The following is a 115,114-nucleotide window of genomic DNA, read 5'->3' as shown; positions in this document are numbered from 1 at the left end:
TTGACCTTTTAGGTTTGAGGTAGGGGATGCTATTAGATAGTTAACAGCTCTCAGGCACTCTTGGACTGTAAATGGCCTTTCCTACAACGCTTCCATCTTATGGGCCTGGAGCACCTTCAAGACCATTACCTGGTCCCCTACTTTGAAGGAACACTCTCTGGCATGTTTATCGTACCAGGCCTTTTGCTCTTCCTGAGCATCTTTTAGGTTTTCTCTAGCAAGGGCTAAAGAGTTTCGGAGCATTTTGTAGGGAACAAACACCCCCCAACCCCCATTAGAAAGTATCATCTTTCCTTATTGGTCCTTTTGGTCAGGTGCCAACCAGATTATTCGAGCTTCTTAACCCCTTACAGATAAAGCAATTCAGTACAGCTTCAAGGAGGGATTTTATGCTACCCTTATCTTTATTTATGACACAAGCTAAACTGTGTAAACACAGCCTGTCTGTCATTGCTTTGCTGGTTATCTTGTGTCTTTGGCTACTCCACCGATGGGTCAAGACAAAGGAGTTAATACTAATGGTAAACCCTTTCAAGATGTGTGACATACCTAATTTTTGGAAAAAAATTTTTTGTACATGCTAGGGATGGTGACAAGACAGTCCCACCAGCATGTTGCTTTCCAGCTTACACCTGTAAACAAGCTGGAAGCTTGGCATAGCAGCAAAAGCATAACAGGCCTACACTGCTGTGTGGAAGGGGAAACTGAGGCACACCATCTCATGGCATTGGTGGCTAAATTTCAAGACACCTACATTTTAACAGATATTGCTATCTGCACTCCGTTGGTTAGACGCTGGGGGGGGGGGGAGGAGGTAGAAGAGGAGAGGCAGAAAACTGTAACACATTAAGTTTCTGTAATGCAGGCAAAGCTAACAAACAGTGGAGTAGTAGTATATAGAAGCCAGGTTCTCCAGCTTTTACTTCTTCCCTTTGTTAATCTTCTGATCACTGTTGTTTCCCTTACATAGCCTTGCGGATCTCTAGGGAACATGTTTCAGCCCAGCTTCTGGGAGTTGGGGAATAGTGCACAAGTGAAATGTAGCATAAAATCCACTCATTCACTGCAGCTGTGTGAAGATAACTGAACCAGAACATTTTGGTCAGCCACGAGAGAGATGAAGGGGGAATGATCAAAGTCCATTGCTGTGTGTGTTGGTCTGGATCCGACCCGTGATCAATGTGCTCCCTTAAAGTGCAGCAAGGATAAGGGGAGAAATCAGGCAAGATGGGGGCAGGGGTGGAGAAGGAGTAAGGAGGGAAAAAAAATCAATTACTTGTTAAGTTGCTCAAAATAAGGCAAAAAACAGCCCTGGTCTTTTCAAATGTATACCCTAACCTTTACCCCAGAGAGAAGCAAGGTGAGGGTTGCCTTGTCTGTAATGCACAAATATTTCACACAAATTAGATTGTTGTTGAGGAGGCATTTTTTTCTGTGAAATGTACAGAGCGGAAATCATAAAGCATCTATTTTTTTCTGGGATAGTGACCATTTTTTAAAATTATGAATGTTAATGGATTAAATGAGTCCTGTCATGCAGTCTAAGGCTACAATGGGACCCTTTTAAAAACTGCTTCACTCTTGGCAGAAGAAGTCATTCTGGCATCTGTATAGTCTAAAATCCCCACCCTGTAATCACAAGTTTAAAGCACTACAGTACTAAGTTCATAATTGACTTAACATTAACACTGCTGCTGTGCAGTCTGCCAGCAGAGGGAACCCGAACTAACAAACAGTTCCAGGCTGTGCTGACTTCCAGGAAGATCCAGATTTTGCGATAGGGAGATAACCGAATTCCCTTGTCGGGTGTGGGGGGGACCGTGCTGTTTCCTAGCTGTAAAGGGGAAGGACCAGAAGTGTCACTTTTTAAAAACAACAACTACAACAAGGAGTCCTTGTGGCACCTTAGAGACTAACACATTTATTTGGTCATAAGCTTTCGTGAGCTAGAATCCACTTCATCAGATGCATGGAGTGAAAAATAACAGGAAGCAGTATATTATTACAGCACATGAAAAGATGGGAGTTGCCTTATCAAGTGGGGGGGAGGGACGGTCAGTGCTAATGAGGCCAATTCAATCAAGGTGGTAGTGGCCTATTCTCAACAGTTGACAAGAAGGTGTGAGTATCAAGAGGGAAAATTACTTTTTGTAGTGACCTAGCCACTCCCAGTCTTTATTCTGGCCTAATTTGATGGTGTCCAGTTTGTAAGTTAATTCCAGTTCAGCTGTTTCTCACTGAACTTTTTAAAAAATTTTTTTTGGTTGAGGAATTGCCACTTTTAACTCTGACAGGTTTCAGAGCAGCAGCCGTGTTAGTCTGTATTCGCAAAAAGAAAAGGAGGACTTGTGGCACCTTAGAGACTAACCAATGTATTTGAGCATGAGCTGTCGTGAGCTACAGCCCATTGTTTCATGTTCTCCGTGTACATAAAATCTCTCCACAGTACGCATCCGATGAAGTGAGCGGTACCTCAGGAAAGCTTATGCTCAAATAAATGTGTTAGACTCTAAAGTGCCACAAGCCCTCCTGTTCTTTTCACGTCAGGAAAGCGTCTCTCGGCAGCAGCCTGGGCCGTGGAGAGGGCCCAGCCTAAACCAGAACACAGCCAGCCCTCAGGGCTGGAGAAGCCCGTCCCGCGCCTGGCGGGTGGCTGCGGCACCCTCGCCACCCGGGCGCAGCGCTCGCCCCAGAGCGGGAGGGGCGGGGTCTGCTCCGCTCGGTCCCGGGCTCGGGCACGAGGCTGGAGGCCCCTGGAGTGGGCAGCGCGGCAGCGCGGATCCCCTCCCCCCACAGAGCGCGGCGGGGCAGGGCCGATCTGCCGCCGCCGCCGCCCCCGCCCCATTTCCCGGGGGGGGCCGTTGCGATTGCCCCGCCCCCTTACGCCTTCGTGTTTTCCAGTCGCCCTCCAATGGGGAGAGGGCGAGGCGGAGCCCGGGGCCCGCTCCGCGTCACGAGAGGAGGCGTGGGCGCCGGGGGGCTCAGCCCTTTGCTCGCCGCTGGCCTGAGGCCCTTCCTGGGGGTAAGCGGGTGCGAGGGAGGCAGGACGAGTCCGGAGACGTGCCGGGGAGGTGTGTCAGTTCCTGCAGGGAGCCGCTTGTCTCCCAGCACCAGAGCTGTGGGGGCAAAAGGGACGGGGCAAGGCAGCCTGTCTGGTGATGCCCATTTGCCAGCTTTCAGCGCCCCCCCCTCCCCGTGTCTCTCTCTCTGATGCTGGTGGGTTTTGCTGGGTGTTTTCCGCAGTGAGACGTTTCCGAGCACAGTCCGATCCTCGCAGCTCTTCGTCCGGGCCGCGTTACGGAAAGGTCGCTCCTTAGCTGGCTCCGCGAGGCTAGAGCTGAGCTCGGGCAGGTCTGGTGAGAGCCGCGCTTTAACGAGGGGGGGGGGAGTGGTGTCCGTTTCCCTAGCCCAGGCGAGGCTTCGAGCAAAAGCTGTTGCCCAGATTCCAGCTTTTTAGGCACCTTGCCCGTATCCCTGCTGCCGTTTGAGGCTCCGGAGGCCGCCAGCGTGAAGAGCTCATTGGGGGCCGGGCGGTAGCAGCAGAGTCCAAGCAGAACATCTCCTTGAGCCCGCTGCTCCTCTGTCCAGCATCCCCAGGCCTGACAACCACAGGGCAAGGAACCCCAGGGGCCTGCTTGCAGAACCAGGGGCCCAGTGAAGAGACAGAAACGAGGCACAAAAGCAGGGAGCAGGAGCCAGCTCCGTGCTCTGTTGAATTCCAGACTTTTTAAAACAGGCTTTGGTGGAGGTTTTGCCAAGAGGGTGGGGCACAGCCTGCTGCGGGAGGGTTTGTACTCCAGGCACAGGTGCATCCTCTGTTGGGTGTATAAGGAACGCATGCTGAACGCTGGTGTAGGTGAATCCAAAGCCTTGTTCTCATAAGGTTCTTAACTCCCCCCCCCCCCCCCCCGTGTAGGCCGGGTTTCGGTTAGTTTATTCCTCCCTGTAGTAATGTGTACACCTGTAAAGCAATCCATCTTTAACAAGCCCTTATGTGAACAAAAGTATTTCATGAAATTATTTTGAATGAAAACATTTTTGCGGGGGAGAGGATATAAATCTTCTCTTGGAAGAGTTGTGAGCCTAATCACAGCCACAATTGATTAGTGCCCAGGGACCAGAAAAATCTGATGAGGGGAGGCAATGTGGTCTGAGTGCAAAAATCGCATTTAGGAGCTTCTGATCCTGATTAGGTTCATGGCCTGGGGCTCATCACTTCACCTGTCTGGTTAAGTGACGGGGTGAGGAGCAATTAGTAGGGCCCTACCAAATTCACGCATCACAGACCATGAAATCGGATCTCACCCATGAAATTTAGCTAGTTTATGAGGGAGGGGCAGGGCTGTGGGCACTTACTGTACACTGGTCTCCAGATGCTAGATCTGGACAGCTGTGAGTGACAGGACTTCCTCTTCCCCTGCAGGGGCCGCTTCCAGGGACCGGTCAGACCCATGTCCGGAAACCTCCCCAAGCTGCAGGTACCTCCATGGCTGCTCATTGGGAGCCCAGCTCTGAAGGCAGTGTCACTGCTAGCAGCAGCACAGCAGTGAGGGTGGCAATACTGTGACCCCCCCACCCCACACACACACCCAACAATAGCCTTGAGACCCTGCCACGACCTCCATTTGGGTCGGGACCCCCGTGATCCCTACACCATGAAGCTTCTGATTTAAATATCTGAAACCATGACATTTACGATTTTTAAAATCTTCTGACCATGAAATTGACCAAAATGGACCGTGAATTTGGTAGAGCCCTAGAAATTAGTTGCTCTTTATGCACAGTTAAACACCAATTCTTCTGGTCAAGATGAGGGAAACTGCAATAAGTAACTGGCAACAGCTAAACGTAAATCAGATCTTCTAAAAATGCTTTCAGTCCTAGGTGGTGAGAGAAGCCAAGTTTGTTTGAAATTAAAAAAATTAACCCACTGTTAATAATAGAAATACCATTTATTTAAATATTTTGGATGTTTTCTACATTTTCAATATATTGATTTCAATTACAGTAACTCCTCACTTAAGGTTGTAGTTATGTTCCTGACAAATGCGACTTTTTATGCGAAACGATGTTAAGCGAATCCAATATCCAATGGGGAGGTTAGGTTCCAGGGAATTTTTTTTTCTCTGACAAAAGACATTATATACATATACAATATACGTTTTAAACAATTTTAAACAGACAGTTTAATACTGTTCACAGCAATGAATGATTGTAAAGCTTGGTTGAGGTGGTGAAGTCAGAGGGTGGGATATTTCCCAGGGAATGCCTTACTGCTAAATGATGAACTAGCCCTCGGCTGAGCCCTCAAGGGTTAACACATTGTTGTTAATGTAGCCTCATACTCTACAAGGCAGCATGGACTGAGGTAGGAGGGAGAAAAGAAAATAGATGCAGGGCAGTAGCTGCAAACACTTCCCTGCAAAAACTGAACATGAGGATGAGCCCACGCTATCCAGCTGGAGCGCACCACGCCCTCCTCCTGACAGCACATGCATGGCTGCACAGGTGCTTTATTTCCAAAGTGCTGGGGGGTGCGTGCATGAGAGAGAGAGACGTGCATTGCTCCTTTAAGAGTGCTAACGCCACTTCAAGTACGTTGCCTTTTTAAGCAGATCAGCCAGTTCAGACAGGAAGCAATAGCTTCCAGCAAGCTCCCTCCTTTCTGTCCCTGAGCCCTCCCCGTCCTCTGCTTGAGGGGGGCACAGGAACAGGGGGACACCCTGATATCAGCACCCCTCCCCCAGCAAGCAGGAAGGTCCAGAGAGCAGCTCCAAGGCAGAGGGTAGAGCAGGAGCAGCACGGCGGGGGTGGGGGACAGCTGAACTGCTGCTGGGCAGCTGCCGAGCCACATACCTTACAGGGAATTTAGGGGAGCTGAGGGGGGAAACTGCCAGCCTTCCCTCGTTCTAATCCCCACGAGGAGGGGCTGCTCTTCCAGAGAATCCTACAAGCAGTGGACAAAGCAGGCAGCTGTCAAAGAACGTTATAAGGGAGTATTGCGCAACTTTAAACAAGCATGTTCTCTCATTGATCAGCAACATAACAACGTTAACTGGGACAACGTTAAGTGAGGAGTTCCTGTACAACACTGAATACAAAGTGTACAGTGCTCACTTTATATTTATTTTTTTATTACAAATATTTGCACTGTAAAAAAAATTATATTTTAATTCACTTAATACAAGTACTGTAGTGCAATCTCTTTATAATGAAAGTTGAACTTACAAATGTCGAATTATGTACAAAAAAACCTGCATTCAAAAATAAAACAATATAAAACTTTAGAGCCTACAAGTCCACTCAGTCCTATTGAGCCAATCGCTCAAACAAGTTTGGTTACAATTTGCAGGAGATAATGCTGCATATGTCTTGTTTACAATGTCACCTGAAAGTGAGAACGTGGCACTGTTGTAGCCGGTATCGCAAGATATTTACGTGCTAGATGCACTAAAGATTTTTATGTCCCTTCATGCTTCAACCACCATTGCAGAGGACATGCATCCATGCTGATGATGGGTTCTGCTTGATAATGATCCAAAGCAGAGCGGACCGATGCATGTTCATTTTCATTATCTGAGTCTGATGCCACGGGCAGAAGTTGATTTTCTTTTTTGGTGGTTCGGGTTCTGTAGTTTCTGCATTGTAGTGTTGCTCTTTTAAGACATCTGAAAGCATGCTCACCTCATCCTTCTCAGATTTTGGAAGGCACTTCAGATTCTTAAACCTTGGGTTGAGTGCTGTAGCTATCCTTAGAAATCTCACATTGGTACCTTCTTTGTATTTTGTCAAATCTGCAGTGAAAGTGTTCTTAAAACGAACATGTGCTGGGTCATCATCTGAGGCTGCTATAACATGAAATATATGACAGAATGCAGGTAAAACAGAACAAGAGAAATATAATTTTCCCCCAAGGAGTTCAGTCACAAATTTAATGCATTATTTTTTTAATGAGCATCATCAGCACAGAAGTATGTCCATGGAATGGTGGCTGAAGCATGAAGGGGCATATGAATGTTTAGCATATCCGGCACGTAAATATCTTGCAACATCAGCTACAAAAGTGCCATGCGAATGTCTGTTCTCACTTTCAGGTGACATTGTAAATAAGAAGCAGGCAGCAGTATCTCCCGTAAATGTAAACAAACGTGTTTGTCTTAGCAATTGGCTGAACAAAAAGTAGGACTGAGTGGACTTGTAGGCTCTAAAGTTTTACATTGTTTTGTTTTTGAGTGCAGTTATGAGACAAAAAATCTACATTTGTAAGTTAAACTCTCACGATAGATTGCACTACAGTACTTGTATGAGGTGAATTGAAAAATATATTATTTCTTTTGTTTATCATTTTTACGGTGCAAGTATTTGCAATAAAAAATAATATAAAGTAAGAAAAGCACATACACTTTTTTTGAGTTAATCATGTAAGTTAACTGTGATTAATCGACAGCCCTATTTGAAATATATATTTATTCTGGCAGTGTCCCTTTAAGACATTAACTGGGACCTGTGCACATTCCTTGATGCATTAGCTGTGGATTAATAAATGCTTCTGTTTGCGGGGGGACTGTGCATAGGACAGTACCAGACAATCAGGCACATTGGTGAATGCTGAACTGTGTGAATGGCTGAGTCTTGACTGTGTGTCAGTTCCTTTTTTTAAATGCAAAGAGATGGAAAGTGCTGTGTGGAAGGCAAAGAAGAGAGTCCTCCCACCATGGATGGCCGTGCGGGAGGTGGAGCCAAGAAAGACTAGGTCAGCAGTGAGACTCAAGAGGGCGAAGAAGCCAGCTGTGGCAAGGTAAGCGCTTTGTGCAGCTGTGCCACCTGGGGCTGCAGTTGCATTGGCTCCCATGTGCAAAGCACCATTGGGCCTGGTCACCGGTTGGCTAGGAAACCTCCAAGGAGAAGCGAGGGTATCACACAAAAGTGGGGTTGGAGGCTCAGTCAGGGTGTTCTTCGCTGTGTCAGAGCTGCAGGGAGCACTGTGCTGGCAGAGCTGCTGTCTCTCAGGAGAGATGGAAAACACAGAGCTGTTTGCGTAGATCTTATTACGCTCTTCACAAAAGCTGGAGCCATGGTTGAATCCCTTGTTGGGTATTTACCTTCTCTCTGAGCTATGTTATTCTTCACTTCCCTCCCTACACTCCCTCTTGTGCAGCATTCCTGGTACTCGATCCCTGCTGCTGGATTTGTACATGAGCCCTGTTCCCCCAGCCAGCACCGTGCTTTGCAATCCTGCAGGGATAACTGTTGTGTTTAGAAGTGTAAGGGATTATGATGGTTATTGAAATATACAGAAAGGAATGTTCCAAAAGCGTTCTGATTTCTGCTCTGAGCTGATGTACATCAGGAATAACTCCACTCAAATCATCAGATTTATACTGGTGTAAAAGTGGTGTGAGAGGACAATCAGGCTCCAGCTTCTGACTTCCTGCTATTGAAAAACAGGAATTTGCAGAAACAAAGGCAAACATTACAATGACTTCCTATGCAGGCATTCCTTAGTCCTGGGGGAATTCTATCCCCAAAAATTAAAAATTCTGCACACAATATTTTAAAATTCTGCATATTTTATTTGTCAAAATAACACTATGCAATCATGTCAGTTTCAATTATTTTGATAATTTATTTCAAAATACCTATCAGCAACTCTGTCTGTAACAATACAGACACAAAAAAATGTCTCCAGGAGTAGGGAGTTAAGGAAACCCCTACAACAACTCAGTTTCTGTTTGTCTGTCCCCTGTCTGGAGAGCCCAGCAGGGGGGCCAGACACCCACACTCCCTCCCCCCAGAGCCCAGCCCAGACACCCGCACCCCGTCCCCCACAGAGCCCAGGAATCGAGAAGGAAAAACAGCATGATGCTGGGTCCTGGGCTTGTATGGAGTTTCCTGCATGCTCTGTCCTATTCAGGACATGCGGGGAACTGCAGCTGCAAGGAACCCTCCAGCTCTCTCCCCCTCACCCCCTGGAACTGCAGCTGCAAGGAACCCTCCAGCTCTCTCCCCCTCACCCCCTGCAGTGTCTTCTATTTGCGAGCCAAGCTCTGCCAGCTCCAGCACGCCCTTAGTGGCATCCAGCAGCTCTGCAGCCCATTTCTGTCAGGGGAAAAGGAAATTTTGTTCCCAAACCATTAATTTCTGTGCAAATTCTGCATTGTGCAGTGGTGCAGAATTCCTTCACGAGTACATTCCTCTAATGTTTCCTATGCTGATTGTGTTTCCATGGGGGCAGCATTCACATTTCTGCCCATGACAGTGTTCCCCATCTGATTCCTGCTTTTGTTTTCTCTTCTGATCTTCTCTTGGCCTGCTCAGGACCGTGACTGTCTATTGTATGAACGAAGCGGAGCTGGTGGATGTAGCATTGGGGGTCCTGGCTGAGGTGAGCACTGAGGCCTGCTGGTCCATGTTCCTGCCAATGCAGCAGTTTCCTAACATGTCCCTGTGCTGATGCTTTTGCCCAGGCTAATTTAAAATGTCCTGCTTCCACCACTTCCCTTGGGGAAATGCCACTGTAGGGGGGCTAAATGGAAGCCTTCTCCTTTGTAACCAGCCACTTCCATTTCAATGATGCCATGATCCGGCATGTGTAACATTGTATCACGCCCCCCTGGAAGTGTTGTGATGTAAGCAACAACAGTGAATGGGTCAGTCAGGAGGAGGGAATGGGTGACCTGGGGGTTGAAGCTTGGGACTTGGGAAGTCTGCATGATATTTCATGCTCCGTCACACACTCCTGCATGACCTGGGGCAAGCCACTTAATCTCTCTGTGCCTTGGTTTACCCCTCAGTAAGTGGGGATAATGGTACCCCCCACCCCCTCGCCAGGGCATTGTGAGGGTTACTATTTGAGATGCTCAGACAGTGGTGAGGAGGGCCGTAGGAATGCCTATAAATAAATGTGAGGAGAGAAGTCCTCTTTACACAGACGCCCTTGTAATCAGCAGGAAGGCGGTGCAGAAAGAGGGCACCTGGTTAATGGGATTTACTAGCATGATTCCCAATAATTATTTATTTTGAGGGGAGGGGAGATTTCTCTGGAGTCCTGCAATTCCCCCCTCCCCCCTAAGCATGTCTGCCTCTTCCCCCTCCAACACCTACATCACAGTGACCCTTGCTGTGGCTGAGGGAGCCTCCAGCCAATCAGTCCTGCTTCCTGTGGCGGGGGGTGGGGGTGGGGGTGGTGCTGTGTGTCTTGAGAGTAAGTGCTGTGCTTTCCTTCACGGCCTTGTGGGGGCTGGGAGATGCCACCTGGGTTTGGTGTGCCAGGGGGATGGATGCAGGAGTTTCTCAGACACTCACTTGGGTGAGTAAATGCTACAGTGCTGAATTCACACTCCCTTGCAGGAGACTATGTTAATGGCACCTCAGCAGCTTTCTCTCGTTAGGTTGGCAGCTCCCCGGGCTCTCTGCCTGGAGTCTCCCCCTTCCTGTGGCCCTGATCCTGCAGTTAGATCGCTGCAGGCAGACCCTGGCTTTCGCATCGGCTTCAGTGATGGGTCAGCCCACGTGGCTGTGATTGCAGGACTGGCCCTTAGTTGTTCCTGAATGGAGAATCCGTTATTCCTCAGGAGATTAACCCCCCTCCTCCCCATGAGCACTAAAGACCCCGTGACACTCTGTGAAGGTGCACACATGTTAACTGCAACGTCCTCACCAAACTGTAGCTTGGGTAACTTTGTCCAAAATTCCCCTACAGCTTCAATGGTGAAGAGCAGTGTTCTTCGCTGCCCGGATTAAGCCGGTGTTAAGTGGGGTGGGATGCAGCAGCTGTTGATCAGCCTTCCGCTGACTGGGGGCCTGGTGCCAGTGGGGATGGGTGTTTCTTCCTCTTGCTTCATGGACGTGTTTCTGTGCCAGAACTGTAAATACAAGGAAATAGAGGGGAGCATTCCATCTGAAACCGAAGGGGAGCAGGAAGGCCAGCAAATGCCGACGGAGCCTCAGTGGAGTCCAGCAAGCAGTGGCGGGGCCAGCACGCCCAGGCCAGGCCCCGAGCCCCATGCTCAGCCAGATGCTTTGGGCTGTGCTAGCAGGACAGACGTGGAGGATGACGAAGATGATGCTTTGAAATATGTCAGGGAGATATTTTTTAGCTAACATCTCACGAGGGTTTTTTAAGCAGAGCAAAAATAATGCCAAGGGAGCCATAGTCGGAGGGTGGGGCAGACCCAGGGGCAGGCTACAGTGGGTGGGGATACGGCAGTGTCGGGCTGTACGGGTTCCCCCAATGCCCTCCCAATTCAGAGGGAGCCCGGAGCAGTGGTGTGGATGGGGCCCCAGGAGAGAATGTCTGAGAGGAGCTCGCCCTCGCTCTGCCCTGAGCTGCATGGCCAGTGTCTGGTTCAAGTACAGCCCTTGCCCAGCGTGTCTGAGCCTTGGGACAGTCCCTCACCTTCCCCAACACTCCCCCCTTCATAGCCTCTTGCTTGTGAGCCACAGGTCCCCTCCTCCCTGGGCCAGCTCCCCAGCTGATCCTAAGTGGCCTCCTGATTGTCAGTCTCTGCCCAGAAGTCATGGAGATTGAACTCACCCTTCCAGCTCTGGGGTGGGGCTCTGCAGGACAGGGCAGGCACATGGAGGTGGGGGGGCCGGACCTGCTGTGCAGCATCCCTTGATCTGTGAATAAACAGTTTGTTCTGAAGGGCTGTCACTGGGGCACCTTTTATCAGTATTGTATTAAATTTGAAAGGTTATTAAAATATTAAATGTCTCTTTTAAAAACAAGCATCTGTGTGTTCTGCCTGCACCATGGGCCACCCTGTGCTGTCTCCTACCTCACCTGTGGGCATCATATTTACCTGATCTGTCAGTGGACTTGCATTGTCTCTGCTTGATGACAAGGCGAGCCAGAAAAGCAAACCGGTTCCATTGTCTAGGGCAGACCTGTTCACAAGCTCCCCCTGCCATGCCTGGTTTAAATGCACTTTAGTCATAATTTCTGCATCTACCCACAATTCTTAGTACCCACTGTGCACCTACCTCATGCAGGAATAGTAGTGAGCAGTGAGTTATTTGTCTGCATATTATGTATAAAGATTATTGCAACGGTGCGAATAGAGAGTGCTTTGAGTCACACGCGTTACTCAACCAGAGAGCAGAGATGGCACCAGCCAAACATGCTCTACGACATTCCACCACCCTGTTCCAGCTCTGCCCTATTCACTCCTTGTCCTGAGTCTAGACAGTGGGGAGAGGCCCGCAGTGGCCGTTTCTTCCCTGTGGACAACTAGGACTTACAAACTGTGTGGTGATGCCACTATCTCATTTGCCATGAACAAGTAGCGGGTGGTGATACTCAGGTCCGCTCCAGGTCTGTAGAGACTAAATCTGTGCTACTGGGAGAGCTCAGCACCTGTTTCCCAACTGTCTGAGCTGCATTTTCTGCCCTGTTAACATATAAAATATGAGCAACTCATCTGAAGTATTTTGCGGGCAGGTTTGAATGCACATGGGTGTGCTGGAAAAGGTTTTCCACTGTCAGTGTTTTGGCCTTCTCTTTTTCAGTCTCCTGGCATAGGGACCAGATTATGCATGCAGCAGATGAAATTACCCAATAGAGCTAGAAAAGACCTGCGAGCCTTTCCTGATCTCCCTTTGGGCCAGGTACTGATGCTGTAGGTGACATGCTCGTAATTAAATCATAGAATATCAGGATTGGAAGGGACCTCAGGAGGTCATCTAGTCCAACCCCCTATTCAAAGCAGGACAAATCCCCAATTTTTGCCCCACATCCCTAAATGGCCCCCTCAAGGATTGAACTCACAACCCTGGGTTTAGCAGGCCAATGCTCAAACCACTGAGCTATCTCGTGCCTAAGCCCCCTTTATAGCACATAGGCATCCCCCTTTACAATGAACATAGATATGCCAGCATACCCACAAGGCTGCAGTAACCCTTCTCTGTTGAGTGGGTCTGGTAGGTAGCCCTGGTTTGTCTTACATCTCTTAGCCACTACTTAGAATTCTTTGCAACGTGCCTTTATTGTACCATGACTAACCACGGGCCCTCCTATATTTGCCTTATTCAGTTTCCTCAAGGGCACTGACCAGGCCGCAAGAGTCATCCTCTGTACACTAGCTCAGTTTAAAGCATTAATTCACTTTACCCTGCAGAAATTTACATTTCTGTACCACAAACTGTGCAACACTGTGCTGGCTGTAAAAGCCTTCCAGTCTGCCAGACCTATTAACACAATACCGAAACTGTAGATTTAAACGCTTGGATCTTCAGACATATATTTTTTAAAATAGAATCATAGAATCATAGTAAATCCTTCAAAGAACCACTCTGATCTAAAATACACATTTTAATTTTAATTACTATAGTACAAAAAACTTTCTTCCAAAGTCTTCCTGTCCTTTCTGTCCATCCCTTTCTCCCTTCACCCCCATGTTAAAGAGAGCCCTTAAAGGGACAACACCCCTTTCCTGCCAGATAGTGGGTCAAATGAGTTTCCCTTTCTTTCCTTCTGACTATTTGATGAACTAGTTTTAAGAGACCCCTCTAGCAAAATCAGTACCTTAGTAAGATATAAAATCCTTTGTTATGCCTAAAGTCTTTGGAAACATATTTTTTAAAGTTGGTGAAATTTCATAAACATGTCTATTGTTATGGAGATCACACAAAGTAAATTAGTGTTCGCTTTGTCTAAAAGCAATGAACATTGTTATGAACACACTAAACCTCTGCGATTGATTAATTTAAAATAATGTCTTTGTTTCAGTGAGTTAAATATGTAGTAATCTGGAATGATTACTTAATGATGGCTTAAGAGTACATTTAAAATGTAAAATAAGCTTAGAAGTACTGATTAAGAAAATGTCATACAGAAGAGCTGCCTCACGTATTCCATAATATTTAAGGTTGTATTCAGCAGGACAGGTGACTTGCCTTTACTACAAAGTTTTTGCAGATAAAGCTCTGACAGACTTCAGGGTTTATAAAAAAAACCTGTGACTGACATTTTTTTATTCCCAAGTTTAGTGCTTTTCATGAGGTACCTTCTGCATGTCCACTCTTCACCTCCTGGCATGCCGTGGAAAACATGTTCCATCTTCTTTAGAAAGAAATTGCAGAAGAGTGATTTTTTTCAAATGTCATTTGCTTTATTTGGGTTCAGGGATTTGGCTGGAAGGGGGGAGAGCAGGGAGGTGAAGGGGAGAGAGTGGGAATAGGGCGGGGCTTGGGCAGAGTGGGGGCGGGGCCTGGGGCGGAGCAGGAGTGGAGTCTTGGCAAGGCCACAGGCAGAAGAGGTGGGGTGGGGAGCTAGGCTCCCCAAACTGCAGCTTGACCCACCGCCCATGACAGCAGGTAAGAGTGGGTTGGCTCCCGCACACCCAGTGCACGCTACAGTCTCTTTAGGCAGGGGCTGTAGTCACAGAGGCGTAGTCTGTGTGAGGAAGAGGGTACGGTGGTCTCTGTGGGGAACTGTGATTCTCTGCCGCCAGGAGGCAGGCAGGGCGGCTCGGTATCCTTTGCTGTCACGTCCCTCCTCCGCCCGGGCTGTGAGCCCGGGCTGCCATCGGGCATAGGGGCACCAGTTTAATAATACTGCGTAGGACCCCATAACTCTTAAGGACAGCCCTGTGAACTGCCTGACAAACTTAGACACAGAATAGTGTTTCAGCCTGTTCAGGTTTCTTCCCCACTCTGAACTTTAGGGTACAGATGTGGGGACCTGCATGGACCTGCTTATTCTTACCAGCTTTGGTTAAAAACTTTTCCAAGGTACAAACTTCGCCTTGTTCTTGAACCATATGCTGCCACCACCAAGCGTTTTAAACAAAGAACAGGGAAAGAGCCCACTTGGAGACGTCTTCCCCCAAAATATCCCCCCCAAGCCCTACACCCCCTTTCCTGGGGAAGGCTTGATAAGAATCCTCACCAATTTGTACAGGTGAACACAGACCCAAATCCTTGGATCTTAAGAACAATGAAAAATCAATTAGGTTCTTAAAAGAAGAATTTTAATTAAAGAAAAAGTAAAAGAATCACCTCTGTAAAATCAGGATGGTAAATACCTTACAGGGTAGTCAGATTCAAAACTTAGAGAATCCCTCTAGGCAAAACCTTAAATTACAAAAAGACACAAAAACAGGAATATACATTCCATCCAGTACAGATTATTTTACCAGCCATTAAACAAATGGAAATCTAACGCATTTATAGCTAGATTACTTACTAACTTTACAGGAGTTGTAAGACTGCATTCCTGATCTGGTCCCAGCAACAGCATCACCCAGACGGACGAACCCTTTGTTCCCCCCCCCACCCTCCAGCTTTGAAAGTGTCTTGTCCCCTCATTGGTCATTTTGATCAGGTGCCAGCGAGGTTATCTTAGCTTCTTAAGCCTTTACGGGTGAAAGGGTTTTGCCTCTGGCCAGGAGGGATTTTATAGCACTGTATACAGAAAGGTGGTTACCCTTCCCTTTATATTTATGACATGGCCCAAAGCTGGAGATCAGTACACAAGAGCAGGCTATATAGGTTGAATAGTAGATGATGATAAAAACTTGATTGGGGAGCTCCCACAAGCTAGCACTGCATCTTCCTCCCTCTCTGCCTTCAGACCTGCAAGGCTGGGGCCTGCTTCTCAGGGGAAGGGCTTCCCTTTTCAGGAACCTCCTTGAGCCACGTGACGTACACAGCAGCAGCAAAAAGCTGGAACAGCAGCAGGGCCTGAGCCCCAGCTAGCGCCATGAAACCCCCACTGAGTTCAGAGAGGTGAAGCCAAACCCAGGTCTGGAGCAGAAACAAGCTGAGGCCACCAGCCAGAAGTGCAGCCGAGAGGCCCAGCACCACAAGGGTCACTTCCCAGGCCTCTCTGGTGTTTGCACATTGGGCCTGTATGATTAAAAAGGGGGAGAAGCTACAGAGGACCTGGACAGTGTATACACAGAGCCTTGCCAGGACTAGCTCAACCTGGCCAACCCCCATGTCCATCAGGTCCTTGAATTCTAGGCACTGCAGCTCTCCAGCCATCTGGTTCCACAGGCAGAAGTTGTAGAAGCCGATTCTTTTGTGGGGCAGGTTGATGATGTTTCCAGCATTCCACATCAGGGCATACAGCATCAAGAAAAAGGACCCTCCAGCCAGGAGGAGCATGGTCCAATAGAGCCGGCACGCCCCAGTTTTCTGCTGCAACAGACCCATTCTAGTTTCCACACTAGCTCCTCAGGACCACGGTCTCACTGTCCTCAAAGAGACCTGCTGTGAGACATGAATGGGGAGAGCCCTCAGTTTCAGTGTTCATGCCAGTAATCCCACTGCTTCCTCCATGCCCAGGTAACACACTGATTGAGGAAGTGGTGTAGCTCCTTCACATGGCTGGTCCACTAGGGGATAACAGCTTACTAGTGCTCAGAGACTTTAAGGTCAGAAGGGACCATCGTGATCACTGAGTCTGACCTCCTGCACACTGCAGGCCACAGAACTCACCCAGCCACTCCTGTAATAGACCCCTCACCTCTGGCTGAGTTAGTGAAATCCTCAAATTTAAACGTAAAGACTTCAAGTTACTATGAATCCACCATTTACTCTAGTTTAAACCTGCAAGTGACCCCTGCCCCATGCTGCAGAGGAACGTGAAAAAGCCCCAGGGTCTCTGCTAATCTGACCCTGGAGAAAATTCCTCCCCGACCCCAGATCTGGTGATCAGTTAGACCCTGAGCATGTGGGCAACACCCACTCACTGGAAAGAATTCTCTGTAGTAACTCAGAGCCGTCCCCGGCTAGTGTCCCATATCCAGCCGTTGGAGATTTTTGCTCCTGGCAGTTGCCAGTGGGCCACATGCCATTGTAGGCAGTCCCATCATATTATTGCTTCTTTTGCTAAAGGGGGCAGTTTGGTTGCTGAAGGGATGGGGTCTGTAGTGTGGGCTCAAGAGCCCAAATTCGAAGGCTGCTGACTGCTTATATGAGGGGCTGTTACATGCACTGTTAGTTTCCTGCATGTGGCAAATAGGGATTTTACTTCTTCTGGAAACAAGCAAGGGAAGAAATGAGCAAATTCTGTGAATTAACCAGGGGAACATTTAAACGTTAAACTAGAAGCAAACAAGAGTTCCTGACCCTGGCACCGGGCTGCAGGTACAAAGGTTAAAATTCCAGCTGCCTGTGAAGTGGGGCTCCCGTTGGAAATGTGACTAGAAATACCCTCGCAGGGTTCTGTTCTCACCAGTCCCACAGCCAATTTGCTCCGGTGACGAGCCAGGAGACGGTTGTTCTACTGGCCAGCCCCACACATGCCACCTGGGATCTGCAGCCCAGCCTGTGCTCGGCCTTCCTCTCATCAGTACCAGTAAGGACGAGTCTGGCTGACAGTGTATGAGACAGCCCAGAGGCTTTGGCCCCCTCCCGTAGCTCTGCTGGCTGGGCAGTGCTCACTGGAGGACAAACAGGGCTGCAGCAGGAGGGGCGAACACACATCTTTGTGACATGAGGCAGAGTCACTTGTCTGACTGTAACCCTGCTGGAGGGCTGCCATCCTAGAGACAGAGGCTGAGGGAACTGAGGGGGCAGCACAGTTAAGCTGCTTTAGGGCATTTTCAGTTTTTCCAGTGCCCACCCCCGCAGTGACGCTGCCAAGAACTGGAGGTCGTCACATGCATTTTGCCTCATTTGAAGGCCCAGCAATATGGGACCTTACAGGGATGGGGGAAGGGACCAGGAATACCAGAGCATAACCTCACATTGGAAACTGACACCCATTTCACTGTTCCACAACTCCTCCTTCTGTATTTCTGGGGGCGGGGACAACAGGAAATGAGCAGAGACACCCACCATCAGCAGGGGAACTCTAGAGATAATCAACACGCTTCCTCCAGCCACTTGTAAGAGCAGTAAAGGCAAATGGGCCAGGTTCTGACTTTTATACACGTGTACACGCCCCCTCCCCAGATTGACGTCCTCCAGGGACGTACAGCCAAAGGAGGGGGGTGGAATTTGGCTCCATGGGAGAAAGGCTATGGATTGTCTCTACCTATTCAACTCATGCCTTATTGGCCAGGTACCCAGCCACCAAGAGTGAAAGTGAAAGTGCCTCACTGGACAAACATGCTCACATGATCCAGTTGATACACTGCCAATAGTTATAACCATGACACGTTATTATGGACTTAATCTGAAAAAAACAAACAAACACTAAAAGAAGCAGCTCTTAAGCAAAATGGTCACTGTGAGGAGGAGAGGGGTGAGCGTTGCCTTAGCTTCAACCTAAAGGTCTCTGTCAAGGACCTTCTAGATACAAACTTTTCTTGGCTGGACTAGGAGTCAGTTATTAGGCCAGTTGCCAAGTTTGATAGTGTGAAAGCCTTGGTGTCATTTACTGTAAATGCCTATATTGGCAGCACTGTCTCCTCCCAGGGAAAGCATTTTTGATTTCAGTTCTGGTGAAAATAAGCATGAATCCTGGGAAAACCAACACAAGAGGTGGGATTCCTATTGCCTGAAGTGGCAATTAGGTGCCTATCTTTCTCTCCTGAATCTCAATGGAGGGAACTAAACAATCTGACTATGGCCCCGAGACCCCAAGGAGACAGGTGCTATGGGAATCAACCTGCAGTCTCTCTTGTTCAGCTTGACTTGGCGGACTTCACTAGCGACTTCTCTCTTAGCTCCTTAGCTTCCTTTCAGCTGTGTTTTTGTGGCTTGTGGTTTAGGCTGAAAAACAAAAGCTGAGGTAAAAGCAGGCCTACGCAGGGAAAAGGATCAGCAAGATCTGCTGCCTCAGCCTCTCAAGGATAGGGTGACCAGATGTCCCGATTCCATAGGGAGTGTCCCGATATTTGGGGCTTTTTCTTATATAGACTCCTATTATTCCCCACCCAGTCCCAATTTTTCACACTTGCTGTCTGGTCATCCTGCTCAAGGTTGTCTTGCTGGTTGGGTCTGCATGTAGGTATCAACAAGGGACTGGGAGTGAGTGGGGGCCTGCCTACGCCGTGCTTAGCTTTGAACACTTCAGAGAGAGAGCATTTGCCTCTTCAAGCATAGTTAAGGATAAGATTACGTTACGGATTCTGTGACTTTCAGAGACCTCTGTGACATTTTCCAGCTCCGGGGTGGCAGGCTGGGTCTGTCGGCTGACGGGGGCTTTGGAGCTCTGAGCTGCCGTGGGCACAGGGGGCCAGGTGTCGGATCCCCTCCTTCTGCAGTGGGGCTTGGGCTCTCATCCCCGCCTCCCCACTTGGGCTCCAGTCCTCCCCCTGTCAATCCCATTTTGTCACAGTTCTTTTTAGTAAAAGTCAGGAACAGGTCAGGGCTTCTGGGAATGTTTGTTTACTGCCCGCAGCCTGTCCCTGACTTTTACTAAAAATAACCATGACAAAATCTGAACCTCAAGCATAGTCCCTGGAGTGTATTCCCTTGGCGGGGTATCCTCCTCTATGTATCCACCACTCAGTTTAACAGATCCACCCTCAGACATTTGGTTCTGGCAATGAGGACTTTGAATCATAGAGTATCAGGGTTGGAAGGGACTGCAGGAGGTCATCCAGTCCAACCCCCTGCTTAAAAAGCAGCACCAATCTCCAATTTTTGCCCCGATCCCTAAATGGTCCCCTCAAGGATTGCACTCACAATCCTGGGTTTAGGAGGCCAATGCTCAAACCACTGAGCTATCCCTCCCCCCTTCCCTGAACTCCCTTTGGATCCTGCCATCACCACTCCATTGGCTGTTACCACTGAGCAATGCGGGACAGGTGCTGTCTCGTGTCTCCCAGCGCCTGATGGTTATCGCGTGGGGAGGGGATACAGTTAAAGCCTCTAAACCACAAGCTCAAACCATGTTTTAAGTGTACCATGGTGAGATGGCTGGGCTGGGCTGGGCTGTGCTGTGCTCAGGGCGTGGCTGCAGCACGGGTGGTTCCTGGGAATCCCCAGTGCTTCCAGCCCCTGTGCTGAGAGCCCAGGACAGGGAGCTGAACCAGACGGTGCTTAGAGCCTGTAAGCGGGTCTCTTTGCTAACCAACAGGCCACAAGCCATCTTTCTGCCATTGACAAAGGCTTAGCACCTACAGTGTAGGCACCCCCTTCCCTCCCCCCAGCCCGGCTCACCCACTCTTCTGGGGTGAGGGGCCCCAGTTCTCTCAGCATTACCCCTAGATCATCAATACCTCACTTCTGCTTCCGTATGCTTCGCTTAGAGATCTTCTGGCGAAGCCTGAATGTGCTCCTGCGCTTGTCAGTGGGGTCCAGTGCACTGTAACAAACACAACCATGCAAGCAGCTCAGAAGTGGGTGAAAGCCAGAGCCGGGGGCGGGGAGACTACAGGGCAGGTACTTGGTTGACTAGATTAATAGTTCCCAATTGATTTGCACCTGGGATGCACTGTCACCCTCCCCAAAAGACCCTGGTTTCTTGCTGCAGCCTGCCCCATCCAAAGGGGGATGAGACTTGGGGTTCTGGGCCTGTCATGGGGTGGGGCAGGAGCTGGGCCAGGGAGCAGGGGCCAGGCTGGCAGCCTGGGTTGGGCTGGTGTGGGAGCAGATACCAGCCTGGTGGCCAGAGAAGGGCTGGTGTGGGAGTGGGTGCCGGGCTGGAGGCCTGGGACTGGCTGGCATGGGAGCGGGCATGGGGCTGCCAGCCTGAGGAAGGCTGGTGTGGGAGCGGGCGCTGGGCTGGCAGCCTGGGGAGGGCTGGCGTGGGAGTGTGCATGGGGCTGGCAGCCTGGGGAGGGCTGGTGTGGGAGCGGGCATGGGGCTGCCAGCCTGGGGAGGGCTGGCGTGGGAGTGTGCATGGGGCTGGCGGCCTGGGCAGGGCTGGTGTGGGAGCGGGCATGGGGCTGCCAGCCTGGGGAGGGCTGGCGTGGGAGTGTGCATGGGGCTGGCGGCCTGGGCAGGGCTGGTGTGGGAGCGGGCGCTGGGCTGGCAGCCTGGGGAGGGCTGGCGTGGGAGTGTGCATGGGGCTGGCGGCCTGGGCAGGGCTGGTGTGGGAGCGGGCATGGGGCTGCCAGCCTGGGGAGGGCTGGCGTGGGAGTGTGCATGGGGCTGGCGGCCTGGGCAGGGCTGGTGTGGGAGCGGGCATGGGGCTGCCAGCCTGGGGAGGGCTGGCGTGGGAGTGTGCATGGGGCTGGCGGCCTGGGCAGGGCTGGTGTGGCAGCCGGCGCTGACAGAGGGTGTATTTAGTTATGAGATCATAATTTGGCTTGGCTGGATTCGATTTAAAGGCTAGAGGTTGGTAACGTCGATTTCAGCTGACGTACTGACATCAATACACAGGAATTGGATGGGTAACATCTGGCAGGAGCGCAGCCTTCCCCCCTTTCTGCCTGCAGTGATCGGGTGGCACCAGCCCCACTCTCTCCCTCCTACCCCGAAAGGTACAGTGACCAGACGTCCCGTTTTTAAAGAGACAGTCCCGTATTTAAGCCCTCCAACAGGTGTCCCGACTTTCTCTTAAAAATGGGCAAATTGTCCTGTATTTTCTGCCTCCCCTCAATCAGTACTGGCAAGTCCTGCTGCTGGCCGGATCCTTGCTCACCAGCCGCCCGCCCACCAGTGGGGGGGTCCAGTGGCTGATGATGGAGGTGGGTGTGCAAGGCTGGTGGCGGAGTGAATCCAGTGCCCATCGGCTGAAGAAGGCGTCAAATGGAAATAACCAGAGGACCCCCGGAGGGCAGACTGGAATCCACCCAACAGCCTCAAGAATGGGAGAACCAAAGAACAAGATAACATCTGGCAACACGGAGCTGTCAGAAATGTGCCATCTGCTGATTGATTCAGCAACAGCATGATGAAGCAATTCCCATAGACTGGCATAGGAAGAAATTCCTATAAAAATAGACTCTAAAAAGTGAGAACTTTGGGGTCTGATTCTGCAAACCAACTTCCAGGAGCATCAGATGAGCATCTGACAAGGCCCTGCTCCCTCATGTCCAGGCCACCTGGCCAGTGGCTTGGCATGAGCAACTCTAAGGCTGGTAACTATGATAACAACTTTGCAGAACCCGTGTGTGTGTGTGAATAAATATGAAATTGAATGGAATGTTATAGCTATAACTAACTGCTTACTATAATTCTTTCTGTATTCACAATAAATGTGGCTTTTTGCCTTTTCCCCTTTAATAAGATCCTGCTGGTTTTTATTTTATTGGTATAACAGAGATGAGGAAACTTTTGCTCTGAACATGTAGGTGGGAATGAGATTAGGTGCCTAAAGGATTTGGGGGGGTGGGTTCTGGATCACAGTGGATCCAACACTGGATCTAAACCCCAGAATTAAACCCCTTTGTAGATCTGGGCCTTAACGATCACTTGTAACATGAAAACTAAAAATAATGGGGGCTGATTATGCTCTCAGTTACTCTGTTTTTTCATGGTTATAATACGCCACTGAAATCAATGGTGTTGCTCATGAGTTGCCCTAGTGCGAGAGAAAAATCAGGCCGAGGAGATGTGAAAACTGATAGGGACATTTGGTAATATACTAATAGGACAAATGCAGATAACCAAATTTTTATTTTCTCAATCAATTCAACTGACATCCTCAAGTGGAAATCTAATCCATTGCAAAAAGAGAGCGTGGAAAGTAGTTTCAGGTGCTTCACCTACTCTCTGGAGCCCAATTACCTATTTCTGTGATTCTTTTCAGTCACATTTTTTCCCATTTAAAATTTTTGCTTTCTCTCCCCTCTTGCTGGGCAAAAATCTCATGCAAACAACAAAGGAAGCTGACCAAACAGAGAGTACTGCCAAATTCACCGAGTAAACAACAGGGGAAACTGACTATGATGAAATGAACTATACCCATAATGCTCTCAAATACACAAAGGAATCAAACTGAAAAAATAAATATATTTCTCCCGGATCTCTTTGCATTAGACTGATTTTAGGCATTCCATATATAACAGCAATAGGTAAACAATTCAGACAGAAGTAGGGTTTTTAAGTTGATAGTGTCCCTTTAAAAGACTCAGGAAGGAATGGACTCTGTGTTTTGCATGCACAGTATAATCTCAAAGTGACATTGCTCCCAGCCCACCAGAAGGGTACTTACATGAGGACCACCATTGTGCTGATTGCTGAACCCGAAAAGAAACACCAGCAAGAGGAAGCACTTGAAGTCTTGTTCAGTTTATCCTCTTTAGTACGGTTCAACAGCCCTGTCTCGGATAGAGTGTGAGAGCAAAACTTGAGCCTGTCCTCCTCTGAAGCTATGTAGTTATGCTGATAATCTTTGCCACAACACAGCAGATTTCACTTTCATTTTGATTGTTTGGGACTTCCCACACAATAATGGTTCTAGGTCAGATGAATGTTCCCAATCCCACGCCCTATTGTTGACTGATTTACAAGACAAACTTACCACGTAGCTGGGGTGCTCAGGCAGATTTGCATTTATTTCCTCGGTTGCTACTAAAAAGGGGGTTACTTGCTAAGAGTAAAGCAGGGTTCCACTAGAAACTTTTGCCAGTATAGCAATGTCAGTTATGGTTGTGATGCTTTTACAACTTTTCTATACCAGCAAAAGCCCTAGTTTAGATAGTTATACTGGCCTAAAAGTGCTTTTGCTGGGGTACCTTATTTTGCTTGGGGAACAGATATAAGCTATGCTGGCAAAAGCACTTTTGCTGGTATAAGCTGTGTTCACAGTAGGAGGGTTTGGACTATAGCTATACTATTCTAGCTTTTCTAGTATAGGCCCTGACCTGATTCCTGACTCACATTGACCCGCTTTCCTTCAGATCCCAACTTTCAGTATAGCTTCTGGTGGTTCTGAGTGTCTGCCCTTCACACACACACAAACACACCCATTGTCTATGAAATTCTCGGTCTCTTAGGAACTGTGCACACCACACAGCGGCTATCTGCCAACTATTTCTCAGAAAAGTTCCATGTGGCTAGGCAGGTAACTAGTGTGGTGTGGAGGCAATGACATGAAGGAGAACAATACCTACCTCAAAGAACTGTGCCGAGGATTAGTTCTAGAATCTATTTAAAGTGCTCAGATTGTGTAAATAAGTGTACAGATTATTTTTACCTTCAACAGAATCAGTCAGGAGATGAGATCAGAGCCCCAGAAAAAAGCAGCAATTACACCAGCTTTTTGAACTCTGATACTTCCAGTCTTCATCAAGTCACCCAAAACTATGCAAAATCAGAGAGTGGTAAAAAGAGGGTGTTTTAGCTTTAGGACCTTGGGATCATTAGTCACAGCAAAGAATATACACAGAATTGATTTGCTTACAGTGTAGAATGAGCATGGACTATGAAATGGAATTCTAACCTGTTCCCCATTCACACTAACAGATCATTTACACACACAAGTGGAAGAATTAAGTGCCTTGAAGCAAAAATATTAATTCACCTTTTTGACTCAAATTTGTACACAAATTTGTTGAAGAAAGCACCCTGAGCTCACCATGATCAGAATTCAGACAGCCTAGACTGGGAGCTATTTAACAGTGACCTAAAGAAGAAGATCTAAGGGCATGTCTACACTGGCAGAGTTACAGCACAGGCAGTTACAGCACCGCTCAGAGAGCGCTGAACGGAAACCGCTGTTGTGTGTTCACATTGACAGCTGCCTGCACAATAGTGTGTTCATACTTGCGACACTTGCAGCGGTATCTGGAGTGGTGCACTCTGGGCAGCTATCCCACAGAGCACCTCTTCCTCTTCTGCCACTAAGAGTCACATGTGGGAAGGTGGAGGGGGTCGCAGGGCATCCTGGATCCTGTCCCAGTGCCCCATGATGCATTGCTTCTCATCCCAGCAATCCCTGTGCTTCCGTCCGCATTTGGTGCCATCTTTCAACAGTTTGCATACTGTGCGCCCTGCCCTGCCTCTTGCGGGTTGCAGGAATGGATCCCAAACTGCTGACCAATATGCTGCTCACTCTGACCAACACATCACAAGTGGTAGTGGAGTTATTCCTTAAACTACAAAGTATTGTTCCTGGAGGGGTCTGCCTGGGAGAATAGTGTCTGGGGGGCTTATTCAGCCTGGGTTGCTGCTGCTGGGGTGAAAGCCCAGGGTGTGTGTGGGACCAGATGATGTTTGGGACAGGAATATCTGGTATAATCTGGATCCCATGGATCCAGAACCCTGATGGCCGGACCCCAGACACCATGTTGCAGTGGTCTGAAGAGCGGTCTGAAACTATGGGCCTGTGCCCGCAGGTGGCGGGGCACCCCCAAGTACTGGACACATTGTAGCAGAGACCGAGTTGACTCCTGCACAAGCAATAAAGTTAGCAAAAACCCCGGGTGGCCCCTCGTGTTCCAGGTTCAGCGGGTGGGCCCGGGATATGGTGACTGAACCTAGCTGAGACCCAGCTGGCGTTGAAAGCCGCGTCCGGGTCGGGAGGAGATTTAGCAGGGGCAGCTTGGCAGCAAGCTGGTCATGCCGCACACAACAGTATCTTTGATATGTTGGTGGGGATGGTGCCTGCCATGCGGCTGAGCACATTGTTGGCAGAGTTTGTCTCAGCAGCTGCTGTGCCTGGGGAAGACCCCGTCTGGTTCGTAGAGATAATGGCTCTTCTGGCATGTTTGTGTGTCTGGAATGTGGCTGCTACAGCGGGAGAGCAGGTACCCCCGACCATAGCTCAAATAGCCCTTCCTCTGGAGGAATTGAGACTGATTGCCCAGGGTCTCCCAGCCCACATGCAGCAGGCAAAGTGGGAGGGATCCTATATGGTGGTGAACAGGGCAGGAACAACAGTGTATATAATAGATAAAACCCTGGAGGGAAAATGGGTACACTGCAGACAACTCAAATGAGCAGGGTCTGCCGCGGTGGGAGCATGGTGCTAATTTGTTTCTAAGCTTCTATCTTTCAGCCTCCAAACCGGAACATCAGGGGAGCTGGTACCAGCTGAAGAGTTATAGAAATGCCATGGTTCTAGTGTCATGACAAAGTCTGTGTTCAGTGTTCTGTGTCTGTCTCTAGTGGGCGTCTTGTGCTAGCACTGGGTCCAGAGAAAGAGGGGATGCTACACTAGACAGGATAAATACCTTTTCCTCTCTCTACTTCCCCCCTCTCCAACCAAATTATCTAACACATCCACCTCTATCCAAAAGACTTTGGTCCCCAATGCATCAGATTTATTTTTTGTTAGGTTCTCTAATAATCATTTTGTTGTTGATTTTTGTTATAGATACATTTGTATTGTTAGTTACATTTTCTTGTATTGTTAATCCCACACTTTCCTCTATGCACCCTGGTTCTACTTCCCCAAGCCCTGAAGGGTAGTTCATGGGCCCCCATATTTCATTATCACCCATTTTGACCTTGGCCCATAATTGTAGGGCCCCATCTTTCCGGTTTTGGATTTGTTTCCCCCCACCTCATGCCCCCAGAACTCTTAAGAACTGTTAGTAACAGGGGATTCTGCAACATTTTAGCAACTACATGTTAGTTTAAGTATCAGCAATTTCACCAAGTTCTCTGTTACAATGTATCTTCCAAATCAGTTTCACCTTGCAGGACAACTGTGGTACTCCTACAAATCTTATTTGTTGTGTGTACTTTAAGAGGTCCTGACCTCAGTGACTTATTGTTTGATGGCTATTGCAGCATCAAACTTGAGCCTCATTTTGTTTGTTGATGTACTCAATTATTGTAATTGTAATGGTTTATTTTATATTCACCTGGTTATGATTGTTTGGTTCGTTTGCAACAGATCACCTGTGCCCTACAATGACAACAACTACTGTAATGACCACAGATCAAAGGGCTGAGTGTTGTAAGAGCAGTGGTGATCTGTATGCTCTGTATAACTGGTCTGTTCAAAAGGTCTGTTATACCTTCCTCCCCCTTTTGTCTCTTCTTCCTCTTTGAATACCTGTGAAGTGGCTTTCCCCCTCCTCCTCCCTCCTGGAATGCTTGTGGGATGAATGGGCTGCTTAAGCAGCTGGAAGATCAGAAGAGCTCCCAAGTAGACAAGGTGTCTGGGACTCTAATTAGGCAGCATTCACACACCCAATGCATGGACACTGCCCGAGGTGGAGTGTGACCAACCAGACGTGGCCAAGTCATTTCTAGCTGCAGGCTATGAGGAGCAGGTCCTTAAAAGGGGAAGGGGCCATGTGCTCAGGAGTGCACTCACAAGATTGTACCTCCTGTAAAAGTCCTTCGCCCGGACCGCCTGGCCAGTGGTTCACCGCGTTGCATTCCATCATGCCTTGGGAAGACTTACCTTCATTGCACCATCCATCGCTGTGCTGTGGGACACTTATCTTGAAGGTTCCTGACATCTCCAGTGCCGTGCCTGTCCTGGAAGTGTGAGTATGTGAGTGTGACCCTCCCCCTTCTTTCGAGCTTAGCTATCAGTATAATAAATGTGCTGCTTTCTGGTGGGTCATTAGTCCTCCCTAAGCTTACTAGCTGGCCCAATTTTGGGTAACATGGGTACCTTGACAGCTGCAAGGAGCGGTTCAACAACAGGCTGAGCAAGTGCAAAATGACTGTTGCATGTGCTTTTGGCTGTTTAAAGGCCTGCTGGTGCTGCCTATATGGGAGGCTGGACCTGGCCGATGACAATATTCCTATACTTATAGCCGCATGCTGTATACTCCATAATATTTGGGAAGGGAAGGATAAAAGCTTCACTCGGGACTGGACCATTGAGGCTCAGCGTCTGAAGGCTGCATTTGAACAACCAGGGACCAGGGCTATTAGAGGGGCATAGCGTGGGGCCATAAGGATCAGGGATGCTTTGAGGCAGCAATCTGAAGCTGAAAGCCACTAATATTTGTTGCTATACTTGGGACTGCAGTGCTTGTAATGCTAGGAGGTGATTGATCCACATGATGCAAGAGGGGCCTTAACATAATTGTATGTTGCTTTGCAGTGCTCTTTTTGCTTTCACTTAATAGAATAAAGATTGCTTCCAAACAAACACAATTCTTTTATAAAGAGACAACAACAAGAGGGGAGAGTCAAAAGAAAAAATACATCAGCAGAGAGGGGGATGGGGGAAGGGAATGTCCAAGGAGGAGGAGGGGGCCTTTGGGATGCCTAAAGATTTGTGTACATCCAGGAATCATGTCTAGCCTTCACCTCTGGAGTATAATGCAGTGGGTGCTGTACTTCAGCAGGGCCAAACTGCAGAGGGATGAGCATTGAGTGTAGTGGGTAGTGGGAGTCCACAGTACTGGACTGTGGGGAGGGAGGAGTGGAATGCTGCGGGTAGAGACTGGAGCCAGGAGGTTGATAAGAGTGTGTTGGCATTGTAGGGTGCGGCACATGGGAAAGAGTTTTGCGACAGCAGCTGCAGGGGAGGGCAGGCATGCTAGTAGCGCCTGAGGCATGTCCGCTTGGCGCTCCATAACATTTAACAGCCGCTCCGTGGCTTCGTTCTGGCACATCTCATTCCCCTTTTGGTCCCTCTTCTTGGTGTCCCACCACTCCTTCGATTCTTGTTTTCCGGCCGCCGAGTGCATCGTGACATCAGGCAGAAAGTCCTCTTTAGTTCTTCGTGGCCACTTTCTAATTCTGCGCAGCCGTTCAGCTGGCGATAACAAAGAGGGAGGCTGGGCTCCCAAGGTAATATCTGTGAAGCCAAAATGCAACGTTTTACAGAAGCAGTAATTGTTTGCAGTACACAGACCGCTGATTTAAAAGACAGACACTATGCACATACCTGTCACTAACTGGCTGACCCCAGGCAAGCACACATGAGCCACAAGACCCCCAAAATGGTGAGTAACCACAGGGGCAGAGGAAATCAGTGTTCCAGGACCATACTGTACACTGGGCACCTAGCTCTTGGGGAGAGCCAGCACTATAGTGGGGTCCCTATAATCATTCCTGTCCCCACATTTTCCACAGGCTGTGTTCATTATGGAAGATATCTCGCTGCTGAGGTTGAGCAGGGAATCAAGGGATGATCTTCTCCAAGACTGCGGCTTCCATGCTGACCCTTATATGGCTCACCTGTGTGCAGCAATGGTCCCCCCAGTGATGGCAGAGTAGTGTGGGAAAGTTACCCTTAATGGGGCAAGAAACAAAGCAGCTCTGCCAAAGAATCTGCGGCAGCAGATGGCCCAGTATCTCCATGAGAGTTTCCTGGAGATCTCTGAGGCAGATTCCCTTGAAGTGAGGGAGTCAATCAACACCCTGTTCCCCCACTCAGACTAGGCATGTGGTAGTACGCGCATCATACAGACACAATCCTGCTTTCTGCAACCCTCCTGCCCTCAACAACTTGCTTCAGCGAGTCCCAAAATCAAAGCCACTTACCAGGGACCTCCTCTCCTGTTTGCACTTTGCCAAGATCCAACAGCTGTGACTGGCTAGCCTCCCCCAGAGTAGAGAAGAGCTCCAGGCTGCATGCATCTCTGACCTCTGAGTCATCCTCTGCCTCTGGGTCCCCCTCCACACCCTCATCCAAGACTTCCTCCTCTTGGCTTGGTCCACCCTCGACTGCCATGTGACCCAACAAAGTATCCACAATGGCCTTCGCAGTGGAGGTGGGGTCGCCACCGAGTATCGCGTTCAGCTCTTTGTAGAACAAGCAGCTCATGGGTGCAGCACTGGAGAGGTGATCTGCCTCCCATGCCTTGTGGTAGGTGTTCTGCAGTGCCTTCACTTTGACCCTGCTTTGCAGTGTGTCCCAGTTATGGTCCCTTTCTGTCACGCATCATGAAATCTGTCCATAGGTATAATGAAGTGAAGCTCTGTACCTCAGGGGAACACTCTACACAGCCATGTTCATCTTTATAAAATGATTGTGTGGTATCCAATGCAAAGTTTGTCACGTTGGGTGTCTTCAGAAGGTTCATGATGCACTGGGCATGGTTGTTATAGTGATGTTATAGTAATTGTTACAGTAATGTTATAGCAATGTTATAGGTTATAATTTAATGTAAGTAGTTATGAGGGTGAAAATGTATCCTCATGGCTTAAAATAAGCCCAGGCAAAAACTCTCCAAGAGCAGAGAGGCAGTTCACACTTCATCATGGCAGGTATGGGACAAACCCAGCCCAGCCTCACAGGAACAAAGGACGCTGACCTAGGCAGCAACAAAAGAATCTGTTAGACTCTTGAGGGAGCCACCCCCCTTCCTTTGGTCAGTTTGGAACCGCGATGAGGTAATACTCACTTGATTCTGAAGCAGGGGATGGGGGGTGGGGGCAAAGCCAAGAGGGAAGAAAGGACATGATAAAAGGGAGAGACATTGGCCATGCTCTCTCTCTCTCTTCCACCTACATCTATAGACATCACACCAAGCGACTGAAGCGCTGATCAAAGGGGAGAGCCTGGCTGAAGAGCAACCAGCCAGCCTGTGATGAGAAGCATCTAAGTTTGTAAGGGCATTGAAAGTATTAAGATCAACTTATAGAATGTGTTTTGCTTTTATTTCATTTGACCAAATCCAACTTGTTATGCTTTGACTTATAATCACTTAAAATCTATCTTTCATAGTTAATAAATTTGTTTGTTTATTCTACGTGAAGCAGTGCATTTGGTTTGAAGTGTGTCAGAGACTCCCCTTGGGATAACAAGCCTGGTGCATATCAATTTCTTTGTTAAATTGATGAACTCATATAAGCTTGCAGTATCCAGCAGGCATAACTGGACACTGCAAGATGGAGGTTCCTAGAGTTGTGTCTGGGACCGGAGATATTGGCTAGTATCATTCGGTTGCACAATCCAAGGAGCAGTTTACATGCCAGAGGCTGTGCATGAACAGCCCAGGAGTGGGAGTTCTCACAGCAGAGCAGGGTAAGGCTGGCTCCCAGAGTCAAGAATTGGAGTCACCTAGCAGATCACTGGTCTGGATAACACCAGAGGGGAACGTCACACATAATTCCTATGGCTGGAGCACAGCTGGGACTGGACAGCTTCCTCTCCCCAAATGCTGATGAGGTCCAGCAGCTCTGCATTGCTCCAAGTGGGGGACTGCATGATCACCTGGAAAGATGCATTGAGACCACTGCACGCATCACTGAGCAAACAAGACGGGGACTTTCAAAATTCCCAAGGAATGTATGGGGTGGGGCTCACGGTGGATCACCTGATGGCAGGGCAGTAGAGTTCAAGCCGATAACCAGAGAGGCAAGAACAGGCATTGTGGGACACCTCCCAGAGGCCAATCCAAGTGCTGTAATCGACCAGGTGTCTACACTGGCATCGCAGCGCTGTAGCCCCAGTGCAGAAAGCTGTACGCCTCTCGTCGGGGTGGGTTTTTTACAGCACTGCAACTGCACAGTTTCTGTGCACTAAGTGGCTTGGCAGTGTGTACATCTCAGGAGTTACAATGCAGAAAGCTCCTTTACTGCGCAGAAACTTGCAGGTGTAGACAAGGCCTAAGAAAAAGACCAGTAACTAGAGAATATAAAAGTGCAATAGAAGCATGTATAAAACAAGTGACATGAAAGAATATTCCCCAAATAAAGGGCATATACAACAGGAGGAGGCTGGAAAAAGAACAGGGTGCGTTACTACATTGTCCTTTCACCACTGGAGACCTGAATTCCAATCCTGTTTCAAATCACAAGTGAAAATGCTGATTTGTCTCAGATGATGCTTTGGATTAAGAAAAAAAGGGGATGTTCCATGCATTTAGGCTTGAGGTGTATCAGCAAAGCAGGTCCTGGCTCAGTGAAGGCCACAATAACCACCTGGAATCAGCAGAGGAGGTAGGTGACTTAGAAATGTTACATTTTACTTATTGTCATTGTTGGCCATATCTTTTACTGTTTGCTTTGCTTCACTATTTGTTTTCCAAGGAGGCTGGGTTTGTGTTCCTCTGATGGAGGCAGAATTTCCCAGGTACCTTGCCCTGAGGCCTTTTTCTGCAGCCATAGTAGGAGAGCAGCAGCCATGTGCCAAGACTCAGGAGGTAACATCCTCACATTCCTTCTAAATTATGTCAAAACATTGTAATATTGGGCTGGTAAGAAAGCACCATCGCCAGATAAGAAAGGAATCTCCTAAGATGTTTCAAGAAAACTTTGTTTGTTGGCACTCTACCTGGCAAGGAATCAGTTATCAACAGTTGTAGGTGTGAAATCTATATTGTTTATCTCTATGGTTTCTGTCTACTTCTTTGATTGTTTCTGTTGCATAATTAATTTTACAAGATTTAAATCAACTAAGATGGTGGGATATGAATGGGTAAAAAATTATTTCACAATATGTTAGGATTGGTCAAAGAATTATTTTCTAATATTTTCGTAAAATGATTGGTTAAGGTATAGCTAAGCAGAACTCAAGTTTCACTAGATAAATTGAGATCCAAGATGGAGACCAGCTGGGAAGGAAAAAAAAAAGGAAAAGGGAAAAGAATAATAGGAAGGAAAGACCTGAAAGAAGGACTCACCCCCGAAGACACAGCCTGAGAGCAGAGCTGCAAAGAATCCTCTGCATGACTGTGATGTGAAGCAACCAGAACCAAGATGAGACTGAACTTGCCTGGGCAACAGGAAAAGTCTAACTGTGTGATCAGGATTGGCGAGCATAGCATTGTATGCTTAGCATGTGTATTTTGCTTGGTAATTGTTCATAAATAGAGGACAAGGATATTACTGTGTGAAGCTCTTTCACTGGTAAAAAGATCCTGGAAACGCACAGAAGAGTATGCCCTGAGCCCTAGGAAATGGGTAAGGGTGGGTACTTAAATGAACCAGATTATGCCAGGAGCCCTAGGAATTGGGTATGGGTGGCCCTGAGCCCTAGAAACTGAGTAAGGGTAGGTGCCTTTTGCCCAGAGCCCTAGGAACTTGGAAAGGGGGAAGGTGTGTAAATCAACCAGGTTATGCCTCGAGTCCTAGGAACTGAGTAAAGGTAGGTGCCCTAGAGTGTGTGGGTAACAGCCACAAATCTGCCACTGCTGTTGAGGCTGCTATACCTGGAGGTAGGGTGAGTCAAGGCCAGTGAGGAGTGTGTGGGGGGCGGGGCATGACCTCCTAGTAAATGTACCATCGTTTTAAACTGGTACTGTAATTTGTTATCCTGGTGAGGTATCAATACTGTCAGCAACATTTGCATGCTGGACCTAACCCACTTCATGTTTTCTCTCAACTGCAGGAAAACCTGCTGGAACTGCCAGCTGGAGAGAAGCAAGTGTGAACTTTCTGTGCAAAGGCTATAAAGCTACTCATGTTTGTAAGTCTTTACAGGATAAGGCCCTAACATTTCATATACCGATCTCACTACTCACATGCATGGAGTGAGTGTGTAAAGGTTTGAAGCTTCGAACTGAAATGAGCTATCTTGAGATTGTTACTGGCTCAGGATACAGCCAAAGCAGCTACAGTTACATCATTATCCTGTTTACTTACAATATCGTGTTGCTCAGTACACAAAAGGAGGGAGTCAAATCTATAAACTTTGGATGCTGCTTGTTACTGTGACATTCCCACAGCACAGGGAGGCTGTGTTTGTTGTGGTATAAAGCCGAGTAAATATCCTTTTGGGGCTCTCCATTATCTGACCCACATTTCATGTGAGCATGAATATTTTCCACAACGCTAACAGATACACATTTCCAGGAGAGGGCAGTCAGGTTTGTATAATTTTTGGTGGTGCCCAGAATGGGTCCAAGTCCTGCCCCCCCCCCCCCACCTGCCTTGTAAGACAATCTATATTTTTTAAAATAATGTAAAAATGGACTGGAAACAGTAAGTGTTTAACAGTTTCCTTCTATTGCACCACTGTCACTGCCCATGCTCCTAGGGCTCCTCTCAGGTCCAGGGAGTTACACTTCCCCGGAGCAAGAAATCCTCATTCAAAAACAAGAGCAACAAGAGTTCAGAGGGGAAACTGACAGTCAACAAACTTTTCCCCACCCTCAACTCCGGAGAGAGATTGGGAGGGTGGGGGAGAAACTTCAGCTGCATCCCGGGAGAAGCCCTGAAAGGAGCTGCTCATGATGCGGGAGGTGCAGAGAGAAGTCCTGCTGGCCACAGGGCAGCAGAAGGCTACATTGCACCCAGGGAGACAGAGGGGAAAGAAGCTGGGAGGGGGGAGAAGGAGAAGCAGTGAAGTTGTTTGCAGTGAGGAGACAGGAAAACAGCCCAGAGTGGAGATGGGGAGGAGGAAACGTGGTGTGTGGGGGGGTTGGAGTGCCCTGGCTATAGCCATAAAGAAGGGAAACTAGCAAAAGAAAAGAAAAGCAGAGGAGAGGAAGGGAAAGAAAAAGCGCAAAGCAGGCTGAGCAGCCACCTGGGGCTCCCTGAGCTGCTGCAGACACTCTCTCCTCTGAAGCTCCACCCAAATGCCTCAGCCTGCCACAGGCGCTGCTCCCTTTTGTAGCTGGAAGCGGCGGGCAAGCGAGCACAGCACGGAGTGGCAGGACAGCTGCCCGCTGCCCAGGGGGCAGGCAGGGATGCTCTGGGGGAGGCACGTGGGGGCGGCAGGCGGGGCTGGGGGCTGGTCCAGGTGAGGGGCGCCAGGCTGGGCCGGAAGAGAGATCCAGCCCCGAACACTAGTGGAGCCGGGCCCCTGTGCCCTGAATATTGCTGGAGCCCGGGCACCGCAAGCTCATATAACTCGCTACTCTCGTTCCAGGATTCATCACAAACTGCATGCCATGCTCTCACTGAACCTCCCTGAAAAACTGCCCTGAAGCCAGCTTACTTAGCTGCGTGGGAATGCTCCTTGGCTGCTTGAAGATTCCCTGTACAGAGAGGAATCCTCTCTGGTGGTGTACGGCTGCTGCAGCTTGCTGGCCATCCTGCCTCAGAACTGTGCCTGCCAGAATAGGCCCTGGAGGTTGCTGACTGTTGGTGCAGATTAATGTAGGCTGATCTAATCTGTGCCGGTAGACTGGCCTGGTGCTGAGCTGCCCAATGATCAGGAGGGTTCAAACGTCACCTTTACAATCTGCTCTGGAGCTGCACTGAGCCCCGTTGGTCACAGCTCAGGATCTGTCCCACTACTTGAAGGTTTCCTACGGTGCCTCTCATTAACTGAGGCAATTAGGAATTACATGGAAATCCAGACCTGGGGTTTCCAGCAAACTTCCTGTTCAGATTACTGATTGTAAGAATGTCTAATAATTTCTATTTTGTGGGGCACACTGTATGTCAGTTCAAGGAATAAAACCAGAAACATGCATTGCTTCATTGTACCATATGTTGAGCTCTTCTCATAGGGTCACATGTTTGAACAACACACCTTTATTCTAGTCACAACAAACACTAAATGCACAGCGAGGTTCTGGGATACAGTGGACACACGTATCATCTGAGTACTGAGAAAAGCATCTCTGCACTTAGCACTGGTTAGCCAACTCTACTGATGTTCTCAAACCCTGAGCTCGTGTCCTTGGGATTAATCCAGGTCCATCTCAGGGAAGGAACAAATATTAAATTGGCATAAGCAAAATGAATTACATGGACAGCAACAAAGACAGAAGTTCTAGTCTCATCTGGGATGCAGCCCATAGCAAGGCCTGTGACAAGATGGAATTTTTAAGGCACTTTACTTACTTTTAGCTTTTTAATTTTAGAATAAACCTCTGCTTTATGCTTTTGCCTCACAGCGGGACAACATTCCCCTTTACTTCCCCAGACACTCTAGCATAGCCAGTCCCTCATCTGTATTCCCTATATTTCCCCAAAGCTCCTAATCTGTGACTAGCACCATTCAGCAGTACAGAACTGGATGGAATTCTCTTGGGGATTCACCAGCACTGTTTCTTAAAGTGGCTGGTAGGGTCTGAATTGAGTAACACAAATCCTTCCCCTTTTTAATTTTCCATTCAGGTCATACATCACTTTAATTCCGAAGAAGTCAGATGATTCAACTGGGTTTTCTTATGTCTGAAATTTGCTGACAATTAAAAATTAGAAAAGAAATTTAAATGCTGTGCCTTCTTTAGCTGTCACTCAGAAGCCCCGGAAATCTAGAATCTGTCTTTCAGGACAATGTGAGGCTAAACTCCTTTGCACTGTATACACTTCTGCTGCATTTGCAGAGCACTCCTTCCAAAGGGTTTCACCGGGACTGGAGTCCTAATCCCTCAGGGTATCTGATGTGAAGCCACTCATTTCCCAGCGTTGGAGTCCTGTCTGAATGGAGCCTGGCTGGCTGTATATTTTAGCCTGTAAGGTACCATTTTTCATAACATTTGCATCAATTTCTAAGCCTGAAAGGAAATTCACCCAGTTGCGACTGGAAGGTCTTGTAAGTAGAGTCTGTGACCCAGGCTCCAGAGCTTTTCTCTTAGCCATGGCCTTGGTCTCAATATTGCACAATAAGCCTTTTGCTGATGTCTTCTTTATGGCACATAGCAAAGAGTCTGGACGGAATGTTTCTCTGTTGTCATGTTGGGCCAGTAAAATCATTTTGCTTGATAATGTAGGCCTGGCCATGTTCCCTTTCATATTTGAACAAGTTGCCAGGTCTGCTCTGTATAAAAAAACAAAACATGTCAGTCAGTGCCTTACATGTATCTCAGTCCACCCTATTCAACTTGTATTATAGCCATGTCTACAAAATACCATCTGGTGGCTGCGTCCTCCAATTCTGTCTATCCAATCAATCTAGCTATCATTCTAAGTATTTTACCAATTCTATATCGTAGTTAATAACTCTTTCTAGCAGCATACAAATATAATCAATGGAGATTTCTTGTCCTACTGGCTAAATCCAGTGCTGGCCACACTCAGCTGAACTGCTCCGTACTGGGTTTTGACTTAGTTTTGGGGTACAAACCATTGAGAGGTAGAGATAAAGAAGAGGTAGTGAGAGGGCAGTCCTAGCCAAACTGCATGCTGGGAAACTGAACATGTTGGGAAATTTGAACAGCTAGAGTTCAATTGGATACAAGATATTTTGCACTTCCTGTGCTACACTGTTGTACAGTAGCATGCCTCATAAGTGGTTGCAAATCAACTCACAGGTTTCCATTGTCAATAACATGATACCTGTGCACAGATTTTGTATGATTGTAAAGTGCAATGGGATTCTCCCGGATGACAGGTGACAATTATTATAATCTATATGGCTTATGACCCTCCAATTTATCTAACACAGATCAAGAGACACGCATGTCAGTCTCAAAAGATAGGTTGAGTGGCTTGGTGAATAAACCTCTCAATGTGTATATCAGGGATCAAGAGTTAAGATTAGCTTGAGATGCCAAACAAAAATGAGGGCTATGTTCTTAGCTCAGTTCTTACTGGGCAGCAGTTTGCATTACAAAAACCAATGCATCTGATAGACCACAAGTCAAGTGGAAGTTTCTACTCAGGAGAGACTCAGAAATAAGCTCATGTGCAGTGAGAATGGAGAGATCCCTGAGAGGGTGAGATCCCTCATATTTCAGTTGCTCAGCTGTGTATGGCTTAGAAATAAAGCAAGAACTTTTGCTTCTGTTAGTGCTGACACCCTCATTGTTCATGCCACAATGTACATTCAACGTATCACTGACTGGATAGGCAAGTTCAGTAACTGGACTCTTCTTCACCTACCGGTGCTGGCCAAAGGCTTTTGGCTGTGGTTCACCCTCATGACACTTTTCATTGGATTGCCTGCCCTTTGCACCAGGTACTATAGGGAGAGAAAGTTGCAATGATTCTTCTGTCTGGCAGGACTTGATCATCCTAACATTCGCTTCTTGGTTTGTTGTCCTGATTTGGCCGGACCTTGCACTTTTCAGTGGTGGCCTCTTCACTTTTCTTTCTTCCCTGTTTGAACTGCCCTTCGCATTGTGATCCAGATCTGGGCCAAAAAGGAAAAAAAGCTACACCACATCAGCCATATGTGAATTCTTTATTAGCTAAGATGACACCTGGTTTTAGTGAAATGGAAACCTGCTCTGATAGTTTAGTTTAATTTACAAGAAATGGAAAGTCTGGCAGCAGTGGGTGCATCCAGTACAAGAAGTGATCTACAACATGCTTTACAGCCTAATATACTGTATATAATGCAGGCCCCTCTCAACATGCTATAAAAATTCCAGAGCCCAGCAGGGGAAGGGGGCGCCTTGGGACAGGGGCCTTGGACATAGGCGTAGTTTGATTTCTATTGGAGGGGGGGCCGGGGTCAGCGGGGCTTGAGCCATCTCCGCATGGTGGGGTCCAGGGAGGGAGTTTATATATTTAAATTACAACTCAAAGGTGGGGGGCTTAGCTCAAAAAATTTGAAAACAGCTTAGGGTGCAGGGAGGGGGTAGCTAGGGGCTGTGTGCAGACAGAGGGTAGCTGGGGCGGTGTGCACACAGGGGGTGGCTGTGGGTGCAGGGAGTGGGGTGGCTAGGGGCTGTGTGCTGGGAGGACTCCCATGCCGTCACTGTTCCCGGAGGGGTCTACACCATAGTTGGGTCTCTCCACCCAGGGGGCTCTTACCAGTTGCCTCTGTGGGAGCAAAGGGGGCTGGGAGCCGAGGAGCAGCTTCAACCTGGGGCACGAGCAGGAGATCAGGGAATGCTGCCGCTGCCTGCTCCATGGCATCAGCCAGAGCAGCAGCTGCCCCACACTGCCCAGCTCTGGCTTCCTGCCTCCAACCTGGCCTGGGGGCGGGGAGAGGAGATTGTGGGGGGACTCGGGGAGGTGTAGAGCTGCCCCCGGGACTGCCATGCTCTTGCGCTGCAGTTTGGGGTGGGGGAAGCAATGCCCTCTATGTCCTCAACTCTGCCGACCATGGGCTCAGGGCTTCTGCCCCACAGGGAGCACCAGGTCTCGGGGCTCTGGACTTCAGCCCCACAGGGGGTGCTAGGGATTGGGGCTTCAGCCCCGTGCCTCCCCCCAGCTTCAGGCCCGCGCGGGGCGCCGGCCAGGGATTGGAGCTTCAGCCCCGCGGGCAGCATGGGGGATCAGGGCTTCAGCCCCATGCATCCCCCGGCTTCAGCCCTGCAGGGGGCGCTGGAGATCAGGCAGAGGTTAACTTCCAGTAGAAAAGATATAGATTCATCTCCTGTGTCCTGGTCAATTTACTCAATGAAACCAGTTCTGACATCCTCTGGCATGTAAGTTATTGCTGAAAACCTAATGTTTCCTGTATTTTTCAGCACAATCACTGCACTTCCATCATCTATCTCATTGCTTTGTAAAAGGCTTTGAGATATCTGGAATAGGGAATGCACTAAACAAAAGCAAATCTGTTGTCTTTTGGCACCTAGAATACTTTAATTAAAAACATATAAAAAAACCTTTCGTACAGGTAACTGTCTTTTCTGTGCAGCTGGTGACCCTTTTGCCTTGGTGCTTCTCTACACTTCGGGATGTCATCCTGATGAACGGTGAAGAGAGGTTTGTTCTCTTAGGTAGGGTTGCATCTTGGGACATGCTTTCTCCTAATCCCAGTGGCAAACAATTATTTTCAAGAATGTTGTCTTGGGCATCCTGAGTCAGTCTCTCAGAGCTGAAAGAGATGGCGTTCACACCTGTAATTAATTTATTTCCAGACTAATTTGTGACTATATATATATATATATATAAAAGATAATGACACGAAAAAGGACACTGTTACAGCTGGAGGATTTCCTGCTGTTACATTAATGCCAAGTTAAAGTGAGGCATTTTCCCATATAGTTCAACTGTACAAAACAAACTGTGGTGGCTCAATCATTTTATCTGATGGATACTGATGCAAATGACATTTGGCCACCATCCATCCAGAATCTTATACTGGTGCCCGTTCCAGGAGTACTGGAGAATCATCAGAGTAGCACAAGAGTAAAAAACAAGAACAATGATATTTCTTTTTTCCCTTCCTGGGAAGATAGACTTAGGTTCTTTTTATTTTTTTAATACAAAAGTATGAGACATAAGGTACTATTGTGGGAAAGCTTGAACGAAGAGGTGGGTTTTGCTTTAACTCTGAATGTAGAAAATTTAGTGGTTAACCTTATTTCATAAGCTGTTTGGGGCAGGGACCAGCTTTTTCTCCTGTGTTCGTTCAGTGTTTAGCACGCTGGGATTCCGGTCCATGACTGGCGTTCTAGGGTGCTACCACAACAATAATAGTAATAAGAATAATAATCAAAGAGTTCTCAAGTCTTGGTCTGGCTCTTGTGAAGGTTCTTTCTCTGCTGCACACTGATAGATTTAGACAAGTCTATCGTTAGCCACTCATGCAAGCCAGCTTCAGCATAAAAGTATTGTTTTTAAAGCATATGGTACTTTTTATAAATAAATTGGATGCTGACTGGCCGAAGCTTTATCCTCTTTCAAATGTAATAAATAATTTTCTGCCATCCTGCAATTTGACTGGCTACCAGTAGCACTGATTCTACTTTTGAATAAGATACCACCAGGCATTGCCAACCCCGGAATAGCTTACAGTGCATCTTGAACGAGCAAAGGGAACTAATAGCCTATCAATATGTAGGTATTTATGTACATAATGAACACTGAGTGTCAGTGTTACTGGTATAAAAGTCCTGCAGATCCATAAGAGAATACAGCCTTCAGAATTCACTGCCAAGACAGTCCATGTCTTACCTGTAAGTATGTGAGTAGTCCCATTGACTTCAGTGGGACAAATCACATGCTTAAAGTTAAGCACATGTGTAAGGATTTGCAGAACTGGGGCCTAAAATGGCAAGACAAAATGACAGAAGAAGAGAAAGTCAGATAAAGAAAAAAGATTGGTGGGGGAAAAAACCCACCACCACCACCAGCAGCAGCTCTGAAAATCATCTTCCAAAAGGTGATCATCCTTCCCCTGGTGAATGATTTTAATCTGTGTTTCAGTCTACTTCCCTCTCCACATCATAAAGAGGGACTTTGAAAAATCAAGCTGGGATCACTCTTTCCCCTCCAGAAGAAATTCTGGAAGTCAAATGTAATGTTCTCTTACCTGAAGCATTTTCCCACTTGCTTGATGGAGGCTGTAACAGGCAGCTTTACTGTAAAAAGTGGGAAAGAAATCATCACTGTAATGAATGTGCATGTCAGATTTAGAGGAAACAGTTCGTCACACAATACAATACCCTGATTTTTGTCTTTACAGTTTACCCCCACTTTTGATGGCTAACTTAAGTCATTGGGAGTTGTGGGTGCTTAGGACCTCTGAAAACCAAGCCACTTATTTAGGTGCTTAAGTACAGATTTAGTAGCCTAATTTTAGGCATGCAGCTTTGAACATTTTGACTTTGGATCATATATCCATTATTCTGCTAGTACCTCAACTGGATTTACCATGATATTTGAAACAGCACAACTGATCAAATAGTCTTCAGATTAAACAAAATTTAGACTATTCAAGGTCTGATAGATGAGCAACATACATTATAACTTCCATTAAAATGAGTACATGCTGCTTTTATTTATTTAATTTATAATAATTTCTAATGAGCTCAATACCTTAGCATCTGAGCACCTCTAACATTAATTAATTAGTCTAAACACCCCTATGAAGCAGGGAAGTATTATTATTTTTATTTTACAGATGGGGAAACAGAGGCATAGAGCAGTTAAGTGATTTGCCCAAGGTCACACAGGACAACTGTGGCAGAGCTTGGAACTGAACCTCAATTTCCTGATGCCCAGGTCTGTCTTTAATCACAGGACCACCCTCCCTCCCATTTGATAGTATAGTTCTATCAAAATCAAGAGGAAGGCCCCCTCTACTGCACCTAGTTTCAATATGTGGGACTCAGGGTCTCTGGGTTCAAAACCTGACCCTGTCACAGACTTCCTGTGTAACTTGGGGCAAGTCACTTCATCTTTTTCAGCCTCCATTCTCCATCTGTAAAATTGGGATAATAATATTTCCTTTTGCACACACTTTGAATGTCTTGCTTACTTACTCTGTAAACTCTTAAAGACAAGGGCAGTGTCTCCTCCCATGCACATATAGAGCACCTAACCGACCCCTAAGCACTACTGTAATACAAATAATAATTAGATCCCAACAGTCTTGCTCTGGGGATTGTCAGCTGCCTGATGATCTCTAATGTTAATATGCCATTCAATTTTCTAGATATGTTTTACCCCTTCATCTCCCTCCCAGTTTCCAATACTCCTCACCTCTTCGCTGGGCCTTTTTTTCTTTCACTTTTGGCCTATCCACCACCTTGGGAAGCTGACACCCAGAGATTGCCCCATTCCCTGCTGTTGCACCTTTATAGCACATTTGTTTGAGGATGGCAGGAGGGAGAAAAAGTCTCTGGGATATGAAATGTTTTAGAGGTTGGGACACAGTGGTCCAGTCCAAGTCTAAGAAAACAAGAATCAAGGTCAAAGATAAATGCATTTAGTCATGCATTTCCTTTAGTCATTGCTTTAATCATTCTTCCTTTAGCTAGTGCCATTTCCAGAAAAACCTAGCAGAATATAATCTACAAATCTCTACAAAGTTGTTTATTTTTGGATATGGGATACAATAGCTGAGGACTGTGAAAGATAAAGTGTATAACCCCTCTAAAGGCTGCAGGCCAAATCTCAGAAACCTTATTCTACTAATGAATTTTCAAGTTCCTTGTTAACCTCTACTTCTGCAGACAGGCCTTGAACAAGCAAAGCATTTAAGCCTGTGCCTAACTTTAAGTACATGAATAGTCCCACTGAAGTCAATTATGCCTGGAACTATTTGTGCCCACAGTTAGAGGCTGAGGGGAAAAAAAATACAAAGTCAGATTTTTTAAATCTGTTCCTCCATAATACCTGGGCTGGTATAGGTATGTGAACTATATCTGTATAGGTGTGAATATATATACACTCTACTCTGAAGCTACTTTCACTCTAAATAAAGAGTGGGTTTTCTTTTAATAGTGAAATACAATATATTTCAACAATAAAAACTCTTCAATTATTATTATTTAATACAAAAGTTGGCAAGCTGGAGACCAGCAACAAAACTTTTTGTGGAAATTTTGAAAGTCTTAGCTGTCATCTTTGATCCACTAACCCAAAGAAGGAGAAGGAGGCAAAATGTAAAAGTTAAAATGATTTTTCTACATATTTTTAAATATATATTTTTTTGTTTCCCATCAAGTTCTACAAGAGAAAAGCCATCAAGTAGATAGCTCCCTTGCTAATGGTAGGTATTGTTGGATCATATTAAAGAAGTTCTGTATTAAAATCACAAATGAGTTTGATTCCCCAGAGTTTAAATTCCAGGGTATTACTAATTAAGAGGTCTCTTGGTTTTTGGTACTGTTTCTCTCCCTCTATGTGTGAAACTTGCAAGCTGCTAATTGTGTTAGTACATTCTAAGACAGAGTCTGTTCTCAAAGCAATTCACACAGAGAGAGACTCAAAGCAATACTCTAACAACAGAAACAGCACCCAGAGACTCCCCGCCCTTTTGTTGTATTAACAATTGTGATTAAAATAGAGATAGAGGATGTATGTGGATGGATGCTTGGTGTGGATAATAACTGAATGATCAGGGAGGTGCCAGCCTAAGAATCCAGTGTCCATCGGCTGAAGAAGGCGTCAAGTGGAAATAACCAGAGGACCCCACCCGGAGGGCAGACTGGAATCCACCCAACAGCCTCAAGAATGGGAGAACCAAAGAACAAGATAACATCTTGGAGCCGTCAGGAATGTGCTATCTGCTGATTGATTCAGCAACAGCATGATGAAGCAATTCCCATAGACTGGCATAGGAAGAAATTCCTATAAAAATAGACTCTAAAAAGTGAGAACTTTGGGGTCTGATTCTGCAAACCAACTTCCAGGAGCATCAGATGAGCATCTGACAATGCCCTGCTCCCTCCTCATGTCCAGGCCACCTGGCCAGTGGCTTGGCATGAGCAACTCTAAGGCTGGTAACTATGATAACAACCTTGCAGAACCTGTGTGTGTGGGTGTGTATGTGTGTGGGTGTGTGTTTGTATGAATGAATGTGTGAATAAATATGAGATTGAATGGAATGTTATAGCTATAACTAACTGCTTACTATGATTCTTTCTGTATTCACAATAAATGTGGTATTTTGCCTTTTTCCCTTTAATAAGATCCTGCTGGTTTTTATTTTATTGGTACAACAGTATAGCAACTCTGAATTCATGTCAGGAAAAACAGATAGGGATTCAGAGACCTGTTTTTAAGCAGCATGAATGGAAAGCATGAAATCATCATTAAAACAAATTGTTACAGTATGACATTATTATTATCCCTCAGTATTGTATCATGGGTTTGTTTTTTTAAACAAATAGCCTTCACAACATACAAGATATTTACGTATAAAAAAAGAGAAAGCTACTGTCTAAAATTTATCCCTATGTGTTACCAATAAATCCTGACCATGAACCAACTCCATAGGGTTTGTCAGGAGTTTTGTTAAACCCTCCACAGAATTCCTGCATTTTAGGTGCTCAAATGCACACATTCTCCTTACTTACTTATTAATTAATTATTATTATTATTACAGAACGCAAAACTTGGTAGGCTCCCTATGAGTGATGAGGCCACTCATGTCAGAAAGGCAACTTCCAGTATCCTAAGTACAGCTATAGACAGAAGAATCATAGAATCATAGAATCTCAGGGTTGGAAGGGACCTCAGGAGGTTATCTAGTCCAACCCCCTGCTCAAAGCAGGGCCAATCCCCAACTAAATCACCCTAGCCAGGGCTTTGTCAAGCCTTAAAAACCTCAAAGAAAGGAGATTCCACCACCGCCCTAGGTAACGCATTCCAGTGCTTCATCACCCTCCTAGTGAAAAAGTTTTTCCTAATATCCAACCTAAACCTCCCCCACTGCAACTTGAAACCATTACTCCTGGTCCTGTCATTTGCTACCACTGAGAACAGTCTAGATCCATCCTCTTTGGAACCCCCTTTCGGGTAGTTGAAAGCAGCTATCAAATCCCCCCCTCATTCTTCTCTTCTGCAGACTAAACAATCCCGGTTCCCTCAGCCTCTCCTCTTAAGTCATGTGTTCCAGTCCCCTAATCATTGTTGCCCTCTGCTGGATGCTTTCCAATTTTTCCACATCCTTCTTGTAGTGTGGGGCCCAAAACTGGACACAGTACTCCAGATGAGGCTTTACCAATGTTGACTAGAGGGGAACGATCACATCCCTTGATCGGTTGGCAATGCCCCTACTTATACAGGGCAATTGCCATTAGCCTTCTTGGCAACAAGGACACACTGTTGACTCATATCCAGCTTCTCGTCCACTGTAACCCCAAGGTCCTTTTCTGCAGAACTGCTGCCTAGCCATTTGGTCCCTAGTCTATAGCAGTGTATGGGATTCTTCCATCCTAAGTGCAGGACTCCGCACTTGTCTTTGTTGAACATCATCAGATTTCTTTTGGCCCAATCTTCTAATTTGTCTAGGTAAGAAATAAGTTATCACTTAGCTACACTTAATCGATATGCAATGTAGACACACACACACACACACACACATTGTTACTCACCCGATCCCTGTTCAGGAAAATAAGGACTGAGATATTGTTCTGTGTAATTTGCTTCCGCGACTGGTATAGCTTCTGGAAAAGATTTTAAAGATTGCATTTAAGGGAAAGCAAGCTTCAGGTTTTCTATCTGCATAACATTTCATCATGGTTGCTTAACCAAAATTTTGCAAATGAAATGTTATGACATTTTGTAAAGGCAAAAATATTGACTGTGTGTCTGTGGAGAATCTTTCTGGAATAAATAATTATTAAAGGCATAAATAAATAAATAATGTCCAAGTAAAAACAAAAATTAACAGTAGGGTGGGGTGAGGTGGGAGCAGGGAAGGCTTATACTTGTAATTGTATTCTTCTACTTTCCTCATTGCCTAAGTTATTGGTTCCTGACTCCACGATAAGCTACTGGGGCGTGTGATGTCTTTCTGCCCAGTTGTTGGCCCATGAAGCAGCAGTATAATGCTATGTCCTACAAATCCCATCAATTATCAGTGCTAAAAGACAATATTTGGATTACAGGGGCTTCATACCCCTCTGCATGCCCCCAAAAAGTGAGGCTTACCTTTCACCATGGGATCAATTTCCTTAAGTATTTTATGTAATGCCATGCTGCTAGTCTGTAAGAGAGGACAGAGACATATATGTATATTATTATTATTAGTCTACTCTAAATGAAACTGTGTGAGAGACAGAAAGAGAAAACGGCATTGTGCTGCTGCTCAATGGTTTGCCGAGGGAGTGCAAATTGGTTCAATGATTTCCCCAGAGGGTGAAAACTTGGGTAGAAGTTGGGTGGTTTGTTCCAGTGGGAGAGGGTTAATTGGTTGAGACTGAGTGGTTTCCGGAAGGCTGAACTGGCTGGTTGGATTGCTGTTGGGATAGGCGGAACAGACTGACCATGGGAGTGAAGCGGGATGTAGAGGTATTGGGGACATGGAGACTGATGGAAAACACTGGGTCACATGATAGACCTTGTTTCTGGAATTCTTAATTTGGGGATGGTAGTGGAAACTGAGAAAAAAATCAAGCGGGAAGACTCATGCAATATTAATTTTATTTGCAAAGAGATTCAGTTTTATATTTCTTAATAATTTTTAGTGGCAAAGCTAATACATGAAATAATTTTACAAAAATGATTTTGGAGATGACTGGGTCTCTTTACCAGGTCCATGAACTAATAAAGCAAATGAATCAATGGTAGTAGACACATGGATTTATTATCTTTTATTTATGTTCTGCTCAATTATATCTGTAGCACTGCACAACAGTGAGAAGCACCACAGCAAGATTCTTTAAGATGAAACTCACTATCACGATCGAGAGTCTTTTAAAAAGATTTTGAGCCAAACACTCAAGTGTTGTAAAATGCCATTGCTCTACTGAAGTCAATGGAGTTATGCTGGTTTACACGAGTGGAGAATCTGGCCCTTTGTGCACATCACTTCATTTGTAGAACGAGTGTAGCATTTAATAAGTGGCAGTGCTTACTAAAGCAGGCTACGTATCACAATACTTTTTGAATACAATACTTAGTGTTCCTGGACCATCTGAGGGACCCTGACAAGGCTTCCTTTAGGTGTGGCCTGAGTGGCAGTGAGGTTTGCTTTTTTTTTTTTTTTTGTACTTCCTTGATTCCTCAGGATTTAGCGGACTGCCTGACAAGTGCTGTCTGCTGTGTCAACCAGAATCTTTCCTCCTGGCCTCTTCAAGCTGGGTTGTGCAACACTTGTAACACTGTTTTGGCTCACCCATCCACTATGCCTGAAATTTATGAACACTTTACATGCACTCTGTCACTAAATCCTTGTTTGGATTTACACCCTGGAGTAGGACTAATTTAGACTTGTGGCCTTAATTAATGTCCTTTTTGGACAGCTGGGCCCACTGTTTTAAAATCCCATGTATGAGGGATACTCAGGGTAAAAAGATAAAGAAACAAACAAAAGCTAACCACCATATTAGGGATGGATGCAGATTGATCCTTCTGGACAGCATGATTTATAACAGGAACTATAACCTCCTAGATCACAAGATTCTTTCCACTCAAATATAAGTACCTGGACTTTGGTGACATCATTACTTCTGGAACTAAAGGGGAGACAGACTGAAACCTTTGAAAAGAGAAACATATGAATCATATGACAGAATGACACCATCAGCACCACAAACAAGGAAATCAATAACATATTTCATGCTACTATTGTTCGGCGAGCTCTCTGTAGACTAAAGCAATTTCAAACATCTTTTACAATTTTACTTATCGTACACAATGGGAGTCAATAAAGGGAAATTAGCAAACAGGTTTTTATTTACCTGCACTAGAAAAAAGCATCGTGTTTGAAAACGGTTTCTAAACATAATCTAAAACACAGTTTCTCTAAACCAATTCTGAACACAGTTTGGACGAGATTCTTTTTTTTTTTCGAGATTCTTTTTTTTTTTTTTTTAAATAGGAACCTAAAATTAGGCATCTAAATAACTGGCCTGAATTTTAAAAGGGCTGAACACTCAAAGGGGCCCATTGACCTGTATGGAAGCTGCTGGCACTCAACACTTTTGAAAAACTGGCCACAAGTAGGTGTTTACACAGAGATTTAAGAGCACAACTTAAAGCTCTTATTTTTTGAAAATCTTGGCTTTAGGGCCAGATTTTCAGTGATCAGGACCCACAATAAGAGTGTATTAAGTTTTAGATATACAGTGTATTATTAATTACCTGTACTATTTTTTGTATTCTGAAAGAGCCCACAGTACACTAAGTTCTGCCAACCCCCACAGAAAGATACAATACTTCCCCTGAAGCTTTAGGGCTTGCAGTCTAATTCTCCAGTCCTGCAAACACTAATGCACATGTGTAACTTTACCTGTGGGACTTGTGAGATAGGATACGTTGAAACAGAATCATCAGTTATACATTTCTAATTATTAAATAAATAATAATAATAATAATACCACCCGTCCTGAGGCCACTACATTTACAACAAAGTCCTGAGTCCTTCCATGGATCCCCTTTAAACTTGGCTAGGTTAACAGCACACTCATCTGATTGCTACATAGCTGTTCCTGGCCAACAGCATTTAGGTTATGCAACAATTTATGGGAACTGTCTTTTGGCCTGCCTACCAACAGTGTGTCTGATTGTGGTGTGTTTGCGTGTTCTAGACATGAGTGATGGTATCGTTTCTTTCCTGTTAGGAGGCAGTGTATTTGAAAGAGCAGGATTCTTGTAAATTTCAATTTACTGCCTGCACATGAGAAGATTTATTTTATGATCACTCAGCAGTGGTCTTGCCATTGATATGCCAGAAGTCCAATTCTATTCCATTTGACCTACTGGTAAAATTCCCATGGACTTTAAGGGGAACATGATTGGGCACATGTATTTGTATAAAGTGTACTAAAGTATTAATTAAAACATGCTACTTGTTATAAGAGAGTCAGATTTTATATCCAACAACTTTGACAGTGTGCTTTTGACATAATTAAACACAAGAGATGCTAGCTTGGTCAGTTAATACATGCTAAGTATCATGTTACTTCCTTTGAAAGGTAGGAAGGTATGTGAATCGGCATCACATATGAATAGTGCAAATATTTTGATATTCAGAACACTGGGCTGAAATGGTTTCCAAAGGTTATTTAGAATCATCCATGCCTTTTTCTCTAGAACCCCAATAACCCTCTTTTTTCCCTCCTCTTTACAGGCCCCAAAGTGTTTAATAGGACAAGTGCAGAGTCCTGCACTTAGGACGGAAAAATCCAATGTACCGCTACAGACTAGGGACCGAATGGCTAGGCAGCAGTTCTGCAGAAAAGGACCTAGGGGTGACAGTGGACGAGAAGCTGGATATGAGTCAACAGTGTGCCATTGTTGCCAAGAAGGCCAATGGCATTTTGGGGTGTATAAGTAGGGGCATTGCCAGCAGATCGAGGGACGTGATCATTCCCCTCTATTCGACATTGGTGAGGCTTCATCTGGAGTACTGTGTCCAGTTTTGGGCCCTACACTACAAGAAGGATGTGGAGAAATTGGAGAGAGTCCAGCGAAGGGCAACAAAAATGATTAGGGGACTGGAACACATGAGTTATGAGGAGAGGCTGAGGGAACTGGGATTGTTTAGTCTATGGAAGAGAAGAATGAGGGGGGATTTAATAAGTGCTTTTAACTACCTGAAAGGTGGATCCAAACAGGATTTATCTAGACTATTCTCAGTGATAGCAGATGACAGGACAAGGAGTAATGGTCTCAAGTTGCAGTGGGGGAGGTTTAGGTTGGATATTAGGAAAAACCTTTTCATTAGGAGGGTGGTGAAACACTGGAATGCGTTACCTAGGGAGGTGGTGGAATCCCCTTCCTTAGAAGTTTTTAAGGTCAGGCTTGACAAAGCCCTGGCTGGGATGATTTAGTTGGGATTGGTCCTGCTCTGGGCAGGGGGTTGGACTAGATGGCATCCAGAGGTCCCTTCCAACTCTGTTATTTTATGATTCTATGATTGATGGAGAAATGCCAGAAGAATGTAACATTTTAAAGGACTGACAGAAATCCCCATAAAGGGAAGGAAATCATGGAGAGAAAGTTTTTACAGAAGTGGAGGGAGAGTAGTAGGTGGCTTCTGAGGTCAGAGGGGATCTGGTCAAATCCTCTGCCCCAGTGCATGTCCCTACAGAAAGGGCAAGGCTATCAAATAACATGCTAGTGGAGACTGAACTTTAGCATCTTTGGCCTCTCTCAGATTCTTGGATGTGGGTACCTTCCTTTAGCTGGAAACCTGTGACCTAAAATAGATACATTTTACTGTAAAGAGAAGTGATCTTTTTCCGATTAAGTATTGTTGTTTTATCACAACAGTGTGTCCAAACTCACTCCTTCTGAATTAAGCTGCCCATATGTTAGTTTCTGGTCAGATAAAGAACAACTTCCTAAGCTGAAAGAAGGCACCTCCATAGTTTAGAGTATTGAAAAGCCCTCACATTTTTGCTTCCATTTCCTCTGTTCTTAGTGATGCTGTGAAAATTCTCTTCCGATGGTTTGGCTTTTCTCTAAATGGAAAACAATAAATAACCATCTTAACACATAAGGAAAAATATTCCAGCTCACGAAAAGGGTGGTACAGAATACTAGGGTTCCAATGCTAAAAACATGAGGTGTGGGCAAACCGCTGAAGATCAGTGCTTTCCTCTTACCGTTCTAGTCACAAACCAGTTATGAATCCTGGACACAAACATACCTCGAACTGGTAGCAGGCCCCACTCTTCCTCATCTCTGCATACCTGTCTTGTAACTCCTGGGATCGAGGGTGCAAGGTAGTCTTGGTGGCACGGTTGCCACTCTTTTGTAATTTCATAAAATTAATATACGGGTTCCTGTAGAGGAAGCTATGTATACGTAGCACAGAGCACAACCCAGCTTGTGAGGCATCTTTTTATCAATCTACTTAAACCAGTGTTCCCCAAACTTTTTATCTCGCACCCCCCTTACCCCTGTCCGTGTCCCCACCCCTCTGGAGCCAGGGTCGGGAGCAGGGCCACAGCTCTGGGAGGAGAGGACACAGGCAGGAGTAAGGAGGCCAAGACTGGGGTCATAGCTGGGGACGGGGACAGAGCCAAGGCCAGGGGCTGAGGTCAGCAGCCAGGGCCCAGGGCCAGCAGCCATGGCTGGTAGCTGGAGCCCCGGGTGTGGGGCTGGCAGCTGGGGCGCGGGCCAGGAGTGGAGCTGGGTGGCACTCCCTCCCCGCTCCCTGTGGGGCTGGCCTAGGCCCCAGCCGTATCCGCCTGAATGTTCCTCTGTGCCCCTCTACGGGAGAGTGCCCCACAGATTGGGGACCTCTCTGATCTAAACCATTAATAAAACCCTCAACACTAGAGTATACATACAACTCAAAAAGGCATATCATGGAGAAAGCAGTTTACTTATTACTATTTTTTCTTTAAAATTTGTGAGCTATTTTAGTTTTCTAGACTTGGTCAGGCAAAGTGTGGGTGAGGGCTGCATGCAAACTTCCCCCCAGGGGAGTTGGACAATGTACTTAAATAGTGACCCAGGATATCTGTGGCAATTCAAGTCCTAACCCTTTTCTGACAGCTCTAACAAATTATACAAAATTCTGTGGCCATTTCTTGAAGGCCACAAGAGGGGATGTTGATAAGATCACTGATCTTGTTACTTAAATTAGTATTGCACAACATACTGCATCAGACAGCAAGTGCTCAAATTGTAGTAATTTTTTTCCCAGAAATGATGATTTACTATGCTTTTGAACAGATTTGGCAAAAGTTATTAATCTTCCCCAAGTAGCAGCTTACATAACAGTTTACTGTTTCTTGCTACTATCCTACATACAGTAGAAACGATAATCCACACAATGTACAATGTGCACAAGAAATTTTTAGTCTCTTTCCACATCTCAGCAAAAATTGACTAGCAAATGGCATGGTGAAAGTTCATATGAATAAGATTTAATTGTTTTTACACTATATACTACAGTACATATGTTAGAAGAATGTGAGGTGAGGTTGGAAGTAATTAGAACTGAAATTCACCAAATAAAGGCCTGATTCTGTGAAGTGCTGAGCATCCTCAACACCCATTGACTTTAGTCTTTCACAGGTGATACTCTGTATCCTGCAGGATCTGTATTGCACCATCTTTACTTTTTTATTGTTTGATTGCTTACTGGCTAATTTGCAAAGTGTAGTAATTCACAATGCAGTCATTAATGCAAAACTGTAAGGTTCTAGTGATCCTCCTAATTCTGTTGGATGGAGAAATGCTATTACAATTCACTGTCTAGCACGTATATAACCCCTGAAATAATCATGCCCTACCACTTGCTCTTGAGTATAGTTTGTATGGTTCTTTTCCAGTGTTACTAGATAGGAATTCCTCTCTTTCTTCGTTTTCATGCACTTCTTCTTGGATTTTACCTAGCAAACAAACCAGAATTTATATGGATGAGAAACAGTAGCACCTTACATTTCTATGAAGTTCCACTGTCTTGGGTAACTGAAGTCTGGATAAAAACAGAGTCATGTCCCCCCAACTTCTATTATTTTCATTGAAAATTCCCTCTATTGCCAGAAATCAGTTATCCAAAATGATTTAGTGCCCCCCATGACATTTGGAAAACCAAGGCCATAGTGTAGTGCTTTGCATCCTGAGGCCTCAGGTAAACCACAAATGTGTGTGTTCTAGAACGAACTTTTGTGGAGCATCTATATCAGGGGTGGGCAAACTTTTTGGCCTGCAGGCCACATCTGGGTGGGGAAATTGCATGCAAGGCCATGAATGTAGGTCTGGGGCAGGGGGTTGGGCTGTGGGAGGGAGTGTGGTGTGTACAATGGGGCTCAGGGCAGGGGGTTGCGGTGCATGAGGGGGTGCAGCATGTGGGAGGGGGTTCATGGCAGGGGGTTGGGGGTTTATGGCAGGAGGTTGGGGTACAGGTGGGGTGCGAGGTGTGGCAGGGGGTTGGGGTGCAGGAGTGGTGCGACAGGGGGCTCAAGCAGGGAGTTAGAGGGCTCAGGGCAGGAGGGTTGCAGGAAGGGTTCGGGGTGCGGGCTCCTGCCCGGTGCCGCTTACCTGAAGCGGCTCCAGGGTGGCAGCGGTGGGCAGCGGGGCTAAGGAGGGCTCCCTGCCTGCCCTGGACCCGTGCCACTCCCAGAAGTGGCCGGCACCACGTCCCTGTGGCCCCTGGGGGAGGGGGAGCAGAGGGCTCTGCACTCTGCCCTGGCCTGGGGGTACCACCCCCAAAGCTCCCAAGTTCCTCGTTCCCAGCCAATGGGAGCTGCGGGGGGGCGGTGCCTGCAGGCAAGGGCAGTGCGCAGAACCTTCTTTCCCTCGCACCTCCAGGGGCCGCAGGGACATGGTGCTGGCCGTTTCCGGGAGCGGTGGGGGACCAGGGCAGGCAGGGACCCTGCCTTAGCCCCACGGCACCACAGAGGTGGCAATCCTGCAGGCTGTATCCAAAGCCCTGACGGCCCGGATCTGGCCCGCAGGCCATAGTTTGCCCACCCCTGGTCTATATTGACACCTGTAAAGGTGTTATCTAACTGCCAAATCACTTGAATCAGTTAACTCAGGTTACAACAGGACCACAAAAATAGTGAGTGGCTTTTATAGTCAGCACAGGAGTAGTGCTGATGGAATCAAAGTCAGCCCTCCTTGACTAGAACCATGGTCTTTTCTGGGTCGACTCAAGGAGAGGAATATATAAAGATACATCTTTGTACTTTGCTATCATGGGATCATATGACCGAGTTTGAGCTTTACTGTTTTGTTTTTTTTAATTCAGGGGAGGGATTTTTGGTAAAAAAGCTCAGGTTTGGGGGAAGATTTTTCACACTGCTTTCAGCTGGCTACTCCGCACAGCCCACCAGTCTTGTGTCACTCGTTAGGATAAACATGCACAATGCTCACCTGATGGTTGGAGGTGGAGCAGAGGGAATGAAGAGTTTGAAAGTGTCAGGAAAAATCCAGTTTATTTTTGTATAAATCAGTATTTGCTGGTAAGTCTAGAACAGTGGTTCTTAACCTGGGGTGCATGCATCCCCTGGGGTGCGAGATGTCCTTTCTGGGGGCGTGAGACTTGCCAGATTTTTTTAGAAGGTAAATCATCGAAAACACAAATTAAGCACAGGCACGTAAGTACAACTACTTTGTTTCATCAAACCTATGTATTTATTAACATTATACATTTTTTAATGATTACTGTAATATACAAACAAAAATATATCTAATTTTAAAGAACTGACCTACTTCAATGATTTTTGATAAGGGATGCGAGTACATATTTTGATTTTTGATAAGGGGTGCGAAAACATATTTTGAGAACTAAACGGGTGTAGGCTGCAGTAAAGGTTAAGAACCTCTGGTCTCGAATCTGTTTTAAATTTTTATTCAGCTGGTTTTAACAGGTAAATATTAACTCTTCACACCCACAACTGGAAAATTTTGACCTAAATATTTGGACATCTGGATTTATAATTTGTAAGTGGATAACTCTTAGACTAAGGTTAAAGATGGTAATTTTTTGAGGAGGCCTGCAGGGTACAAAAGACAGAAATGCCAAATAAATTCCCACATAAAAGAAGAGGTGGATTAATCTCTGATAAGAAATAAATCTGATTAAATCAGAGTTAAAATAGTCATGGTATTACACAGCAATAGTGGTGTAATTTATAGTACACAGCATACATTGCTTGGTTTCTTTAGAAATGGAGCAAAGAGGGGTGGAGAAGCTTTAGTTTTAACCAAACATCATCAAAACAACCCAAAAGTTAGAATAATCCAAATGAAATCATAGAATCAATCAGCCCAGTCATCCAGAAAGCCTGTGTGTATTTGTTTTTAAAGGATTTTAGGGGCAGGCCACTTTTGGTATATAGATTTCTGTTTTATAGCTTTCCTTTTATTGTTTGTATTATGTTAAAACAGAAAGCTACAATAAATGGAAACTATTAGTGTTAGCTGAAAATTACTAATAAAAAAATAACTCCCACACAAAAGACTTAAAGGTAAAAAACAATTTTGCCCAGTAGGAGGGGATTGAACATCTGAAGTACTGAACACTAATCCTTCATGCCAAGGGCATAAACCCTGATTCAAAAGAATGGTTAGGTATGCACTTAAATCCATCTCTACTCAGCAAATCAATTCAGTTAAATATGCACTTAAGTCCCATCGCCTTCAATGCAAAGTGCTTTGCTGAACTGGCACTATAATAGCAAATGCTGCCCCCCAGAATAGCTACTATTGAGGGTAGGAACAGAACTGTGTTAACATCACTTAGTGCTAGAGTCATGACTGGTGCATGTGTTCTGGAAGGGAGTGCATCATCTGAGACACGAGCACTTAGCATTAGGGAATGATGACTGACTCATCAGCTCATATGTAGGCACCATGAATTCTCATGCTGAATGCTGGTGTCATAGAATCATAGAAATGTAGGACTGGAAGGAACCTTGATAGGTCATTTAGTCCAGTCCCCTGCACTGAGGCAGAACTAAGTACTATCAAGACCATCCCTGACAGGTGTTTGTCTAACCTGTTCTGAGACAATGACACAGATTCCACAGCCTCTTGAGGTAATTTGTTTCAGTGCTTAACTATCCTTACAGTTAGGAAGCTTTTCCTAATGTCTCACATAAATCTTCCTTTCTGCAATTTAAGCCCATTGTTTCTTGTGCTGTCCTCAGTGGTTAAGCTGAACAATTTATTACCTTCCTCTTTATAACAACCTTTTGTGTACTTGAAGACTATTATCACATCCACACTTAGTCTTCTCTTCTCCAGACTAAACAAACCCAATTTTTTCCAATCTTTCCTTGTGATCATGTTTTCTACATCTTTAATCATTTTTGTTGCTCTTCTCTGGATTTTATCCTGTCTGTCCACATATTTCCCAAAGTGTAGTGCCCAGAACTGGGCACAGTACTCCAGTTGAGGCCTTATCTGTGTTGAATAGAGTGAGTGGAAGAATTACTTCTCACGTCTTTCTTACAATGTTCCCACTAATACATCCCAGAATGATGTTAGCTTTTTTTTGCAACAGTATTACACTGTTGATTCACATTTAGTTTGTGATCCACTATAAAAAAATTGTTACTAACCTTCCATAACTGTTGTTCTTCAAGATGTGTTGCTCAGGTCCATTCCAATGTAGGTGTGTGCTCGCCCCGAGCACTGCCACCAGAAAGTTTTCCCTCAATGGTATCTGTTGAGTTGGCTCTGGTGTCCCCTTGAGTCGCGCTTTCATAGCACCAGTATATAGGGCCCTGCCACCCGTTCAGTTCCTTTTTGTGGGCTAACTACGACAGAAGGGAAGGCAGGAGACAGGGGGTTGTAATGGACGTGAGGAACACATCTCAAAGAACAACAGTTATGGAAAATTAGTAACCATTTTTTCTTCTTCGAGTGCTTGCTCATGTTCATTCCAATGTAGGTGACTCCCAAACAGCTGTGCAGGTGGAAGGTTCAGAGTTCATTGGCACGCTGACTGTAAAACTGCTTGGCTGAAATTCATGTCGTCTCTAGCTTGCTGGGTGATGGTGTACTGTGATGTGAAAATGTGGACTGATGACCATGTTGCTGCTCTACAGATGTCCTGAATTGGAACTTCTGCCACAAACACTGCCACCAATGCTTGAGCTCTTATAGAATGGACTGTCAATGGAGGATCTAGGACCTTCACTAGGTTGTAGCATGTGTGGATACAGTAAGTGATCCATGATGAGATTCTCTGGGCCGAGACTGGACGGCCTTTCATTCTGTCCGCAATGGCTATGAACAGATGGGTGGACTTCTGAAAGGGTTCAGTCCTTTCTATATAAAAGGCTAGCGCTTGCCTAACATCCAATGAGTGGAGTCTCTGTTCCTCCCTGTTAGTGTGTGGCTTAGGATAGAAGACTGGCAGAAAGCTACCCTAGTTACTATAGTCAGGGTTCCCTCCCCACTCTGAACTCTAGGTTACAGACGTGGGGACCAGCATGAAAGACCCCCTATGCTTATTTCTACCAGCTTAGGTTAAAACTTCCCCAAGGCACAAATTCTTTGTCCTTGGAGGGTACGCTGCCACCACCAAGTGATTTAACAAAGAATCAGGGAAAGGACCACTTGGAGTTCCTATTCCCCCAAAATATCCTCCTGCCCCCCCTCCCCCGCCAAGTTCTTAAACTCCCATTTCCTGGGGAGGCTTGAGAATAATATCCTAACCAATCGGTTACAAAGGGATCACAGACCCAAACCCCTGGGTCTTAGGACAATAGAGAAATCAGTCAGGTTCTTAAAAGAAAAATTTTATTTTAAAAAAAGGTAAAAATCACCTCTGTAAAATCAGGATGGAAAATAACTTTACCGGGTAACAAAAGATTCAAAAACACAGCAGAACTTCCTCCAGGCTTAGTTTCAAAGTTACAAAAAACAGGAATAAACCTCCCTCCAGCAAAGGAAAAATTCACAGGCAAAACAAAAGATAATCTAACACGCCCTGCCTGGCTTTTACTTACAATTTTTGTAATAAGAGAGACTTTTAGGATGGTTTATAGGAGGAGTTTTCTGACCTGATGCTTCTCCGCTTCCCAAGAGAACACCCCAAACAAAACCTTCCCCCCTCAAGATTTGAAAGTATTATCTTTCCCCATTGGTCCTTTTGGTCAGGTGCCAAGCAGGTTATTTGAGCTTCTAAACCCCTTACAGGTAAGGAGGAATTCTAAGCTACCCATAGCTGTATGGTTATGACAGTGACTTAGGATAGAAGACTGGCAGAGAGCTATCCTAGTTACTATAGAATTATAAGACCACCTTTGGCAGGAAGGATAGGTGTGGCTGCAGCTGTACCTTGTCCTTGAAGAAGATCGTGTACGGTGGCTCAGAGGTAAGAGCTCGGATTTCTGAGACTCTTCTGGCAGAAGTAATGATGATTAGGAAGGCCACCTTCCAAGAGAGGTAGAGCAGACAGCATGTTGTCAGTGGTTTGAACGGGGGTCCTGTTAGCCTTGCCAGCACAAAATTGAGGTCCCAGGGTGCTGCTGGCTGGTATACCTGGGGGTACAGCCATTCCAGCCCCTTAAGGAACTGGCCACAGACTGAGTTTGAGAAGACTGGCCAGTCGTTCACCCATGGGTGAAAGGCTCAGATTGCAGCTAGATCGACCCTTATGGATGACACAGTTAGGCCTTGCTGCTTTAAATGGAGTATGTACTCTAAAATGAAGGGCAGTGATGACTTGGTAGGTGAAACACCCTTTTGTGCTGACCAAATAGAGAATTTCTTCCATTTTGTCAGGTAAGTGGCTCTAGTAGATGGCTTTCTGCTCCCTAAAAGCACCTCGTGAATTGGCATGGATCAAGCCAGTTCTGCTGGGTTCAGCCATGGAGCTTCCATGCCATGCCTTGATGTAGAAGGCTGTGATTCTGAGAGATCAAGTCCGGAAACAGGGGCAGGCTGATTAGTGTGTCCACCGAGAGATCTAGGAGGGTGATGAACCACTGCTGACACAGCCAGGCTGGGGCTATAAAGGTAAGATGTGTCCTGTCCCTGTGACCTTCAGCAGCACCCTGTGTATGAGAGGGATGAGAGGGAATGCATAGAAGGGTCGGTCTATCCTAGGGAGGAGAAAGGAGTCTGTGAGTCACCCTGACCTGTGGCCTAGGAAGGAGCAGAACTGAAGACACTTTCTGTTGTACTTAATCATGAACAGGTCTACCTGGGGAGTTCCCCACCTCTGGAAAACAGTGTTCATGTCTGGGCAGTAAATGGACCACTTGTGATGGCTGGAAAAGGTTTTCTTGAGGTGATCTGCTAACTCATTCTGTGACCCTAGGAGATAGGAGGCTTCAAGGTGGATCGAATGGGCTATACAGAATTCCCACAGGTGAAGTGTCTCCTGGCACAGGGGAAAGGAGCGCGCTCTACCCTGCTTGTTTATGTAAAACATTGCTATTGTGTTGTCTGTGAGGACTGACATGCAGTTGCCCTCCAGGTGGGGTTGGAACACCTGGCATGCTAGGCGTACCACCTTCAGTTTCCTCACATTGATGTGTAAAGAGAGCTCCTCTGGGGCCCAGAGGCCTTGAGTTCTGAGGGTCCCCTGATACATCTGTCATGAAAGACATTGATGGTTGGGATCTCAAGAATGGGACTCCTGAGCATATTGTTCCTGTGTCCAGCCACCAAAGCAGGGTGGAAATCACTGATCATAGAATCATAGAATCATAGAATATCAGGGTTGGAAGGGACCCCAGAAGGTCATCTAGTCCAACCCCCTGCTCGAAGCAGGACCAATTCCCAGTTAAATCATCCCAGCTAGGGCTTTGTCAAGCCTGACCTTAAAAACCTCTAAGGAAGGAGATTCTACAACCTCCCTAGGTAACGCATTCCAGTGTTTCACCACCCTCTTAGTGAAAAAGTTTTTCCTAATATCCAATCTAAACCTCCCCCACTGCAACTTGAGACCATTACTCCTCGTTCTGTCATCTGCTACCATTGAGAATAGTCTAGAGCCATCCTCTTTGGAACCCCCTTTCAGGTAGTTGAAAGCAGCTATCAAATCCCCCCTCATTCTTCTCTTCTGCAGGCTAAACAATCCCAGCTCCCTCAGCCTCTCCTCATAACTCATGCGTTCCAGTCCCCTAATCATTTTTGTTGCCCTTCGCTGGACTCTCTCCAATTTCTCCACATCCTTCTTGAAGTGTGGGGCCCAAAACTGGACACAGTACTCCAGATGAAGCCTCACCAATGTTGAATAGAGGGGAACGATCACGTCCCTCGATCTGCTCGCTATGCCCCTACTTATACATCCCAAAATGCCATTGGCCTTCTTGGCAACAAGGGCACACTGCTGACTCATATCCAGCTTCTCGTCCACTGTCACCCCTAGGTCCTTTTCCGCAGAACTGCTGCCTAGCCATTCGGTCCCTAGTCTGTAGCGGTGCATTGGGTTCTTCCGTCCTAAGTGCAGGACCCTGCACTTATCCTTATTGAACCTCATCAGATTTCTTTTGGCCCAATCCTCCAATTTGTCTAGATCCTTCTGTATCCTATCCCTCCCCTCCAGCGTATCTACCACTCCTCTCAGTTTAGTATCATCCGCAAATTTGCTGAGAGTGCAATCCACACCATCCTCCAGATCATTTATGAAGATATTGAACAAAACTGGCCCCAGGACCGACCCTTGGGGTACTCCACTTGATACCGGCTGCCAACTAGACATGGAGCCATTGATCACTACCTGTTGAGCCCGTCAATCTAGCCAGCTTTCTACCCACCTTATAGTGCATTCATCCAGCCCATACTTCCTTAACTTGCTGACAAGAATACTGTGGGAGACCGTGTCAAAAGCTTTGCTGAAGTCAAGAAACAATACATCCACTGCTTTCCCTTCATCCACAGAACCAGTAATCTCATCATAAAAGGCAATTAGATTAGTCAGGCATGACCTTCCCTTGGTGAATCCATGCTGGCTGTTCCTGATCACTTTCCTCTCATGCAAGTGCTTCAGGATTGATTCTTTGAGGACCTGCTCCATGATTTTTCCAGGGACTGAGGTGAGGCTGACTGGCCTGTAGTTCCCAGGATCCTCCTTCTTCCCTTTTTTAAAGATTGGCACTACATTAGCCTTTTTCCAGTCATCCGGGACTTCCCCGGTTCGCCACGAGTTTTCAAAGATAATGGCCAATGGCTCTGCAATCACAGCCGCCAATTCCTTCAGCACTCTCGGATGCAACTCGTCCGGCCCCATGGACTTGTGCATGTCCAGCTTTTCTAAATAGTCCCTAACCACCTCTATCTCCACAGAGGGCTGGCCATCTCTTCCCCATTTTGTGATGCCCAGCGCAGCAGTCTGGGAGCTGACCTTGTTAGTGAAAACAGAGGCAAAAAAAGCATTGAGTACATTAGCTTTTTCCACATCCTCTGTCACTAGGTTGCCTCCCTCATTCAGTAAGGGGCCCACACATTCCTTGGCTTTCTTCTTGTTGCCAACATACCTGAAGAAACCCTTCTTGTTACTCTTGACATCTCTGGCTAGCTGCAGCTCCAGGTGCGATTTGGCCCTCCTGATATCATTCCTACATGCCCGAGCAATATTTTTATACTCTTCCCTGGTCATATGTCCAACCTTCCACTTCTTGTAAGCTTCTTTTTTATGTTTAAGATCCGCTAGGATTTCACCGTTAAGCCAAGCTGGTCGCCTGCCATATTTACTATTCTTTCGACTCATTGGGATGGTTTGTCCCTGTAACCTCAACGGGGATTCCTTGAAATACAGCCAGCTCTCCTGGACTCCTTTCCCCTTCAAGTTAGTCCCCCAGGGGATCCTGGCCATCTGTTCCCTGAGGAAGTCGAAGTCTGCTTTCCTGAAGTCCAGGGTCCGTATCCTGCTGCTTACCTTTCTTACCTGCGTCAGGATCCTGAACTCAACCAATGGGGGGAAGTGAGATCACCTTGTCCAGACGGTGTCGACCTGGTATGTATACTGATGCTGGCCAAGATTGGAGAGGCATGATGCCATATGCCCCAAAAGCTTTGAGCAGTTTCTTGCTGTGGTGATGGGGTGACTCCTCAGGCTCTCTATGAGTGCCCCTAGAGCTCTGAACTGGTTTTCTGGGAGAAAGGCTCTGGCCTAGGTCAAGTCAAGGACAGCCCTGATTAATTCTATCCTTTGAATCAGGGAAAGGATGGATTTCTGCATGTTTATCAACAGCCCCAGGTCCTGGAAAGTTTACTGTATTAACTTTACATTTGCCTCCACCTGGGCCTTGGATCGACCTCTGATCAGCCAGTCGTCTAGGTAGGAGTAGACCTGAACTCCTTGTCTCTTGAGAAAGGTTGTGACTGCCATGCACTTCGTGAATACAAGAGGAGCTGCTGGCAGGCCAAATGGGAGTACTGTAAATTGGTAGTCCCTGTGGTTTTCAATGAACCGTAGGAACCTTCTATGTCCCCAAAAGATAGCAATACGGAAATACTCGTCCTTCAAGTGGAGAGCAACAAACCAGTCCCCTGGATCCAGAGAAGGGATAATGCTGGCCAAGGAGGCTATGCGAAACTTTAGTTTCTTCATGAATCTGTTGAGGTTTTGGAGATCCAAGATCAGTGTGAGGTTGCCGTTGGCTTTTGGGATTAGGAAGTAATGGGAGCAGAACCCCTGGCCTCTTAATTCTGGCAGAACCTCTTTCACTGCTCCTGCCCTTAGGAGCGACTGCACCTTCTGGGCTAGAAGTTTCTCATGAGAAGGGTCCCTGAAAAGAGATGGGGAGGGAGGGTGGGAAAAAGGGGAACAAGTGAATTGAGCTATCATGCATAGTACCCAGCGATCTGAGGTAATGAGGGCCCACACCCGATAGAGGTGGGATAACCAGACCACAAACTCCAGAGAAATTGAATCCATACCACATCCTGGTAAGTCATCCCCGAGCATCCAATCAAAAGGCCTGCTTAGACCTTGCCGAGTGTCTTGGGCGTGGGGGTGGGGCAGGCACTGGGGCAGACGAGGTTTGGGACAGAGGCCTCCTCTAGTATTCTCTGTTCCTTCTCCTGCTGTACCCTGTCTCTGCTGTGGTGAACAGAAGCAAGCCATTGGTTGGGCCTTGGGGCTTGTAATGCTTCCTGGCGGGGGCTGGTGTATGCAGCCCCAGGGATTTAAGGTTGGCTCCAGAGTCCTTTAAGCTATGCAGCTTCGAGTCTGTCTGCTCCAAGAAAAGCGATTTGCCTTCAAATGGAAGGTTCTGAATTGTCTGCTGAACTTCATAGGACAACCTCAAAGACTGAAACCACGAGCTTCACCTCATGGTCACTGCTGAAGCCACGGAACGGGCTGCAGAGTCTGCTGGAGGGATGCCTTAGCCATTGATTTCTCCTTCTCAACTAGGGCCAAGAACTCACCCTTGGACTCCGGTGGCAAAAGCTCCCTGAATTTCGCTATTGCACTCCAGGAGTTGAAATCATACCAGCCCAGGAATGCTTGATGTTTAGCGATCCTGAGCTGGAGATTCCCTGTTGAGTAGACCTTTCTGCCAAAAAGTGGGAGTCAGTCGTTGTTGACCCTGCCTCTTCCTTTTGTTTGCTGCTGAAACAACCAGCGAGCCCACTGGGGGACATGTATACAAAAATTCATACCTTTTGGGAGGGACAAAGTCTTCTCCATCCTCGTTGCAGTAGGTTGGAGGGATGCAGGAGTCTGTCATAGAGCTTTATAGGCTCCAGAATGGCATCATCATTCAATGGCATGGCCATCGTCGATGGCCTTGAAGCTGCTAAAATATCCACTAGAGCAGTGTTTCCCAAACTTGGGACACCGCTTGTTCAGGGAAATCCCCTGGCAGGCCGGGCTGGTTTGTTTACCTCCCGTGTCCGCAGGTTCGGCTGATCACGGCTCCCAATGGCCGCGGTTCGCAGTGAGCTGCGATCAGCCGAACCTGTGGACGCAGCAGGTAAACAAACTGGCCCGGTGCGCCAGGGGCTTTCCCTGAACAAGCGGCGTCCCAGGTTTGGGAAACACTGCACTAGGGCATGGGAGGATTTGGAAATCTCCTCCATCTGGATACCCAGGTTCTGGGCTACCCTCCTCAGGCGCTCCTGGTGCACCCTGTAATTGTCCTGGGAGGGCACGACAGTTGTTCCTGCCACTGCCTATTCAGGAGAGGAGGAAGAAGAAGCCTGTACAGGCACAGGTCTGTGTTCTTCTCCCTCTGCCCTGAATGGGTCCCGTGGGGGTGGGTCCTGCAGGTTGGTACCAAGCTCAGCATGGGGGATCAATCCCTGTTCTGAAGGGAATGGTGGGGGAGCTCTTGACTCCGATACAACGGAATAGGACCTTCTGGATTGGGGGCCCTGAAGTGGATGGAAAGCCCAGGGATTCCAGAATGGCCACTGCAGTGGCATTTGCCATTGTGCTGGTGGCCAGGCCGTCGGCAGCATGCCCTGGGTCATGTTAGCCATAGAGTATTGCCATTGGAGTGGTGTCCGCTCCTGCGTGAGGCATAGGACTCCACTTCAGAATTAGAGACTGAGGAGTCACTTCCTGGGGACCAGGGCAGAGTGGTACCAACTGGCTAAATTTTCTGTAAACAGTGTGGTTGCGCAACAGCCTATTTAGCGGTGTGCAGGCTTCCAACCTGCCATGGCCGGGGCGCTGCTCTGCCAGCCCCAATTCTGCTGCGGCCCAGACCTGCTGTAGCCGGGGTGGCGCGGCCCAGCCTGGACCCAAGTGCAGCCGAAGTGGCCCAGCCTGGCCCTAGGCATGGTGTGGCCCAGGCGGCGCGGCCCAGACCCAGCCCAGACCTGCTGGGACTGGGGAAGGGGTACCTATGCTGCAGCCCCAGCCCCGCAGCAGCCATGGCGGGGAGAGGCGCCTCTTCCCCCCAGCCCAGGTGCTGCTGCAGGGAGAGAGATCTGGGGGGAGTCCTCTCTCCCCACCGTAGCCCTGGAGCAGCCTGCACCCCAAACCCCTCAACCCAACCCCCGCACCCCAAGCTGGAGCCCTCACAGCCCTGCACTCCAACCCTCTCCCCCAGCCCTGAGCCCCTCATCCCTGGCCCTACCCTAGAGCCCACACCCCCAGCCAGAGCCCTCACACCCCTGCACCCCAACCCTCTGCCCCAGCCCTGAGCCCCCTTCCACATTTCAAATCCCTCAGCCCTACCCGCACCACATGAATTTTGTTGTATACACCAATATGGAGATATCACCTCCATATTGGTGTATACAACAAAATTAATTCCGAACATGGGTGGGAAAAATTAGACGGAACACTGCCAACCGGTGTTGGAGAATGGTGCTGGAAGAGAGGAGATTGGTGCTGTGCCAACATGTCTGACTTGCCCTTTGACAGTACCTGCCTCGGTGTCACATTGGTCCTCGTTTCCATTGCTACCACTGTCAGTTCTCGAATGGCTGGGGAGGGCGGCACCGGGAGGGATAGTCAGTCCCTCGCTGCCTCAAACGTCTCCGGTGAAGATGGTAGTATCAGGGCTAGTGAATCCTGGGAGAGCCCAATGGTACCGGATCAACAGTGCCCTTCCCGGGGCTGGAGTCAATGGTACTGCATGCCCTGCTGGCGTCTCCAAATGGCCCAGCATAGGTCGCACTCTATTGACATCTCTATGGCCCATAGACCTTGGAGCTGGAGAACGCCCCAGTCAGTGTTTCTCTGCTTCTTTGTCAGCACCGGTGATGGAGAGCGGTGCCAAGAGTCCCGTCCTGTAGTTGACTTCTTCGGCGCCAGGGATGCATGTCAGTGCCGGGAGCCCTGGGCAGTAGGTGCGGAGTCCTTCCTCGGTGCCAGGGAGGCGGAATGGCGCTGTGCTTCCCTCAGAGACGCCAGGGCATTTCTCACAGAAGTCAAAGTGCTCAGTGTCAAGTCCACATGACTTGGACTACTGCACATGGGCCTGCCCCAGGCACTTAAGGCAGCTAACGTGTGGGTCACTAACCGGCATCAGTTTATGGCACAACGCCCATGGTTTGAAGTCCGGGGACTGAGGCATATCCTGGTGCCGGGGAAGGACTAGCCCCACTAAGCAGGCTTTGCTACTGACTATACTACTAACTAGTTAATTAACTAACTAAAACTCAACTTTAAAAAGGTAACTATTTACATTCTACAAAACAAGTTCAATGAGGGAAGGTACTTGCAGGAAAAATGCAAGAACGAGCAGAAGTTCCAGTGCCTGTCACGGGTAGTAAGAAGGAACTGAAGAGGCGGCGGGGATCTATATATCGGCGCTATAAGGGCGTGACTCAAGTGGGCACTAGAGGCAACCCAATGGATACCACTGAGGGAAAACTTTCCGGCTGCAGTGCTTGGGGTAAGCACACACCTACACAGGATTGGACATAAGCAAGCACTGGAAGAAAAACCCCAGATCCTTCTGAAGTACTCCTTCATAGGCAGTTATTTCCCATTTTGTAATGCACGATTGATTATTCCTTCCTAAGTGTAGTAACTTGAATGTTAGTGTCCTTACTGAACATGTCAGTGTCCTTACTGAATTTCATGCTATTTATTTCAGACCATTTCTCGTCTGTCAAGATCATTTTGAATTCTCATTCTGTCCTCCAAAGCACTTGCAACCCCTCCCAGCTTGGTATCATCTACAAAATTTATAAGTGTACTCTCTATGACATTATCCAAATCATTTATGAGGATACTGAATAAAACTGGACTCAGGACAGATGCCTGTGGGACACCATATTGAGTGGGACACCACTCAATATGCCCTTCCAGCTTCCACTCTTTGAGTATGGTTTTCAAACCAATTGTTCACCCACCTTTAGTAAGTTCGTCTAGGCTACATTTCTCTAATTTGTTTATGAGAAGGTCATGTGAGACAGTATCAAAAGCCTTACTAAACTTGAGATATATCACATCCACTGTTTCCCCCCACGCACAAAGCTTGTTACCTTGTCAAAGAAGGATATTAGGTTGGTTTGACATGATTTGTTCTTGACAAATCTATTTTGACTGCTACTTATCACCTTATTTTCTTCTAGGTTCTTATAAATTGATTGTTTTATTATTTGCACCATTATCTTTCAGGGTATCAAAGTTAAGCTGATTGACCTGTAATTCCTTGGGTTGTCCTTATTCCCCTTTTCATAGATAGGTACTATATTTGCCCTTTTCAAGTCCTTTGGGATCTCTCCCATCCTCCACAAGTTCTCTAAGATAATAGCTAATGGCTCAAAAATCTCTACAGACAATTCCTTAAGTATTTTAGCATGTATCTCATCAGGCCCTGACGACTTGAACGCATCTAATTTGTCTAAATAATTCTTACCTTGTTCTTTTCCTACTTTAGTCTCAGATCCTACCCCATTTACACTGATGTTCATTACGTTAGTCATCCAATCACTGCTAACTTTTTTTGATGAAAAGTGACACAAAAAAAGACATTTAACACTTCAGCCATTGCTGTTATTTTTTGTTATCATCCTCCTAATTGAATGATGGGCCTACCCTGTCCTTAATCTTCTCTTGCTTCTCATGTAATTGTAAAAAGTTTCCCTGTTATCCTTTATGTCCCTAGCTAGTTTACTCTTGATTTTTGCCTTGGCCTTTTTAATTTTGTCTCTACATGCCTGTGCTGTTTTTTTATATTTATCCCTCATAATTTGACCTAGTTTCCACTTTTGTATGACTCTTTTTTGAGTTTCAGATCATTGAAGATATCCTGTTTAAGCCAAGAATGGTCACTTAGTTTGCTTTTGTGCCCTTAATAATGTCTCTCTAAAAACTGCCAACGCTCCTGAACTCTTTTTCCCTTTGCCTTGCTTCCCATAGGATCTTAACTACCAATTCTGAGTTTGCTAATGTCTGCCTTCTTGAAATCCATTGTCTTTATTCTGCTCTCTTTCCTCCTACCATTTCTAGACTCAAGAACTCTATCATTTCATGATCACTTTCATCTAAATTGCCTTCCACCTTCAACTTCTCAACCAGTTCCTCCCTGTTTGTCAGAATCTAGAATTGCCTCTCCCCTCATCGCTTCCTCCACCTTCTGTAATAAAAAGTTGTCTCCGATGCATTCCATTGATGCATACTACAATCCTAGATCTGGTTATTCTTTTAAATTGCAAAAATATTTCTTTGTAACCAGAAAAGCTAGAAATTGTTTTTCTTTTGAAATGGAAAACAAAATTCTGAAGAACTTAGTACAGAAGATTATGACAATTACAGAACGTTATGGGAAGACCCTAATTTTGTTTACTGTTCTGTATTATAGATTTGGACTGCACCTGGAAATATTGTACAGCTCAGTGACATGCGATAGACCAGGAGTGGGCAAACTTTTTGGCCCAAGGGTGGGGAAATTGTATTCAGGGCCATGAATCTAGGGCTAGGGCAGGGGGTTGGGGTGTGGGATGGAGTGAGGGGTGTGAGAGGGGGTGTGCAGGAAGGGGCTCAGGGCAAGGGGTTGGGGTGCAGAAGGGGTGCGGGGTGCAGGAGGGAGCTCAGGGCAGGGTTTTGGGGTGCAGGAGGGATGTGGGGTGCAGCAGGGGGCTCAGGGCACGGGGTTGGGATGCAGGAGGGGGGTGTGAAGTGTGGGAGGGGGCTCGGCAGACATTTGGGGTACAGGAGGGGATATGGAGTGTGGGAGGGCTGCGGCAGGGGGCTCAGGGCAGGGGGTTGGGGTGCAGGATGGGTTCGGGGTGTGGGTTCTGACCGCAGTGCACAGCAGGGATAAGGCAGGCTCCCTGCCTGCCCTGGCCCCATGCTGCTCCTGGAAGCAGCTAGCATGTCCGGCAGTGGCTCCTGGGGTGGGATGGGACAGGTGGCTCCAACGCGTGCTGCCCTTGCCTGTGGATACCACCCCCGAAGCTCTCATTGGCTGCGGTTCTGTGTTCCCAGCCAATGGGAGCTGCAGAGGGCAGTGCCATTGGCCGTGGTTCTGCATTCCCAGCCAATGGGAGCTGCTGCCCCTCACTCCCTGCCCCAGGAGCCACAGGGAGGTGGTGCCGGCTGCTTCTGGGAGCAGCTTGGGGCCAGGGCAGGCAGGGAGCCTGCCTTAGCCCCACTACGCCACAGGGCGGGGAATCCTGTGGGCCAGACTGAAAGCCCTGATGGGCCGGATCTGGCCCGCGGGCCATAGTTTGCCCTCCCCTGCGACAGATCAACACAGTCCATTAACTGTACTTAACACTATTCAGGAGGAGACACCAGAGGCATACTCAATTTATTAACTAGCATTATGACTAGTTTGTTACATACTTTCACCTCCTGTTTAGCCTAAGCACATAAAAGTGTTCTTTCAACTTGAGCAATTTCTTTCTTGCTACATCCAGGAAAGAGATCTAAGCAGCTGAGAGAAGTTTATAGTGTACCTGAGTATCTGGTTTTAGCCAGTGTGCAGTTGTATCGCTGGAGTCTGAGCTGTCAGAAACATGGGTACTGTGAAAGATTGAACATTGTTTTATTTCCTTAGTTTTGTACTGGAAAAAATATTCTGTTGAGTTCATCCATATAATAAGCCAGTGCCCTGCCCTGCCTCCCCCAACACATAGTAACCCTATTGGAAATGCTGCATAGATTGTGGTTTTCACATTTCTCTCATCTAAAGCACACAATCCCATTGTATAGGCTGCAGGACCTGGAGTTAAGCAATATAACAGTGGGGACCTTGATCATGGGAACTACAGGGTTGTCTGACAAACCTTGGTTCCTCAGTACAATTTGATGTGTGCAGATGACATTTCCGGTTTCTAGCTAGCTGTAATTCTACTTTGCATTTTCACTCTATTTTATATTATTTCATCTAATAACATCTCATCTAGTTTTCCATAACTGAGCCTTCCATTAGTTCTCTACCAAGATGCAATGTATTACACGCATTAAGCCCTGGTCTACACTAGGACTTTAGGTCGAATTTAGCAGCGTTAAATCGATTTAAACCTGCACCCGTCCACACAGTGAAGCCCTTTATTTCGACTTAAAGGGCTCTTAAAATCGATTTCCTTACTCCACCCCTGACAAGTGGATTAGCGCTTAAATCGACGTTCCCGGCTCGAATTTGGGGTACTGTGGACACAATTCGATGGTATTGGCCTCCGGGAGCTATCCCAGAGTGCTCCATTCTGACCGCTCTGGACAGCACTCTCAACTCAGATGCACTGGCCAGGTAGACAGGAAAAGAACCGTGAACTTTTGAATCTCATTTCCTGTTTGGCCAGCGTGGCAAGCTGCAGGTGACCATGCAGAGCTCATCAGCACAGGTGACCATGATGGAGTCCCAGAATCGCAAAAGAGCTCCAGCATGGACCGAACGGGAGGTACGGGATCTGATCGCTGTTTGGGGAGAGGAATCCGTGCTATCAGAACTCCGTTCCAGTTTTCGAAATGCCAAAACCTTTGTGAAAATCTCCCAGGGCATGAAGGACAGAGGCCATAACAGGGACCCGAAGCAGTGCCGCGTGAAACTGAAGGAGCTGAGGCAAGCCTACCAGAAAACCAGAGAGGCAAACAGCCGCTCTGGGTCAGAGCCCCAAACATGCCGCTTCTATGATGAGCTGCATGCCATTTTAGGGGGTTCAGCCACCACTACCCCAGCCGTGTTGTTTGACTCCTTCAATGGAGATGGAGGCAATACGGAAGCAGGTTTTGGGGACGAAGAAGATGATGATGAGGAGGAGGTTGTAGATAGCTCACAGCAAGCAAGCGGAGAAACCGGTTTTCCCGACAGCCAGGAACTGTTTCTCACCCTGGACCTGGAGCCAGTACCCCCCGAACCCACCCAAGGCTGCCTCCTGGACCCAGCAGGCGGAGAAGGGACCTCTGGTGAGTGTACCTTTTAAAATGCTATACATGGTTTAAAAGCAAGCATGTGAAAGGATTACTTTGCCCTGGCATTTGCGGTTCTCCTAGATGTAGTCCTAAAGCCTTTGCAAAAGGTTTCTGGGGAGGGCAAACTTATTGCGTCCTTCATGGTAGGACACTTTACCACTCCAGGCCAGTAGCACGTACTCGGGAATCACTGTAGAACAAAGCATTGCAGTGTATGTTTGCTGGCATTCAACCAAAATCCGTTCTTTATCTCTCTGTGTTATCCTCAGGAGAGTGAGATATAATTCATGGTCACCTGGTTGAAATAGAGTGCTTTTCTTCAGGGGACACTCAGAGGAGCCCATTCCTGCTGGGCTGTTTGCCTGTGGCTAAACAGAAATGTTCCCCGCTGTTAGCCACAGGGAGGGGGGAAGGTTGAGGGGGTAGTCACGCGGTGGGAGGAGGCAAAATGCAACCTTGTAACGAAAGCACATGTGCTATGTATGTAATGTTAACAGCAAGGTTTACCCTGAAAGAGTGTAGCCACTGTTTTATAAAATGTGTCTTTTTAAATACCGCTGTCCCTTTTTTTTTCTCCACCAGCTGCATGTGTTTCAATGATCACAGGATCTTCTCCTTCCCAGAGGCTAGTGAAGCTTAGAAAGAAAAAAAAACGCACTCGCGATGAAATGTTCTCCGAGCTCATGCTGTCCTCCCACACTGACAGAGCACAGACGAATGCGTGGAGGCAAATAATGTCAGAGTGCAGGAAAGCACAAAATGACCGGGAGGAGAGGTGGCGGGCTGAAGAGAGTAAGTGGCGGGCTGAAGAGAGGGCTGAAGCTCAAATGTGGCAGCAGCGTGATGAGAGGAGGCAGGATTCAATGCTGAGGCTGCTGCAGGACCAAACCAGTATGCTCCAGTGTATGGTTGAGCTGCAGCAAAGGCAGCTGGAGCACAGACTGCCACTGCTGCCTCTCTGTAACCAACCGCCCTCCTCCCCAAGTTCCATAGCCTCCACACCCAGATGCCCAAGAACGCGGTGGGGGGGCCTCCGGCCAACCAGCCACTCCACCACAGAGGATTGCCCAAAAAAAAGAAGGCTGTCATTCAATAAATTTTAAAGTTGTAAACTTTTAAAGTGCTGTGCTTAAAGTGCTGTGTGGCATTTTCCTTCCCTCCTCCACTTTCAAAAATTAAGGAAATTAGTTAGGGAAGTGGATTGGACTGAAGAATTTATGGGTTTAAAGGTAGAGGAGGCCTGGGATTATTTTAAATTAAAGCTGCAGAAGCTATCGGAAGCCTGCATCCCAAGAAAGGGGAAAAAATTCATAGGCAGGAGTTGTAGACCAAGCTGAATAAGCAAGCATCTTAGAGAGGTAATTAAGAAAAAGCAGAAAGCATATAGGGAGTGGAAGAAGGGAGGGATCAGTAAGGAAAGCTACCTTATTGAGGTCAGAATATGTAGGGATAAAGTGAGACAGGCTAAAAGTCAAGTAGAGTTGGACCTTGCAAAGGGAATTAAAACCAATAGTAAAAGGTTCTATAGTCATATAAATAGGAAGAAAACAAAGAAAGAAGAAGTGGGACCGCTAAAAACTGAGGATGGAGTGGAGGTCAAGGATAATCTAGGCATGGCCCAATATCTAAACAAATACTTTGCCTCAGTCTTTAATAAGATTAAAGAGGATCTTAGGGATAATGGTAGCATGATAAATGGGAATGAGGATATGGAGGTAGACATCACCATATCTGAGGTAGAAGCGAAACTCAAACAGCTTAATGGGACTAAATCGGGGGGCCCAGATAATCTTCATCCAAGAATATTAAAAGAATTGGCACAAGAAATTGCAAGCCCATTAGCAAGAATTTTTAATGAATCTGTAAACTCAGGGGTTGTACCGTATGATTGGAGAATTGCTAACATAGTTCCTATTTTTAAGAAAGGGAAAAAAAGTGATCCGGGTAATTATAGGCCTGTTAGTTTGACATCTGTAGTATGCAAGGTCTTGGAAAAAATTTTGAAGGAGAAGGTAGTTAAGGACATTGAAGTCAATGGTAAATGGGACAAAATACAACATGGTTTTACAAAAGGTAGATCGTGCCAAACCAACCTGATCTCCTTCTTTGAGAGAGTAACAGATTTTTTAGATAAAGGAAACGCAGTGGATCTAATTTACTTAGATTTTAGTAAGGCGTTTGATACTGTGCCACATGGGGAATTATTAGTTAAATTGGATAAGATGGGCATCAATAGGAAAATTGAAAGGTGGATAGGGAATTGGTTAAAGGGGAGACTACAACGGGTCCTACTGAAAGGTGAACTGTCAAGTTGGAGGGAGGTTACCAGTGGAGTTCCTCAAGGATCAGTTTTGGGACCAATCTTATTTAATCTTTTTATTACTGACCTGGGCACAAAAAGTGGGAGTGTGCTAATAAAGTTTGCAGATGATACAAAGCTGGGAGGTATTGCTAATTTAGAGAAGGACAGGGATACCCTACAGGAGGATCTGGATGACCTTGTAAACTGGAGTAATAGGAATAGGATGAAATTTAATAGTGAGAAGTGTAAGGTCATGCATTTAGGGATTAATAACAAGAATTTTAGTTATAAGCTAGGGACGCATCAACTAGAAGTAACGGAGGAGGAAAAGGACCTTGGAGTATTGGTTGATCATAGGATGACTATGAGCTGCCAATGTGATATGGCTGTGAAAAAAGCTAATGTCGTCTTGGGATGCATCAGGAGAGGTATTTCCAGTAGGGATAAGGAGGTTTTAGTACCATTATATAAGGCACTGGTGAGACCTCACCTGGAATACTGTGTGCAGTTCTGGTCTCCCATGTTTAAGAAGGATGAATTCAAACTGGAACAGGTACAGAGAAGGGCTACTAGGATGATCCGAGGAATGGAAAACTTGTCTTATGAAAGGAGACTCAGGGAGCTTGGCTTGTTTAGCCTAACTAAAAGAAGGTTGAGGGGAGATATGATTGCTCTCTATAAATATATCAGAGGGATAAATACCAGAGAGGGAGAGGAATTATTTAAACTCAGTACCAATGTGGACACAAGAACAAATGGATATAAACTGGCCACTAGGAAATTTAGATTAGAAATTAGACGAAGGTTTCTAACCATCAGAGGAGTGAAGTTTTGGAATAGCCTTCCGAGGGAAGTAGTGGGGGCAAAAGATCTATCTTGCTTTAAGATTAAACTCGATAAGTTTATGGAGAAGATGGTATGATGGGATAACATGGTTTTGGTAATTAAATATTCATGGTAAATAGGCCCAATGGCCTGTGATGGGTTTTTAGATGGGGTAAGATCCAAGTTACCCGGGAAAGAATTTTCTGTAGTATCTGGCTGATGAATCTTGCCCACATGCTCAGGGTTTAGCTGATCGCCATATTTGGGGTCGGGAAGGAATTTTCCTCCAGGGCAGATTGGAAGGCCCTGGAGGTTTTTCGCCTTCCTCTGTAGCATGGGGCACGGGTCACTTGCTGGAGGATTCTCTGCTCCTTGAGGTCTTCAAACTACAATTTGAGGACTTCAATAGCACAGATATAGGTGTGAGGTCTTTTTTAGGAGTGGTGGGTGAAATTCTGTGGCCTGCATTGTGCAGGAGGTCAGACTAGATGATCATAATGGTCCCTTCTGGCATAAATATCTATGAATCTATGAATCCACCACCCCTCCTGGGATACCTTGGTAGTCATCTCCCTATTTGTGTGATGAATGAATAACGAATGCATGACTGTGAAGCAGCAATGACTTTATTGCCTCTGCAAGCGGTGATTAAAGGGAGGAGAGGAGGGTGGTTAGCTTACAGGGAAGTAGAGTGAACCAAGGGGTGGGGGGTTTCATCAAGGAGAAACAAACAGAACTTTCACACCGTAGCCTGGCCAGTCATGAAACTGGTTTTCAAAGCTTCTCTGATGCGTACCGCGCCCTCCTGTGCTCTTCTAACTGCCCTGGTGTCTGGCTGCGCGTAACCAGCAGCTAGGCGATTTGCCTCAGCCTCCCACCCCGCCATAAACGTCTCCCCCTTACTCTGACAGATATTGTGGAGCACACAGCAAGCAGTAATAACAGTGGGAATATTGGTTTCGCTGAGGTCTAAGCGAGTCAGTAAACTGCGCCAGCGCGCCTTTAAACGTCCAAATGCACATTCTACCACCATTCTGCACTTGCTCAGCCTGTAGTTGAACAGCTCCTGACTACTGTCCAGGCTGCCTGTGTACGGCTTCATGAGCCATGGCATTAAGGGGTAGGCTGGGTCCCCAAGGATACATATAGGCATTTCAACATCCCCAACAGTTATTTTCTGGTCTGGGAATAAAGTCCCTTCCTGCAGCTTTTGAAACAGACCAGAGTTCCTGAAGATGCGAGCATCATGCACCTTTCCCGGCCATCCCACGTTGAGGTTGGTGAAACGTCCCTTGTGATCCACCAGAGCTTGCAGCACTATCGAAAAGTACCCCTTGCGGTTTATGTACTCGGCGGCTTGGTGCTCCGGTGCCAAGATAGGGATATGGGTTCCGTCTATAGCCCCACCACAGTTAGGGAATCCCATTGCAGCAAAGCCATCCACTATGACCTGCACATTTCCCAGGGTCACTACCCTTGATATCAGCAGATCTTTGATTGCGTGAGCTACTTGCATAACAGCAGCCCCCACAGTAGATTTGCCCACTCCAAATTGATTCCCAACTGACCGGTAGCTGTCTGGCGTTGCAAGCTTCCACAGGGCTATCGCCACTCGCTTCTCAACTGTGAGGGCTGCTCTCATCCTGGTATTCATGCGCTTCAGGGCAGGGGAAAGCAAGTCACAAAGTTCCATGAAAGTGCCCTTACGCATGCGAAAGTTTCGCAGCCACTGGGAATCGTCCCAGACCTGCAACACTATGCGGTCCCACCAGTCTGTGCTTGTTTCCCGAGCCCAGAATCGGCGTTCCACAGCATGAACCTGCCCCATTAGCACCATGATGCATGCATTGGCAGGGCCCATGCTTTCAGAGAAATCTGTGTCCATGTCCTGATCACTCACGGGACCGCGCTGACGTCGCCTCCTCGCCCGGTATCGCGTTGCCATGTTCTGGTGCTGCATATACTGCTGGATAATGCGTGTGGTGTTTAATGTGCTCCTAATTGCCAAAATGAGCTCAGCGTCCTCCATGCTTGCCTTGGTATGGCGTCCGCACAGAAAAAAGGCGCGGAACGATTTTCTGCCATTGCTCTGACGGAGGGAGGGGCGACTGACGACATGGCTTACAGGGTTGGCTTCAGGGAGCTAAAATCAACAAAGGGTGTGCCTGTACATCAAGGAGTATTTCAGGCAGGACTGCACGGAGGGTTCCAATAAGAAATGGTGCACCTAAGTTATCGTTGTTATTGGAACAAGGAGGTTAGCCTGGCCTCTGATTGATACATGGCTAGATTTACCTCGCTGCACCTTCTCTGTGAGTGACTGCAGTGTGATCTAGACAGGGGAGGAGGCAAATGAGTACAAAACAAATCTGGTCTATTTCTTGTTCTGACCCACTCCATCTATCTTTTACATCTTTGGCTGGCAGCAGACGGTGCAGAAGGACTGCATGCCATCCACATCTCATGGCTGCTTGGCAGAAGATGGTACACTACGACTGCTAGCCATCTTCATCTCTTGCCTGTCTGGCATAAGATGGTACAATACGACTGCTAGCAATCCTCATCTCTTGCCTGCCTGGCAGAAGATGGTACAGTACGACTGCTAGCAGTCCGTATCGCCTGCCCGCTCACCATAAGACGGTTCAATAGGACTGCAGGACTAAAGAGAATGACCTGGTCAAGTCACTCCAAATTTAGTCCCTGCGCCCATGTCTGCCCAGGCGCTCCCAGCCGACGTGGCCAGGAGCACCTCGGACACGACGAGGACGACTACCAGTCGTATTGCACCATCTGCTGCCAGAAGGCAATGGGTTGCTGCTACTGTGCAGCAAAGCCGTACCGCGTCTGCCAGCACCCAGGAGACATAGGGTGACGGTTACCTGAGCGGGCTCCATGCTTGCCGTGGTATGGCGTCTGCACAGGTAACTCAGGAAAAAAGGCGCGAAATGATTGTCTGCCCTTGCTTTCACGGGGGGAGGGAGGGAACGGGGGCCTGACGATATGTACCCAGAACCACCCGCGACAATGTTTTAGCCCCATCAGGCATTGGGATCTCAACCCAGAATTCCAATGGGCAGCGGAGACTGCGGGAACTGTGGGATAGCTACCCACAGTGCAATGCTCCGGAAGTCAACGCTTGCCTCGGTACTGTGGAAGCGCTCCGCCGAGTTAATGCACTTAATGCACTTAGAGCATTTTCTGTGGGGACACACACACTCGAATATATAAAACCGATTTCTAAAAAACCGACTTCTATAAATTCGACCTAATTTCGTAGTGTAGACATACCCTAAGATAGGCCTGTTTGTATTAAAAAACAAAAAAATAAAAACAAAAACTTCATCTCTTCATTTGCTTATTATTCACCAAGAGGAGTGAAGACTTCAGATTTGGGAGGTGTACTTTTTAGTAATTCATAATGCAGAGGGTATTTTGAAGAGGCAGTTTTGAAAATAATGCACTGACAAGGGCCAAGAGATATTTCATTTGCTGTATTAATTAGAAGCATCAAGATTTTCAAAAAATTACAAAATATTACTCCTTGTGAAACGAGTTTGGAGATCTCCGAACTATTCACAATAGGCCAATATCCACATCTCATTAATCACCTGCACAATTGTCATTAATTAACTTGTCAGTTTCAGCAATGAGATCAACGACTGATTGGGCCCTGGAGATTGAACTCCCACGTGATATCTAGGGGTGGATCATTCGGGGAGAAGCACATTGCTGGCCATTGTGGGGAATCTTGTTTTGCTATTGCTTATGATGGACCTATTCTATAGCTAAATGGAGTACAGGACTTCAGACTGGCTCCTTTCTACAGCAATACAGTAGAACCTCAGAGTTACAAACACCTCAGGAATGGAGATTGTTTGTAAGTCTGAAATGTTCATAACTGTGAATAAAACATTATGGCTGTTCTTTCAAAAGTTTACAATTGAACATTGACTTAATACTGCTTCGAAACTTTACTATGAAGAAGAAAAATGGTGTTTTCTATTTATTATTTTAGTAGTTTACATCTAACACAATACTGTACTGTATTTACTTTTTCCCCCCTGCCTCTGTTGCTGCCTGATTGCGTATTTCCGGTTCCAAATAAGGTATGTTGTTGAGTGGTCAGTTTGTAACTCTAGTATTCGTAACTCTGAGATTCTACTGTACATTAGTCTACACTGAAGCAAGTGATACCCTTTGTCCTACAGCTAGACTTCTCTGCAAACATGTACAGTCAAAAAATAGTGTATTGATTTACATAACACAGCTGATCAAGTTCTGCATCAGTTTACAGTCAGTGCAATTCCATCTTTCCCTAAGAGCCTTCAAACCCCACACTGAGCTAAATGAGATCCTACCTTTCTATTGTAGGACAGGGCAAAGCTTGCGCAGATAAGGAGGTTCTATCCACAGCCAACTGACCATTAAAGACTCAACCTGAGATTCATATATAATTATCTTCCAGTAATTTCAAAATTAAATTATTGGTAATTATTCTAATACCTAGTGTAGTCCTCTTTACCAAAGTGCACAATAAGGTAGAATACATCTCAGTATCTCTCAATAGTTTTGATTTACCTGGAATCTTTGTCTAACATGGCATCTGTTACAGAAGCATCTGAGTCACAATTAAGATTCTCGGAGTTTGTCTTAACTTCCTGCTTCACCATTTCCTCTAATTCTTTCAGACACAGATAATACTAGGGAAGATCATACACTTAGTTAATAATGAAGTCCATTGCCTTATTGAAAGGCACTTATCAAAACCAATATAGTGTTTGTTGTTATTACTTTACAGAGTGTCACATTTTATCACAGAAATACTTTTATTCCACTAGTTCTAAGAAGGACTTTTCTTACCTTACTCTTGTCTGGATCACAGTAATCCAAGAGGGCATCACAGAAATGGTATCCTATTGACTCTAAGTCTTCAGTGTGGAAGTGAGTGCCCCCTCTATTACCTGAAACATCAACAGAGATACTCACAAATGAAGACATAACTGTCCTGCTCCCTCCCTGCAGTGATATTTTCAGCCTGGTGGTTGAAAGTAAGTTAAAATTTCTTTGGTTCAAGACTAGTCGCTGCTCCACAAACTTATAATATAGCTCCCAGAAAAACACTCCACCCTTCCAAAGCCCTTGTGAAGGCTGTTGGTTTTCCAAGACATCTTAGAACAGTTTTCTACCCTCTCAATACAAAGCTCAAATGACATGATTATGACATTGTCTTGTTGTTCCTGTGCTCCATCTGACTGAAGCCAGAGTATGAGCAAAACTTCTTGGAATAGATCTGTTGGTCCCCATGCTTTTGATCAAATAAGGAAGTTAGTGCTTCTTAGTGTCCCTCCACCTTTCACCAGAGGTCAGAGGTTCATACCCTTCTTTCAGGAGTGGCTCACAGTAATTCTCCACATTGGCAGTCAATAAAACCAAAATGACCTTAAATAAAGCACAGCTTATTTAGCACACCAAATAGAAAATAGAAAGAAAAGTCATGTAATTACAAATCAAATTGAATACACTTGTTCATTCTAGAGACTGCACAAAATGTTAGGCCAGCTGTCCAAAAGTTTTGGGATAATAACCACTGAATAGTTCCTATAGCAAAGCTCTGACATTCTGGACCTGGAAAAGCTATGTGTCTGGTCAGCACTCTATCTTGGTCTGTGTGTGATCTCCTCCTTTCTCTGGGCAAGCAAACACCCTCTTTTATAGCCATTATGGCCTTTTCTACCCTAAGACAAATTTGACCTGTACTTCCCCACTGGTGCAACAATGGTGGAAGCTCTTGTCCAGACAGCGTAAGAATGCTGCAGACATGTCAGCCTGATGAGGTTCAATAAGGATAAGTGCAGGGTCCTGCACTTAGGACGGAAGAACCCAATGCACAGCTACAGACTAGGGACCGAATGGCTAGGCAGCAGTTCTGCGGAAAAGGACCTAGGGGTGACAGTGGACGAGAAGCTGGATATGAGTCAGCAGTGTGCCCTTGTTGCCAAGAAGGCCAGTGGCATTTTGGGATGTATAAGTAGGGGCATAGCGAGCAGATCGAGGGACGTGATCGTTCCCCTCTATTCGACATTGGTGAGGCCTCATCTGGAGTACTGTGTCCAGTTTTGGGCCCCACACTTCAAGAAGGATGTGGATAAATTGGAGAGAGTCCAGCGAAGGGCAACAAAAATGATTAGGGGTCTGGAACACATGACTTATGAGGAGAGGCTGAGGGAGCTGGGATTGTTTAGCCTGCAGAAGAGAAGAATGAGGGGGGATTTGATAGCTGCTTTCAACTACCTGAAAGGGGGTTCCAAAGAGGATGGCTCTAGACTGTTCTCAATGGTAGCAGATGACAGAACGAGGAGTAATGGTCTCAAGTTGCAGTGGGGGAGGTTTAGATTGGATATTAGGAAAAACTTTTTCACTAAGAGGGTGGTGAAACACTGGAATGCGTTACCTAGGGAGGTGGTAGAATCTCCTTCCTTAGAGGTTTTTAAGGTCAGGCTTGACAAAGCCCTGGCTGGGATGATTTAACTGGGAATTGGTCCTGCTTTGAGCAGGGGGTTGGACTAGATGACCTTCTGGGGTCCCTTCCAACCCTGATATTCTATGATTCTATGTCCACACTAAAGCTTCCCTATCGCTATTACTGATGGAGCGGCACCTACAGAAAATTCTAAATCCATGCTTTGACACTGTAGACAGTGTCCCCATTGTGAGTGTCTCAGAGGGGTGGAATTATATATGACATTACTTTAAACAAAACCAGTTTGGGACTAATAACATTTCTCCTCGCCTCTCACCAACTATCCTCAATAAGCAATCTCTCCACTCATTTGTACAATTGTTTCTGGCATATCTATTTCTAGCAATTTCATTTAATTTGGTAGGCAGGCCCACTAATTAATTATGTATTGGTTTCCAGTACATGTCTGTAATAACTGTGGCCTGAAAGTTAACGTATGCATACCCTGTGTTAAAATGCTCACTCTAACTTCATAGAATTTGTCATTTCTCTCTGTTAAATAGTATTCTTTGAGGATGATAGCTAAAACCATCACAGATCACTACTGCATCTGTAAAAACAAACAATCAAAACCAGATTTTGTTTGATGACCCCTACAATCTCCCTTGAATAAAAAAGGCCTTACCTAGTTTAGAGCCACAAAAAGTGGCTTCCAAAGTATAGCTGTTGCGGATGCCCATCTTCCACATCACTACTCGACCTGTCCCTTCTTTGCTTTTCTGTACTTTGAAATTGCAGTCTGGGAATGAAAACTTGAAAGGAGGATGTAGGGTCAGTTCCCTGTCTTTTAAGGAGCACCCTTTCCTACTAACGTAGAGATGAAGATACCAGTTTCTTCTTAACCTCACTAATGTGTAAAACTTTCAAGCCAAAATAGGAAAATAGTTAAAGGTTCAATCCATCCTTCTTTCACCCTGTAGTACATAGGTATTGCATCACACATGGTGCATGACAGTCTTTCGATATTTAGGTACAACAGAGTGGTGGGTGGAATGAGAATCTGCCTTTGATTATACCAGTTTGTTTTACTTTAACAAGGATTTGTAATCCTTACACGTGTAACATCTTTTAATACTGCTGTTCATACTATCCCCATTAGTAGAACTAGCATCAGACTACTGGGCCAGCCCCTCAAAGCCTCCAATTCTCTTTTTAACACTAAGATGGTGTGAGATGCATGTTTAGTAAAAGTCTGAATAGCTCTTCTGTCATGGGTGAACAAATCAATAATTTGGTATCCTGGGCCACATGGAGCTTTGGATCACCTCATCATTGTTTTCTGAAGAAAACAATTAGACTCAAATGCTACAGTAATAAATCTAGTGTGACGGTTTGTGTGTTGTGCTATTATTGAATTGCTGAATCCCTATTGATTTAGAGAACGGATCTGTTGTGTGTTTTAGCCAATCAGAAGTCTTTTTATCAATAAAAGCACAATCTTGTAATGCTTAGTATCTTTACTAAGTTTGTTTCCAACTGACTGACATTTTAGCAAATCAAATTGGCTTACACAGATTTAATTTAGTATAGTAAAGGACTATTTCAAGTTAGCGACTTGCTTACCTTATCTGGGCAGTTCTTGCTCATCATGAGAGGAAAGATGCGTTGGTGCAAGCATGGCACCTCCACTTGCTCCCCACCATCACAGCCATACATGAAGACATTCTCTTTTCTGCTATGACCATGAAGATCACAATACAGGAGAATGTCACGCTCCTCCATCACTCTGTAACAAGAGAAGAAACAATATTTTACTACAAATGCTTTTTTTTCTGCATCAGCCAGGGCTGATGGATTGCAGCAATCTTCATAGGAATAATTAAATACATAAACATATGCTTAGCTTTAAGTATACAAGTAATCCCATTGATTTCAACAGGATTACTCATGTGCTTAGAATTAAGCATCCACTTAGGTGCTTTGATGGATCAGTGCCAAATAGCTCAGCACCTTGCAAGATCAAACCCAAAAAGTGTGCCATGGCTTAGTAACAACAGGATTCAAGGCTGTGCATCAGAACTTTGTGTTCATTTTATTAAAACAGTTATAATGAATCAATCATTCTTCATGAGTCCAAAAAGCTGGGAGTCATTATTTTTAAAAATGTGGGTAACTGAACTCTATTCCTTTTTAGATCTCATTTCCTTGATCTTCCTTTCTTCAACAACTATTATCTGGGACTTCCCTTCCATCTCCACATTTCCCTTCCCAAATACATTCACACTGGTAAATTTCCCCTCTAGTCCTATCAACCCTTGGGACCAAGAATGATCTTCAGCCACTTCAGGTGTATATTAAAACAATTTGTAGTATTGCACCAGGATGCTACTTTTATGTCCCTTCTTGTACGCCACATCATACACAAGGCACAATCTTGAGACTTATAACACACTACTAATATATAGCACAGAACTGTGTAGCCAATAGCTCTTTGCCCATTCAGGGCAAAAGAAGTATCAGTTTCAAGAATCAGTTTTTTCCAATATTGCAAGTTTTGGAATATGTTGCATTTTGTCTATAATTTTTTAAAAGAAACTTTGCAAAACTGCACAAGAATTGGCACAAGAAATTGCAAGCCCATTAGCAAGAATTTTTAATGAATCTGTAAACTCAGGGGTTGTACCGTATGATTGGAGAATTGCTAACATAGTTCCTATTTTTAAGAAAGGGAAAAAAAGTGATCCGGGTAATTATAGGCCTGTTAGTTTGACATCTGTAGTATGCAAGGTCTTGGAAAAAATTTTGAAGGAGAAGGTAGTTAAGGACATTGAAGTCAATGGTAAATGGGACAAAATACAACATGGTTTTACAAAAGGTAGATCGTGCCAAACCAACCTGATCTCCTTCTTTGAGAGAGTAACAGATTTTTTAGATAAAGGAAACGCAGTGGATCTAATTTACTTAGATTTTAGTAAGGTGTTTGATACTGTGCCACATGGGGAATTATTAGTTAAATTGGATAAGATGGGCATCAATAGGAAAATTGAAAGGTGGATAGGGAATTGGTTAAAGGGGAGACTACAACGGGTCCTACTGAAAGGTGAACTGTCAAGTTGGAGGGAGGTTACCAGTGGAGTTCCTCAAGGATCAGTTTTGGGACCAATCTTATTTAATCTTTTTATTACTGACCTGAGCACAAAAAGTGGGAGTGTGCTAATAAAGTTTGCAGATGATACAAAGCTGGGAGGTATTGCTAATTTAGAGAAGGACAGGGATACCCTACAGGAGGATCTGGATGACCTTGTAAACTGGAGTAATAGGAATAGGATGAAATTTAATAGTGAGAAGTGTAAGGTCATGCATTTAGGGATTAATAACAAGAATTTTAGTTATAAGCTAGGGACGCATCAACTAGAAGTAACGGAGGAGGAAAAGGACCTTGGAGTATTGGTTGATCATAGGATGACTATGAGCTGCCAATGTGATATGGCTGTGAAAAAAGCTAATGTCGTCTTGGGATGCATCAGGAGAGGTATTTCCAGTAGGGATAAGGAGGTTTTAGTACCGTTATATAAGGCACTGGTGAGACCTCACCTGGAATACTGTGTGCAGTTCTGGTCTCCCATGTTTAAGAAGGATGAATTCAAACTGGAACAGGTACAGAGAAGGGCTACTAGGATGATCCGAGGAATGGAAAACTTGTCTTATGAAAGGAGACTCAGGGAGCTTGGCTTGTTTAGCCTAACTAAAAGAAGGTTGAGGGGAGATATGATTGCTCTCTATAAATATATCAGAGGGATAAATACCAGAGAGGGAGAGGAATTATTTAAACTCAGTACCAATGTGGACACAAGAACAAATGGATATAAACTGGCCACTAGGAAATTTAGATTAGAAATTAGACGAAGGTTTCTAACCATCAGAGGAGTGAAGTTTTGGAATAGCCTTCCGAGGGAAATAGTGGGGGCAAAAGATCTATCTTGCTTTAAGATTAAACTTGATAAGTTTATGGAGGAGATGGTATGATGGGATAACATGGTTTTGGTAATTAAATATTCATGGTAAATAGGCCCAATGGCCGGTGATGGGTTTTTAGATGGGGTAAGATCCAAGTTACCCGGGAAAGAATTTTCTGTAGTATCTGGCTGATGAATCTTGCCCATATGCTCAGGGTTTAGCTGATCGCCATATTTGGGGTCGGGAAGGAATTTTCCTCCAGGGCAGATTGGAAGGCCCTGGAGGTTTTTCGCCTTCCTCTGTAGCATGGGGCACGGGTCACTTGCTGGAGGATTCTCTGCTCCTTGAGGTCTTCAAACTACAATTTGAGGACTTCAATAGCACAGATATAGGTGTGAGGTCTTTTTTAGGAGTGGTGGGTGAAATTCTGTGGCCTGCATTGTGCAGGAGGTCAGACTAGATGATCATAATGGTCCCTTCTGGCCTAAATATCTATGAATCTATGAAGTTTTGAAAAAAAAAAGGGGGGGGGGGATTTAACACATCCCCCAAAAAAACAGTTCCAGTAGGATTTCATGCAGGTGATGTGATATTAGCAGAATCATTCATGCTGGGCCATCACTCTGAATGGGAGTTGGCAATTCATGATGGATCAAGAAAGAAAGGGAAAAAAAGGATTACCCGTTTTTAGGTGATAATGTGCTAAATGTGAGTCTAGATATTTGGGGCATTTCAGCACATTTTTCTAAATGTTTTTATTTTTATATTTTGCTATACCAGTTGCCTTTAAACTGTAAAACTGATGCAGGGTGAATAGAGTGTTTTTCTGCTACACAACTTTGCAAAAGACTAGTCTGTACCCATCTATCATAAAAACTTTTGTCCTCTCTCAAATCTATACAAGTTGTCTCCTATGGGAGAACATTCAATTTTGTTCTCTAGCAGGCTCCAAAGTCCTTCCCCAGAGTCATCAGAAACTCTTGAAAGGGTCAGTATTAGATAGGCCAGAATGGAAATAAGTAAAAGCCAGTGTTTGAATTTGAACTTCTTTGAATATTTTTCTAATGGAAAGGTGGTAAGTTAGACAGAAGGATTCTTGTTTGAAGAATGGAGAGGCACAAAGGGAAAGTGCTTATGATTAAACATGTACCTGAGAATCAACACATACTGTAAATGACATTGTAGGTTAAATATTAGCTTTATCAGCACTGACAGACTCCTTTCAAAGCTAAAGCCATTAGACGAACCCAGTTACATAAGCCAAACCTGAATGGTGACTCTGGGTATGAAGTTATATGTATAACCAGATGACTAGATGTATGCACTGCATAAGGAAGTGAAGCATTAGAAACCAAACACACTTATACTCAAATATACAGTAAATTTGATAGGACTAGTAGTCAAATACAAGGTTGGGATCCACTCTGGACTTGGCTCACTTTAGGGCACTGTCCTGCACCAATGAAGCTGTCAGATATTTTGCCACTGAATACAATGGGAGCAGAATTAGGGCCTTCATCTGTAAATATTGATGGGGAGTAGTGAGGAATAGGGCTATGAAAAAAAATCACTTTCTGTTCTGGGGCTGATGGTTCCCTGAAAAATTCTCCTTTGCTACCCAAGGTATCTTTTTCATTCCCTGTATTAAAGCTATATTACAGGGTGCTGTGCAACAGAAAACATTGCAAACTACAATAAAAACTCAAGCTTCTTAGAATTTAAACAAATAATACAAACTGAATGGGTTAAATATGAGATGAGAGACAATAAATATGAGGCAAATATAGTGCAAACATTGGTTATATTAAATAACACACACTACAAATAGAAAGTTTTTTTGGGTCTGAAGAGAGGAGAGATGATGTTACCTTCTGATCATGTTCCGGGTGTACCAAACAGAAGGAAAAGATTCCTTCAGGTCTGATGTGTAATTACGATTTAAGTCCTGACCTGCTAAGGAGCAGCGATAATTTCCCACAATCACACCATCTGGGTTCAACATTGGTACTACTTTGAAGATAAAAGTGTCACGGAGCAACTGAGCATTGCCTGAGTTGCCCAGAATGTAATCCAGAAAGCCTTTCATTATCCAGGAGCTGTTTGTTTCGCCTGGGTGTACCCTCGCAGTCAAAATCACAGCTGCCTTACGCTTTGCCTCCTTGCCACTTTCTGAGGGACTGGTGATGGTTAAAACATACACTATATTTCTTGCTAGTGAATGGCACAAGATGCGGATCTTACAAAACTTGGACCTTACTGGATCTCTAGAGATGGCTGCCAGGTAGTCCTGCAGGTTGGAATAGGTGTAAGGATAGCAATGGGCAAAGTAGCAAGTGTCTCGGTCATGTGGGAACTGGAATGTCCAAGTGAGTGAGAAATACTGATGCCCATCTTGGCCAAGGTTGTTTTTGTAATACTTGATTTCATCTCCTGTCCTTTGCCAGCCAACTTGGTGTATCTTCGCATCCACTTCTGAGTACAACAGTGGACGCATACCATGGTTGTACAGGCTGGTGGGCTTGGTGAAATTGACAATGGTGAAACGATAAGGCATTCCTGCGTGAGTGTTGGTTACTCGGAAGTAGTACCACTGGGTGTGTCTAGTTGTGTAGAGGTCAGTGCGCAGTGTCAGCTGGTATTCGAATTCACTACTGGTGTACAGAAAGAAGACAAGCATTTTTAATGCTGGTTACCACAGAAATACATTACAGACTCAAATCATGCTGGGGACTGTGGGACGGAGAAGGAATTTCTCCAACATCATGAAAAAGCACTGTACAATTAGCCACACTGGAAGTGTGGGGGGATTTCCACTTTCGTATAAACAATCAAAGCATAGGCTGCTGCTAGGGTCAGTATGTCAGACTAGATGGAATGCGTCAGTAATATAAACCTCACATTCCTTTAGTGCTTACGTAAAATAATTAAAATGTGTGACCAAACCAAGGCTCGTTAAAAAAAAATCTTGTGCAAAAAATTCACTAAACTAAATAAAAAAATATTGTCATCTGTGTAAAAAAAAAAGTGTGAATGTGTGTGTATGAACTTATGCAGGTAGGGTGAAATTTATAGCTGTGCTGAGAGCCTACATCACCATTTTGAAGCTTCACTGGTAACACCAGTTGTACATAGTTCTTGCCCAGACTCTTTGTACAGAAGTGAATTTCACCTATAGATAATATTTAATGCCATGGAACGGTTATGAGATTGTTCCATTTGAAGTCCACATGAAAATATTCTTAGGGCTTATTCTGTTAGTGTAATTCTGGGTGCAGGCCCCAACGACACTCAGGGTACTTACAAAGGCGCATTTGACTTCAGCTGGTGCCTACACTACCTCAACAAAGAGGAAAAGATCATAAACCTACACCTTGACCACCTTTTGCAGATTCCCACTCTCAAAACGTGCTTCAAAGATCAAAGTGTTGTCCCAGTCTTGAGCGATGACCTGCTTCGAGGGGTAGCTACCCCCTACTCGAGAATACACAAAACAGGATTCCTCGTTAGCTAGTGAAAGGAGCAGAACATACATATTATTCACAGTTGTGAATAATTTTCAGCAATGCTTAAAACCTTTTACAGAAATTACACACTTGATTTTTAGGGCATATCTAGTGTAAATTTTAAAAGGAGTTGTGAAAAGCTTTAGCCACTCCTTCCGAATGCCTTTCAATCCACCACATGGCTAAAACATCACCATTATGCTTTGAAAATTTATTTGTTTACTATTTTTCCTATTACTATAAAGCTCCCTTTTTACTTATAAATAGTCTCTGTATTAAATTTATCTTGTTTACAAGTGACAAGCTAATGCATTAACCCACCAGTTCCCAAAATGTGGCCAGAGAGAACTTACTGTTCACATAGTTTTAATTTGCCTCCTTTATTGTAGCTGCTAAATCAGATTAAAAGAAACTATTTTTTTTCCATTATTACTTTCTGTGTATGCAATTGCTGTAGTTGACACAGGGATGTTATACAATCATAAACTAGAAAGGAGATTGCCTGTGCTATCATGACTTGAAGGGGTGACGTCCATGAGACAATTTCTCCATTAAGGTATGATCCATGGTATAACAACATTTTAACCCCCTGCATCAACCCATCTCCCTATCTATACTTCGGTTCCCCTCCTAAAACCTACTGTGCACTGTTTCTGGCAAAAGAATAGTTACCATATCCAGCCAAGAGATGACTGGGTGTATTTCAATCCTAAAATTCTGATTCAGCAAAGCACTTAAGCATGTGCTTAATGCTCATTGACCTTAATGTAAAGCATATGCTGAAGTGTTCAGAACTGGAGCCTAAATTAAGTGATTCCTATACAATATAAAGCACCTTGAGATTTCTCTTGATGGAAAGCTCTATACACACTGAAAGTTTTATAAAACCTGCCTCCTACTTCTATTATGGTTACTAGGAGCTATGCACAAAAATCCATTAATCATTATAAAGACCTTACATTTAAATAGGGCCTGTCATCCCAATGCACATTACAGCCATAGATTGATATACAAAATATACAAAGAATATCACTTCATTCACTGCTCAAACACTGCTCTGTCCAGACTGAAATGCGGCAACCATTTAACAGCACACAGAACACTAGGTGAGTGAGGCAGGAAATGATAAATACAATTTCCAAACTGGAGGTGGAATTTTATTAAGCAGAATGTAATTATTCAAGTGGGTATTTGGCCAGGACAGCAGGATTAAAACCCCATCTCTTGTGAAAAGTGCCCTGGGTCTTTAACACTTTCTATGATTCTATGATTACCTTAATCCCCAAGAAACACACACTCTTTATAACATGGTTTGTATGCAGCAATAAAGATTTCAGGGGTTAGTGATTACAACTGGTTGAGATCTTGGTTTCACATAACATCCAAAAGAAGGTGTTTTCAGCAACAGAGCTCCCCTAACACTATTGTGGTTCAGAAGAGAATCAGAAAACAGAGTACCACCAAATGAATCAAAAGTACCACTGCCAGTTAAGACAAAATCTTAACCTTTGTTATTAACAACTTTAAAAGTGCAGTTCAAGCAGTTTCTGAACATCAGTGGGAATTAGCCTGAAACTAGTTTGTTAATCTCTCTCTAGTGATGTTTTCATAATATTTGAGCAAAGAGAGTATGAACGTTCAAAAATGATTTTCTTCCATAATTGCAGGGATAAAACTGGAGATACATGTTGGCAGCAGACTCTTAGTATCTTGTTTGCAAATTATCACTTTATACTATGACCTTGTCAACTCTCTTAAGTTAAACAGAATCAGGTTGGGGGACTACTTATCCCCTTAGAGATCTGTAGTTAAGTAGTCCCCCAACCTGATTCTGTTTAACTTAAGAGAGTTGACAAGGTCATAGTATAAAGTGATAAGTTGCAAACAAGATACTAAGAGTCTCCTGCCAACATGTATCTCCAGTTTTATCCCTGCAATTATGGAAGAAAATCATTTTTGAACGTTCATACTCTCTTTGCTCAAATATTATGAAAACATCACTAGAGAGAGATTAATTAACAAACTAGTTTCAGGCTAATTCCCACTGACGTTCAGAAACTGCTTGAACTGCACTTTTAAAGTTGTTAATAACATAGGTTAAGATTTTGTCTCGGTTATTTTTAGTAAGTCACAGACGGGTTGCGGGCAATAAGCAAAAATACACAGCAGCCCTGACCTGTCCCTGACTTTTACAAATAATATGGTGGGAGAGAAAGGGCCAGGGGGGAAGGAATGACACTGGATCTAAATGGAGAAGACTGATAGCATCAGCCCCACTGCCACGAGGGGGCACTGCCCTGGCTCCAGACCCTGCCACAGCTGCAGGACGGGGGCACACAGCAGCAGCTCTGGCTACAGAAGCAGGGGACAGTGGAGGGGGGGTGGGGCGGGGGAGGGGATGCACAGGCCCAGCTTCAGCTTCAACTCGGCTGAAGCTGCGGGTTGGAAGAGCACAGCCACAGATCCTGCAGCAGCTCCGAGGAGGGTGCAAAGCCCCTGCTCCAGCCAAAGCCATGGGTCCAGGATGCACAGCCCTGGCTCTGCCTCCACTGCTGACAGCTGAAGCCAAAGTCATGGAAGTCCGGTAAAGTTACAGAATCTGTGACTTCCCTGACCTCGGTGACTAAATTGTACCCTTATTAATAACATAAGCAGAATCCAAGGATGGGGAGAGAGCTCTAATTTATGTCTATATCTTCAGATATAGAAGCTTATCCAAAACTCATTAAAATCATGGGAAAGACTACTACTGACTTAAATTGGCTATGAATCAGGCCCCCCAAAAATAAAAGAAACCCAGTCAATCAAAATGGGTGCCAAAATTACATGCACCTTGTAATAACATTTCACAATGTGCTCCCACCTTCATCTGCTAAATAAACCACTGTGTCCTCTCTGGGATATTGGAACAGTGGCTCAAGCTCCAGGCCCGTTGGGTGGTACAGTGGCTCAGGCTCACAGGGAATCCAGTCTGAAAAAGAAGAGACAGAGAGAGAGCTAAACTACAAAGGGTGTCCATCACAAATGAAGGCTCTGAAAGCTGCTCCTTGATTCTTCTCCCTGCTTGTCAGGCAGCAACTTCAAAATGCTTTGTGGTAGGAATAAGTGAATCATGCCTTTTGGAAGATCAGAATTTTTCTTAGGTTTATACAAGGGTTTTATAAGCTCATACTTTACCTTGATAATTTGCCTTTAAAAACATCATCTGAGTGGATGTCATGTTTTGGGGTGCAATTCAGAGCAGTAAGAAGTTGTATCACTGCCTAACCTGTAACCGGGGGTGCCTTAAATGCTCTACTACTCTGGCTCAGAGCCCAGACACCAACAGGCAGCAGATAAGAATACAGTTCCGTGTGTGCATGTGCTGGGCAGCTCTGGTTTAGCACTTTGACCCCAGCAGCCTGCCTACAATACAACACCCCCACCCTTGTCTCCACCAGCCTTGGTTACTATTTACAGGGTGATACCAATACACTCCCTGTCCCGAATTTCCCCCAAACCATCTGCCCTGTAGTGTCCAGTCTTCTCCTGGAACTCAGAGAAGTAATAAGTTTCTTTGCGCCTTTAAAGAGACAAAAGCACCAGTTATTACTTAAAGTGGAGTTAATAATTATTCAATTCAAACCCAGCACTAGATTGGTTTAGATTATAAATAAAACAAGCGTATTAACCAAAAGAGAGGTTTTAAGTGAGTTCAAGTTCAAGAGCTGAAGACAAAATGGTTACAAGCAAATAAAAGTAAAATATGCTTCATAGTGGCTAAGGGCTTTCTACACTTGAAATGCTACGGCAGAACAGCTGCAGTGCTGAAGCTACAAGACTGTAGCATTTCAGTGTAGACGCTACCTATGCCAATGGGAGCGGTTCTCCCATTGACATAGATAATCCACCTCCCTGAGAGGTGTAAACTAGGTTGATGGAAGAATTCTTCCATTGATCTAGTGCTGTCTACACCACGGATTAGGTTGTCTTAACTACTTCACTCAGGAGTGTGGATTTTTCAGAAATATAGCTGGGTCAAGCTACCTTTTTAGTGTTGACCGGTACCAAGACTTAACTCAACAAGCTACAGCCTTGGTTCAAGGTAGATTTCTTACCAATCTCCTTCTTTCCAGCCATGGCTGGTTTTTTCTCAGTTAGAACCTTTCACCAAAGTACAAATGCTGGTTTCCCTTGTCTTCCTATGTGAAAGATCTTTGGCTAAGCAGGTTTCTCACATATATTCAGTTCCCACAGACTTCAGTTCCCACAGATTTCACTTGGTTTCATCTTTCTCATCTTGCAAGAACTCTGGCCCCTTCTGTCTATCCAGTGATGGATGCCAAGATGGCTTTTTTTCTCTCCTTATATCTTCCCAGACTCACTGTTTTGTCTCCAGATTCAGGATGACCTCATGCTGTTCTTCCTTCCTGTGGGCTTCCCATCCCCCTGCTGACTGGTATGTAAATGGGGCTTCCATTGTTTTTGGTCACATCTTGCTTAATTTCATTAGAGACAGGTAGATACAGTAAAACCTGCCAAGAGCGACCACTCATGGGAGTTAGCAAAAGTGGTCACTTGTAAGAGGTGGTCTCTTTTCAAAGGTTTGCACACCAGAGAGTGGTGGTGTTCCGTGGCCTCTGCAGGTAATCGCTCGTGACAGGAGGTCTTTTTTCAGAGGTGGTCTTTAAAGTAGGTTTTACTGTAGCTGCCTTCCCTCCTGTCTAGGAGAAAATCTGTTTCTCCTTTTGTTGGGTCACAGACTTTAAAGCATAATATCAGTGAGTATTCATAATTCCTCACATAGAGTTAACACATACATTTTACAATTATATGAATCACCAATGTGTTATTGGTTATCATAATAGACCTTACTTGATACACTTTTATAATACAGCAATATCACATACAATCAGCTGATTCAATTACTTATCACTTGATGTTCAGACCCCTGCAAGAGGCTCTCTTGCCTACTCATTAGATTGATGGCTTTGTTTACCTTCTATGTAAATGTACCTTCATTGTCTGTGCCAGATGACCAGGCAGCTCAGACAAACAAATACACATTTGTTTGCCCAAGGCAGACTGTGCTTATGCATTGCTTGCCAAACTCATTTTAAGAACTTAATTCTAGCACATATTCATAACTCTTTGTACACACCTTGTACATACATCACACAAGAATATGCATGATCAGTGAATTATTTGTTTTCCAATGATATCTTACATGTCCCCTTTTGGATACAGAGTCTGACAAGAGTGTTAGGTGTAGTGAGTATGTCAGGTCTGACAAGAGTTGCTGACAAAAAGAGTGAACCACAAATGGGCATCTGTGTCAAAGTGGGTTACTTTAAAAAAAGATGAGTGTATAGGGAAAGAGGAGAAAGAAACATAGGTGATGAAGCTCTACTGGCCATAGTGGCTGTTTGACCAAAACCAACAGATAAGTGACTATCTTAACTCAAAGGACAAGGGTGTTGCAGAAAGAAAAATGGAAATCCACATGGTTCAGTGATGCATACAGCTTGTTAAAGGTATGGATAAATTTATACATGATGACTGTTTGCTAGGATTATTTAACTTGTAAAGAAAAGTCAGCAAGACTGGAGTATTCAAACTATGAAGGACACATCGAAAGTATAGCTGTCCTTCCTTTTTACCCTACCCTAGGATAAAAGAACAGAGTAGTCAATTGATTAAATTAAAGGGCAATAAATTTGGACCACAGTTTTAGTACCTATGAATAATTCTCATTCACAATTCGAAATAAAAACGAGTATTGGATGGGAGGGTGTATTATTCTCTGGTAAAACTGATTTTCTACATTCCTGTACTACTCCTGATAATGCTAGTGACTGGAAGTCTATCAATTGATATATGTCACTGTTGTTAACACTCTGGATCTTTGCTTATGACATGACTAGAACTCTCAGCCCATAAAACAGTTTGTAAGGCTGTGGCTAGAGGCTCCAGTTACAGCTATCTGCACATTCACATGAAGGGTGTCAAAACAAGCCCCACAGAATCAGACGTACAACTTCCATTATTGATAATGGGAGACTGCACAACTCATTCTCTTTGTTAAAACTGCCCACTCAATATAAGAAAGTGCTGTATCAAACGAATGATCATGCCTCCTCCATCATACCATGGGCCAGGCATATAGGTACAGAGGTGTTCATCTGTACATTTTAAATTTTAAGAAGTGTTTATATATTTGAAATATTACGTCCTCACCTCTTCTTCAGTCAAGGACAAAGGCAAGAACTGGAGTTGTATGAAAAGAGATGTCACATATCTATAATATGGGCTGCAGATTTTTCCTCCCCTAAGGAAGGGGGAGCAGAAAACTTTTTTGCTATAGAGAAGCCAAGCAAATTTGGGATCCTAGAGAAAAGTAAGAGACATTAAACATGTTTTGCTGCAAAGTTCACCTTTAAACCATTAATCAAGAGGTGAAAGTCTCCATTATTCCCATTACTAGTAGTCTTCTGAGTGATCCGGTTCCTGTAATAATTTCCAAAAATAATGTGATTTTGATTTAACTCCTTTTCCTCCCCTGCAGTTAATGTATATTAGAAAGGGGTTGATAGGATGTGAGGGAGAGATATTCCTGGTGGAATTCTGCATCACTGCGCATGTGCAGAATTCATGTCCCTCACAGATTTCTTTGCTTCCCCACAGAAAAATGACTTCTGATGAGGAAGCAAAGGGAAGCCTCAAGAGTGGTCATGTGCCCCTCCCCAGCAGCACAGGCAGGTCAGTTTGGGCTCCTGGAGCAGCCAGTAGAGACATAAATCACCGCCGGCGGAGGGGAAGGGGGCTGGACAGTCTTGTGTGTGATAAAGAAAGACACTGTGTCCCTCTCACATGCTATTGTGGCACGCTTGGCATGGAGGGGCAGGGCTTTGGGTTGTTTCTGACGAAGCAGGCGTGGGGCAGTCTCTGTCCTCTCAGGCAGAGCAGAGTGTAGCAGCCTCCCTGCTCAGTAAATTGTTCCCATTGTCATTGTGAGGAACTGTCTCAGACTGACGTGTCAAAAGAGGAGATTTTGGAACAAATTGATAAATTAGACACTAATAGTCATGAGGACAAGATGGTATTCATCCAAAAGTTCTGAAGGGACTCAAATATGAAATTGCAGAACTATTAACTGTGGCATGTAATCTATTGCTTAAATCTCTGTACCAGAAGACTGGCAGATAGCTAATGTAACGCCAATTTTTGAAAAAAGGCTCCAGAGGCAAATCTGGCAATTACAGGCCAGTAAGCTTAACTTCAGTACCAGGCAAACTGGTTGAAACAATAATGAAGAACAGAATTATCAGACTCACAGATGAACATGATTTGTTAGGGAATGTGCAGCACCACTCAAAAACTCTAACATAGTGGTTCCCAAACTTGTTCTGCCACTTGTGCAGGAAAATCCCTCGGCCCACGCCGCTTCCAGCAGCTCCCATTGGCCTGGAGCAGCGAACCGCGGCCACTGGGAGCAGCGATCAGCCAAACCTGCAGACACGGAAGGTGAACAAACCAGCCAGGCCTGCCAGGGGCTTTCCCTGCACAAGTGGTGAAACAAGTTTGGGAACCACTGCTCTAACAGAATGTGTGGAACCATTAGGAAAGGGACAGATAATAAGACAGAAAATATCATAATGCCACGATATAAATCACTGGTACGCTTACACCTTAAATACAGTGTGTAGTTCTGGTCTCCCTATTTCAAAAAGATATATTATAATTGGAAAAAGAACAGAGAAGGGCAACAAAAATGATTAGGGTTATTGAACAACTTCCATATGAGGAAAGCTTAAAAGACTAGGACTGTTCAGCTTAGAAAAGAGATGACTGACAGGGGACATGATAGAGGCCTATGAAATCAAGAACGGTGTGGAGAAAGTGAATATGGAAGTGTTATTTACCCTTTCACACAGCACATGAATTGGGTACCCAATGACATAAATAGGTAGCAGGTTTAAAACCTACACAAGGAAGAACTTCTTCACACAACGCACAATTAGCTTGTGGAACTCGTTGCCAGGGGAAGTTGTGAAGGCCAAAAGTATAACTGGGTTCAAGAAAGAATTAGATAAGTTCATGGAGAATAGGTCCAACGATGGCTATTAGCCAAGACGGTCAGGGATGCAACCTCATACTCTGGAGGTCCCTAAACCTCTGACTGCCAGAAGCTGGGAGTGGACAATAAGAGATGGATCACTCTATAATTGTCCTGTTTTGGTTATTCCCTCTGAAGCATCTGGCACTGGTCACTGTGGGAAGACAGGATATTGGGCTAGATGGACCATTGATCTAAGCCAGTATGGCCATTCTTATGTTCTTATCACCTGGAAGATTTTTTATATAAAAAAATAATAAGTAATGTTTCTTCCTGCTTGTTTTTTATGTTAGAAATGTATATCCACTGGAAGATGCTGTTGTGACCAGGGGTCAGATGGAAGGGAGACAGGAAAGAGGAACGGTAGTGATACTCTTCCAACGTCTGACCACAAAATAAGCCCCACCCACCTATCACTCACATTTGATTGTGCAGATGTTCAAACTATGATCACATATGCTCTCTGAACTCCTTGGCTCAGCTCCCTCTCAGTAAGGTCCACATACAACCATGGTTCTGCTTGGCTTCCTTTGGGTGATGCCTGCTGATATTTTGCGCTTGATTCCCCCTGGTGTGAGTTCAGCTAACTTGCTTGGGGTACCTGTAAGGCTCTTTGGGATTGGCTCCTTCTTGACTAGGGACAGGAAAAAATGGCAGTACTCTTCTGAAGCCACTCACTACCGGTGCCAAAATAAACTGTTATTTGCAGTATTGTGCAGCTCTTCATAATATGATATTCCCTCTCCTTTTATACATACTTTGATGAGCAGCAAGTTAACAATGTTGACATTTAAAGTATTATCTTTGGGCATCTGAGTTAGCACACATTGAGATGAATGGGTCATGCCTCTTGGAATTATTATTTTGGATTCTGCAAATGTAGGCAGATTTCACTGAATCAGTTAGCCTCAAAAACATGACTCAAGTGTACCTCCACAAACAAAACAGTTAGAGACTTACTTTTGCTTTTTAAATTAAAGTTTATGATTCTGGAAAACAAGCAGGCAGCATGAAAAAGGTGCTGTACCATGCTGTATCACACTCTACCACCATTTACCAGATGAATTGGAGTCCTGGTTATGATTGAAAAACTAGTGAAGTTATAACGTCACTAGAGACAAGAGAATGAAAACTGGGAAAATATTTTTAGTAATTGTGTTTAAAACATTACTTTTTGTTTGGTTTTGACACCTATTTATCTCTCATTTCTAATGAGCGCTTGGGAGAAACATAGCTTTTGTTAAAGAGTGAACATCCTCATCCCTTCAATTAAATTGTGAAGGCTCAAAATATACAATCATGGGATCCTCAAGAAAATATTTAGTTAACCCAGGGAAGATCAGACTTGATTTTTCTTACATACACACAAACTTCCAAAATTTCATCAATCATAAAATAGTAAAATGGGGCATAAATCTAATTTTTAAAATATCTTTTGCAGGTCTCCTTTGCAGAACCAAGTCTAGAATGAAGTTCAGACACTTTCCTTTGTTCTAGATATTAGACCACATGTTCTCTTGCAATCCTGCTGTACAAAGAGAAGACTCTATTCTCTCAACTTTCCCCGTGGCACCCCACTCAATTCATTTTCTGGTGTGCTTTTTGTTCTCCCTGAACAGACTTACTCAAGGCTGATCTTAGGTGTCAAGACAGATGCTGACTATGTTAAAATCCACATGAACAGCAATCTGATAATTACATTTTTATAATACAATTGTTTGTACATGTTAAATGACACACTCTCTGCATAAGAGAGACAAGGTGGGTGAGGTATTATCTTTTATTGGCCCAACTTCTATTGGTGAGAGACAAACTTTTGAGCTTCCACGGAGCTCTTCTTCTTCTCTCTGAAAGCTCAAAAGAAGTTGGTCTAATAAAAGATAATACCTCACCCACCTTGTCACTCTAATATCCTGAGACCAACACAGCTACAATAACACTAGATTATCTGTATGACTGTTTCCAAAAATACAATTTTATTTATATGCTCATTTTGACAACACGTGTGTCCCTACTAAATGGGCGATCGAAACCCAATCCTATACTATTCAAGTCAGCAGGAGTTTGATCACTGACTTTAAGGGGAACAGAATCAGGGCCATCAACAGTTCAATCTCATCTCAGAAAAGCACATGATCTCCACTGATTGCTCCCAAACCACAGTGAATTTTATCAGTAAAGCACAGAGACTGGCAAGGAAAGTTCTTAATAGTGTCCCAATAGCTTTGATAAAGATTCATTTGTAAAAAATTATGAAAAGTTAAGTATTAATATTATTATTGACCAATATTTAGGACTTACCAATGTGCTCAATTCTATCCCTGATGACCTCACATTGGTGTGGCCAACGTATTAAACTCAGGTGACGTGCAGGAGATATGCCATAAAGATTGCGAGGCTCACGAAGCCGGGGTACCCATCTCCCAGAGTTATATGCCAAGACAATCTGTTTTGTCCGTGGGAAAAGCTGATCACAAATGGAATCTATGTGAAAATGAAAAAATACACTAGTCTCTTCATTCCTTCAAGTGACAGCATGCAAAGCCAATTGGTCTGAAACTAATGGATAATCCAGTACCGCAGACTGGTTTCATGAATTTACTGTCATCCCACTGAAAAAAAGATCAATGCTGCATGCTATAAATCACCCTGAATTTAAAAAGCTGAGTTAAATGGACAATGGATTACATCTATCACAAAATACATCAAGTACTCTGCTATAAGTAATAAATAGGATAAATATTTCAAGCCAGGACCTTTCATTTGAGTCTTTGTAGATATGTATTAGCATCTTTTAATAGAGTTAGAAAGGATTTGTTTCATGTAATCTGGAGCAAGTCTCTTAGTTATACTTGTTAGGGGTGTTGAATGCAGCAGGAACAGGGGCACAACCAGAATTTTCCTAAGGAGGGGGGCCCAGGTAAGGTCACGGGCCAAGTAATAGAGGTTACATTCTGAGACGTTCACATCTGTGTATAGGGTTCCTCACCTTCATACTGCTGCATGGCACATGTATGTCCGCACTAAGTCGCCATCTCTCCTTCTGGAGAGGGCCCGGAAGAGGTAGAGGAAGTAGCATGAGGAGATTGCAATCCAGGGTTCTAGGAAATGGGAAGTTGGGTCTGGGGGTGGGAAGGGAGGTAGATGAGGAGTTCTGGCCAGTCTCTCTCACCTGGGTCCAAGTCTTGGACCCAAAGAAGAAGTAGTGAATGAAGCTGTCAGCAACTGGCCAGAACAGGGGCAGGAGCACCTCCGGCATGCCACAGATCCAGAAAACAAGGTCACCATCTTCTCATGCTGCCTCCTCCACCTCTTCCACTTCTGGGCTCACTCTGGAAGGAGAAACAGCTGTTTGGCGAGGACTTCTACAGGAATTTGTTGTAGCGCCTGTGGCCAAGGGTGAGTTGGGTCCTGGGCTCATAGGTCCCTCTCTCATTGCACCCCTGGAGGGAATGTTATCTTTTCAAAGTGTGCAGTTTGTCCTGGCTTACTACTTTCTCTGGGTCTGCTTTGTCTCAGCACAACAAATAGAGACTGGGGTAATGCCTTTTCATCTCTGGGGACCTGGGTTCAAATCTAGATTATGTCTAGAGCACGTGGAAAAGAAATTAGTTTAGCTGTCTCATTTTCATTCCTAGTGGATAAATGTTCACATCCTGAAGCCACCACACAATTTGGCAAGATCAATAGTTTCTGATGAAAGGAATGCAGCAACTTCTCACTGAGGTGCATTAGCTGAACAACTGCGTGAGGAAGCATACATAGCTTTTGCTCAGACTACACTTGGCTCTCTTGTCACTTGCATGAGCACTAACCTTCTCATCCTCCCTTGTGACCTTGCAGTGAAAGTGTATGGGAATAAATGGAAGGGTTCTAACCTGTGAAAAATGCACACTGCTCAAGATCTTCTGCCACAAATGGGTTAAAGGGATCTTCATCCTAAAAATAAGACAACAGGATAGGCTCCTCTTGTTTCTATTTAACCAAAAGGAAGCAGCAATAGCATCTGTCCTGGTACCTGTTCTAGAAGGATAAGGGGTTTTCAACAGTGAGATTACTCACTTGTTCATTATTATTATGAAAACACTATATCACAATGAAAACATTTCAGTGGTGGGGGAGAGGAGGACATGCCACTAAGGGAATGAGTTTCAACAAACATTGCAAATATGAGGAACTGACCACTCCCTGCATAACTGATCAGCTTCCATTTGGTCAATTACCTTGACAAATGAGCATGACTAAATATATTTTGCAGGAAATCTGAACAGAGCAGATGCCAACTCCAACCAGCCAGATAAACTATAGGAAACTAGAAGGCTCAGAGGATTGGTAAAGGGATATTTAGTCTTCTCTCTTTGTAAACCAATCTGAAGTTACAGTTATAGCAGAAGTAACTGAAAGTTGTTAGGTTTCAGAGTAGCAGCTGTGTTAGTCTGTATCCGCAAAAAGAAAAGGAGTACTTGTGGCACCTTAGAGACTAACACATTTATTTGAGCATGAGCTTTCGTGAGCTACAGCTCAAAAATTATAACAAAAAGTTGTTATTAATGGCTGTTCAGAGGTCTACGAAAAATGAGTTTGACAAGTGTTTATATCACAAAAATTCCCAATTCCACACTTGGCACTTTTGTTGCCAGTTTCAGTAGAGAGACCAATGTTTAAAAGAGCCGTAGAGAGGAAATTACTATCTTGACCCTGAAGGTGATTTTGCCAGGTCAAGGTTGGAACATTCTAGCAAGGCAATATGAAGGAGCATGAACTGCTGCTGGTGCTGCCTATCCTGTATATTTTCACTTAATACAGTACTTAGCCTATAGGGCTGTCAGAATGGCACCCCTACCATTAATATCACATTCATGTAAAAAACCCACCTTCCTTCCTGAAATACCTTGGAACCTTTCTAACTCTAAAACTGTTTCACAACTGCAGCTGGAAATTCTGATTTATTTGTGGACACTATTTACATTAATATTTTAAATATTGTTATGAGCTGAGTAAAATCTCATTGAAATTAATAAGTGTAAACATGCCCTTCATTTAAGATATTTGTAAGGAACAGATAAGGGGTGACACCCAAAACAAGGCATAATGGAGTTTGCAGAGAAATAGCACCATGTGGGCAGAGTATTCCACTCATTAGCTGTTGTGTGTGGTCAAAAAGACAACCTGGAGTGCAAACAAGAAACTGAGAAAGACTCAGAGGCAGAGCAAGAAAGCCAAGCATCAGCCTATGGCCCTGGCAGAAGGCTAGAAAAAAGGTTTTGAGGTGGTGATGCTGGCAGAATGAAGCTTGGGCCTGGAAGCTCAGAAACTACTCCTTTTGGCTTTGGTTCCTCCTGCCTTTGCAGAAGAACTTTGCACATTCCTTGAAAATAAACAAGACTGCATCAAAGAAAATACCAGACTATCATCAATTTGTACTCCCAACTGGAACAACCTACAAGGTCCCAAACTTTGACTAGCTGCTTGGATCAAAAAGTAACCATACATGGTTTCTGAAAATTTACCTAGAACAGAAGAATATGATGACAAGATTTTCAGAAATGACTAAATGTGTTTCAATTTTTGGATGCCTACTGGAAACACCTTATAGGGCTTGATTTTCAGATGATTGGTGCTGAGTACTTTTCAAAAATCAGGCTCCTTTACTGTGTCTCAGGTTAGGCACCTGAAAATTGAGATATGCAAAATCAGTAGTCACTTTAACATCTCAACAATCCCAAAGCATTACTATTGGGTTAACCCAGCAGCAACCTAGTAGTGTTAGTTCTCTGTACTGGCATGTGGGAGTCCTTGCTTTGATTCCCTGTCATGCTTTCTCAGACAGGGGGCTAGAAATACCCTGGAGAAGTGAATTCACAATCCCCACCCCCAGGGAGAACAGGGTAGGAGGAAGGGTGTTACATTACTCAACAATGTAAAACCATACTCTTCTGAACAGTATCAGTGGTGAGCTCAAAGGGGGTTCCACTTAGTTCTGTGCTAAACGTGTGGTTTCAAAACTGGGGTCTATGGATCAACAGTGGTCCACAAAACACTTGTTGGTAGCTGTGGAGAGCTAGCTAGTGACATGGTGTTGTCTCGCCTCTTGCTTTTGGCTGCTAAGCCATTTTAAAATAAGTTAAAACGACATCAGTGTTTTCATATTACTTTTCCATGAAAACAACTGATGTAGTTGCCCCAGGATGTTAATCGCAAATGTGAGAGGAGGTGTGTGTGAGACAATGTCTCAAAGATTCAATCCACCCTACAAAAAAGTTTGAGAAAAGCATGGGAAAATATAAGGCATGAGGGAAAAGACAAAACTCTGGACTCCCTCAGAGATGAAGAGAAGAGGAAGTAATTACCATCAGCATCATCACATACATCTCTCGGTTTTGTTGATATGCTATGACATCACTTCACTACATGTTTGTAGTTTGGAAGTAATACAAAAGAATGTTGTATTGGAAAATAGCTGAGAAACCAATCAGACCCCTGTGCAGACCTCAATCCCTGCATAAAGTTTGCTGTAGGACTGGGGACTGTATTTTTACTTTGTGCATTTGATAGTATTCTGTGTATACCCAGTGGCACTGGTAAGTTTTCCCTTTTTGAACAGGATAGTGGAGATAAAAATATTTTAAAAATAGGAAAATGTGGTCATAAACCCACACAAACTGACAGGGAAACTCAGGGGAAGGTGTAATACCTGAAATTACTTTTAACTCTTTTTTAAAAAAGTGGCTAGGTTTCAAGATCACAGGACCTCTTTAAAGTGGGGAACTGGAATCAGATGTCATCAAGTTTGCATAGAAAGCAAATCATATTATATTGATTGGTACATTATAAATAAATAAATAGATACATACAAAAGGATGAAGGCCAAAGGGAGACGTACCGAATTGTATTCATCACTTATTATGCGATTTATCAGCTGCTTATCTTTGTCTGAATCTTCTGACATAATCTTCAGAAATGTGAACATTAAATTGTTCTGCAGACTGTGAAATACATTACAATTTCAAAATGACTGTTTTTACACTCTTTCTACACAAATAAAGGGGCAGCAAGGGTGGGATTCCTCCTGAAATCTCTGCCTTCTATGAAAACAATGAAGAATCCTGTGGTACCTCAAAGACTAACAGATTTATTTGGGCATAAGCTTTCGTGGGTAAAAAACCCACTTCTTCAGATGCATGGAGTGAAAATTGCTCTGTAATTTTCACTCCATTCATTTGAAGAAGTGGGTTTTTTACCCACGAAAGCTTATGCCCAAATAAATCTGTTAGTCTTTGAGGTGCCACCGGACTCCTCGTTGTTTTTGTGGATACAGACTAACATGGCTACCCCCTGATACTTGCCTTCTATGAAAATATTTCTTTACAGTGACAAACAATTAGGCATTATGCCACCAAGAGAGGTAGTCAAAATGCCATCACTAGCTGCATTCAAGGAAAGATTAAAACAAACACTAGAGGAAGCCATAAAAGGAAACCCTTTGGAAAAGAGAATAGAATGGATTATAACTAGATCTCCTGGAAGATCTTTGGGATGGTGTTTACATTAACCTTTTCTCTAAAAATTTCCCAATGTTGCTAATACCAGCACAACTCCTGCTGTGATAGCAACGGAGATAAAGCTAGAGGGTGGAACTGGAATATAGGCATCAGCAGACTTCCATGCCAGAGAATTCTCTACTGCACTTTCCTCACAGACCCCTCAATAAAGGGAAGGGATGTGGTTGTAGAAGGCAGATGTGCCAGAGCATACTGTGTTCTAACTATTCTGCTGGCCCAAAGAGGGGCACCGCAACAAAGCAGACCTAGGCTGCTCTGACTGATGGCAGGAACTCAAACAGTCCCTGATTGCTTTCAGAAATGGAGCAAACTGTAAAGGTGATACACAGCCATCTTTGCCTCCACACTGAACAGAACTTAGCTTGGCTGCTGCTCGGAATCAAGACCTCTATTTATTTGATTCTCTTTCCCTGTGAAAAGATTCAGATTTTGCAAAGTAGCAGTCAGTTTAAACTGGCATAATTCTTGTTATTTTCACGGTTGCCCCCAGGGTTCTAACAGCAGCATGAAACAGAACAATTTTCTTTATTTTACTTGGTTGCTGTTTGGCAAAGTTACCAGCTGAAGTGAAGGCCCTGGAGCAGCGTTCTGCTGCTGAGTAAGATGATTCATGGTTTACATTGGGAAGGATTTTTTCTTTTTTTTTGGTGCTAGAAGCTTCCACTTTCAAAAGTGAAATAATAAATTCTGCACAGATTAATAGTTCAGGTCTCAGTGATCCTGGGGGCATCTGGGCAAGTGCGTTTTTCAGACTCTCTCTACACAACCCAGCAGGTTAACAGGGAGAAGGACGTTCAGGGAGGGGAAGGAGGCTTAATTTGCTGCCTCTGAATCTTTGTCCACCTCAGATGCCCTGGCCCGGGCTTTCTTTAGCAGCTGGCCACAGGCTGGCGGGCATGTCCCGTATGACACGTCTGACCCTCTCTCAGGGACGTGCTCCTGGAAGTGCCGTCCCATCCTGTCCAGGCCCCATTCTACCTCCACTACACCAACCACAGCACCCCCAATCTACACTCACCCCGACAGCCCGCCGCACACCCCTCCCCCACTCACCCCGCTATGCAGCCACTCACATCCCCTTCCCCCCTCCATGCCAGTGCCGCTTCCGGGCCCCTGGCCGCGCCCGCCATACCTGAGCCCCGCCCCAGCCCCGCCCCCTCTGGGCGCGCCCCGCCCCAGGCCCAGGCGCGGAGCCCAAAGGGGCGGAAATCCCGCCCATGAGCGGCTGCCCGGTTGCCTCAGCAACCAAGTTCTCCGCCCGTCTCGCGAGAATTCTGCCCGCTGCCCGCCCCCGGGATGACCCCGACCCGCGGGGGAGGCGCAGAGGCCACGTGCCGGGGGCGGGGTGAATAGTTCCCAGGCTGTAGCGGGGCCTCTTCCGCCCGGGCCCCGCCTGCCTCGTGTCTCCTCCCCCCTGTGATTGGCCCTCAACGTCCCCCTTTGCCAGGCACCCCGCAGCTGCCCTAATAGGGAGGAGCCACCGTCAGCCCCCCCAGGTTGCCTCCAGCTCATACCACTGTCAAACCGGAACAAAGTTGGGGTGTTTCTGGCTTGTGAGCCCTTGGGTTTTCCAGCTTTCCTCTGCGGCTAGACACTTGCTTTAAATGATTCCATCTATAAAGCACGAAAGGGGGGACTCCGGGAGCTGGGGCTTTATGCTACAAGAGTTGGCAACTCTGAGACCAGTCTAGGCTGGGATTTGGGGGAAATCTCCCAATACTGCACTGTATGGCCTCCTGTGCAGCTCTCCTGATGGGTATTGATGGTGGGCGGGGGAGCATTAGTGCAGATTGCTTTTTCCACTGGAGAGCTGAGTTGCAAATAGCAACCCAAACCCCTCATCCCCAGCCCCACCCCAGAGCCCTCACCCCTCTCCCACACCCCAACTTGGAGCCCCCTCCCACACTCTGAACTCCTTGTTTCTGGCCCCACCCCAGAGCCCACACCCCCCAGCGGGAGCCCTCACTCCCTCCTGCACCCCATCCCCAATTTCGTGAGCATTCATGGCCCGCCATACAATTTCCATGTGGCCCTCAGGCCAAATAGTTTGCCCACCCCTGCCCTAGATCAAAATTTTCACATGGCTCCAGCTGGTTACTAAGCATTTAAAAAACTAGTATTGTAATATAACCCAGAAGAACCAACTAAAATGTTTCAACTAGGGTTTTCATTTGCATGATCAGAGACTGTCCTTGTTTCTCTAGAGCTGAGGCTCAGGGTCATGAGGAATTGAGATTATATAGGTGAGGCAGTGCACAAAGCAGCATAACCTAATGACTAGAGTGCTGGACTAGAATTCAGGAGACTTGGGTTCTATTTCTGGCTTGGCCACTAGCCTGCTGGTGACTTTGAACAAGTCACTTGACCTCTCAGCCTCAGTGTTCTGATCTGTGAAGTGGGGATAATGATATGGATCAAGGGTGGCCACTTGTGCATTTCTGGAATACAGGACGTTCTAGTACAGCAGGGAATGCTGTTGCCCTCACTAGTGTGACCTTGCCTGCCTGGTGCATGTGATGTCAGACTACATGGGAGATGCATTTTTGAAGAGCGTGCTGCTTCTCCTGTACTGATGTGATATGTGCAAGGTCATGCCGGTGGAGTGATGCACTCTTCAGAATAAAGAAAAGGAATACTTGTGGCACCTTAGAGATTAACAAATTTATTTGAGCGTAAGCTTTCGTGAGCTACAGTTCACTTCATTGGATGCATTCAGAATGTCATCCCCCCGTTATACCAGACAAAACCACATCCAATTTTGTCTCGGTGCCAGATCAGACAAGCCTTAAAAAGCAGGACTGCCTAGTTCAGTGGTGCCCAACCTTGTTACACAGGAGAGACACATAAAACTAAGAACAACCTTGTGTGGGCCAAACAGATTCTACATATTTTAATAAGATTTAAAGTTACCTGTATTGATTTCTATTTTAAGTTCAGCTTGTTTCGTATGTAATTAGATAGGTTATTTCTATGTATGGTATTGTTTATTTACACACTTGTGTGACCTAAAATGATGTAAACATGATGACAAAAAACTAACGAATTGCCTGTTAATATATTGTGTTGAAGTAGGCCCCGGGCCTTATGAAATGCTCTGGTGAGCTCTGTATGGCCCATGGGCTATAGGTTGGGCACACCAGGTCTAGTTTAAAACCAGATGCATGGCCTGCCTATACAACAGACAAAATGCTTTGAAATCTACTGAAGAAGAGAGCTGTATAAGAGCTAGTGTTAAGGCTGTGAGAAAGTTGTGATTTTTTTTGGTTCAAAAGTTGCAGCCACAGTTTGTTAAAACTGCAGTTTTGGAGCAGTCAGAAGTACCACAAAAGGTAGTGTGCGGGGAGCAGGTGTGTGTAGGCAGCTGTGGGGAGACAGGACCTAAACTCTTGTTTTGTAACTGACTAGATGTTGAGTTGGCAGCAGGGTCCTTTACCTTCCTATGGGGCTGGATACCTCTCCCCCCACAGTTCTGTGTCTGGCTCTCTCCTCTGCATCCCCTTTCCTCCCCTCTAGCAGGAGCCCCAACTCTTGTCCAAAGCACCAATGAAGGACAAACTCACCAGTGCTGCCCCAGGGTTGGTGGTGCTGGCCCTGCTTGGGACAGACTCTGCCTGCGGCACCATGCTGGGGCCTTGCCGACTCCCCTCCCCACTTGCTGCTGGGCTCTGGGGTCTCTCCCTGTTCATCCTGCTCCTGGGTAGCCAGGTGGCCCAGTGAGCTGGAGGTGGGGGAGCCTGGCCCTGATCTGCACAGCTCCCAGGTCCTCTCCTTGTCTGCCTCCACTCCCACAGCAAGTGCCAGGACGCAATGCCAATTACTCAGATTTGGCCCAGATGCCCCTCCGCATAACAGAGGGATGTCTGGGCCAAATTGGAGAAAATGGCAATGCAGAAAAGTTGCAGCGAGTGTGGAAAATTGCAGTTTCCCCAACAAAATTGTGGACCGCCATTTTTTTTCAGCCTTATTTATACTGCCTTTGCTGCTTCTGTATTGTGTATGGAAGACAGCAGTTTCCAAGGGCTGTAAATCCAGCACTTCACAAGAGTTCAAGTTCACAGTACAGTAAAAGGAGTAACATACCTTGCTATCAAAGTAAATATAATCAAGTAAACCTTGCCCCTAAATCGTGCAAATAAATATTAATTAACCACCACCTCCTCCTAGGTCTTCATGCTGTTAAACAGGGTTAAAAGTAATTTACCTTAAATGCTGATTTTTCTTGTGGGTCCCGCAGGATTATTCCTTTAAACTTCAGTTGTTTTAAACAATGCCATTGAAATGTTGATGTTACTGAAGGGTTAATAATTAGGGATTAGTAAATACAAATATGAGATTGGGTATGTGGAAGACTGAGAAGTCACTTTCTTAAAACAGTAGCCTTCCTTTTATGCTGCGTGCTTTGTAAACTTTTGAGCCCTAGATAAATAATAGATTCTGTTGGCTTTCTTGACTTGCTAATGAGAAGGCAGCATCATGAAAGACAACCCCAATCTATTGTTGCAGGCAACTGTCAGGGATCTAAGAGTGGCAGTGAAGAAGGGTGAGGAATGATATAAACAAAGAAATTAAAAGTGAAAGTCCACCTAGACCTCCCCCAACTCTGGAAAAGTACATTGACATACAGGAGAAATGGTGCAGTACTATGAAGCAAAAAGAAAAGGAGTACTTGTGGCACCTTAGAGACAAACCAATTTATTTGAGCATAAGCTTTCGTGAGCTACAGCTCACTTCATCGGCTGTACTCACAAAAGCTTATGCTCAAATAAATTGGTTAGTCTCTAAGGTGCCACAAGTACTCCTTTTCTTTTTGCGAATACAGACTAACACGGCTGCTACTCTGAAACCTGTTGTTATGAAGCAATCATTCTTTCAGGTTAATGAAATTGAACAGACTAAGTGATGAAATTATAGAGAGACAGAAAGAGGCTGAGCATGGCTAGCATTTGGATATTAATTTTTATTCCTGTTTTTATTCCTGAGTTTTATTCCTAACTCAGCACTTGCTATGTAAATTACCATGGAGAGGAAATTTAGGTTCCTTTTATTAGTATAATATGTTTATCTTGTGACTTCCAAAGGATCCTATTTCTCACTACTGAATCATTACAGCAGGGAGGCTTCATTTAACTGTTGACTTGCTGAGTGGCAATACATGGCAAATTGGACACAGAAAATGTGTCAGGCCTCTTCCTTTCTTAGGATAGAGAATTCAGAAAAGGGGGCCTATAAAGGATGCACCGTAAGAACAGAAATCTCTATCTTATGATTTTTCGGTACTTGCCTGATGTTGGATCAAATTGCATACAAAGAACAGGAATAGAGGCACTCAGGGATCATAAAGGACTCATCCTTGCATGGAGCCTATACAGTGATTAGTGAGAATAGTGACATCATGTCCCCAGAGGTGTGCAGTATTGCAAACTTGATTCTTTCCACACTCTAACTCAGCATTCTAGCTAACTAATTACTGGGACTGAATTGTGTAGGGGCTCAGACTTTAAAGGGGGTGGATAGATGGCATTGAGATTGCAAGGGTAATCGGGGTAGTGGCAGTTAAAGAGAGGGATAAAAGAAGTAGTGTTGTATAAAAGTAGATTGTATTTTCTAAATGGACAACCTAACCTATACTCTCTATTACTGAGAGAATCCTCACTCATTGCTCTATTTGCTTTCTACAACCAACTCTCTGTATAACTTTTCATGAGTGATGTACTTGAATACTTGGATGCTAATATCTAAACTGTATTCTTAAATTTATTCACCTAAATTTGGGTTATTGTTGATTTTGCGCTATATGTATCTTCTGACTTTAAAAGTAAACCTTGTATTTGTGGATAATCTAAGCACTATACCCAGATGTTCTATATAATTATTTAACATTAGATTTAATAAAAATTTTAAATCTGTAGAAGAAAATTTAGACTGGACATGGCGAATTACTGTAATGGCGTAAGTTGTAATGAAATGCATGTTATGAGTTATTGACATTGCACTCCCTGCAAAGGGTTAAATACAGAGTCTTGCCCAAAGGATTTCCTAAGGACTATCTACAGTCCTAAAGGGGATTGTGTGGGTTAAGCAGTCTCTTTCCTCTGCACCATGAAGAAAAGGAGTACTTGTGGCACCTTAGAGACTAACCAATTTATTTGAGCATAAGCTTTCGTGAGCTACAGCTCACTTCATTGGATGCACACAAAGGTTCTTGAAAGCCTGAGGCAAAATCTGAAACTGAGGCCCTACCCTTACAAACACACATACACACACACACACACACACCACACAAGGGGGTGCAAAAACAGGTCAGTTACAAAAACACAAATGTGAGGCCCTAGGTGTGGGGGTTGAAGAGCAAGCTCGCCTTACACTCACCCTGTTGCTCAGCCACAGCTTTAGTCCTGCTGGTCTGGGGCCAGACTCCCCACTCTGAGTGTTGTGATCTGGCCCACAGGATCATAACACTGGTGTTGCCGTCCCAGGAGGAAGATCACAAAGTCACTTGGTTTGGGGGTCTTCTCAAATTGGGGCCCCAGGGCAAGCTGCCCTCCCCAGGAGGTCCTCATTCAGAGAAATTGGCTTTCTAGTGAGCATTAGTTATGTTTGAACTTGTCTCCTGCAGTAATGGCTTGGGAAAATATGATACTAGCTGCTATAACTGTTGAAAAGCTATTTGCTGTAATGAAAATACCTTGACGTGTTCTCCAAAAATGGATGGGAGTTTTGCTGTTTTCTTCACAGGGAGAAACCCTGGGGCCTCTACCTGTATAATGGTAATAAGTTTTGTGATTGTGCAAGCCTTAAAGTGGTTTATTGCATAGGTGAAACCAGGATCATCACAATTTGACCCACACATCTGGGGGAGAACTACTTTCCTCTGTGAACCATTTCCCATAAACAGTTATATAACACCCTCTAGTGTCACGTACAGAACGGATGTTTCTATTTCTCTGTAGGAAAGCCACTCCTGAGATATGAATGCAGATGTGGAATATCTGCCCCACTCAAGAAATTGCTTGAAATTAGACATGTCTCTTTCAGACAGCACTTTCCTACCACAGTGTTTTGCTGCCTCACATAAACTAAAATATTGTTTAAAATAACAATATCCAAAGCACCACTATTTTACAACAGGTTTCAGAGGAACAGCCGTGTTAGTCTGTATTCGCAAAAAGAAAAGGAGTACTTGTGGCACCTTAGAGACTAACCAATTTATTTGAGCATGAGCTTTCGTGAGCTACAGCTCACTTCATCAGATGTTTACAACAGAGGCTTTCCAACACCACAAGTCAGTCAGAATTCTACTTAGATAGGTTTCAGAAAGGATCCTGATGCTTATGCTGAAAAATAACACTGATTGTTTAATTTACTGAAGATTTAACAATTGCTTGCTTTATACTCTATTTCCCCCCAAATGCAAGTAAGGGCTCAGGATAGCAGCTATGTGGCCTAGTGGAAAGTACCCTGGACTGCAGTTCAGGAGACCTTCTTTTTATTCCTGGTTTGCTGTGAGGCATTGGGTAAGTCACAGCTCCCTCCGTGCCTCAGTTTCCCCATCTGTAAAATGGGGATAATGATACTGACCATCCTGTATAAAGTGTTTTGAGATCTCCTAATGAAAAGCAATCTATAAGAAGCTAGCTCTTAATATTACGAGTTGCTTGACTTGCTTCAGCTATATACACTGGGAACTAATCCTAGAACAAAAGGTTAGAAAATAACTGTATACTCGAATGTAGTGGCTCTCAACCTTTCCAGACTACTGTACCCCTTTCAGGAGTCTGATTTGATTTGCGTACCCCCAAGTTTCACTTCACTTAAAAACTACTTGCTTACAAAATAAGACATAAAAATACAAAAGTGTCACAGCACATTAATACTGAAAAATTGCTTACTTTCTCATTTTTACCATATAATTATAAAATAAATCAATTGGAATATAAATATTGTACTTACATTCCAGCGTATAGTATAGAGCAATATAAACAAATCATTGTCTGTACAAACTGACTTTGCTAGTGCTTTTTATGTAGCTTGTTGTAAAACTAGGCAAATATCTGGATGAGTTGAAGTACCCCCTGGAAGACCTCTGTATATCCCCGGGGTACACATACCCCTGGTTGAGAACCATTGCTCTAATGGTTATTAATATTAATTATTTGTATTACCATAGAGCCTAGAAGGCATAATCAAGGTCAGGACCCCGTTGTGATGGGTGCTGTACAAACTATTCCTGGGGGAATTCTGCACCACTGTGTGTGTGCATATTTCATGTGCCACACACACACATATTTGCAGAAAATAGCCTCTGCTGAAAAGTTGCTGCAGTTCCTCCTTTTACCCACCAGAGGGCGTGTGGCGCTAGAATAGAGCAGCAGCTCCCAGCAGAAAATGACTTCTGAAGTTCTGCCTTTTCCCCCACCAGAAGGCGCTGTGGCGCTAGAATACAGCAGCCACTCCTGGCAAGCCCCGGCCAGGATAGGGAAGAGAAAGAGGGTACCTTCTTCACAGCACCTGTGGGGCCAGGTCAGGAGACAGGGGCTATGGGGAGACAGACAGCATGGGGTTTCTGGGGGAGTCAGACAGTGGCTCATAAGGGCTAGTGGGGGAGGACATATTGGGGCAAGGGCTGGATGGGAGTCGAGGTGTGGGGCCACATGGACAGAGGGGAAGGGGGTCCAGAGCTACAGGGGGGAAGGGGTATGGCTGAGTGGGGGCACAGAGACACATAGGGATGGGGTGCAGGGACATATGGAGTTGAGAGGATGGGGCTGGCCAAGGGGGTGCAGGGACACATGGGCAGAGGAGGAGGAATGAAGAGCTACAGAGGGGTGGCTGAGTAGGGGCACGGAGACAGGGACAGGGGCAGGGGCAGATGTACCTGACTGAATGGGAGAGGCTAGGGGTCAGGTAGGGTCTGCATGGGGTTGCTCCCTAAAAATCTCTCTCCAGCCCCCCTCCCCCCCCAAACCTGTTCCATGCTTTCCCCACCAATACCCAACAACCTTTCAAATTTATACCCAGGCTCCTTCTCAGCAATTACTTCCCTCTCCCTCAGTTCTTTCATTACCCCTGACTCCCACAAGCCTTTGCACTGCTTCTGAGGGGTTCAGGAAATATGGTTCTGTACTGTAGTTTAAATTAATTATTACTCACAGTTCTGTATTAATATGCCTAGTAAGAAATCTATTTGTCAAAAAACATTTTCTGCATCTTTTTTTCTTGTCTGTATTGTTACAGACATACTTGCTGACAGATATTTTGAAATAAATTACCAAAATAATTGAAACTGGTGATTATATTGTGTTATTTTGACAAATAAAATATGCAGAATTTTAAAATATTGTGTGCAGAATTGTTAATTTTTGGGCACAGAATTCCCCCCAGGAGTAAAACATTTAGCAAGAGACAGTTGCTGTTTCAGAAAGCTAATAAGAGACAAAGGAAGGGAGAAGAAATACAGGGGTGAAGTGTCTTTTCCAAAATCACACAGTAGCAGAGCTGGGACTAAAAACCATGTCACCTGGTTTCCAGTTCACTGCCCTAGCCACTGGACAATACTGGCCCTACTGAATGATTTTAGTGAGATGTTATGGTACGTTGTTTTCTTGCTAGAAAAAAATGTTTTGGCAGTAGTATTCACTAGATTTACAACATTTTCTTTTTGCTTTGAATAAGAAACATTATCACACTGTATGCTAAGCCCAAATTAACTATGGATTTCAGAGTAAGTACCTTAAGGTTACTGTTTGATATTCTAAGCTAGAATTTGTGTGGTGTTTTTGAAATGTTTGAAACTATTCTTTTAAAACCAGTGACTGAGCACTGAGAGGTAGTGCTTGAGCCAGCTCTCTGGTCATGCTGAGTACTAATTAGCTTCCCTAGAGAAGGCCTAAGTGGGCAGAGGTGTGCCTGATTACCAGGCCAGATTGGTTGCAAGGGACTCAGTGAGCCAATTAGCTGATTAATAGGAAAGCTAGACAGAAAGGCAGGGGAAGAAGGAGACACATGGAAAACAGTGCTTGATTTGTAATGAAAGAGGTGCCAGGGCTCAAGCAACTTTTTTACTTTCATAAGACACAGCAAGCCCAGAGATGGCGGGGCTCAGCCTTGGCATAAATTAAGCACCGATAGAGGGCTAGGAGAGGGCTCGGTGCCTGGTTTTTGCCCCTCGCTGCAGGACTCACCAAACTTTGTGGGAATTATTGTTGTAGTAGCTTGGTTTGCTCTCTTATAAATTCCTGCAGGCTCTTTTGTTGCTCTGTTTGCAAGGGCAAGCGAGAACTGTTTTTCTGCATAGTGGGATTCTTAGAAGGCCTGGAGGGTTTTCTGCATCTCTCTTTACTGCTCTACCACCCATTACAGTGTTTCTGCTAGCACCCAGCCTGCCAGACCTCTTCAGAAGTTCTTCCATTCACACAGATTCAAGCAAATCCCAGACAGATCCCCCACCGGTGACTGGGTGGTGTGCCACACCTCTGTCTCTTCTACAGACTCACAATATTGAGACTTTCTTGTTTGTAAACACCCCCTGTAGTTTATTTATAGTCTTTTAATCCCTCTACCAATACGTAGGTGTGTCTCCACATCTTTACAACTTTCTAGTCATTTTTCCTGAAAGGGAAGAGGAGGTAAGGTCTCTACTCAGAGACCTTCCTTCAGCAGGATCTCCTAACCCTCTATTTATCTCTACTATAGCCCTTCTGTGTCCTTTTATACAGTTTCTCTGTTAACGGGATAATTGGCTCACTAGTGCCAATCTGGAGTCTGGACTGGTAATCAGCTACACCTTTGTCCAATTAGATCTTCTCCAGGGGAACCTGTTAAGTATCAATAGTGACAAGAGTGCTGCTTCAAGCACTAGCTTTTAGTACTCTGTTTTGAACAGCTATATTTGTTACTGCTGTGCGTGTAAAGGAATTGTGAATATTATGTTACTTGATCAAGAATCTTGTATAAACTTTGAGAAAAATGCTTCTAATGTATTTTCTCTTTTGTTAATTTTTCTAGCTTGGTATAAGTATCAGAATGCTCTAAGGATGTTTCTTCTGTTACTAAAGTAGACAGCTTACCCTCAGGGTATGTCTACACTGGCAGAGTTACATCACAGGCAGTTACAGCACCGCACAGAGAGCACTGAAGGGAAACCGCTGATGTGTGTCCACACTGTCAGCTGCTACACAATAGCATGTTCACACTCGTGGCACTTGCATTGGTATTCAGAGTGGTGCACTCTGGGAAGCTGTCTCACAGAACATCTCTTCCTCTTCTGCCACTAAGAGTTGTGGGAAGGTGAAGGGGGTCATGGGGCATCCTGGGTCCAGTCCCAATGCCCCATGATGCATTGCTTCGCATCCCAGCAATCCCTGTGCTTCCGTCCACATTTGGTGCCATCTTCCAATGGTTTGTGTACTGTGCGCCCTGCCCTGCCTTTTTGGACTGCAGGAATGGATCCCAAACTGCTGATCGGTATGCTGCTTGCTCTGACCAACATGTCACGAGTGGCAGTAGAGTTATTCTTTAAACTACAAAGGCAAGAGGAGCGCGACATTGATCTCACCACACATAGTAGCTACGACACGAGATTGCTTGTGACATTCCTGGAGGTGCTGACCACAGTGGAACGCCACTTTTGGGCTCAGGAAACAAGCACTGAGTGGTGGGATCACATCGTCCTGCACGTCGGGATGATGAGCAGTTGCTGCAGAACTTTCAGATGAGGAAAGCCACATTCATGGGACTGTGTGAATGGGAATGTGGGCTCGCCCCAGCCCTGCAGCGCAAGGACATAAGAATGAGAGCTGTCCTGTCACTGGAGAAGCGCGTGGCGAGTGCACAGCGGAGGCTGGCTACTCCAGACTGCTACTGATCAGTTGCTAACCAGTTCGGAGTGAGAAAGTTGACTGTTGGACTTGTGTTGACAGAAGTGTGCAGGGCCATTAATCACATCCTGCTCTGAAAGACTGTGACTCTGGGCAATGTGTGTGACATTGTGGATGGCTTTGCACAAATGGGCTTCCCAGACTACGGAGGGGAGATAGATGGCACTCATATTCCAATTCTGGCACCAGACCACCTAGCCACCTAGTACATTAATCGGAAGGGGTATTTCTCTGTGGTTCTCCAGGTGCTTGTGGATCACCGTGGGCATTTCATGGACATTAACATAGGCTGGTATGGAAAGGTGCATGACGCATGCATCTTTTGGAACACTGGAATACTGTACAGGAAGCTTCAAGCTGTGAATTTCTTCTCGGCCCAGAAGATCACCATAGGGGAAGTCGAAATGGCATTTGTGATCCTGGGAGACCTTGCCTACCCCTTAATGCCATGGCTTATGAAGCCATGAACGGGGCACCTTTACAGCAGTAAGGAGTGGTTCAACAACAGGCTAAGCAAGTGCATAATGACTGTTCAGTGTGCTT

General features: G+C 45.2%; 3 protein-coding genes across 9 annotated transcripts; 1 reads left to right on the top strand and 2 right to left on the bottom strand.

Moving 5' to 3' along the window:
- The first annotated feature begins 2,707 nt into the window (after positions 1-2,707).
- Positions 2,708-11,730, top strand: CYREN (cell cycle regulator of NHEJ). Of its 4 annotated transcripts, none has more exons than XM_073327360.2 (5): positions 2,708-3,022; positions 4,424-4,478; positions 7,669-7,798; positions 9,319-9,385; positions 10,864-11,730. In XM_073327360.2, exons 1-5 carry the CDS (start codon positions 2,912-2,914, stop codon positions 11,101-11,103), a joined length of 603 nt encoding a protein of 200 aa, XP_073183461.1. In that variant the 5' UTR covers positions 2,708-2,911; the 3' UTR covers positions 11,104-11,730. The 4 variants fall into 4 exon arrangements, with proteins under 4 accessions (XP_073183461.1, XP_073183460.1, XP_073183463.1 ...); XM_073327359.2 differs by having other exon boundaries at positions 7,648-7,798; XM_073327362.2 differs by lacking the exon at positions 2,708-3,022 and adding an exon at positions 3,029-3,216.
- Positions 11,731-14,950: 3,220 nt separating this feature from the next.
- Positions 14,951-23,205, bottom strand: TMEM140 (transmembrane protein 140). 4 transcript variants are annotated; one of them, XM_073327356.2, is made up of 4 exons: positions 23,003-23,205; positions 20,121-20,206; positions 18,563-18,666; positions 14,951-16,215 (listed from the first exon to the last, which is right to left on the bottom strand). In XM_073327356.2, the coding sequence occupies exon 4, from the start codon at positions 16,156-16,158 to the stop codon at positions 15,571-15,573; it is 588 nt and encodes a 195-aa protein (XP_073183457.1). In that variant the 5' UTR covers positions 16,159-16,215; positions 18,563-18,666; positions 20,121-20,206; positions 23,003-23,205; the 3' UTR covers positions 14,951-15,570. The 4 variants fall into 4 exon arrangements, with proteins under 4 accessions (XP_073183457.1, XP_073183456.1, XP_073183458.1 ...); XM_073327355.2 differs by lacking the exon at positions 18,563-18,666; XM_073327357.2 differs by lacking the exon at positions 18,563-18,666 and having other exon boundaries at positions 14,951-16,212.
- Positions 23,206-35,083: 11,878 nt separating this feature from the next.
- Positions 35,084-103,808, bottom strand: AGBL3 (AGBL carboxypeptidase 3). The gene is made up of 22 exons (XM_073330928.1): positions 103,749-103,808; positions 102,017-102,119; positions 99,012-99,072; positions 97,435-97,617; positions 89,902-90,009; positions 86,904-87,042; positions 85,404-86,186; positions 81,202-81,364; positions 80,264-80,390; positions 77,979-78,079; positions 77,697-77,818; positions 68,536-68,602; positions 52,044-52,142; positions 50,190-50,258; positions 47,276-47,329; positions 45,781-45,835; positions 45,222-45,293; positions 41,881-42,069; positions 40,709-40,757; positions 39,066-39,268; positions 37,378-37,627; positions 35,084-36,313 (listed from the first exon to the last, which is right to left on the bottom strand). The coding sequence occupies exons 2-22, from the start codon at positions 102,101-102,103 to the stop codon at positions 35,917-35,919; spliced, it is 3,378 nt and encodes a 1,125-aa protein (XP_073187029.1). The 5' UTR covers positions 102,104-102,119; positions 103,749-103,808; the 3' UTR covers positions 35,084-35,916.
- Between the last annotated feature and the right edge of the window lie 11,306 nt (positions 103,809-115,114).

The sequence above is a fragment of the Lepidochelys kempii genome, chromosome 1, assembly GCF_965140285.1.
Source record: "Lepidochelys kempii isolate rLepKem1 chromosome 1, rLepKem1.hap1, whole genome shotgun sequence".
NCBI lineage: Eukaryota > Metazoa > Chordata > Testudines > Cheloniidae > Lepidochelys > Lepidochelys kempii.
The sequence above is the reverse complement of the archived record's forward strand: the minus strand, read 5'-3'. Positions and strand labels throughout refer to the sequence as shown.

Coding starts and splice junctions, on each gene's coding strand:
- CYREN (XM_073327359.2), top strand. CDS start 2,912: ATGGGGAGAGGGCGAGGCGGAGCCCGGGGCCCGCTCCGCGTCACGAGA. Junction 4,479..7,647: donor GAAACCTCCCCAAGCTGCAG/GTACCTCCATGG, acceptor ACTGTGTGTCAG/TTCCTTTTTTTAAATGCAAA. Junction 7,799..9,318: donor AAGAAGCCAGCTGTGGCAAG/GTAAGCGCTTTG, acceptor TGGCCTGCTCAG/GACCGTGACTGTCTATTGTA.
- TMEM140 (XM_073327356.2), bottom strand. CDS start 16,158: ATGGGTCTGTTGCAGCAGAAAACTGGGGCGTGCCGGCTCTATTGGACC.
- AGBL3 (XM_073330928.1), bottom strand. CDS start 102,103: ATGTTCACATTTCTGAAGATTATGTCAGAAGATTCAGACAAAGATAAG. Junction 47,330..50,189: donor GAGGAAATGGAAGCAAAAAT/GTGAGGGCTTTT, acceptor CTCTTTTCAAAG/GTTTCAGTCTGTCTCCCCTT. Junction 45,836..47,275: donor ATGATGTCACCAAAGTCCAG/GTACTTATATTT, acceptor CCTCTCTTACAG/ACTAGCAGCATGGCATTACA.